The sequence below is a fragment of the Erpetoichthys calabaricus genome, chromosome 12 (genome assembly GCF_900747795.2).
Source record: "Erpetoichthys calabaricus chromosome 12, fErpCal1.3, whole genome shotgun sequence".
Lineage (NCBI taxonomy): Eukaryota > Metazoa > Chordata > Cladistia > Polypteriformes > Polypteridae > Erpetoichthys > Erpetoichthys calabaricus.
Window position 1 is genome coordinate 90,463,928 of NC_041405.2, and position 128,435 is coordinate 90,592,362.

Sequence of the window (128,435 nt, forward strand, 5' to 3'; positions counted from 1 at the left end):
CTTTATTTGTAATTACTGATATTTTAAGTGGCTCGTATGGTGCATACTTACATCCACTCAATATCTGCAATACAATTCTCCCAGTGAGATAGTACATGGTTAAAATATTTGCTTTGAAAAACAGATCTATTTTTTATTTCGAGTTGAGGGACTTGTTAGAAAACAAATGTCCCTCACTGAAGTTTCATCTGGGTTTAATAAATGTAGATTAGAAGATTGAAAAGTGATATTACATTTTAAAAGAATGACTACAGTTTGAGAGGTAGCATTTCTAACAATACAAAATTCTTTTTTGGTAACACTAATTCAAAAACTGTAAGTAGACAAAAATTCTTGTAACAGCAACTAAAAATAGGTTTATTTTGAAGTAAAATATCACAATTATTCTATATAAAATACCTATGAAGGGAAAAGTTGTATTTGTAAGTAATGAGCCATGCAAAAAACATCTTATGGAATTTTCTAGTCTACAGGGTTATCTTTTTAATATTATTGATACACATCAATAAGATACGGAAACGTATTAGGGTCATGGTGGGAAAAAGAAAACTATATGTCAGAATAAAGTCGACATGTTGACTTTATTCTCGACATTTCTTCTTTATTCTCGTAGTTTATTTTGTCAGTAGAATGTCATAAACAAAACTTCATCTTAAAATGAACTAGCCAACCCGCTGCATAGCATACACTGCATAATTATTTATTGATGGGTGAACACTTCCTGAAAGACACAGTTGTCCAAATGGGGTGGGTTTGAGGATCCGACTGTGAGTGAATGAAAAGATGGAACTCTGGAGAAAGCAACATACAATTGTCTGTGACTGAAAATGGGATACGCACGACCGAGCCCTCCTCCCGCGTCATGCTCATGTGCCTGCACGCAACACCTCACCAAACACCGTCTCGGTCGCTTTCGTCTCTGCTACAGTCCACATGCACCTCTGAGCCACATTGACTTTTCATTGTTCTTTTCGGTTCCGGACGCTTTTAGCGTATCCCATGGTCTCTGTCTTGCGTGCCATGGTCGGCTGCTTAGTGAATTATATAGGGAAATCCGGGGAATAAGGACAGTTTGTGAGGTAGTAGCTGTGATAGTTTTACACTCCAGTACATTGCGGTGAATGCTGGTAACAGTCAGGTGGGCGGGCAGGTGGGCAAGCCAACAAAAACACTATGCTCTTAGTATGGTATGAATCAGGTTTTTGTAGACAAAGGTTTTCCCTGTTCCTGCAGGACCATCTAAGAAGAAGCATGTTTGTCGTGGATTGGAATCGCTGTATGCAGCGTGTAAAACAGTTTGCGAGGGTGGACGCGGTCATGCGTATCCCATGACGCGGGAGGAGGGTTAGAGTTGGCGGGCGGGGCTCTGTCTTGCGTGCATGCGTATCCCATGGTCGGGTGACTTGGTGGATTATATATAGAAAAGCAGCCGGAACTGAAAAGAACAATGAAAAGTCAACGTGGCTCAGAGGTGCATGTGGACTGTAGCAGAGACGAAAGCGACTGAGGCGGTGTTTGGTGAGGTGTTGCATGCCTCGAGAGTGAGGGTGGACTCGGGAGGATGGTTAGAGTTGGTGGGCGGGGCTCTGTCGTGTGTATCCCATGGTCTCTGTCTTGCATGCTATGGTCCGCTGCTTAGTGAATTGTTGGTGGGCGGGGCTCTGTCTTGCGTCCATCTTGCATGCCATGGTGAATGTCATAAACGAAACTTCATCTTTAAATGAATATTAATTTACTAGATTTTCTGAAACCCCGTCATAAGTTAATGTAGCACATTAAATGCTTTGTGGTAAGTGTTCCCGACCCAGTTGTTAATCGCTACATGCTTCTTAAACTGACTTCTTCTTGTACAGAGGAGGCACCGGCAGCAATCGCTGCACAGAATACATTCACTTCATGATATTCCTGCTCTCTGAACATTTAGAGTGCTAAGATAAATACTTGATATCATTTTCATGATGAAATGCATTAAATCAGGTATTAAATATGCACGGTGGTGTGGGGGTAGAGCTGCTCCCTCGCAGTAAGAGGTCCCAAGGTGTACGTTCAGCATAGAGAACCTTATGGCAGATGTGACGAAGCTACAAAAAACTGGATGTCTGAATGGGTATTGCACAGGTTTAACCTAAATGTTGTGTAAATGTTAGGTTCGTGATCTGATACAGAATTCACTGCATGTACTTCTGAGCGGGCTTTCTTTATTGCATGTGTGCTGTCTCTATCTGACGTACAAAAACCCCAATTCCTATCCTTCCTTTTTATTAATATTATTTTACCACGCTTATTTTAACTTCACCTGTTTGTTGTCTGGTACAAATCTTGTAATCAATATTTAACTCACTTCCTATTGTCCAAAGGACTTGAAATTTTACACACTCGCTTCCGATGACAGTTTCACCAACTGATCAATTAATTAATCCATGTTAATTAAGAAATTTAATTTTCATATGAAGAATAGTTCAAGATTTCACCAATAGATGGCGCTAGTAACGGATAGAAATATTAAAGGAAGTGTTAAAATATTGATTACAAAATTATACTAAAACAAACCCAAGACTAAAAAGTTGAAAATAATATATACTTTTTAAAAAACACGCTTATATTAAGTTAAAAAGTGTACTAAAAAGTAAAAAATAAGTCTCTCATACTGTTACATCACTGGTAAAATAGAAGCGTGGGCGCTTTTCGTCAATGAACGTTCAAAAAACACTTAACCAATCACCATACGATAAACGTCTTTGTGAAATTATAAACGTAGACCACGGAGAGTTCAGAACTTTAACAAAATCTTCGTTATACATGTTTAATTATTCCATCCATTCAGTGTTGCGCCCATCCCAGCGAGCATCGTGTGCGAGGCACATCGCAGGGTGAACACTAGCAACACATACACTAGCAGGGTCAATAGCGCATAACAAAACCCCACATCCTACATGACTTTGAAAGGAAACTGAAGCACACCGAGTAAACCCACCAGAAAAACCTGCAAATTCAAGGCAGGGAACACCCGGGACCCCCTTGTTGCAAGGCAGCAGTGCAACCTCCGCACCACCGTGCCTCCACGTTTTTAATACCTGCTTTAATGCATTTCATCATGAAAATTATATCAAGTATTTATCTTAGAATTCTAAATGTTCAGGGAGCAGGAATAGCATGAAATTAATATATTCTGTGTGGTGATCGCTACGGCGCCTCCTCAGTACAAGAGGAAGTCAGTTTAAGAAGCACGTACCGATTAATATGGCTCGGGGAACACTTAACACAAGGCATTTAATGTGCTACATTAACTTGTGACTGGGTTTGAGAAAATCTAGTAAATTAAATATTAATTTTAAGATGACGTTTAGTTTGCGATGTTCTACTTTAATGACAAACTACAAGAATAAAGTCAACATGTCGACTTTATTCTCGACAGTTTTTTTTTTCTTCACTGTATCCATATTTTTTTTTCTTCACCGAGGACTTAATAAGCTTCTGTATTAAAGCACAAAGCCCAGCGGAAGCGCCACTGGGGTTAGACTTTCTCACGATTATTTCATGGACATTTACAGAGGTGCAGCACCGGGTCAAGCCAAGCAAGGAAGTACTGGATTTGCAGAACAGGGTGGGAAGCGCAGTTAAGTTAACAAGCCAGATAAAGGCCACGTTACATGCGATCCACAGCGCGTCTTTGAGAGAGCGTGTCCACAACAAATTAAAGAAAAAAGAATCTGTTTCTGGCCAACAGAGCGCCGAAGGATTGAACTGAAAAGGAGCTAGTTATGACATCTGAGGTGCGGCCGACACGCTGAAACGCGAAAGACTGAAACGATTAACGTAAGTAAACGCCTTCGTAAAGGTTATGCACTTTCTATGCAGTAAACATAAATATCATTTCAGTTATGAAGTTAAAAGCCTGTCCCAAAGTGAGAAGAGACACTACAAACAAATAACAAAACAGTCGTGCATTGATTGGATGCTAATGTATCCTAGTTTGCATAGGCAGACAAAGAGTGTTAAGATGGACTCGTGGATAAATGCAAATGACTATTTAATTTTGTTGCATTTTAGATTAAATTAAAGTAAGTTTACTTGTGAGAATATTTTATGCTACCGCATATTACATGTATATGTAATGACTTGGACAATTAAAATCTGGCAGATACAAAAAGAACTCGCACACCATCAGTATAAAGCGAGGCATTTGTAGGTACTTTAAATATTTTGTTAATGGAAACAATATTCGTTTATTAAGTAGGATAAGGTGACTTTTTTTTTCTATCGCTGCTTTGTAGCTCAGATTATTTTTTTTCTTTTTCTCGTTCACATGCGGGGGTGTTGCATCTTTTGAATACACGGACCGAGCTTACCTTGCGTTGCTTTCTGCCAGTTTACTAAAGTGTTTCCTTACTTCTCCTTACTTTATCATTTTTTCATTATCCATTCTGTTTTGTTTTTTTTTCTTATAGAACAGTGCTTACAGCTGTTCACTGAAACGACTGAAACCGAGTCTTCATCCCTCACCCCCTCGAATTGGGACTTCAGTGTTTTAGGAACCTCTCCTTGTATGTATGAATATTTCAGGGAAAATGTAAATAAATGCATAAGCAAGTACACAAATAATAAAAGTAATGATATATGTGACAATAAATCAAGAGAAGAGCATTAGATCTGAACGTAATAAATACATGTGCTACAGAATATGTTTGTTGTTTTGTTTATTTTTTAATTCACTTATTTCACTTTGTCTGTAATATTCCTCCTAAGGCTGCCAGAAAAATAGGGCTTGAATTTAAAGTTGTCACTTTCACTCTTCCATGTCCCTGAGTCTGCATGGGCCCGTAGGTTACATGCAGGGCCGGATTTTCCTATAGGCTAACTAGGCTTCAGCCTAGGGCCTCAAGATCAAGAGGGGCCTACATTCAAATTGTTAGCAAAATTTTATTATCTCTCATGTAATTTACAAACTTAAAAATGGAAGGTGAAAGGGCCTCATAAGTGGAATAGCCTAGGGCCTCTTTTCATATAAATCCGGCCCTGGTTACATGAGTGCAAGCAAATCAGCTGTGCGTGAGTTTCAACGCATGCATGAATGGTCCTGCGATGAAGTGGTCCCTTGTCCTATACTGCTTCCTCCCTTGCACACAGTGCTGACTGGATGTGCTCCCCATTACCACCCGACTCCAAATTTGAATTTGAGAATGTTGTGTGGCTTTGAGAGTTCTATGTTGCAATACTCTTGAAAGCCATTCACTTGAGACACCCTCGTTTACAAGGATCTGGCCGCTCAATGCGCGACCGTCTCAGAAAAGTTGCCAACGTTTATAAACTCAGCGTCTGGATGTCTGCAAGCGTCCTCCAAATCATATAGAATTAATGACTTATTCTTTACTAATAATATCTACCTGTCTTTGATTAAATCATGCACGCTCCCTAATTTCCTTTTTGTTGTGTATCTTCTCTCTGGACTACTGAGAGCACAGACAGCTCCTGCTACAAGCCTCTCTCCTGGCTGCATATTAGAAAAGTCACATCAACAGGAACAGTCATGTGTCGCCTGCATTTTCCTGAAACAATGGAGTTTTGGAATCGGGTGCTCTTTGTTGGGGGAAAGATGTTGCTGTTCATGATGGCATCTGCACTTTATCGTGTAGCATGTACTCTATCACCAGGACAAGCCAGTTGATCGCAAGAAGGGATGTTGTGTAGTGTGAGCCTGACATAATGGTGCTCTGTAATATAAAGCAGGGATCAAAGGAGTGAATTCTGAAGTGTTCACAAAAACCTTTCTTTTTCTCCTCCTCCATTTCTAAGTAAGTCATATTGAAGGAGATTTAACCAGTTCAGACTTTCCCAATTAGCCGTGTCCAGAGTGTGTCAGAATAGCCACTGGAGCATGAAAGGAGATTTTGAGAGATGTTTATGCATCATTTTACTGGACAATGATGTGGGATTTAAACCAGGACCTCTCGGAGAGACACTCCTTAAAGTATCGATGTGTCAACTAATTGCTGATCATTAAGGGAACGGAGCTTGGTGAACCAGCATAAACCTTCCATGGTCTCATAAAAGACAACTTCGTGACAAGGAAGGTGATGATCCATACTAGTTTGAAGTGAGCTCTATGTACGGTACGACCTCTGTCTCCAGTTAAACGGTTTCCATTTCCCGGCCCGTCAAGGATTAAGTTACTTTCATGGAGAAGTAAACTTCTGTGAGACTTTGTCTAGGTCTGCTTAAGGACTGAGTTGGCCAGACACTGCCCCCTTAACTATAGACGATTGTGACAAATAGGTTAAAGGGGACGTTGACCCCTTTAGAATTTGGAAATTCTGCAGGTCAAAGCTACCTATATACGAAACTCTCAACCCATGTACAGGAAGAGGGCAGGAACATAAAAGTGTCCAGAAGAGCTTGCTCCTTTCACACTGCACAAACACACTAGAGGGCGAATGTCGTGTTCACATCTGCTGAATTAAACCTGACTGCAGGGAAATTTCTCCACAGTTCTTAAAAAAAAACACTCCAGTGAACTGAGGGTGAAAATGCTTTTCAACTGTCCTTACTGCGTTCCTCAAGCCAACGTCCCCATACCGCTTTTCTGTCGTAGGCTTCATTGATATAAAAAAATATCTTGTCATGGACGGCCACTGCGCAAGCTCCTTTGGGTAGTGAGGCCCCCCGAGCATCCCACTCATAGGGCACTGTGACGTACTACGGCAAAACCAGTCTGATTTGACTTAATGGTGTCGAGTTGCCGGACATAGAGGTGGGCCCGTGAGTGTGCGGGACACGATGGAGAGGGAGAACTGAACTGGAACTGGAATGTATGCAGTTCCCACAAACGGGGAAGAAGAGGAATGGCTACAAGAAAGGAATGAACGTGAGATGTCTGAACTGCACAAACAGAGGAGCAGTTCATTGAACTTTGGGGCTGACAAGAGCTTGGCTGAGACTGTGGCTGAACTCGGCATGTCCGGTAAGTGACATTTAGTGTCCAGGCTAACTGTTGAAGTTGTCTCTGATCGTCTGTAAAAAATGAGACAAAATTGTGATACTTTTGTGGCCTAATTAGGAGACTTGGATTTGTAATAAAAAATGCTTTATGTGTGGGAATCATGCCATCAGTCACTCCTGGCGATTCCTAATCGTATAGTTCAACGCTGTCAAAGGGTGCAAGATTCAATAGTTGCCAGCATTAAATATGGCAGGCCCTCTAACTCTAATTCATTTCAGCTCAAGTAGGGTGACACCAACTTTACTAGGCTGAAAGGAGTGTGGACCGCAGGATTTAGCCCTCCTATTTATGGGCCATGAATTGACTTAGTGGTTGTTTCATCTCTCCCATGTACAGACGTTTTCACTCCTCACTGCATTACACTGCATTGGCAGTATTGTTGCTCTGAAGTAATTGATCACCATGGATTTAAATGGGGACCCCTGAGCGATCCGTGTGTGTGACTGGGTCTGCAGTCGGGACACATACAGTCCCCCTTTCATCTGCATCATTTATCGAACCATCTAGTTCTGCATTTGAAATCTTTGTTCTACTATCAGGTCCAGCTAAACTACCCTCTTTAAATTTAGCCTCAGGCAAACCCGCAAACGTTTGTCAAAAATAATTGAAACAGGCTCCGCCAATTGATGGGACGTTGACAGACTGCTTCATTGTAGCAAACTAAAAATGGAGCAGTGGTAGGAGCACATAATCTAGATCCACCAAGCTGGTCTGATGCTATTTTTGGCACCAAGCTAACTTTTTTTCCAGCTGGCCATTCCTTCCGAACCCAAATTTCTTTCTCTACAAATATCATGAAAATGATATCAAGTATTTATCTTAGCATTCTAAATGTTCAGAGAGCAGGAATATCATGAAGTGAGTGTATTCTGTGCGGCAATCGCTGCCGGCGCTTCCTCAGTGCGAGAGGAAGTCAGTTTAAGAAGCGCGTAGCGATTAACAACTGGGCCAGGGAACACTTAACACAAAGCATTTAATGTGCTACATTAACTTATGACAGGGTTTGAGAAAATCTAGTAAACAATCATTTTAAGATGAAGTTTAGTTTACGACATTCTACTGACAAAAACTACAAGAATTAAGTGGAAATTTCGACTTTAATCTCAACATAAACGACGAGATTAAAGTGGAAATGTCGAGAATAAAGTCAACATGTCGACTTTATTCTCAACATAGTTTTTTTCTTCACCGTGGCCCTAATATACTTCTGTAATAAGAAGACCCTTATTTAATGAGCGAGAAAAGAACCAAGCGATTGTAGCTGTGATTTAGAAGATCTATTCAGTTTTAACACCACAACACTCCGCTGAAATGTTTAATCAATTTGTGCATAGTTTGTATCGTCCTAAATAATAGCGTTTTCTCTTGTACTAACTTCCCAAGCTTCCGCAGAAACACCAGTTTTAACGTACGGTTACAATATTATGCATTGGAATATCCAACGCCTTGAATGCAATGGTTTGTTTTGTTTTTAGTCGCTTTCTCTCTCTGTCGGTTTAGGCATCGCAGATTTGGATCATATTCGTATTCGAGCAGAGATTTCACGAAGCTTTTGGTTCGGTCATGCGCATTCAGTAAAAGAGCCAATTGAAGACAAGCTATGAAAAGGGCGGGCCCAAGCACGTGTTAACCTTCCATAGACTGTTTGGCGCCATCTTGTGTTCGCCTACTGCCGGTAATGTGGAGAATCCTTGCTGGTACTTCTTTCGGCTGCTTCCGTCAGGGGTTGCCACAGTGGGTCATCTTTATTGTGTATTTGTATGTTCAGTAACAAGTTAAATTTATATTGATGTTCATTGACATTCCTGTTGTTGGTAATTTCCTGTAGAATGTTAGTGGGTGGGATTTTAGAAGGAAAAAGGAAGTTCTTAAAAAAAAGGTTTTTGTTTACTTTTTTACGGAGAGAACCTAATGAGAAACTGACACGATTTTACAGTTTTTAAAAACTGTATTTAAGAATCATATCAATGTCTGTGTGTCATAATCCGATATTATAATCTTCTTCTATATCTTTCTGTGCTCTGCATCTTGCTCTGTTACATCCATCACCTACATGTCCTCTCCTCCACATCCATAAACCTTCGCTTAGGCCTTCCTCTTTTCCTCTTCCCTGGCAGCTCTATCCTTAGCATCCTTCTCCCAATATACCCAGCATCTCTCCTCTGCACATGTCCAAACCAACACAATCTCGCCTCTCTGACTTTGTCTCCCAACCGTCCAACTTGAGCTGACCCTCTAATGTCCTCATTTCTAATCCTGTCCATCCTCGTCACACCCAATGCAAATAAAAGCAGAATTTATCCTGCAGTATTTCACAACACTCTAAGTTGTTTTCTTTTCAGCTGCAAAATGATTGATTTATATCTCTTTAAAAAATTAGTGCAAGGCAGCAAGAGGGACTGTGGTGTGGCTACGATGTTGCACTAGACAGATACTAGGAAAGAGGAAAATGTGTTTTCTAATGGTTACATTACATTACATTACAGAGAGGGCACCACTTATGTAACGGCCGACCCCTTACCCAGACCAGCCACTACACTACCGAGACGTATTCCTTGGATCACCTGAGGCTTCTTGCTCTAATAACAAGCCATACTCCTTACAAGTTGTCTTACTTTTCCCGACACGATGAAATAACCAGATAACAGTAACAGATATACAGTATAACATCAAACACGGATATATTGTAAATGGAAAAGAAACAAATATTCAATAATATATATATATATATGTGTGTGCACAAAATACCACTATCCCAAATGACACCAGTGACTAATTATTTTATAAGACACGACTATACAAATATTTACAAAGAACCCGCCCTTACAACTAAACAATTAATAGAAACACGTAACACAAATACAAACACCGATTAGTTAAACACAACAATTGAAATGTGGTGAAAAATTAGTCCAAAATAAAGTCCGGCGGTATTGATACTGGCTGTAGTGTTATTGTGCTCCTTTCCGAAAACAAAACAAAGTGGTATGAATCCGAACCCCGGGGTTTCTTGGCTCTGGCTGTCGTGATGTTGAAAAAGCAAGCAGTGGAATGATGCAATAAACGGCAGTGATGAGTTTGTAAATGATCGGGTAAATTGTCGTCTTTTTTTCTCTCTCTCTCTCTTCTCACCTTTGCTCCTCTTTTTTAAATACAGAATGTCCGGATTGTATCTGGTGAGTTTAACAGGTGATTTCCGTCTCGGGGCTGCGGTCTCTCTCCATCATCCTTCCCCTCTTCGCTTACAGGGACAACATTTACTGACGCACATATAACGGACCAGACAGTAAACAGGACGATGAAACGAAACGCATTCAGCACAAATATTGAACATACTATTATTATGTAGCCCCGCTACATTGTCATTGTTTTATTCAGGGTACTTGCCTGTCAGTGAGTTTGTCCCATTTTTGCCCATCATAAGAACCCTACATTTGTCAAGAGTTCTGGCCTGAAAAACAAGGGCAACATAGGAAAATTAGCTCATATCAACTCTCTTATTGTATATAATGTAAAATACCAGATTATGTATCTCAGAGTAGCTTGTGGTATTGGAATTTACATAAATTTGCTCTATTGTGACCCTCAACCCCTTCTTGGACCTCTGAGGTCCTGTAGCCTTGAGCATACTAATTCAAAAAAATATTTGCATAACCCGTTGTACCTGGTTGTTTACACCCCAAGTGCAAAATCGAAAGATATTACAGCACCACTGCAAATCCACACCATTAAATTGCCACCACCAACATGTATTGTTTACACCTATTAGGAGATCATCAGAAATCTGTTTTCAGACATGGCTTTTTTTCCGTTTCCAGTATGTAGTGTTTGTGTTCCTTCACCAACTGTAATGATGCCTTCTTGCTTTTCAATGGTGGAAGCAAAATTCTTTCAGGACATAGGCTTCCATACCCCATATACTGTATATTGTAAATAAAAAGTATGTGCCAACCTCACATTTAATACCAAGCAAGCAAAAACAACTCTCACTCCACACATAGAGACACCAGATGCAACATAACTGTGGCCTCAAATCAGCATACTTTATAGCACTTTTTACAAAATGCCACAGGGTAGACAGTCAGGTTTTACCAAGTCTCAAGTATGTGTTGGCAGGATTGGCAAAAACCCACAACCCCTCTAGTATTTCTGTAGTGATACATACAGTGCATCCGGAAAGTATTCACAGCGCATCACTTTTTTCCACATTTTGTTTATGTTACAGCCTTATTCCAAAATGGATTAAATTCATTTTTTTCCTCAAAATTCTACACACAACACCCCATAATGACAACGTGAAAAAAGTTTACTTGAGATTTTTGCAAATTTATTAAAAATAAAAAAAAATTGAGAAAGCACATGTGCATAAGTATTCACAGCCTTTGCCATGAAGCTCGAAATTGAGCTCAGGCGCATCCTGTTTCCCCTGATCATCCTTGAGATGTTTCTGCAGCTTAATTGGAGTCCACCTGTGGTAAATTCAGTTGGTTGGACATGATTTGGAAAGGCACACACCTGTCTATATAAGGTCCCACAGTTGACAGTTCATGTCAGAGCACAAACCAAGCATGAAGTCAAAGGAATTGTCTGTAGACCTCCGAGACAGGATTGTCTCGAGGCACAAATCTGGGGGAAGGTTACAGAAACATTTCTGCTGCTTTGAATGTCCCAATGAGCACAGTGGCCTCCATCATCCGTAAGTGGAAGAAGTTCGAAACCACCAGGACTCTTCCTAGAGCTGGCCGGGCATCTAAACTGAGCGATCAGGGGAGAAGGCCCTTAGTCAGGGAGGTGACCAAGAACCCGATGGTCACTCTGTCAGAGCTCCAGAGGTCCTCTGTGGGAGAGAGGAGAACCTTGCAGAAGGACAACCATCTCTGCAGCAGGCCTGTATGGTAGAGTGGCCAGACAGAAGCCACTCCTTAGTAAAAGGCACATGGCAGAACACCTGGAGTTTGCCAAAAGGCACCTGAAGGACTCTCAGACCATGAGAAAGAAAATTCTCTGGTCTGATGAGACAACGATTGAACTCTTTGGTGTGAATGCCAGGCGTCACATTTGGAGGAAATGCTGTGGGGATGTTTTTCAGAGGCAGGAACTGGGAGACTAGTCAGGATAAAGGGAAAGATGACTGCAGCAATGTACAGAGACATCCTGGATGAAAACCTGCTCCAGAGCGCTCTTGACCTCAGACTGGGACAACGGTTCATCTTTCAGCAGGACAACAACCCTAAGCACACAGCCAAGATATCAAAGGAGTGGCTTCAGGACAACTCTGTGAATGTCCTTGAGTGGCCCAGCCAGAGCCCAGACTTGAATTCGATTGAACATCTCTGGAGAGATCTTAAAGTGGCTGTGCACCGACGCTTCCCATCCAACCTGATGGAGCTTGAGAGGTGCTGTAAAGAGGAATGGGCGAAACTGGCCAAGGATAGGTGTGCCAAGCTTGTGGCATCATATTCAAAAAGACTTGAGGCTGTAATTGCTGCCAAAGGTGCATCGACAAAGTATTGAGCAAAGGCTGTGAATACTTATGTACATGTGATTTCTCAGTTTTTTTATTTTTAATAAATTTGCAAAAACCTCAAACTTTTTTCACGTTGTCATTATGGGGTGTTGTGTGTAGAATTTTGAGGAAAAAAATGAATTTAATCCATTTTGGAATAAGGCTGTAACATAACAAAATGTGGAAAAAGTGATGCGCTGTGAATACTTTCTGGATGCACTGTACTTGGTCTGTTATTTCACTACCAATACAGAATTCACACTTCTCTTCCTAAATCTGCAATTCACCTATTAAATGTTATCTTTGTTCTAGAATCCTGGCATAGACTATCCTAAGGAGATCCTTCAGTAATTGGAACACAAGCCAAATGTGTTCTGAGATTCAAGTAAGGAAAACAGTATAGGTATAATCACTAATGGCTCTGGAGTGTGGTGACATGTTGCATGTTCTTTAGCAGATGCAAGTAAAATTTCATTGTATTTTTTAAATGTGACAATAATCTCATAGGTCAGGTCAGGTCACGTTGGGGAGCATACACTGGTTAAGCGTGCTGCTGCACCCACCACATGACAAAACAGTTCGGAATCCTGGTTGGCAGACATGCGGTCCAGTCCCACCCTCTATCTGCTGCAGCCAGGTGTTATGTGGGTGTCAGAAATGAGGATCCTGTGAGCCAGATTACCCTCGGGGAATTGTGCCACATGGCGTAGTGCTGTAACTGACACTCCCTCATAATGCAGATAATGTGGCTCATTCAGGAACTGCTCATTCGACACAAAGTCAAACCAGTGGTACCCAAGGATTCTCTGAAGAAACACTGTACCAAAGGAGTCCAGTCTTCGTCTCAGGTCACTGGATAGCATCCATGTCTCGCAACCATAAAGCAATACAGGAAGCACCAGGACTCTAAAGACTTTGACCTTCGTCCTTTTGCAGAGTGCCCACACCCCTTTCCAGTGACCTCATGACTCCCCACGCTCTTCCAATCTGTCTACTGACTTCATAGGAAGAGTCACCAGAGACATGAATGTCACTGCCGAGGTAAGTAAACCTCTCGACAAGGTTGACACTCTCTCTGCAGACAGACACACTGCTGATGGCTCTGCCTAAGTGGTCATTAAAGGCCTTGATGTTGGTTTTTATCCAGGACACTCGCAAGCCAGGACACTCAGACTCCTCACTCAGTCTCATGAGAACCCCACTCAGTGAATCTTTCTTTGCCAACAGACGCCCCACAGCCGCCAGACCCCACGACCTTCTACAACACCCAGTCCATGCAAGCATTGAACAGAGTAGGAGCAAGAACACACCCCTGGCGAACCCCAGAATCAACTGGGAAAAATGCAGAGGTCCTGCCTCCACTCTGCACAGCACTCACAGTACCAGTGTACAGGCCGGCCATGATATCCAGCAACCTTGAGGGGATCCCGTGAAGTCTCAGGATGTCCCACAGGGCAGCTCGATCAACTGAGTCGACCCTATATAAACTATAGACCTTTTATATACACACTCAGTCAAAAGTTGTAGAACACCTCAGTTTTTCTAGTTTTTCTTCATATTTAATCAGTTGAAATGCAGTGAGCGACATAAAATGATGAAAAGGTAAGCAGTAAACCGCCAGAGGTTTAAATTTAAAGTTTACATTAGCAAAAATGGAAAAAAAGCAGATTTCAGAATATTACAAATGGGCCTTCTTTGGGGAACAACTTCTGCAGAAATTAAACCTTTCAAGTTGAAGCAAGCAATTTGTACAGGTGTCCCAGCTTCTGTCGATTACTTAAAAACCATCCGTCTGTCTTTGTGATAAGTGGTTTGTGGCGTTGTGCAATTTTTACATAATTGTGCCAGTCAGGCATGATAAAAGGAGCCCGCACAGGACAAGAAAACGAGGAAAAATAAAACAAAACAGGAAAGAACAGAGAAGAGAAAAAGAAAAGAGAGACAGAAGTTAAAAGATGGTGAGAAGGGTTAGGGTTAACAATTAATAATACTCCCGGAGGACTCCTCTGCAACGTTGGGGAGTGGCAGCAGGAGTCAGAGGGAGTTTTGCTCATAAGTGCCTTGTGGGACATCATGGGATTGATGGCAGGGACATGGGCCAAGAAGAAGGGATGTCTGCACCTGCTGGAGGATGTCTCCTCAGGCTGTGAGATCCAAAGATGCTAAGCCAGGGAGACATTGGATTTCAGAGGGATGCCTCAGGGCTTGTGAGTTTTAAAGTACGGTTTCTTGCTGGATTTTAGCCTCATTTTAAAGGAATATTTATTTATTGAACTTGATTTTTAACTTTCACATTCACTTTGGCTTTTATGGATTATTTATTTATTTATGGGATAATTTGAATCAAGCACTACTCTGTGCACTTTTTTTGATGGTTTAAATAAAAGCACTTCAATAACACTTTTGCACCTACCTCTTTGCTGCATGTGTGCATCCTCATTTGCACAGCTCATTTCAGTCTGTGACTATCAATGGTCACAGGTTCAGGAGGCTCCCGAATGCAACTTGGGAGTATGGCGCCGAACCGAATCATCACAAAGCATAGTTGGAACAGACTCTGTTACCACATCCTCTGAAGTACTAAATGGACAATATTCAAGTGTAGAATGTTGTAAATACTGCAGTGGGTTGGCACCCTGCCCGGGATTAGTTCCTGCCTTGTGCCCTGTGTTGGCTGGGATTGGCTCCAGCAGACCCCCGTGACCCTGTGTTCGGATTCAGCAGGTTGGAAAATGGATGGATGTTGTAAATACCAGTGAAAATGGTAAGACAACGTCAATTAACAAATGAAATGAGACAGAGCATTTTAAGAAGTTGTGAGAGATGGCCGGCAGCTTATCCCGGCCAACACATCCAGGCCGGTAGATGGAGTCCTCCCTGCAACATGGAGGTGCCCCGGATGCCCGCAGGGCATCATGAAAAATGGAGTTTGGTTTCACAGCCCTGCTGGATACCGTGGGTGCCGCCAAGGGACGCTGCAGGGAGACACAAACTTTTGTTTCTATTATAGCCCGGAAGTACTCCCAAGTCACAGGGACGGAAGAACAGAAGTACTTCCGGGCTGAAGAAAAATAAAGAGTTTTCATCCGACCCAGAAGTGCTATGGAATCACATGGACAGAAGCACTTCTGGGTGGAGGACTATTTAAAGGACTATGGGAAACCCAGCAAGCTGAGGAAGTAGGGAGGAAGTGTGACGGAGCTGCTGGGTGGAGAGAAGGATTTATTGTGAATATTGTATTGATTATTGTGGAGGTGCTTGGTGCACATTACTGAAGAAATTAAAATTATTTCTGGTACTTTTACCTGGTGTCTGGACGTGTTGTCTGTGGGGTTTGAGAAGCGACAGCGCCCTCTAGTGTCACAAGTGTAGGGCTTTCATTCAGAGAAATGGCAAAAAACAAATCCAAGTGTCACTATGTATGTACAGTGTCCTACACAACCCAAAGGCAATTGGAAACTAGAACAAACTCTGATAGGAAGAGATCTGGCAGACCCGAAGTCACAATCCAATCAGAATACAGAGGTCACCAGCTTGTGTGATAGGCGCCTCACAGCCCAACAGCTTCAAGTACAGTTTAACAGTGGTCAAAAAAGCAAGTCTCAATTTCTACTGTGGAGACTTTGTGTTGCAGGTTTGACAGGGTGAGTGGCAGTAAGGAAGCCATTCATTAAAGGACAAAATAGGGCCTTGAAATACTGGCTGTAAACTACTGTAGACTACAGGAAAGTCTTATGGACCAATGAATCCAAATTCATGTATGTCACCGAGTTGGTTAAAGAATGATTCCTCAGTGTGTGACACCAGTGTGTGTCAAATATGGAAGAGGGAGTGTCTGGGGTTCTTTTGCTGGAGGCACAGTTGGTGACTTGCACAGAGTGACTGGCATTCTGAATCAAAAAGGTTACCAAAGTTTGTCTATCAGAAAAATGTGGCTACTTTGAATCAAAAATCTAAATAAAATTGACTTATTTTTTATTTGTTCTGTGCCTTGATTTCATGAAACATTAAGACAATCAACTGTGTGCATTTCCATCAAAACTGAAGTGTGTGAAAACTTGACTGGTATTGTATATACTGTATACACTAAGTTTTCCATTGCGTACAAGATTAGTATATTAAGATATGAGTTACATGCAAAATAAATGGGAATGGTTGGCTTCATGAAAGGCAACCGCCTGTAAAATTCATGCTGAAACCTATTCTGTATTGTATTAAGTCTAGCAAAAAAATAGCAACTCTTATAAAAATGGGAATGTGAGCTATGGAGGAAAAATAAGATGCAAAATTAAGTGAGCTAATATGTTTCTTTCGTCCCCTTTTCTGTATCTGGCTGTTACAGACGATTAAAACATATCCACTAAGATTTAAGGAGCTCAGAAACCTAGCTGTCATAATCAAAAGCAAAACTGAACAGTACCGTAGCTACCAATGGAGGAGGTTTTCATTTAAATACCTAACAAAAGTAACAAAACTGCAGGAGATATATTTTCTCCTTTAAGAAGTTAGACATTGAGATTAAAAGTGACATCATCTCTGAAAGTAAACTTTAATGAGCCCAACTAAAGCTAATTATTGACAGCCTTATTTTTTTCCAGATTGTTTGTTTACAATTAAAAACATTGAAGTTGCTGGTGTGCTGTGTACGGATTGAACTAGCCAGCCAGCAATTCCACTAGAGATTCTTCACAAACTCTGGAGAGCAAAATAACAGCCCATAGATAGTACAGTACAATGCCTTTAGCCCACCTTTTCAGTTTATTGGTCTATTCAAAGATGGAAATTTGCTCTCCTAGATATGGTTAAATCATTAAAAACCCTTAAAGACATCAATGTTATCCATTGAATTGATTATCTATGTGGGTTATGAGACTGATTTATCTTCCCTGTGCCTGGGTTAGTGTCTGGCTAGTGCTGATCCAGAATTAAATTACGTACACATGATAACAGGATGGTACAATGGTTAGTGCTGTGGTCTCACAGATCAAAGAGACAACTAAGTTTGAATCCCTTCCAGGTCACTGTCCGCTTGAGCATTTTTCCCCCTCACACATCTCCAGATACAGTACTATAAACTGGCACCCTGTTAAGAGGTTGATCCTTCCATCACAAAAGATGCTACAAAGGCAGACTGGCAATCCATAACCCCCTAAATTTTATGCAGCTTCAGTAAATGGACGAACAAATGAAAATGCAATCATGAGCAGAACATCTGAATTGTAGTTACCTGGCTTTTTGTTAGTTGGTATAACATTAGGAAATATGAACCATATTTTACTGACACATCAGTCTGATCAAGAAACAATTATTTGTTTTATAAAGCTAATTAGTGCATGTCTAAATGAGATTTTAATTTCATCTAAGTATTAAGACTTTCTACTTTCCAAGGCTTATTTTAAAGATATTTAATTTTGATTTTGCAATGGTTCTTAACTTATTAAACACTTGTGCACAATCAGCAGTGGTGAAGACAAATTGGGTCTAGGAAAGGCGAGAGAGTATTACTACACAAATACATTGCCATCCCGGTGTAATAAATTACTTTATAACATGTAAATGACATTCTAGAGTTTATAGTTTCTTTGCTCTTGATAGTGTAACTCCATTTTCAGCATTTGTTTTTTTTTAACTTTGCTATATCAATTCCAAACATGTGGAGGCCACAGGCTATTCTGGCAGCAGTTGTGACAAGCTAGGATGGGTCCATCGCAGCAAACATGCTTGGCACACTCACTTGAGTAGGGTCAATGTAGATTTCCACAACCTGCCTTAAGCCCTGGAAAGCTGTGCAATCAATGTATGCATATTATTAAATGTATTTAAATAAAAATAAGCACATATGCTGTACAAATGCTTAAGGATGAATATTAAATAATTAAAAAGGTGTAGGTCATTGAAAAAATTTACACACAGGCTTCTTGTCTGTACTCATGGAATTCTGCTAGTAATAGAAATTCTACATGCAGTACTCTTAAAGCAATTGCATTACATGTGATGAACACTACACAACAAGAAAGAAAAACAAGATTAAATTTCAAAGTTTTATTTAGGATGTACAAGTATGGCATCAAGTCACAGTGAAATGTTTAACAATAAAGGAGATTTAAATTTCATACATAGCATCACAAATTAAGTACATAACACTAAGGAGATTATGGAAGAAAATTATTTGTCATGGAGAACAGCAATTAGGATGGTGATGTTATTAATTTTTAATTCATATTTTCAACTTAGTTGTTACTGCACAAAATCTGTTTGGTCTAGTATTGTAAACTATCAATCATTTTGGGTGCATTTTGCTTAACTTCCTTGTATGTTCATATAAAATGAGTTGGCAAGTTAGTTCTTTTTTTACATTTGAGGAGAAGACTGAACACTTTGACACTGATATAATTACACACAAATCATTTTTTTGCTTTACCTGTAACATTGTATTAAAAGAAAAAAAGGCAAATAAGTGCTGGTTTGTTTCTGTTTAAAAAAAAAAATCAAGCAGTATAAATGTTAAAACAAAAACAGAACAAAAGAAAAAAAACAGAAACCTTAATTTAAAATAACGTTAGACAGCATACAGTGAAAAACGTGCAAAGTCAATACAGAATATTCTGGACAGAATATGCCAAATGCATAAAGTATTAGGGGAGTGATATGTGACCTACATGGTATTTGAAACCTTATGTCTAATAAAATTTTATTTTTTTCTGTCACCTTTTGAAATATTTTTGGAATGAAATACATGCAGTTTCACAAAATAAATTAGGCATTAGCTTTTCAAAGTCAAGTGGATCTCTGGAATGTCCACATAGTGTTTACAAAAGCAACTATTACAAATTAGAAGAAAAACAACATATTTGTTAATGAGTCCTGCTGAATATGAAATACCCCGTCCTGCATTTCAGTTTATGTATTTGCTCTTTTAATCCTTGAGTTTTTGTAAGACTACACAATATTCTAAATCTCCAGATTACATTAGTTCTATTGGATGACCTATATTTCATTCTTTTCTCATACAGGTTCTTAAAGACTTTTTTGACCTAAAAAGAGGAAAAAAAAAAATTAGACCCAGGATGGTAGATCTTTTAAAGCCCTGAGGAATAGTTGCAAAGCTGAATTTTTTTGAATAATTGATGAAACACCTTGTAAGTCACATATAAAGATTCAGGGAGCACACAGAAATAAACAGTTTAAATCAAATTCTCTCTCTGTGAATAAGGATGAGAGGCTTGAAGAAGCTGAAATCTTCTCTTCAGGTAGTTGGCAAAGAGATTAAAAGAAGCTAGTGAGAAGGATGAAAAAGAAAGAAAAAGAAACAAAGGGAATATTAACAAGAAGGGATAAGAAATAGTTAAAGAGATATCTGTCTGCCACGCCTGAAAGTCGTTCCACATGTTTAAATAAAACTAAGTATCAAATTTAATGTATTTTAAAAAGATCAAGCCTTTTTAAATAAATAAGTCAAACTGCAAAGTTGAACAGTCTTAAATAATAAAACTCCGGTCCAGCCAAATGAGTTGAGTCAGCCTTAAAATTCAAGTCTTTTAGATTAGGTATAAAAAATTACTAAACACCAGCAACTCAACAATATATCAAAATACGAGAGTATGTTTAGAAGTCATCACTGAATTAAATAAAATAATGCAATAAATCTGCATGCATTACTTAAAGAGCTCTGATCTGATCTTCTCCTAGAAGAAACAAATTAAAGGAATTTTGTTGTGAACGCAGACATTTTTAATTTTCAATATTTATTTACCATTATAATCCTTTAATTCACATAAGGTCTTTTCACACTTGAAAAATATACTAAAGATTTGTCACTTGTTTAATGTACTTTATTATGCAATGTGGTATCTTAATATCAAGTGTAATACTTTAAACTTAGCATTTTAGTATTTAAAAAATAGCACTAAACAGGTTGACACGGAGAAGGAACACCAATAGACTGATCATTGTATGATTGATTTCATAGCAAACAGTTTATAATTTTTCAAGAAAAAAAAATACATGGTCTTACAGGTTTTTGGACATTTTGCCTAGTCATCTGACTGAGAGGAAATATATAGCATTATTATTATTATTATTATTATTATTTTTAAACAGTCATTATTTCTGTCCAGCCGAACTCAATTAAAATGACTCTCGAGAAGCAAAGCCTATTAGAAAAATTCATAGTTGTCTGTCAAAAACGTGCTTAAATTCATCATTATATATTTAGAGGGGGGCCAGAGTTACAATTATTTGACTCTGCTTGTTATCAGAACTTCCATTTATTCATTTACTGATAATTAGTAACACATTTACATTGGCATCCGATTATTCCTCTATCAAAACACATGCAACCAAAAAAGTTTTCACAGGCAAGTTATTAAAATGTTGAAAAAAGAGAAAAAAAAACCAACTTAAGACTCTAGATTATTGCACTACCAAAAAACAACAATCAAAATAAAGCCTGGTGCTAACATGCTGATGCAATTCTTTAATTTGGCAAAGCCATGCTTCAGTTTTCAGACATTAGTAGAAAACTCTGTTAGTATGACTACTATGTATTTATTAAAATAGCTTAGCGTTCATGTTTAGGGGATCTTGAATTACCAGACCAATAAAAGAATCCAGCTACTAGATGCCAGACATAGCCCCCTGAACAGTTTAAGTTTAAAATGAACACCTGGTCCCTTTAGTAATGTTGCTGTGGAGCTTTTATTCCGTGCAGAGCCAAGGATTACTGTAAAAGGAAAATGAATAAATAAAAAAAAAAAAAAAATGAGCAAACTGTCCAAATGCTATCAAATCAATGAATTCATTGTTAGGCCACTAACATAACTTATATGTGAAAAGATCCAAACCATCACATTTAATTATTAGCTTCAATTGTCATTACTTCAAAATTTTCTTTGATAATCTAACCAATTAACTTTTTCTTATATATGCATGATAAAGACTTGGCAGTATCATGAACTTTATTAATTTTACTGGTGAAATTTTCATCCGAAATATTTATTACACTTGTGGCATTGAAAGCTCAAAGATATTTGTTTACATCAAAGTCAACAATTACAAATGAAAAAAAAAAAACAAAAAACAAAAAAAATCGAAAATGACATTACACCATATCATATAACACAAAGCGACACACCGAGCTCAGTAGCAGATTTAAAAGACAATGTTAAATACACATTATACAACCACTATAAAACTTGGATAAAATCTATATTTTCAGTTTTTTAAGTTGCTTCTGTCCTCAAAGAATGGTAAAAAGGTTTTACCCTACTTGAGTACTAAGAGTAAGAACCATATATGCAGAAATAAAAAGAAAAATTAATGGTTATTAGATACATACTGTATAAAGATCTTTATTTTTCCTGTTTTTATAATTAAATACTTATGACTACATTGTACGCAAAATGACAAAAGTTGACTGCTTACCAAGATTGTAGCATTTCCCTGTATTGTCCTCATGAAAAAATCATTTACGATATTTTTTTGGAAAAATTGCACTTATAAGAAACAGATACAAACATTTTGTACAATCTGGTACAATAACTATGCAAGTTCACTTCCCAGGTCCTCCCTGCGTGGACTCTGCATGTTTTCCCCGTGTCTGCGTGGGTTTCCTCCAGGTGCTCCGGTTTCCTCCCACAGTCCAAAGACATGCAGGTTAGGGGTACTGGCGATCCTAAATTGTCCCTAGTGTGTGTGGGTGTGTGTGTCTGTGCCCTGCATTGGGCTGGCGCCCTGCCTGGGGTTTGTTCCTGCCTTGCGCCCTGTGTTGGCTGGGATTGGCTCCAGCAGACACCTGTGACCCTGTGTTAAGATATACTGTAGCGGGTTGGATAATGGATGGATGGATGGATAATGGGGGTAAAAAAAAGAACATTCTGGTTAAGGAGGAAATTCTAACTTTGAGGTGTTCCAAAACAACCTCATTTTCATCCCATTCTGAACACTATAGTATTTTATACCCCATTTACAGCTGCACTAGGGTCCCAATCTGGGTGGTTCATCATATGGTGGGTACGGAAACGTGCTGTATCAGCGCATGCTCCCAACCACTCTCTCTCTCATCTTACCTGTACTATTCCAAAGAAGTTAATCCATTAGCAATTTTTACATTTATCTGTGGGGCAGATTTATAATAAAATAGACCTTATTCTTAATTTAAAATAAATGATGAGATGGGTAGTTGAGAATATCTTGACCCTTTTCAAATTCAAGTCTTATATAGTATATAAAGTGTTTAATAGTCATTAGAGGGAAATCAATTTTCAAAGTTAAACTTCCTTGGGTAAACATCCAAAGGAATTACTTTCGTTTGAGTAATTTCAGTGTAGGCCAGCATTTCACAACTGGGTCATGACCCACTTTTTAGTCATGGGTTGCCATCATTGGTTTGCAATGGATACGGTGGGTTGCAATTTGTGCTGCGTGAAATGTTTCCCTGATTCTAAGTGAGCTTGTTTCATAAAGGTAGACTGGACCCCCCCCCCCCCCCCCCCCCCCCCATCACACTTGTTTAAGCAAGGGGGCAGTTTGGAATTACTGCTAGTGGGATGTCAATGAATTTAAAAAGGTTGAGTAACACATTGAAGGTATCACATCTGCTAATATTTGAGGTTAAGGTTAAGGTATTAACAGTAGAGGCAGTGGAGAATGCAGTTAGCAAAATGCAAACTTTACATGGTAATTGGGGGGTTTGGGCCGTGTGTGTATAGGAAGCCCAAAAAGAAAAAGGAAAAGCTTTTAAATATAGAGTTCAATAAATCACCTAAAAATTACAAGACACAAATTGGCAGATTGATTACCATAAAAAATGTTACCCTATATTATCCACTATTTTGGTAAGTCTAGACCAAAGAAACTTAAAAGAAGAAATTCAATTGGGCAAAATAACTGGAATGATACAATTACAAAACAAGGGGTAACACTGTGATAGGGCACAGTCTTTCACATTATGAAAGTTTTGGAATTTGTTTTTGTCAATTTGATATTTGTTCTTACAATGTTCCTGTAACCAAGTAAGACCCTGAAATATGTGGCTTTGGTCAAAAGGTACTTGGAAAACTGTTCATAATTTTAGGGACAAAACCTCTTCAACATACACCAAATACAACAAAAATATAATTCTATTACCATCCATCTCTGTTTTGCCATAATAGCAACATACATGCATTAAAAACTGTTAAAATATTTTCAGTTTTTAAAAAGGAACAGTCACTAGTGTTTAAGTCATTCCAAAATAGTCTAAGGCAACAAGTACTGCAATTTCCCAATAACTACAATGTATGAGGCTTTAATTAAAAGAAGACAATATAACACTATTTTTGTTCCTCTTCATTTAGGATATGAAATAAGCAGCATTTAAAATACTTATACTCTTCAAAAGATTAAAATGTATAATTCTTGCCATCTTATTGGCAAGAAAATGTATCAATCTGTTGGACTTCCATGTTTATTTGAAAAGCATTACTTGCAGCTCATTGACAGAAGAAAACTAAATACAAAAAAATATTCAGCCATTAAGATCAAATTACTATCAGTCCTCATCTTATAAAACATGCTTTAAATATATAAATAATGGAAAATATGTGCAGAACAACTTTTGAAACTTACTTTGATTTATTATGAATGTAACATTATGGTTGTTTAAATGTACATTAACAATTAAATAAAAAGAATTTTTAATCTTTCTTATATAATTTTTAAAAATGTGATAACTGGCTCTTTTTTTAGACACCACTATTTTTTTTTTTTTTTAAACAAGTTTCTTTTCTCTTTATAGACAATTTGTAAGAGAAGGCGGCTATTAGAGTGCACAGAATTTCAAACACAAGAACTCTGAAAAACATGGTAAGATTGGATATTCATTCTTTTATTTCCTGAGTGAAGAGAAATACTATTTGGTGAACACTGACTTACACATTTAAATAAAAATAAAAATGTTTTAAAAATGAGATTAATTAAATTGTATAAAAACAATGTTAAAATTACATAGTGGAATGCTGTTTACATTCACATGTACAGTGGAAGCAGCAATCCAATTAAATAAGCAGTTCAGTTCAGGTTTAGATATTTTTAACTACAAGCAGGACACTTGAATTAGCAATAGATAATGCATTTCAAATGCATACATGCAAAGTTATGCTCAAACATTCAGCCCAATAATTGCTTATGCATGCCTATGGAATTAATGTTCATAAAATGATGAATTACATCAAGTAATTAAAATATTGTTGGAAAGTTTTATGCAATGCAACACATACTGTAACAGTATCAAAAGATATAAAAAATAACTTACAAGTAAACAGTTAAATTTACTAATATTACTTATTGGATACATTTAACCTGCTCATTTAAATAAAATTTCTACTCCACTTATTGTGAGCACAAAAATAAATATCCAACAGATATGATTACATAAATGTTCTATAATAGGCAATTAAATTCTGAAAAGAAAAAAAAAGCTGTGCAGGTTAAGGTGGCGTGTGTTTATTTAACACAGCATACATAATTAATCATGCAATTAAAAGGTATATGTTTAAAAGCAAAATAAAAATTAAATTGCAGTAGAACCATTAATCCCATTTTGCCTCAAAGCTGCTCATTTCCTCCATTAAGCACAGCCAGCCTTTAATGTATGGGAAATGGAAAGGTAACACACATCACAACTGGGAACAAATGAGGTGAAAATTCATTCATGACTTGCTGGGGAATGCACTTGCTACAGGAACCCTGAACTGGAATGAAAGAGAAGTAGGATTAATACATTCTATAGTTACAAGAATTTAAAATTCCTTGTAATTGTTCATTTGTTATATTTGCTTGATTCAATAACCATCTGATCACTTAAAAAGTGTGCGCACACACACACATACACAAACATCAAAACCTTTTCTCCCCATCTAGCTGACTGCCCAACTATCACGGGCATGAGGGGAGGGTCATACAACTAATTATAACTTTACCAGTCATAGGTAATAACTTGAATACAATATCTAATAGTACCATATGTCAAGGGCAGTGACAAACAGACATACAGTTCTGCGGAGAGGCTGTAAGTTTGTGAGGCATAAATAGCTTAAAAGTCTAAACTCTTCCTCCTAAAGTAATAATTATGATTTAACTTAACTGAATTCAGTTCAATTGAATTCAGCACTCTGCACTCAGTAAAGAGTACTGTAAATAGTTTAAACTAATTACATAATGAGCACACTTAAAGTAACAATAAAATTTAAAATCCGGTGGTGTTCTTGCCTTATGCTTGACGCTGATTGGGATCGCCTGTAACTTCCCCGTGACGCTACTTTGGATTAAGTGAGTTTGGAATGTGGATTTTACTTTGTCTTTGCTAGATACAGCTGAAGGCAACATTTTACTTTTTATGTTCTGAAACCATGCATCATGTGGCAAAAGTACCACACTGATTCACTGATCCAGTTTCTTCCATTTACCTTATACACAGTTGTTCACAAGTTACAAGAATATGTAAGTAATAAAGTAATTAATTATTCTAAACTTTATTCCACATTTGCTTTCAAATCAATTTTATGTTCACTATTCACTTTAAGTTAATAAGATGACTGTAAACTGGTCTGGATTAAGAGATACTTTTCAGCAGCTTACTGTGTATAAAATAATAGAGAAATGGTTGCTGTGCCAATTACATTTTTAATGTATTGCCATAATTTCAAAAATGGCCTGGTAAAGGATTCAGACTGACAAGTTTGTTTTGGTTCAGGAGAAAAACAATATAATTAATGGAAGTCAACCATTTTAATCCTAAAATAACAAACAGGAACTAAAATGTGAGAAATATTTCTTACGCTCTAAACAAAGGCAGCTCTTGATAGAAGATGGTATGTGCCAGTGTACTGCTGGCTAAAATTTAAATTATGTCAATGAACAAAAAGGGAATGTCACAATAGCATACTGTGAAATCTAGGAAAGTGGGTGGGGAAGCATACTGTCGGGCTTCAAATATACTGTGTGCCTGGCACAGCAAATGTCTCATCACATGCCAAAACAAAAGTAAACAACACAACTCTATGTCTGAAAATTTTTGTTTTATAAACAGTTACATCTAGTAATTTTCAACCATATTGACTAAAACAGACCAAAAAATTGTTTTATTCAGTATCTGTTCTAAAGAATGAATAATATACACAAAGTTCCAAGGACTGATGACTGATGCCGGAGTATAAAATTGACTTATAAATAACAAACATTACCTGCCAGAGTTATTTAACCGAAGTGGCAGGAATGTGCAAAAGTTTCCTAGAAGGCAGATTATCAGAACATAGATGCAAGGAAGCGGACAATATAGTAATCCTGGCTAGGAATATTTGAGCTTTTCAGGTTGGTATTCAATGTCTTTGTACTGTGACCCTGTACTGTTTTTTATGCTCAAAAAATGTGTTTTCACTCAACAGGGACGCTGCTGAAGAAAGAGCTGAAGACCCTCAGAGACCTGTGTTGGGATTCTTATGACAGTATACCTAAACCTTGATGTAATTAAGAACAGTAAGTATAAAATCTCAGATACAAAATGCCGTTGCCATGGGTTGTACTTACTTTTTTAGATGACTGAATGTGTCTAGTAGTTCTTGCTTTAAGTGACCAGTAATGTTTCCTTAATGGTAATAACTGATGGCACCTTTCCTGACCCGTGACATATACAGGTTTTTAAGAGAGCCAATTTTTCACGCCTACACTCTTTTCTGCTGTCTGAATGACATTCTGCAGTTTATGGTTTGAGTGAGCAGATGCATTGCCATACCAGACTTGTTCAGGAGAAACTTAGGATGTTTTCAGTAAAAGCCTTGTTAAACTGTACAAGCACTGATTGAGACAAGGTAAACTTTTTAAGATGACAGAGAAATAATATATGCTGCTGAACTCTTTTGAAAACAGAAGTTAGTCTGAAATGGGATGAAAACCTAACTGATAGTGGTACAAGGAAATCCAAATGATTCTACCCTACTAACAGCTACAGTTGTGCTTGAAAGTTTGTGAACCCTTTAGAATTTTCTATATTTCTACATAAATATGACCTAAAACATCATCAGATTTTCACTCAAGTCCTAAAAGTAGATAAAGAGAAACCAGTTAAACAAATGAGACAAAAATATTATACCTGGTCATTTATTTATTGAGGAAAATGATAGAATATTACATATTTGTGAGTGGCAAAAGTATATGAACCTCTAGGATTAGCAGTCAGTTTGAAGGTGAAATTAGAGTCAGGTGTTTTCAATCAATGGGATGACAATTAGGTGTGAGTGGGCACCCTGTGTTATTTAAAGAACAGGGATCTATCAAAGTCTGCTCTTCACAACACATGTTTGTGGAAGTGTATCATGGCACAAACAAAGGAGATTTCTGAGGACCTCAGAAAAAAAGCTGTTGATGCTCATCAGGCTGGAAAAGGCTACAAAACCATCTCTAAAGAGTTTGGACTCCACCAATCCACAGTCAGACAGATTGTGTACAAATGGAGGAAATTCAAGACCATTGGTACCCTCCTTAGGAGTGGTCGACCAACAAAGATCACTCCAAGAGCAAGGCGTGTAATAGTCGGCGAGGTCACAAAGGACCCCTGGGTAACTTCTAAGCAACTGAAGGCCTCTCTCACATTGGCTAATGTTCATGTTCAGTGTTCTCCTGATGGTGGACTCATGAACAACAATGGTGTGCATGGCAGGGTTGCAAGGAGAAAGCCACTGCTCTCCAAAAAAAATATTGCTGCTCGTCTGCAGTTTGCTAAAGATCACGTGGACAAAACAGAAGGCTATTGGAAGAATGTTTTGTGGACGGATGAGACCAAAATAGAACTTTTGGTTTAAATGAAAAGCGTTATGTTTGGAGAAAGAAAAACACTGCATTCCAGCATAAGAACCTTATCCCATCAGTGAAACATGGTGGTGGTAGTATCATGGTTTGGGCCTGTTTTGCTGCATCTGGGCCAGGATGGCTTGCCTTCATTGATGGAACAATGAATTCTGAATTAAATCAGAGAATTCTAAAGGAAAATGTCAGGACATGTGTCCATGAACTGAATCTCAAGAGAAGGTGGGTCATGCAGCAAGACAAACGACCCTTAGCACACAAGTCGTTCTACCAAAGATTGGTTAAAGAAGAATAAAGTTAATGTTTTGGAATGGCCAAGTCAAAGTCCTGACCTTAATCCAATAGAAATATTGTGGAAGGGCCTGAAGCGAGCAGTTAATGTGAGTAAACCCACCAACATCCCAGAGTTGAAGCTGTTCTGTACGGAGGAATGGGCTAAAATTCCTCCAAGACGGTGTGCAGGACTGATCAACAGTTACCGGAAACGTTTAGTTGCAGTTATTGCAAAGGGGGGGGGGGGGGGGGGGATGGGGGTTGGCGGGTCACACCAGGTACTGAAAGCAAAGGTTCACATACTTTTGCCACTCACAAATATGTAATATTCGATCATTTTCCTTAATAAATAAATGACCAAGTATAATATTTTTGTCTCATTTGTTTAACTGGTTTCTCTTTATCTACTTTTAGGACTTGAGTGAAAATCTGATGATGTTTTAGGTCATACTGTATTTATGCAGTAATATAGAAAATTCTAAAGGGTTCACAAACTTTCAAGCACAACTGTATACCATTCAAAATCAAGGAAGTAGGAGGCAATGAGTGTCTCATAAAATACACAACCATTTCCACTGTTTCTGAGTATTCAAATAGAGACTGTTGAGGGTGCACTAACTGGCTATCCAGTTCATCCTCCTTCTACATGGCATCTCATTTGTAATTATGTCAATCATATCATCAGCAGGAGGTTATCGGTGACAAAACTTGAGATTCTGAAGAATCAGACTTTATGTCTTCACTACTACAAAAATCAGCACCACTGGCTTGTAATTTTTCAGAAAAGAAATATTTTATTTCTTGGGAACAGAGATAATTGTGGATTCTATGAATTAGGCAGTGAGTCTGCAAAGATTGAGTAAAATTTTCTATAAATGCAGGTGATAAATGATTGGCACTGTGTCTTAGTGTGTACGGAGAAATGTCTAGAGTAGGAGCTTTATGACATTTCTGCTCAGAAATGTGGAGTGAGAAAGACGAGTTGGGCCGTAACAGAGACAAGTGAGATGTTTATTGTCCTGACTTATGGAGAAGTGCTTCTCAAACCTGCAACAGAAACTGTATGGCTGACCAGGTAGATAGGAATTAGTCTGTGTCACAGGGACTTCCATTTGACAGACGAGCATGACTTTCTACCAGGATCACAAATGACCTAGGAGGTTAACTACGAAAACAACCAATATGACATGGCTGGGGGGTCCTGAGAGTGTAGATAGAGATTACAAAATAATAATAATAATAAGAGAGGACAAAAACAAAGAAGAGGACCTCAAGGGCCAACACACTTCACTGGAATGGCTACATATAAATTGGAGGCTTCCTGTGAGAATGGTAGTCTGTGAAGCATTTCACACGGTAGTAAACAACTGGGAGACCGATGCTTCCACAAATCTTTGGTTGCCCAAGTGTATGCCTGTTAGTCTTCTATTAAAATACATACACTAAGTACTTTTTCTCAAAAGGCTTAATTAGTTTTAATGGTTGTTCACTCAAGCAAAGTGGTAACACTAAAGCAGTAATCCTTTAATCTCATTTTGTGTAATTCTGAAAATATAACAGAAGGTCGATAAAAAATTGTGTGTGTCATATTTAGGATACAGACATATGAAAAATTTTGGGAACCCCCTCTTAATTCTTTGGATTTTTGTTTATCATTGGCTAAGCTTTCAAAGTAGCAACTTCCTTTCAATATATGACATGCCTTATGGAAACAGTAGTATTTCAGCAGTGACATTAAGTTTATTGGATTAACAGAAAATATGCATCATAACAAAATTAGACAGGTGCATAAATTTGGGCACCCCAACAGAGATATTAAATCAATACTTAGTTGAGCCTACTTCTGCAAATATAACAGCCTCTAGATGCCTCTATAGCCTTTGATGAGTGTCTGGATTCTGGATGGAGGTATTTTTGACCACTCTTCCATACAAAATCTCTCCAGTTCAGTTAAATTGAATGGCTGCCAAGTATGGACAGCCTGCTTCAAATCATCCCATAGATTTTCGATGATATTCAAGTCAGGGGACTGTGATGGCCATTCCAGAACATTGTACTTCTCTCTCTGCAAGAATGCCTTTGTAGATTTCGAACTATGTTTTGGGTCATTGTCTTGTTGGAATATCCAACCCTTGCGTAACTTCAACTTTGTGACTGATGCTTGAACATTACCCTGAAGAATTCGTTGATATTGGGTTGAATTCATTTGACTCTTGACTTTAACAAGGGCCCCAGTCCCTGAACTAGCCACACAGCCAACAGCATGATGGAACATCCACCAAATTTGACAGTAGGTAGCAGGTATTTTTCTTGGAATGCAATGTTGTTCTTCCGCCATGCAAAGTGCTTTTTATTATGACCAAATAACTCAATTTTTGTCTCATTAGTCCAAAGTACTTTGTTCCAAAATGAATCTGGTTTGTCTAAATAAGCATGTGCATACAACAAGTGACTGTTTGTGGCGTGAGTGCAGAAAGGGCTTCTTTCTCATCACCCTGCCATACAGATGTTCTTTGTGCAAATTACGCTGAATTGTAAAACAATGTACAGATACACCATCTGCAGCAAGATGTTTTTGCAGGTCTTTGGAGGTGATCTGTGGGTTGTCTGTAACCATTCTCACAATCCTGCGCATATGCCGCTCCTATATTTTTCTTGGCCTGCCAGACCTGGGTTTAACAGCAACTGTGCCTGTGGCCTTCCATTTCCTGATTACATTCCTTACAGTTGAAACTGACAGTTTAAACCTCTGAGATAACTTTTTGTAGCCTTCCCCTAAACCATGATACTGAACAATCTTTGTTTTCAGATCTTTTGAGAGTTGCTTTGAGGATCCCATGCTGTCACTGTTCAGAGGAGAGTCAAAGGGAAGCACACCTTGCAATTGACCACCTGAAATACCTTTTCTCATGATTGGGCACACCTGACTATGAAGTTCAAGGCTTAACGAGCTAATCCAACCAATTTGGTGTTGCAAGTAATCAGTATTGAGCAGTTAACATGCATTCAATTCAGCAAAATTACAAGGGTACCGAAATTTTTGCACAGCCAGTTTTTCACATTTGATTTAATTTCATACAACTAAATACTGCTTCACTAAAAATCATTGTTGGGAAAACACCCCAGTACTCAGATGTTCCTAGGAAATGAAAGACATAACACTGTTATCTTTTTTGTTGAAAGTAGAGTAAATTATTATGCAGGCTGAGAGGGGTTCCTAAACTTTTTCATATGATGGTATATAGTGCATGTTGACATTCACTCTTACTATCAAGATTAATTTGCGACCTGTAGCTTGCTAAAGAAGGACTATTGATGCACACTGCCTATCTCCAAGTTTCCAAAGAAAATGATATATACAAGCAAAAAAGCTTGTGCTCAAATATAGTCAGTCAGTTTAAGGATAAGCCTAACTATTAGTGATGATACAGTTAATGGCTAAACACGACATATTATGATATTCTGTTCCATCTCCAATCTCTGCCATTTAGTTAAGTTTTTAGAAAATAAATCAACATACAAATTAGGGCTTCAGTGTGTGTTCTTTTTATAGTAGCTCAAGTGCAGACTCTCTACTTAACCCCACCGCATTATGCTTTCTAACATGTGAATACTCTCAATATTGTTATTCTTCATTTAGCAAGCACTATAATCAAACTAAACTGCAAAAATAATCTGATATGGAGGAAGTATTGAGGTAAAATCCAATAGTTTTTTTTTTTTTTTTTTTAATTTATTTTTTTACAATGGTACAATACATTCCTAGTGTTAAAAGCCCGGTTATGGTTAGTAAAAGGGCCTTACCAGGACAATGGATGGCATGCACCATGCAGCAAACAGGACGATTAACTGCAAAACATTATACATGCAACAAACTGATGACAGAGAAATAAGTAACATCTAATTACTTAACACTCACTTTAACATAAAATGAATGAAAGGTTAGTGATGTTTTAAAAAGAAAAAAGGTATAATGTCCTATGAATGACTATGCAACTATTTTATTTATTTCGCCGAATTAGAACATAAAAGGGACAGCAACAAACAATTATATTTGCGCAAATGTTTATACTTAATTGTTTTAGTCAAGTTCTGCTATATGTAGTTCTTGTTCAAGACAAAATAAAAATCTATCTCCACAATTCTCAGTGGTACAGAGGATGTGTAGTATAAGGTGGCCAGTAATGAAAAATCCAGGAGGCACTTAAAAATATATTTCAAAATTTAAAGTTTTTTCCCACCCAAGCCCATGAAAATAGAATCAGCCAATTCAACCATAGTCAAATAACATACATTGCATGTAAACTTCTCTTCAGTAACCTTAAAAAGTAGGGTGCATCAAATGGCTCCAAGAACAATTATTTAAATAGGCAATTAAATATTTAAAATTTAAAACAACCCACTGAATAGTTTCTTGTATTATTTACTCAATCTTCCAAAGGAATGTTTTAAATTTTATGATACTCCTGCATCTAAACTATTTAAAATTACACCTTTTTGCAAATTGGAATGTTAAGCCATGTAGTTATTGTTTTAGCTACATGCAATGACTTATCTTCTGTAAGAGATTTCTCAGTTTTTTTTTCATTAGCAGTTCTATCACTAGAACTATTCTAAATTCATTATATACAAAGTACAGACCTCAGCTTATGAGCAGTTTCAGTGAAATAACGTAAAGAATATAAATACAGATCTGCTTATCTTTCCTATTCATTCAAATTGCGCACTGCCTTACTGCCTACTCTTTAAATTCTCTTACCTTATTTTCTGGAAAATATGTAAAACAACATACTGTATTTTAGTTGTACAATAAAGTACAATATTAAGAACTTTTAAAACAAACTATAGAACTATCCTGAAAACACCGAAAGCAAGACTTTTAATCAAAAGTAATTTAAGTAAATTTTAAAGTAGTAATTAAAATGTTGCAATTTCATTTTAATGCAATATTCAAGGTCTTATCTTAAACCTCAGTAATTAGAGGCAAATACATTGTAAAGATTTCAAGTGGAAATAAGAATCTAACAAGTATTGCAGCACAAATCATCTTTAGCGGCTGATCTAAGAATTGTGTATAGTAACTGTGGAAAAATGAAATACTTACTTTTTCCTTTCTTTTTCCCTCTTCAGGGTCTGAGAGCCACCTGCTTGTTGGGCTTGAGACTGAAGAAGCTCTGCTGCTGTCTTTCTCTGTTTAAAGCTATTTACTTCATCGTCAAGCACCTTCTTTTTATCTTCCAGTTTCTTCTTCTCTTCCTGATGTAATTTCTTTAACCGGTCAAACTTTTCATGTAACTAAAATTCATAAAAATGCTAATGCTTTATTGGAACTCTTGTTCAGTTACTTTTAATTAAGACATGTCAATTCTCAATAACATACAAAATAAAAAACAACTCATGAAGTGAACAAAGGCACAAGGTTTAGTTGATTATATGGTGTAGCCTAATCCAATTGAATAGGGAACTGGGAAATTTAACAGGAAAGAATTTATTGCTGGTGCTGAATGACACATTTATACTGTAAACTGTAAAACTGTAAAATCCAGCATGTTTGTGTAAGGTGTATTCACCAGTTTGATATAGCAGTAACAATACTAAAACAAAAACCATAATCTCTCTGCCCATCGTGAATGAGTATTGCCTAATAAAGGCTTCCACAACAATGTATATTTGCTTCTTTATTAACATGGAAAATCAATGCTACACATTTGATTTGAAATACCGTGAGCATTGCTACAATTCTGTCCTAATTCAATATTTGCAAAAATTACATTTCTAATCTTTTTTTTTTTTTTTTTTAAACAGTAAAACAAGGCTACAAAAATAATTCTGAGCCTGGTTTTAATAGGACATGTCTGAATGTCACAAAACAATGCTTCCCATCGAGTATCTTGTGAATGCCAAAGGATGCCTTCTGAGTGCACTGCAGAAAAAAAATATTAAACTGAATCATAGAGTATGGTGAATTTACTAGACCTGTACACAATGAAAAAAGTTTGACATTTAGTTATAGAACTTGTATAATCTATATTTCAGGTGACAGTATATCATTTAAAATGTATGAACTTTTTAAAATAACTTAATGTTGCAAATATATTGTCAAGCAATTAGTTTGTTTATGCCTACACATTACATTGATGCCATGAACCATAAAGAAGATGAAAGCAGTTCCTGGAATTTGGATGAACTTTATATTTACCTCCTGCCGAATGTCTACCAAGTGCAGTTTGAAAAAATATGGAAAATGTTGCCTACCTCTTTCTCTGCTTCCTTTAGCTCAGCTTCCTTTTCTTTTACTCGCTGAACAAACATCTGCCGCATCTCCTCCTCTTTTTTCTGCAATTCTCCCATAAACTCATTTCGTTTGGCTTCATAAGTTTCCTGCAGGCTTCAGAGACAAGAACATTTTAATAAACTATGTAAAGAAGGAAATCCAAATAAAACCATCTGAAAACTACTGTATATAAATAACTTTAAATACTCGTGAAATAAGCTATACTAACATTAGTAGTGGAAACCAGTTAAGTTACATATTTCTTGTAATGGATTCTTTGAGTTCCACTTTTTGACTGTAGAATATCAAAGAGTCAGCAACCTCCTTAGGAAAAATCTGATCATGGTTATAGTGTTTTGATTAGGATCCATTTACTATACATTCGAAATAAATCTCTCACTTTCGATCTCTGGCAGTCTCAACAAGTGTGTAGGCAAGACATCGTATACACAGCCAACTTTTGAGTCAGTGCTCCACCGAGTACCCACGTGGGTACTTGTCTTGTGTGCGGCTACTCTGTTCAAGTTTCATAGCACTTCTCAACGATTTCTTTGCAATAAACAAAAAAATGCAAGAAATGGCGTCAGTTTATGTGGAAAGAAATTAACAATCCTGGAAAAAGACAATTTCAGAATGAAGAAAAATGACGTTGCGAAAGCCTTCAATGCTGTCAACAATTTTAAGGATCATGAAAGTAAACAGAAGACAAAGTTAAAGATCAGACATTTGGACCTGAACGTTTAAAAGAAAAAAATAAAAAGTGTTTGTATTTCTATTTAAAAAAAATAAGTTACATTTAACCTCTCATTTTCAAATTAAATAATTTTTGCAGTTTAAGAAGCGCTTTTTTTTTTTTTTTAATACAGGTATTGTCAAGCTTGAGTCACAGAGTTGGATGCACGACGGACAGAAAGGTGAGTCCAGGGGCCTCATGTATAAACAGTGCATACTCACAAAAATGTTGCGTAAGCCTGTTTCCACGCTCAAATCGCAATGTATAAAACCTAAACTTGCCGTAAAGCCACGCATTTTCACGGTAGCTCAAACCCTGACGTACGCAAGTTCTCTGCTCGGTTTTATAAATTGGCGGCACCCAGAGTCAAAGCAGTGCTACTGTTCCAGTGTGGTTTCCCTTTCTTTTTCAGATCTACATCCTTGACGCGGCTTTATAAAATACACTGAAATTAACTGCATATTATTTATTAGTTTAAAGCATCTGATTGTAATTAACCTGTAACAATATAACGGTCCATGGAATGGCCAAACCATTCCAAATACCATAGCTGCTTTAGCGTTGTTACTCTCACTGCAACACTCGGAGCAGCTAACCGGAAAGAGAATTATTGGTATACAGAATCAAGCACACGCTGCCTCAGCCATTCGCTATTTGAACTGCTCTCATCCAAGAAATGCTTCACAGCCTTTCCTGTACAGACCTCGCGGTTCAGAAACAGTTTCATCCCAAGAACTATAAACGCACTCAATCAATCCATCAAGTGCTCCTTATAGAACTGTTTGTACATACAAGTACAATTACCTCACTGTAAACTTGCAATGCAGTTATAATATTGCACAACCTGCACCACTTTATAAAGTGTGTATTTACATATGATGATGATATCATTTTTTATAAGATTAAATGCAGCAAAATATGTTTATTACATTATACAGATAAAATGTCCCCTCCTTTAACCGCCACCTTTGCGTGTCCCAATGATCCTAGGAGCTCTGTTGTCCGGGGCTTTATGCCCCTGGTAGGGCCACCCAAGGCAAACTGGTCCTAGATGAGGAATGAGACAAAGAGCGGTTAAACAAACCTTATATGATGAATGAAAACTTTGGACGGCGTTTTCCCTTGCCCGGACATGGGTCACCGGGGCCCCGCTCTGGAGCCAGGCCTGGTGGTGGGGCTCGATGGCGAGCGCCTGGTGGCCAGGCCTGCACCCATGGGGCTCGGCCAGGCACAGCCCAAAGAGGCAACGTGGGTCCCCCTTCCCATGGGCTCACCACCTATGGGAGGGGCCAAGGAGGTCTGGTGCAGTGTGAGTTGGGTGGTGGCTGAAGGCAGGGACCTTGGCGGTCCGATCCTCGGCTACAGAAGCTGGCTCTTGGGACGTGGAATGTCACCTCTCTGAAGGGGAAGGAGCCTGAACTAGTGTGCGAGGTTGAGAGTTTCCGGCTAGATATAGTCAGACTCACCTCAACGCACAGCTTGGACTCTGGAACCAATCTCCTTGAGAAGGATGGACTCACTACCAATCTGGAGTTGCCCCCGGTGAGAGGCGCCGAGCGGGTGTGGGTATACTTACTGCCCCCCGACTTGGAGCGTGTTCATTGGGGTTTACCCCGGTGGACGAGAGGGTAGCCTCCCTCCGCCTTCGGGTGGGGGGACCGGGCCTTACTGTTTGTGCGTATGCACCGAACAGCAGTTTGGAGTACCCACCCTTTTTGGAGTCCCTGGAGGGGGTGCTACAGGGCATACCTTCTGGGGACTCCCTCGTTCTGCTGGGAGACTTCAATGCTCACGTGGGCAATGACAGTGAGACCTGGAAGGGCGTGATTGGGAGGAATGGCCCCCCTGATCTGAACCCGAGCGGTGTTTTGTTATTGGACTTCTGTGCTCGTCACGGATTGTCCATAACGGACACCATGTTCAAGCATAGGGGTGTTCATATGTGCACTTGGCACCAGGACACCCTAGGCCTCAGTTCAATGATCGACTTTGTTGTCGTGTCGTCGGACTTGCAGCCACATGTCTTGGACACTCGGGTGAAGAGAGGGGCGGAGCTGTCAACTGATCACCACCTGGTGGAGAGTTGGCTTCGATGGTTGGGGAGGATGCCGGTCAGGCCTGGTAGGCCCAAACGTGCTGTGAGGGTCTGCTGGGAACGTCTGGCAGAGCCCCACTTTGAATATGCAAATCAATATAAATAGCCCTTAAGCTCAGCCTTCTGTGAAAAGACAATGGCAAAAGCACGAGGGAAAATAGAAGAATTTCAGCGAATACCAAGTGGAGGCAAGGAAAAACTTACAATTTGTTGGTTTAAGCATTTATATAATCAACAAAAGGAAGTTGATCGAGTGACATAGAGTGTCGGAGAAACTCGAAAGTTCAAGTTCACAAAGTCGCACAGTTCCCGAAATAAAAAAGAAGCGGTCAGATATCAAAGTCTCAGTGAAAAGGCGAGTCGTAATGCTGAAACTGGTTTCAGGTGATATTTAAAACAGAATATGAAAGCAGTAAAATTCGAAAGTATTGTAGCGTCCCAGGGCGGCACGGTGGCGCAGTGGGTAGCGCTGCTGCCTCGCAGTTGAGAGATCTGGGGACCCGGGTTCACTTCCCGGGTCCTCCCTGCGTGGAGTTTGCATGTTCTCCCCGTGTCTGCGTGGGTTTCCTCCGGGCGCTCCGGTTTCCTCCCACAGTCCAAAGACATGCAGGTTAGGTGGATTGGCGATTCTAAATTGGCCCTAGTGTGTGCTTGGTGTGTGGGTGTGTTTGTGTGTGTCCTGCGGTGGGTTGGCACCCTGCCCGGGTTTGGTTCCCTGCCTTGTGCCCTGTGTTGGCTGGGATTGGCTCCAGCAGACCCCCGTGACCCTGTGTTCGGATTCAGCGGGTTGGAAAATGGATGGATGGATGTAGCGTCCCACCCAGGTTGAGGGCTTTTTGGTTTTAAGTGACTGTTTGGTCAGATTGAGGGAAGGCGGAGTACAGCACGGAGGACTGATAGCGGGGTATTGATTTCATGCGGTAATGGGGGGGGAGGGGGGGGCGTTGGAGAGGGTGCTAGAAAGTTGTGTTTGGGGTTAGGAAGTCAGCGATTGTTCAGGTAAAACTTTTGTGACACTTTGTCATGTCAGTCACTACAGTATCAAAGAAAAGATAGAAACGATTGCATTACCGCAAACAAAAGGTGATTAATCATCAGAACCAGGTGTAATTGAAAAAATACCAGGCCAAATTGAGGTCTGAAAAAAAGAGTAGACATCAAAGTCTTTTTGCATTCGCATCATTCAATGGACAAAACGTGGATTTACACAATAATGGACCATATGCTATGAGAATCTGTGGTCCCACAACAGTTAAAGGAACGACAAGTTAAATTTCAAAGAGTACACAATTCGGTCGGGTGTATATTGATAATCTCGGAGAAGCGATGCAAATTTTAACAGGCAAAAAGAAAGGTGATGTATATATTCCGCGAGTAACATTACACACCAAAGGAGATCGTAATATGCCATTCGTAGTAAAATGTTTACAGTTTACCATGAGAATAGCTTTTGCTATGACAATCAATAAATTACATGGACAAACAGAAAAACTCGGATTATTTATTACAGAAACAGAAACAATACTCACTCACGGGCAGTTATACGTTGCATTGTCACAATGTGTCTCCAAAAAATATTGTTTTTAATGAAGCTTTAAAGTAAAAGTGAAAATAATGAAATTGAAACAATTCCAACACACAAATCATGTGCTCTCAGCGCATAGAAAGCGTATAAGGACAATACGGAGAATACAGACCCAAAGGCATTGGAGAGAAAAAAAGGCAGATAAGAGATTATGAAAGCAATGGAATTCGAAAGGCTCAAATGAACGATGGCGCGATACACATGCAGACAAAGGTACACAATATGAAAGCAGTAAAATTCGAAAGTATTGTAGCGTCCCACCCAGGTTGGGGGCTTTTTGGTTTTAAGTGCATCCACTATTAATGAACATTCATTAGGATTAATGAATATCATTTGCTGTCATTGTCATTCACTTAACTTCCCTGAAGAAACAACTGGCAATACAACTAATGAGTTTACACGTTGTTGTCAAAGGGGTCAGGTTAGACTGCCTCCTTTACATGAATATCCTGAATATCTACGGATGTTTCTAACTAACAATGTACCCGAAACTAAAAACATTATGGACTGCATTAGATCCTACAATAGTTGCTTTTGCATCTACGGGGGTAAATATCAGGCCACCAACTGGCAATGGCCCATACTGCTTTCGCGTATGTGGACAAATATTACATCGGACATGGAACAGTGCACCCTGAGCCAAATCACGAACGCAAATATGCACAGATCTACGTGTTAGATCCAGATGATGCACTCTATCAACGATTTTACTACAAATGTTGTGTATAAAGAAGTATTCCAATAGATCCTTCTAATGTGCCATGCTATGGGTTCTTTACTTCCTTTGTTCGTCATCTACACCTTTACAATTCGATATATCTCATACATTCATCAATGTATTTCGGGTTACCCAACCCCGGGGGTAGGCGAGCGAAGCAAGCAGGGGGCGGAGCCCCCTTGTGCTAATCTAAAAGCATATCTTCCAGTAAGCCCAGACTGACTTCTGGGTCAGCCTTCTTCAATTTTTTTTTCCAAGTTTGCTGGCCCATCTCCTGTAGTAATGTTATGCCCGAGGAAACTGCCTCATAGAAGACTTGCAGCAAGAGACTAATAAAACATCTAACAAAAGCCAGCATAATCAAAATGATACAAGTCTCCTTAAAAATAGAGGTGACACTATTTTTGGTGCCACAGTGTTGGCAATCTCCTCCAATCTGTTGTCCAGATGCACTCCAAATATTTGTAAGGTCTTATTACCTTTGTAAATGTTCCACCAATAGTGAAGGTACATAGACAGCTCTCTTATCATTCTCTTTATCTCTTGTTGAGTTTATCTTGCAAATGTGGAGGTGCAGCTGGTTCAGTCTAAACCACTCAACAAAGCCTGCCAGTACAGACAAGTACTCATCTTTCTACCTTCCAGTTCTACTATTGCTCTAACAAAGAATTTATATTGATGATAGAAAATAGTGTAGTACCCAACATCATGTGTACAGTATGAAAAGGAAAGGAGCCGACATTGTCCATCAGGCCACATATAACCAAGTTTGACACACAGTCCTGCAACTATACAAAATGTACCAGCCAGTCAGATAGTCCATAATTCAGATATCATGGATGTAGCAGTAACCAGACTGCAGGTTCTCTCATAACGACAGAAGACATGATCTTCACACCACTGCCTACAGTGTCCAAGCACATGAAAGTTTTGTTCAACAAGTAGACAGCAGTGTCTTAAAGTATCTATCTATCTATCTATTTTACTCCACTGTAGGTAAACTGAAGGGGTTCAGTGCAAAGGAATAACAGGAAAATTATGCCAGATCAGACTGGCAAAACTCATTCAATTCCATACAGCCATCCATTTTCTGTATCCCTTTATTTAATCCACCTCTAAATCAGATAGGCTGGAGTCTGTTGTAGCAGCACTGAGGTGTGCATAGCAGGAAAACTTTGGACAGGATGCTAGGGTATTACTAAGATAACATCACAAATAAAGTAGCTGGTCAAACTAAACTGAGGTATTCTCAATACATGATTACATGCTACTAATTTTCCCCTTTAAGAAGACAAACTTAAAGCTAACTGAGGAATCCTTGAAGCACAAATGCTAAATTACCAAGCAACATATATATAACAAGCCATCATACTCAATTACAACCAGTTTGAACATTCTAGTCAAAAACTGTAAAATAAGATGAACAAAAATACTCATCTGGTATGACATTTTTGAATATTAAAGCATTTATGCCAAAGCTCTTTTTGATACCTGAAAGGTTTACTGTCAGGGTCTGTATCCTTGAATCCCATCTCTTCAAGTTTGCACCGTCGGTATAGTTCATAATGGCGAGTATGCGTCTGCTCCCGTAGATCCTCCATATTTACACGAATCAACATCTCTCTCAGTTTCACAAAGTCACAATGACTCTCATTTTCCACTTTAAAAACACAAAATTTCAAATGTGTTAAATTAATGAAGATTTCTATAACTATGTAATGTCCAGTTTTGCAACATAATATAAACAATCCATTTTGCACATTCACAAGTGAGGAACAATATGAGTTTTATGTTAATTCTAAGGTAGAGAATGGCAAATAAAACATGAATGGCAAGCAAAAAAAACAAAAGCATTGTTAAGCAAATATAATACATCTAATAAAGCCCCCAAATTTGTTTCCCTCTTGTATTATTTTTATCTTTGAGACAAAGATCGAATTAAGAAACAACTATAATTAAGTTGTCAGAACTTTTTAAATGATCTTCTCTATTGATAATCCATCCATCCATTATCCAACCCGCTATATCTTAACTACAGGGTCACGGTGGTCTGTTGGAGCCAATCCCAGCCAACACAGGGCGTTAGGCAGGAAACAAACCCTGGGCAGGGCGCCAGCCCACGCAGGGCATGCGCAAACACACACACACACACACACACACACACACACACACTAGGACCAATTTAGAATCGCCAATCCACCTAACCTGCATGTCTTTGGACTGTGGGAGGAAACCGGAGCACCCGGAGGAAACCCACGCAGACACGGGGAGAACATGCAAACTCCACGCAGGGAGGACCCGGGAAGCAAACCCGGGTCTCCTAACTGCGAGGCAGCAGTGCAACGCCACCATGCCTCTATTGATAATGCTTATACCAAAAGAGAAAGTTATTAGCTTGAATGGGTAGCTACTGATTATATGAAGTTAAACAACCAGGGCTAATGCGGTGTAATTACAATTAAAAGTTACTTGCTCGATTACTTGAGAATAAAGAGGTAACCTGGAGATGGGTTAGAGATTGCGAGAAATGGATTAGAAGAATACTCTATAATAGAACATAATTAATGAAAGGAAAAAAAAAAAAAACAGAAAACACAGTGACCCTCACCAGGACAAGCAGTATCAGATGATAAGGTGATGAGATGAGAAATAAAATGCATTAACAATGTAAATCTATGCATTCTGAGCACGACATGCATTATGAAACCATGTAAAACAGAAACACTTATTAAACAGTCACCCTTAAATTCTAATGCTAAAAGTTTTTCATGGTTGGTTTTTTTGGTATTTGTTAGATTTTTAACACAGTAATCCAAAATTATTACTGTTGACCGACAACTTTATGTTCTGCCGCTTTATTCTATTAAAAGGACTCAGAACCACAGGATGGCTTGTTACATGTGCTGTTTACTTCCTCCATCTATATCCCACAATATACAGTACATACCATCCCTTACATTTAAAGTAACAGATGCCTCTAGCTATTTCCATATTCATAGTCTTTGACTAGCAGCCTTAGCTCTGTCAGGAAATGTTCAAACAATTCAACCAGCTGCCTGCACCTTTTCATTAAATTATCAGAGTGAATATCACATTTGCTTTTGTCATTACATTAGCCTCAAAACGGTCATAAAAATATGTAATTTCTTACTGTCGTCTGTTGTATATGTCCTATCCTTTGTCATCAATCCACAGCAGAACATTTTTCCTTTTCCCCTTTCTCTTGAAGTGGGCCCATGAACATTAGCTGTATGTGTTGTTTGAACTTTTTCCATGAGTCTGCCAAATTGACCGAATCCCAGGAACTCCAGCGACATCTATAACTGTTTAACTATTTCGTTTTTTACTCTGGCACCAGTATTGTATGTTCTGCTTTTTTTATTCTATTAAGAGGACTCAGAACCACAGGATGGTTTGTTACATGTGTGCTGTTTCCTTCCTTCATCTATATACCATAATATACATCCATCCATTATCCAACCCTTATCATCCCATAATATGCAGTTAATCAGCCTTAAAGTAATAGATGTCTCTGTAGATGCTACAAGTTATTTATTAGATTAGTTGACAAATTGAAAAAATAACTGGTAAACTAATCATTAAAAAAACAGTTGTTAGGTGCAGCCCTAATTTTTATCAGTGTATGTTCAATTCAAGTAAATGTGTTTTTATACAGAACATTCCCCATTGCTGAGTTCAAAACACTGTACAAAAAGATAAATAAAAATGGGTACATGCAATTTGCATATTGTATCTTTCAATTTTATAGGTATATATCAAAAATATTTTACAGTAATGAATCTAAAATTCAAAAAAGTAAGCAAAGCACAATAAGGTAGCAATGTTAATCAGAATAAATGGTGAAGATGAAACAAATATGCAGTTGAGAGACTGAAGTACTCAAACAACTACAAATAACATGACTGAAAGTACAAAGTACAGTACAACGTGTTACCAGAATTTAACTGATCATTTCACATAGGCATTAAAAGCCTAAAGCCATAAACAATTTTCCATGAATCACCAGTCGCTGGTTCAACACTAGATCCAAATACTAAAAATAATATGATAAATAAAAATGCCTAAAATGACTTAGCTTTAATAATGTTATTTATGGAAATGTACGAGAACTGGAAAGAAAAAAAAAAACTCACCTTGCACTGTTCCCCAGGGGTACTGACGAGCTTTCATCATCTTATTTCCAATTTTTACCTCCTCTGTGCTGCCAATGACAGCAAAGGGTAAATGAGCCTGCACAAAAAAAAGCACCTGTTTTAAATATCACCTGAAACCAGTTTCAGCATTAAACACATATGGAATTTACCCACTACTGTCCCAGATTTACAGTGGTTAAAACTATAATAGGGTGACACCAAATCACACCTCTGTGCATTCATCCACCACTGCACATTCACATATTTTTAATGAAAACAAAAATTCCCAAATAGCCCCCAAACTGTACCATACTTAATGAGGCACCTACTCAAATGTTCCCCGCTGTCCTTTCCTGAATTTGCAAAGGTGAAGCCCATTGACATTGATGGGAACCTGGTAGTATCCAAAAGATACTCAAATGGAAATGGGCTTGTTTTTTTTTTTTTTTTTAATTCATGAACAAAATTTCATTTGGGCTTGTCATTGACATTCACTTTAATTCTTACAAGGAAAACACAATGTTTTTCACAAGGCTGAGCAAGCAAACTCTAGGAAAAGAACAATCATTGTATCAAAAAAACAAAAATTCAAGCCCTTTAGTTTGAAAGAAAAAATACAGGAAATTATGTCTCCAATTGCCATATTTTTGTATTATAAATTATTTTCAGAGAAATATACACACTCTAGGAATTCAATTTGATATCTGATATTTCAAAATCTTACGCAAGTAGACAATACACTTTTAAATAAAAATAAAAACTTACATTCATTGTTGAATTGATCTCCGCTACCGTCTCATCATCAGTGGGAAACTGGTAGATTTGGACGCCATTGCTGACAAGTTCACTAGTGATTTTGATCTTGAATTTTGTAAGCTCACTCTTTGAAATTGCATCTGACTTTGCAATGATAGGTATTATATTAACCTTTAATTAAAACAATAATAATAATTTATTTAATGGCGATGTTTTACACCACCTTCCCTGTGACCCTTAATACTAAACTGGACAAAGCATGCATTAAAATGATAACAGATTAATTATTTTTACCAATTTGCTTAAAGGAATAGAACCTCCAAAATGTACCCATTCATCCATTCACTATCTGAACTCACTTATTACAGTATAACATCAAACCTGGAGTGATACTGTCATTTACAAAATGGTACAGTAAAAGCAGTGTTGTGTTGTAACAAAGTAGAAATACTTAACTGCACTTGAGTATATTTTGAGAATATTTCTGCTTTACTTGAATATACATTTTCTGTCTAAATTTACTTCATTATATATTCAAATGCAACTGGATATTTTTACCTGGATACATTTTGCTAGACACATTTGGTACTGTAATATTAAGCCAGAAAACTACAAGGGCTACACAAATATGTACCAATTATGTGTTCTCATGATTTTTTTTTTTTTTTTTTGCAGAAGATTACAAAAATTACTTTTATGTTCACTTTTGAGTATTACCATAATGCAATATTTACAGGCATACCTTGCTATCAAGTTTCTTCATAGTGACCAGATCAAGAGACTTCAAGGAATGGCCAGTGGGAGCAATGAAATACAAGCAAGTATGAATGCGTGTGTCATGGTAATTGTGCAGTGTACGTTTAATCTTCAGTTCTTCTTGAAGGTAGGCTTCAAATTGTGCATCGATGAACTCCACAATAGGCTTATAGCTGGGCAATAAAAAGCAATGCAAAACTAGTTAAATCCGCACTAAAACAAGGTGATACTGCTATATATGAGCTGGGCAATAAAAAGCAATGCAACAAACTAGTTAAATCCGCACAAAAACAAGATAATATGAAAAATCAACTGCACTGAGCCAGTGAAAAAGTTACATTTTGTTAACAGCAATAATGGAGTTCAAATGCAAAAAAAAATGTCTGAAGATCTTCAAGGCCAATCATCAACCACTCATATTTACAGATTAATAAACAGGCAAGTAAATGACACTTTAATTGTAGCAAGTTTCACAAATTTAAATAAAGAATGGTAGCTAAACATATTATAACATTAAAGTGTTATATTATTAAAATAATATACAGTACTCCATTCAATTCTGGTTTCTGGCCACCTAGCAAAAAAGTTAAAAAAAATATTCTGTAGATCTTTTTATCAACATCTGTTCAGCTTGCTTTCTGAATTTTTTCTAATTAACATGCTATTATTAAAGATGAGTAGACATGTTTACAGACGGACAATCTTGCTAGATAAACAGGTGCCTAAAAGAATATTAATATTTTACAACAATAACTGCAAGCTTACCTCCTGCTCACTTTGGTGAATAAACTAATGCACAAATAAGCATACACGCACCTGTACAGTAACCAAATGTGAACTCTGATTCTATCAGCTGAGACAACACCTTTCCTTAAAAACGAGAGGCATGTAATGCTCCAATTTTTGGAGCAAAAAAAAAAAAAAAAAAAAACCTACATATGCAAGTCTCTGGGGAATGAAAGAATCCTCTTCTGACCCAGGGTCCTTTTCAAGTTCTCTTGTGGTTTAAATGCTTTTTTTCCCCCTGTTTGGAAGCTACTCTCTTTAGACCTCTTGGGGCTAGACTCTCTGAAATCCCTTTGAGAACTCAACCAAGATCCACTCATCCAAGTTTAAGCTATGTGCCACTAATTAAACCCATTAGAAAAGAAATTTTGCGTCAAAAACGGAATTTCAGTGTACAAGTATTTAACCTGAAAGAATCACATGGTTTTGTATGAAACAGCAGAGGACAGTATCAAAGAGTTTAACACTTAAAGGAAGCAGATGAAAACAACGCCACAGTATGCACAGAGAAGAACACATGGCAAAGAAAATGAGTACACTCCACCTAAACCCCAAGGCGCAGCACTGGACATCTTAAAAGCATGATGCCATTATTATTTATTGATGGTCACGTTTATCCAAGGCGAATTACAACATTTCAGAGATATGTTTTGTCAAGTTTTTTTTTCGTTGATATATCGAGGGGAACCTGTAGCATACCAGTAAAATAAATTATCATCTATGGCCCCAGTTTACATTACTGTGGAGGAGTGTAGTGCAGTTAACAAAAGTGACATGCTAAACATTTTCCACTCATCTGTAGACAGAAGGAGCCCACTAAAATTGATGTAGATGCGTAAAAAGATATACAGTGGAACCTCGGGTCACGAACGTCTTGGACCACGTACAAATCGGGTTACGACCAAAAAGTCCACCAAACTTTTACATCTGTTCACGACCACACATTCGGGTGACGAACAAGCCAGTTTCCCTTCCAGTTCGTACATGCCGATGATTTCCGCACATGTTCAGTCTCTCCCTGTGCAGCGAGCAAGAGAGTGTGAAAGCGAGCGAGAGAGAGAGAGCACGAGCGAGAGAGAGAAAACGAGAGAGCCCAAGCAGAAGAAGTAAGTAAACATTAGTTTACTATTACACTGTGGATTCTATGGTATAATTAACTATTTTTGTGCTTAAAAATCTTTAAAAAAATATATATTTACATACAGCTTGTACGGTCCGGAACGGATTAATTGTATTTACATACAATCCTATGGAGGAAATTACTTCGGGTCACGACCAAATCGGGTTGCAACCAGAGTTTTGGAACGAACTACGGTCGTGACCCGACGTTCCACTGTACACTATACCTTTCAAAACATTGTTTTCAATAAAAAAAGTACACAACATAGGTAGCCTGCTCTATGCCATTCCCTAGCATCCTTTTCCCCTGTTTCATGCATATCAGACAAAGTACACACACATTCCTGTGTTAGAAGATAGTCTGTTGCATCAGTCTGCTTTGCATAAGCAATTATATTTCTATAATCCTTGAGTATATCAATAAATTGTACCATTCTGTTTCTTATAAAGAATTGAGGTTCATCTACCTAAATTAAAGTTTAACAACCAGGAACCTGAATCTACAATGAAAGGCAAGATAAATAAAGAGCTAGTCCTACCAAAATTAAAAATGAAATTATTGGCACTAACAACACCGAAAATTAAGTACTTAAACACCTATCAATGCATTCCTCTTTAACCATAGTAATTAAAATAGCAAAGGAACAAAACATTGCAGTACATCTACCAATAACAGAGAGAGAGAGAGAGAGAGAGACTCTCACAATGGTTGATGTGAGAAAAGATTATCTCTTTAAGAAGTAATTTTAGATAAACATTTGCAGGTGTGCTAAATCTGGCAGAATATATATGAGTAAATATTGTACTAAGCTACAAGATGCCAAAATAGATGACATCTCCAAAAGGTAGTCATTTTGATGCCATCATTTTTTTTTTTAATGAAAGGATTAAAGTACCAAGAATTGTTTATGAAAGTGAAATTATAATCTAAAAAGTGTGCTATGCCTTTTAACTATATAGTATTCATGCTAAACCCATGTGCACAAAATTTCAAAATGCATAACTGCTAGGGCATTAATCTGCCATTTGGTGCACGGATGGCACAAAAAAAAAAAAAAAACATAACTTTTTGAATTTCAGATACTGGATTGTGGACCTGAAAGGGGCACATAATAGTTTACAGCATTGTTATTTGCTCCATGTACATAATACAGTGAAATTCTTACTTGTATGTACAACTCAACTAGCAACACATTGCCACTCTTCAGCACCATGATTAGCAAGTAGAACTACCATACTTTCAAACACCTCTCTTCTTCAGGGGAAAAATCTTAGAACCTAGTTATTATTAATAAATACAAAACTGAATGTATCTACAGACCTATATGTATCTAGGTCTAGGAATAAAATTTTACTGCAATGTAATGTCAATTATTATTCATTAACTTTAAAAGGTAATTAACTCCTTTATTTACAGAGAGTCTACATATGAAATTGCTTTACTATTTGCTTTAAATTAGTCTATTAGTATCTAATGGAAATAAAGGTGAAAGATCCAATACTGTCCTAGTTATCATTAATACACGTATAATACATACATTTCGTAAACGGGTGAGCATCAAACAGACAGTAATGCTTTGTTTTTAGATATTTCTATCTGCTTATCTGCCTGTTTATTAACAAGATGAAAAAGCAGATCAGTTCTGAGAGGGAATGGTAAGTGTGTGGGACAAGAATGTCTCTCTACAGGTTGATGCTTTGGATTACCAGGAAAAATTAACATAAAGTCTCAGTAAGAAAAGAAGAACATTATTAAAAAGCCCCCATTGTAGACATTATTTTGAGCATATTAGTTTGTATCAGAAATACCTGCAATTTGTGGATTACTTAAAAAGACTGAAAGAAAATTCCCAAATTCCAATTGGTTTCTAAATGATACCAACATCTTTTCTGCAAAACAGATATAAAAGTGGTGTACCATCAGACACAGTATCAAAGTTTTCAAACTTTAAATACTTCAAATGGAAGAAACATAAATGACATATTAATATCAGTTGTTAAGCAGGCAACTACTGGTAAAGTTTTGTTTTTATCTATAAATCATTTGACTACCTTTCTTCCTTGTTAATTTGGTCACCAAAGCCTACAGTGTTCACTACTGTAAGCTTTAAGCGCACACTGCTCTCCTGTAGCTCGTAGCTGTTGGATTTCAATTGTACTCCTGGCTGGCTATGCGAGTTTGGCTCCCCTTCAAATTTGGTGTTAAATAATGTATCCATAAGGGTGGACTTTCCCAGTCCAGTTTCACCTAATTGAGAAAAAGGGGAAAAAAAAACAGAAAAAGGTTTAATAATTTGTTTAATATAATTGAACTACAAATTGCCATAATAAATATATCATAGTGTAAATGATGTGATCATAATGGTTAATTATTAAGTAAAAGCTAAATACTCAAGGCCAAATCAAGTATACGACAAACACTAATGAACATGAAGGCTCACTTTTGAAATATTAGGACATCGTAAACCAATACAGGGAAAAATGTTGAGAGAAAGTTGGTAACTTCACCGTATCCAAAGTCTGGGATTGAAAAAATAAGCAACCTTTTATTTTAAACAGTTTTTTTTTTTTATTATTTTTATCTACAAACAGCTGAAGTGCAAGTAAGTTAAAGGATATGTTTGGGGTTTTCTATGGAAGAGTTATTTCTTCACAATAATGGTAGTTATTTGCCACATGAAATTGTGTTCTAAAGTGTGTGGTCTAAATTAAAAAAAATAAATTGGCCTGCTCTTATGTTTTATAATACAGTACCTGGATACTGGCCTCCCATTATAAAGAAAACCCTTGAAATGTACTTAATACATACATTTTCTAGCCAAAATGTTATCAAGTACTAATCCTCATCTATAGATTACACACACACACTGCAAAATGGTGTATCCACGCTGTTTTAAGAACGTAAAAAAGCAAAACACAAACCACTGTTGTAAGGTTCAGCCATTTTAAAAAGAGACCAGCTATGCACTTCACTTTGACCAACTACCTCGTTCATCTTCATCCATGGCATTCTTTCAGCTCAGAAAGTCATCCCGAAGAGCTCTTATTGACAACATTGAACATTGATGCCCAAACATGAATTGCTGTCTTAGTTCAATTTTTATTTATTCACCCATCTTTCAAACTCACTTATCTAGAGCAGGGTCACAGGACACCTGGACCCTTTCTCAGCAAGCATTAGCCACAAGTAGGGACAATCCCTGGACAAGGCGCCAGTCCATTGCAGGGTGAACAAACAAACACCCACATACACACTCCACTTTAGCAAAGATCCTCCTAACCTGCATGTGTTTGGACTGTGGGAGGAAACCTGAGCATTCAGGCAGAAATTGCAAAAACACATGTGAGCCACAGTCTCCTTTACTGCGTATCACTGTACCACCTTTCTGCACAATATTATTATTAGTATTAGTGTTTGCTGTCTTAAGTATCTTCCATCCATTAATCTATTCATATATTTATCTCAACTATAGGCACAACCATAATAATCCATCCATAATCCTAACCTGCTTATATAGTCATATGAAAAAGTTTGGGAACCCCTCTTAATTCTTTGGATTTTTGTTTATCATTGGCTGAGCTTTCAAAGTAGCAACTTCCTTTTAATATATGACATGCCTTATGGAAGCAGTAGTATTTCATCAGTGACATTAAGTTTATTGGATTAACAGAAAATATGCAATATGCATCATAACAAAATTAGACCGGTGAATAAATTTGGGCACCCCAACAGAGACATTACATCAATACTTAGTTGAGCCTATTTTTGCAAATATAACAGCCTCTAGACGCCTCCTATAGCCTTTGATGAGTGTCTGGATTCTGGATGGAGATATTTTTGATCATTCTTCCATACAAAATCTCTCCAGTTCAGTTAAATTTGATGGCTGCCGAGTATGGACAGCCTGCTTCAAATCATCCAATAGATTTTGGATGATATTCAAGTCAGGGGACTGTGACGGCCATTCCAGAACATTGTACTTCTACTCCCTCTGCATGAATGCCTTTGTAGATTTCAAACTGTGTTTTGGGTCATTGTCTTGTTGGAATGTCCAACCCCTGCATAACTTCAACTTTGTGACTGATGCTTGAACATTATCCTGAAGAATTTGTTGATACTGGGTTGAATTCATCTGACCCTCGACTTTAACAAGAGCCCCAGTCCCTGAACTAGCCACACAGCATAATGGAACCTCCACCAAATTTGACAGTAGGTGGCAGGTGTTTTTCTTGGAATGTGGTGTTCTTTCGCCGCCATGCAAATTGCTTTTTGTTATGACCAAATAAGTCAATTTTTGTCTCATCAGTCCAAAGCACTTTGTTCCAAAATGAATCTGGCTTGTATAAATGAGTATTTGCATACAACAAGTATGCATACAACTCTGTTTGTGGTGTGAGTGCAGAAAGGGCTTCTTTCTCCTCACCCTGCCATACAGATGTTCTTTGTGCAAATTGTGCTGAATTGTAGAACAATGTACAGATACACCATCTGCAGCAAGATGTTCTTACAGGTCTTTGGAGGTGATCTGTGGGTTGTCTGTAACCATTCTCAAAATCCTGCGCATATAGTGCATCCGGGAAGTATTCACAGCGCATCACTTTTTCCACATTTTGTTATGTTACAGCCTTATTCCAAAATGGATTAAATTCATTTTTTTCCCCTCAGAATTCTACACACAACACCCCATAATGACAACGTGAAAAAAGTTTACTTGAGGTTTTTGCAAATTTATTAAAAATAAAAAAAACTGAGAAATCACATGTACATAAGTATTCACAGCCTTTGCTCAATGCTTTGTCGATGCACCTTTGGCAGCAATTACAACCTCAAGTCTTTTTGAATATGATGCCACAAGCTTGGCACACCGATCCTTGGCCAGTTTCACCCATTCCTCTTTGCAGCACCTCTCAAGCTCCATCAGGTTGGATGGGAAGCGTTGGTGCACAGCCATTTTAAGATCTCTCCAGAGATGTTCAATCGGATTCAAGTCTGGGCTCTGGCTGGGCCACTCAAGGACATTCACAGAGTTGTCCTGAAGCCACTCCTTTGATATCTTGGCTGTGTGTTTAGGGTCGTTTTCCTGCTGAAAGATGAACCGTCGCCACAGTCTGAGGTCAAGAGCGCTCTGGACCAGGTTTTCATCCAGTATGTCTCTGTACATTGCTGCAGTCATCTTTCCCTTTATCTTGACTAGTCTCCCAGTTCCTGCCGCTGAAAAACATCCCCACAGCATGATGCTGCTACCACAATGCTTCACTGTAGGGATGGTATTGGCCTGGTGATGAGCGGTGCCTGGTTTCCTCCAAACGTGACACATGGCATTCACACCAAAGAGTTCAATCTTTGTCTCATCTGACCAGAGAATTTTCTTTCTCATGGTCTGAAAGTCCTTCAGGTGCCTTTTGGCAAACTCCAGGCGGGCTGCCATATGCCTTTTACTAAGGAGTAGCTTCCGTCTGGCCACTCTACCATACAGGGCTGATTGGTGGATTGCTGCAGAGATGGTTGTCCTTCTGGAAGGTTCTCCTATCTCCACAGAGGACCTCTGGAGTTCTGACAGAGTGACCATTGGGTTCTTGGTCACCTCCCCGACTAAGGCCCTTCTCCCCCGATCACTCAGTTTAGATGGCCGGCCAGCTCTAGGAAGAGTCCTGGTGGTTTCGAACTTCTTCCACTTACGGATGATGTAGGCCACTGTGCTCATTGGGACCTTCAAAGCAGCAGAAATTTTTCTGCAACCTTCCCCAGATATGTGCCTCGAGACAATCCTGTCTCGGAGGTCTACAGACAATTCCTTTGACTTCATGCCTGGTTTGTGCTCTGACATGAACTGTCAACTGTATGACCTTATATAGACAGGTGTGTGCCTTTCCAAATCATGTCCATTCAACTGAATTTACCACAGGTGGACTCTAATTAAGCTGCAGAAACATCTCAAGGATGATCAGGGGAAACAGGATGCACCTGAGCTCAATTTTGAGCTTCATGGCAAATGCTTTGAATACTTACGTACAAGAGCTTTCTCAATTTTTTTATTTTTAATAAATTTGCAAAAATCTCAAGTAAACTTTTCACGTTGTCATTATGGGGTGTTGTGTGTAGAATTCTGAGGGAAAAAATGAATTTAATCCATTTTGGAATAAGGCTGTAACATAAAATGTGGAAAAAATGAAGCACTGTGAAAACTTTCCGGATGCAATATATGCCGCTCCTGTATTTTTCTTGGCCTGCCAGACCTGAGTTTAACAGCAACTGTGCCTGTGGCCTTCCATTTACTGATTACATTCCTTACAGTTGAAACTGACAGTTTAAACCTCTGAGACAGCTTTTTGTAGCCTTCCCCTAAACCATGACACTGAACAATCTTTGTTTTCAGATCTTGAGAGTTGCTTTTAGGATCCCTTGCTGTCACTCTTCAGAGGTGAGTCAAAGGGAAGCACAGCTTGCAATTGACCACCTTAAATACCCTTTCTCATGATTGGACACACCTGTCTATGAAGTTCAAGGCTTAATGAACTAATCCAACTAATTTGGTGTTGCAAGTAATCAGTATTGAGCAGTGTGGAACATGACCCAGACACAGACAGGCAGACACGTCTGAATCACCCCACACATGTTTATTAAAGTGCTCCATTATTTACAAAAGTGCCACAGGCCACAAAAGTCCCCAAAGTCCTGGCCAACACACACAATGCCTTCTCTTCAGGCCGCCTCCTTGCCTCCTCCAGAGACCTCGTCCTTCTTCCACCCGACTCTAGTCCCACGTATGAAGGGAGGCGGCCCCTTTTATATGCACCTGGATGTGCTCCAGGTGCTTCCCGGCAATCTTCCACTGGCACTCCCTAGTGTGGCGGAAGTTGCTGGCTGCGTACCCGGAAGCACTCCAGGTGTCCCTGCTTCTCTTCCCCCCAGCACTTCCGGGTGTGGCAGAAGTGCTGAGGTCCAGGGCTCCCAAGGCATCGGGGCGCCCCCTGGCGTTGACCACGGGCCCCTACAGAGTTGAGCTTCAAAGCTCTGCACCCGTGGTCCCCATAGCAACCAGGGTGGTCGCCCCCACGTGGTCTGAGGCGGACGGAAGCCCTCTTCCGGTCTACCGGGGCGTCCCGGCCGGGTCGCCCCCCAGCCACCTGTAACAGCAGTTACATGCATTCAAATCAGCAAATTTACATGGGTACCCAGATTTTTGCACAGCCAGTTTTTCACATTTGATTTAATTTCATACAACTAAATACTGCTTCACTAAAAATCATTGTTGGGAAAACACCCCAGTACTCTGATGTTCCTAGGAAATGAAAGACATTCCACTGTTATCTTTTTTGTTGAAAATAGAGTCTATTATGCAGGCTGAGAGGGGTTTCCAAACTTTTTCATATGACACTGTACATGGCAGGGCAATAGGACAGGTGGAGCCTATCCCAGCAATCACAGTTTTTGTGTTCAGAGTTTACACATAACAGAGCAAAAAACATTGTATTAAATATTAAAAGTGCTATTAGAAATGTAATTGAACACCACCAACTATAGTTAATACAGTTAGGTCCATACATATTTGGACAGAGACAACTTTTTTCTAATTTTGGTTCTGTACATTACCACAATGAATTTTAAATGAAACAACTCAGATGCAGTTGAAGTGCAGACTTTCAGCTTTAATTCAGTGGGGTGAACAAAACGACTGCATAAAAATGTGAGGCAACTAAAGCATATATTTTTTTTTTTTTTTTTTTAACACAATCCCTTCATTTCAAGGGCTCAAAAGTAATTGGACAAATTAAATAACTGGAAATAAAATGTTCATTTCTAATACTTGGTTGAAAACCCTTTGCTGGCAATGACAGCCTGAAGTCTTGAACTCATGGACATCACCAGATGCTGGGTTTCCTCCTTTTTAATGCTCTGCCAGGCCTTTACTGCAGCGGCTTTCAGTTGCTGCTTGTTTGTGGGCCTTTCTGTCTGAAGTTTAGTCTTCAACAAGTGAAGTGCATGCTCAATTAGGTTAAGACCAGGTGACTGACTTGGCCATTCAAGAATTTTCCACTTCTTTGCTTTAACAAACTCCTGGGTTGCTTTGGCTGTATGTTTTGGGTCATTGTCCATCTGTATCATGAAACGCCGCCCAATCAATTTGACTGCATTTAGCTGGATTTGAGCAGGCAGTATGTCTCTGAACACCTCAGAATTCATTCAGTTGCTTCTGTCCTGTGTCACATCATCAATAAACACTAGTGTCCCAGTGCCACTGGCAGCCATGCACGCCCAAGCCATCAAACTGCCACCACCGTGTTTTACAGATGATGTTGTATGCTTTGGATAATGAGCTGTTCCACACCTTCTCCATACTTTTTTCTTGCCATCATTCTCATAGAGGTTGATCTTGGTTTCATCTGTCCAAAGAATGTTTTTCCAGAACTGTGCTGGCTTTTTTAGAAGTTCTTTAGCAAAGTCCAATCTAGCCTTTCTATTCTTGAGGCTTATGAGTGGCTTGCACCTTGCAGTGCACCCTCAGTATTTACTTTCATGCAGTCTTCTCTTTATGGTAGACTTGGATATCGATACACCTACCCCCTGGAGAGTGTTGTTCACTTGGTTGGCTGTTGTGAAGGGGTTTCTCTTCACCATGGAAATGATTCTGTGATCATCCACCACTGTTGTCTTCTGTGGACATCCAGGTCTTTTTGCGTTGCTGAATTCACCAGTGCTTGCTTTCTTTCTCAGGATGTACCAAACTGTAGATTTTGCCACTCGTAATATTGTAGCAATTTCTCGGATGGGTTTTTTCTGTTTTCGCAGCTTAAGGATGGCTTCTTTCACCTGCATGGAGAGCTCCTTTGATCGCATGTTGTCTGTTCTTCCACATGCAAGCACCACACCTCAAATCAACTCCAGGCCTTTTATCTGCTTAATTGATAATGACATAACGATGGACTTGCCCACACCTGCTCATGAAATAGCCTTTGAGTCAATTGTACAATTACTTTTGAGCCCCTGAAATGAAGGGATTGTGTTCAAAAAATGCTTTAGTTGCTTCACATTTTTATGCTATCGTTTTGTTCACCCCACTGAATTAAAGCTAAAAGTCTGCACTTCAACTGCATCTGAGTTGTTTCATTTAAAATTCATTGTGGTAATGTACAGAACCAAAATTAGAAAAAAGTTGTCCCTGTCCAAATATGTATGGACCTAACTGTAGATACTGTAGTTTTGCATTAATAAATGTGGTCTGATTCCAGGTTAATTGCATATTGAAATCAACACAAGAATTGGAGAAAATCCCCTGCTAGTATTGCAGTGAATTAATATTACCATCTTAGGCATAGCCCAGCAAGATCTTGCAGAATGTTACCCTATCTTTTAGTTTATTTATAGCCAGAAAACAACTGTGTAGAGTAAACTAGCTCATTTGATTCATTGCCCAGTGGATGCAGAGAGAAGCTCTCCTGTGAGTAAACAGACTAGGAAAGGGCATTGTTTAACAACAATATTAAAATAACAAGAAACAAAACTGAGGCTATTCTGTTCCTAAGCGGAAATTCATTATTCGTTCATGTTTATTTTTCCCCCACCCATTTGTAGCTATTATGATCATTTTAATTTTCTGTGGCAATTATCAAATGCACACAATGAAAGTTATTGACCTTTTAGTTGTCTTACCACCTAGGCTATAATATAAACATTAATAAACGAATAAATCCTCAACATTCCTGTTAAGGAATGAAGTGTAATAATACGAATTAAATGAGGCTTACATTTTCAGTTTTCATTTACATTATCAACAAGTTTACCACTAAAACTCATTGTCCATGTTGTGTTTCCTTGTTTAATAAAAAATAGATGCACACCTCTTATGATCAATTTTCATTAATAAAATCAAAAGAAAATCAATATTCCAGAACACAATGAGTACTAAATAAGTGAAATAAATCAAAATGGTGCCCCTCTCCCATCCCTTGACCATGTCACATGTCCTGTGCCATTACATCAACATTTGTAGCAGAGCCAACCAACCACACCAAACAAGGCAGCGATTGCATCAAAAGTTTGCATTCATAAAAGATTAAGTTTTCAAACAGAAGAATCCCAGGTCATGAATGTAATCACTGGATGCTTCATTGATTCATGATGCAGACCGCTCCAAAAGAGTCAAATTACAAAAGGTAAACACCCAGTCCTACAGTGTAATCAGGCCTGGAGTCTTCCATCTAGAAGCAAGGAGAAGTTTAGCAGTTATGGGGCATAAAAGTAAGAATTTACACAGAGAAGGGGATACACCTGAAAGGTCTAAGAGTATAACAACATGTGGTAAGGGGGAAAATAGGAACAAAGCAATTAGGAGATTAGAAATCAGCAACAGGAGGGCGAAAACAGTACATATTCATAAATGTCCCTGGGACCTTATGCGGGCAGAAGTGACAGAGGGGATCTGGGCTGAAGGCCTATTAAATTTAAACTAAGTAAATTGAATGTTGGGGTTTCCGAATGAAAATGTGATATTTTTTGAAAAGGATATTCCACCAAAGAGGAAAGGATAATATGTGATCAGGAGATCACTGAGACAGTTTATAGAAAGCCAAATCACTGAAGATTTTCCTTAACAGGAACCTGAACTCTCAGTTGATGGGGGCAGGCACACACTGACAGGTGTACAGTTTGTGCTGATAGCATCACATGTCACACAGTCCGGTTTTTCTTGTCTTGTAACTACATAGCAGCTGTCAACAAAAATGGTGGTGCTCATGAGAAAACAATACAGTGTTCATGGGGAATGCAAGTAATTTTCATCATCATTAAACACTTTTAAACAAGAAAAATAAAAAAGGAAAAAAAAAGACAAAACCAATGGATTTTTTTGTCTTCAAAACCCTGGAAATTTTGTTTATAAAAATTTAAAAGACCTAGAAACCACCAGAAAAAAACTGAAGTCACCAGGCCAATCATGACAAATTAAGAGTATATGGTTTTTGACCCCTCAGAAAAAGCAGGTAATAAACAAAGACCATGCATTTCTCCTGAACAGAAATTCATGTGGGCACAACAAAGTGGAAATGCGTCATCTTCTCTAACACCTGCTTTTTCCACCCAATCTGATATTTTACCACTTTCATCTCCCACAGAGTTGTTCACTTCTTCCTTTCCAATATACAGTACATATAGCCTGTTCTTTCCTTTTCATTTCTTATCCTGATACAGACTACACAGTCAAAACTGCGTTTCTAACCAGAGTGGAATTAACTTATTTTTCTTTTCCAGATGCATGCTGATATAGCCATTAACAAACTAATTTGTCCCTGCATTGGCAATTAGAAACATTTTAAAAATATATACTTCCATTTTGAAATATTTTTGACTGTGAGCCTAAAACAAATCTGATTTTAAAAAGAGAAATTAAACATTCAAACAATTATTTTGCCACTGGGTGATTTCTAAGGTATAGTATATTAACGGATACCTTCCCAAGTTTAAAGAATATATGCTGCTTCTCTAGAAAATGAAAATTAGGTCATGTTAGCCAGAAATTCATAGGGAAACCTATTCACCTGTTCACCTGGAAACACAGACTATCAGCAAAAACAGTCTATCAAACTAAAGATTTACCAGAAAAGTGAATAAAAGGATTTCAGAGAAACTGAATTACTTGTTAGCATCATACTCTGGAATTAAATATCTTGTATATATTAAAGCATTAGGGTGACATGGTGGCTCCATGGTAGTGCTGCTGTCTACAACAAGGAGGCCGAGTGGTCCAGTTTCCATTTCCACATTCCAAAGTCATGCAGGTGAGGTGGATGTACAAAGCTAAATTGGCCTCAATGTACGTGTGTGTCTGTGTGTTTACCCGGTGATGGACTAGCGCCCGGTCCAAAAGTTGCTCCTGCCTTGCACCCTGTCCATGCTGGGATTGGCTCCAACTTCGCTATGACCCTGTTCAGGAAGAAGGGGCTTTAGAACATGGAGCAATGGATATTAAAGCATGGAAGTAAAAAAGTGTTGAGAGCATTTTCATTACTGTTACTATTGCACACACGGTCTAGCAGTAAAACAGCATAAACTCAAGAAATGCTGATAATTTAAAGCAAAAGAACAATTAGCAATAAAACAAAACACAGAATGGATGATTCGTCAACCCGTTTCAAAAACAATGAAAAGTTGTTTAGAACAACATTCTTTATTTAAAGAAACTGATTGTTTTGCTAAACATTTTCCAGTAATCAACTCAATCATCTCTTTTGAAGAAAATGGAAATATACAGTACAACCTGGAAATCTCTTTTTAACTGCATGGTATTAAAAAGGCAAACTCTGAGACACTGAGAATAATTCTTGCAGAATGGGAAGGATGAAAAACAATAGAAAAAGGTTTAGAATTATAAACATATATTTACATTTATCTAGCTGCCTATATGGATACAAATTTTGTGTAGTGGGCAAGGTACCTCAAAAGTAGAATTTTATTTCTGATGAAGGCACATGAAAGCACTGTTTTTTTTCCTTTGTTACTGTTGGTGTTCTTCATTTGTATAGTAAACACTGCACAGAAGTGTGAGATGAATCTGACTTTTTGAGCCGCTGTCAATCTTTTTTAATGTCAAGTGTATCATAAATGTTAAGAGGTGTTCTTCCATATTGGACAAAGGCAATTACAATGAAAGTGCAATGCTAAATAAAAAATGTTTCAGCTAAAACAATCTATAGAATGAATCTGGAATGTAACTTTGATCTTAGTTGAGTGAAATTACACAGAAAGTAGGTCTTTATGGGTTTTAATTACTTTAAGCATTCTTTAAACATCAAGTATGGAAAAAGTGATTGGGTCATGTATGCACTCGGAGTGCATGAATATGCAAAAAAAACAATTAGGACCCAGAGCCCAATTACATGGGTGAGGTAATCCACATTTCCAATTTTTTTGTTGTGTAATCCGTATCACGTCAAACGCTCTCAGTTAAGAACAAGGTTCCAGGCCCAGTGTTTTGTGTAACAGACATGGCTCTTGCTTTTGGTTTGATGCTGAGTGGAGGTCAACGATCATGTTGTTTTTTGTGATATAACGGTATGTACTTGTTATTGGTCCAATTGGTTTGTGGTACAATGTGCTTCACTGTCAGCAAATATCAGCAATGTTATTTTCCTGTCAGCCATGGTGCGTGGCCGACACTTCCCATGAGAAAGACCTGAAGCCCAATTTCATGGCCAAGATAGCCTGCATAACCAATTCATGGGTCGTGTAAAGTTCTTGATTAAAACACAGGTAATGGTCTAGTGGTTTGTGAGTATTTGCTTAACAGACAGACATCCTTTAGTATTTTAAATATATACGGTGCCCTCCATAATGATTGGGACAAAGATACATTTTTTCCTTGATTCACCCCTCCTGCTCCACAGTTTAAAATTACAAATCAAACAATTCTGGGTGATTAAAGTGCACATTGCAGACTTTCACTTAAGGGGATTTGCATACATCTTAGTCACACTACATATAAATAACTCTTTCTACATGTTCCCCGCATTTCAGGGTACCATAATGTTTGGGACAATTGGCATCACAGGTGTTTGTGATAACTCAAGTGTGTTTCATTGCTTCATTATTGCAGGCACAAGATACCCATGCTTGCTTCTTACCTTTGGTGTCTGTAGTTGCTATTGTTCAACACAAGGACAAGAGCTTTGCCAATGAAAGTCAAAGCAGCCATTATGAGGCGTAAAAACGAGCATAAAGCCATTGGAGAGAGATCGTTAAAAGTTTAGGATTACCTAAATCAACTGCCTGGAATATCACCAAGAAGAAAGAACACACTGTTAAGCTCAGTAATCGCAAAGCGACTGGCAGGCAAAGAAAGACCTCCACTGCTGATGACAGAAGGATCCTCAATATGGTAAAGAAAAAGACCCAAACACCTGTCTGACAGATCAGAAAAAGTCTTCAGGAGGCAGATGTCTATGTATCAGAGACAACCATCCACAGAAGACTTCATGAACAGAAACACAGAGGTCACACTGCAAGATACAAACCTCTAGTCAGCCACCAAAACAGGATGGCCAGATTACAGTTTGCAAAATAGCACTTAAAAGAGCCTGGAAAAAGAACTTGTGGACAGATGAGTCAAAGATGAACCTGTATCAGTGATGGCAAGAGCAAAATGTGAAAACGAAAACTAACTGCCCAAGATCCAAAGCATAGCAAATCATCTGTTAAACATGGTGGTGGTGTTATGACTTGGGCATATATGGCTGCCAAATGTACTGGCACATTTCTTTTCATTGATGTAACTGCTGACGGCAGATGCACAATGAATTCTGAGGTGTACAGAAACATCTCCTCAAGTTTCATTAAATGCCTCCAAACTCACTGGATGGCGCTTTATCCTACAACTAGATAATGATTCCAAACATACTAATAAGGAAACACATGAGTTTTTCAAAGCTAAAAACACAAATTCTTGAATGGTCAAATCAGTCACCCGATTTAAATACACTTGAGAATGACTTCTAATAGCTGAAGAGAAAACGTAAGGGGACAAGAAACAAGTAGGAGCTGAGAATGGCTGCATTAGAGGCTTGGCAGAGCATCACCACAGAAGATCCTCAGTGCTTCGTGATGTCTATGAATCATAGACTTCAAGCAATCATTGCATGCAAAGGATATGCAACAAAGTACTAAATATGACTGTTTTAATATACCTGCCACAGCTGTGTTCCAAACATAATGGTGCTCTGAAATGAGGAGGATCATGTAGAAAATGTGTTGAAAGTTCAACATGCTGTGACCGAAATGTATGCAAATACCCTTAAAGGAAAGCCTGTCTTGGTCCCAAACATTATGGAGGGCACGGTACATGGAATTCCAACAGTTGACCAAATCAAGATTTTCCCTCCCTTGTTATGCTTTTGTCTATTATTTATATAAACTAAATGTAATTTTATTAAAAAAAAAAGTCTTAATAGAACTTTTTGAAACCTGCTAGAAGAAATTGTAAAATTGACAATTTCAGGTATATTTTGTTGATTATCAGAGTAAAGCATTTTTTCCCATAGAAAGAATAATTAGAAATTTTATTAAATCACTTTAGCTCCTATTGCTAAGGAAAATGAATTCTGTAACTTGCAGGGTTACAGTAATAAACATTTTCTTGAAAATACAGCACAGCAATAAAAAAGTAATATTTGAAATAATGTGTTAAACAATTTTTGCAGCACAGAAAAAGTAATCAAATAAAGGGGAATAAGGAAAAAAATAGTTCAATAAAACATAAGACAAAAAAATTGATTTTTATTCCATAGAAAGACATTTATCCATCTCTTTAAAAACATGTACTGAAAATGTAAAAAAAATTCAATAATTGACTTACCCACACACAAGATGTTGAAGCAGAACCCATGGCTTACAGATTTGTTGACCAGCTGGTCTGGCATACTGTCAAACCCCACATGACCCGACAATGGAAGGCTTCTAACCCCTTCTCCCTAAAATATCATAAATAGCAAATAATGGGAAATTTTAATAAGTAGATGTGCTTTCACCATAATAGTTTGTAGTTGGAGAGGGACATGCAAACTACACTTATGTGATCCAATCAGACAGATTATGGCATTCAACAACTGTAACTGGTAAGGAATTCCATTCTACTCAGCAAAAATAGCTGAATACCTGAATAATTATGAAGTAAACAAAATAAGTTTATTGAGGTTAATTATAGTGGCTGTAAGAATGCAATTACCTGAATTTAGACAACCCGCCCCTCAAACTCCTCTTTTTCTTTTTTTGTTTTGAGAAGATCTCACTAAGAAGTCATTAACACTAATTTATCATAATTTTTCATCTTGTTTTGCTAAATGTTTTTCTGAAACTTTGACCAATTTTTTTCAGACAGCATTTCTGTTTCACAAATTACTTTCTTGAACTGTCCAGGAGTGAGGCTCCAGATAAGCCCACTGAGCCACCACGCCAAAAAGCAAGTAATTTTTCATTTTTACAATGAGGTGATCCAGTTGGATTTTATTGTTTTATGACCCACCACCAGTTTACAATGTTCATGCACCGTTATTAATATTCAATATAACTTTGATACTCATATTCAACTTGTGGTACACCAAGATAAATCGAAGCTCAATCAGTGAATATTTTAACAAGAAACACCAAATTCAAAAGGAAAGCTCCAATGCTTTTCGCTTTTCCCCTCCCAAGTACAAGAAGCTGCGTAACAAGACTCGTCACCACCACTTATTGAAATATCTCAGACCAAATCCTCAAAATGTCTGGTTAAAATGAATTTCCTCTGCCAATGGATTTGTCTCTGGTAGATAAGCATCCATATCACATTTGATATTCCCAATTTAAGAATACAGTGGAACCTCGGGTCACGAACGTCTCTGAACACATACAAATCGGGTTACGACTAAAAAGTTCGCCAAACTTTTGCATCTGTTCACGACCACACATTCGGGTGACGAATAAGCCAGTTTCACTTCCAGTTCGTGCACGCCGATGATTTCTGCACGTGTTCAGTCTCTCCCTGTGCATTCGCTGTGAACTCTTTATGCTCTATTTCGTTTCCCTTCCGGTTCGTACACGCCGGTGATTTACGCACGTGTTCAATCTCTCCCTGTACAGTACATTGTTCTCGGTCAGACGTGCATCGCACAGAGGGACTTTGTGGTATAGTGGGTCCATAGCTCATGTCAAGAGGCCAGTTTTAAATAAATAATCGCTGCACTTGCAGCTTAGCGAGGTGCTGTGGTAGTTGAGTGGCTGAAGCAGTTCCAGGGGAATTCGTGGTGTGGGCATTTCTCACCTAAGTGCACAGGTGGGAAACCGTCCACATCCGTAATTGGTCCTGGGGCTGCTGGTTGCTACAGCTGCCACGTCCTCTTCATAAATAGAAGCGCGAGGCAGCTAAAGGGAGGGAAAAGAAAAGAAAGACGGAGGTTGCGGAGTGAGGAAGTAAGCAGGAAGCAGTGTGGAAAGAACCGGTGTGAGCGTGCGCGTGCTTAGGCAGGCAGCTGGACAGTGAGCCCAAGCAGGGGTGTTTGGTCAACACTCGGTGGGACAGAAGGAAGCAGTCGCTCCAGCTGAGCGATCAAGGAGCTGGAGTGACCAGAAGAAGGATGGCTGGCCGCATAAAGCCGAGAAGGCAGCGGGAGTCATGAGGCTTGGGCGGTGAATTCCCTGATGTGGGAAGCCAAGTCTCGGTCTGGAGAGTGTGTGACCAAAGCCAGGGATCGGGAGGCGTCCAGAACAGAATGAATGACAGCTGTGGGTAGAGTGGCTACCCTGTTACGAAGCCTGGATAAGGAGAAGCAGGGGGGTCACCAGTTAAAGAATGCACCGGGCTTGTTTTTAAAGAGACTGCTTCCAGCATTGTTTTAACCTCGTTGTATTTAATGAAGACTTTTTTCTATTGGATTTTAACCTCCACTTCACTTTTGTTTTTATGGGATTATTTACTGAAGGATTCTGAAAGCACTGCACTTTTATTTAATTTGGACTTTGTTTTTGATTGCTGTTTTGTTGATTTTCATAAAAGCACTTGGCACTTTTTGCACCATCCCCTTGCTCAATTGTAGTGCCTCTCTGTCGTGCTCATCGGTAACATTACCGACGATGACGGGTTTAAGGGTGCCCGGAAGCGAGATGGGAGCACGCGGCAAACCCGCATTGTCACATACTTTACCTCAAAACTGCAATCTCCTCTCCACCCAGTTCCTCCTCACTTCCTTCATGCCAGAACTCGACTCATGCAAGGTTAGTTTTCTTGGTTGTTTATGGTTAGTTTTTGTATAAATTAAGGATTTTTTGAAGTTTCATTTTTTTCCCTGTGCTTAAAACTCATTAAAAAAAAGTGTTTACAGCGAGCGATTCGTAAGGCTGTAGCGTGAACTCTTGCAATGTTAGTTTTCTCTGTTCAAGGTTTTTTCAGTGTTATTCAATGTTTTTACATTTAGTTTACTATTACACTGTGCATTCTATGGCATAATTAACTATTTTTGTGCTTAAAAATCTTTAAAAAAAAATATATATATATTTACATACAGTTCATACGGTCCGGAACGGATTAATTGTATTTACATACAATCCTATGGGGGGAAATTACTTCAGGTCACAACCAAATCAGGTTGCGACCAGAGTTTTAGAACGAATTATGGTCGTGAGCCGAGGTTCCACTGCATATTATATATATATATATATATATATATATTTATTGTGATGGACGGTCGGCGTTTCAGTCTGGCCGAGATGTCCCTGAACAGAAAAAAAGAAAGAAGAGCGGGCTTTTCAGGGCACTGCATCCCCTGGGACGCTAGGTGGCAGCTCCCCTGGACGGAAATGGTTCCCCGGATTCCCTCAGGGCATCATGGGACATGGAGTCCGTATCCTCAGCCCTGTTGGGTGCCGTGGGTGCCACCAGGGGGAGCTCACAAGGAACCTGGGGACTCCTATTGTTGTTATGACCCGGAAGTACTTCGGAGGCACGAGGACAGGAGCCCGCAGTACTTCCGGGCTACTTGAAGGATGATGTGGTGTTTGACCTGGAGAAGGAATACTTCTGGGTCATGGACTATTTAAAGGACTGGTCAAAACCAGCAAAGGGAGCCGGAGTTGCGAGGGTGGGTGACTGAGCTGCTGGGAGTGGAGGATTGACTTATTGTATTATTATTGGTGAATTGTGGAGTGTGCGGTGCTTTGTGCACTTTATTGAAGAATATTAAAGAAATTATTCTTGGTGCTTTTAAACGTGTGTCCTGGACGTCTGTCTGGTGGGTTTAGCGGGGCAACAGCGCCTCAAGCGTCCACAATATATATATATATATATATATATAAATATATAAATAAAAAATATATAATTATATATATATTGTGGCACCCGGACGGTGCTCATGCACAAAATCGAGCCCGGTGTATTCTTTAACTGTCTTGTGGCGCTGTAGTAGTGCTGCTGCTTTGCAGTAAGAAGACTGTGGAAGATTGTGGTTTCGCTTCCCAGTTCCTCCCTGTGTGGATAGCGCTTTGAATACTGAGAACACCGCTATATCAATGTAACGAAGTATTAACAGGAAATTGTCTTCGTGTAATAGTAAAAAGCAAATTAACCGCGACAAACAAACTGTTTTACACGCTGCATACCAACCCGCGCCGTAGTATACGCCGCGTAATCACACCACTTTTTAAATGTTTTTTAAGCAGAGGGAAAAAAATGAACATTTGCAAAATCCGTAACACTGCTTTCAGTAAGTACAATGCACACGCGTTTAATTTGTCAGCCGTCTTTTCTGGTTTGGGCTGCTTTTGCAGTGTTACCGCTTGTGCATATTAAATCTTGAAATCCTTCGAGTAACTAATTAACTAACTAACACCAACCCACCCACACACACAGCTTGTGTGAAACAAATGCGGCCGTACTTTCATAATTTTGTTGCAGCCTATAGTGGAGTCAGGCACAGAGAAGGTCAGCTGCTGAGAGAGCATCTTGACTGTTGCAGGGCCTGCATCGGTGAAGCAGGTGAGACGTTAATGAAACAGAGGCACAGGGCGTATTGGTTTTTAAAGACTGCTTCCTTCTTTGTGTTTCAACCTCAGTTTTAAAGGATTGTTTTAAGGATCCCATGGGATACCCCTCGCAAACTGTTTTAGACACTGCATTCAGCAATTCACATCCGCGACAAACATGCCTCATCTTACATGGTCCTGCTGCGTCCACCCTCGTTCTCAAAGCATACACACCACCTGGTCATGTGCCCGCTCGCAAGAGCAACTCAAGGAGACCCGCCCACCAACTCTAAGACCATGGCGTGTAAAACAGTTTGCGATGGTGGTGCGTGCGTCATAACCGAAAAGAATAATGAAAAGTCAACGTGGCTCAGAGGTGCATGTGGACTCCTAGCACAGACGAAAGCGACTTACGGGGTGGTCGGTGAGTTGTTGTGTCCGGGCACATGAGCAGGCAGTGGGAATGTCTACAGAGCGAGGGTGGACGCGGGCCGGGGAATAAGGAGTGTTGGTGGGCGGGGAAACGTTTTCCGTGTTCCTGCAGGACCATCTAAGAAGACGCATGTTTGTCGCGGATGCGAATTGCTGTATGTAGCGTGTAAAACAGTTTGCAATGTTGCACGATGTCGTGCGTCGTAACCGAAAAGTCAACGTGGCTCAGAGCTGCATGTGGACTGTAGCACAGACAAACAGAAATGATGGCGTGTTTTCCAAGGCGTCGCGTCCAAGTTGGTGGGCGTGGCTCTGCGAGTTTTCGTCGTATCCAATGGTCTTAGAGTTGGTGGGCGTGGCTCCTTCCTGCGTGCGGGCGTGGCTCCTTCCTGCGTGCTTTCATGGGTGTCTTGCCCGCTCTGGCGGTGGCTTACAGAATTTATATAATTATATATATATATATATATATATATAGATATATAGATAGATATCAGATCACCAAAATCTTAACTGACATCTTTTTAATTAAATCTTAAATTTTTTTTATATATTTTTTTTTCTTTTAGAAAGCAGTGGAGTTTGCAAAACCTTCTCTTCAATTGGAAGAGCAGTCACTGTGCATCTCCTCAGTATCTTAACTCCTGCTGCTGCTGCTAGGTACACCTGAAGACTGAACAAAAAAAAACAAAAAAAAAACAAACATGAACTTTGTCTAATTTCACTCAAACAGGGAATTTTGCAAGGTGTTGGGGAAGACTAAAAATTGCTTAAGTTTATTTTTCTAGCTGATTCTGGCTGTGTAATGGTATGGCAAGAATATACACCCTTGTGTAATATGAGCTCTATATAGGCGCTTGACCCGGCACAGAAGGACACAGAGGCACATATAAAATCAATGGACTTTTTATTATTTTCTTCTCCCGTGGGCGCACGTCTTCACAGGTAATACACAGTCCCACAAAACACAACAACAACAGCACTCTTTCTCCTCTCCCACCACTCCTCCACAAGCTTAGTCCTCCTTCCTCCCGACTCTGGCTCTCTTCAGTGGTGGTGGCTGGCCTTTTTTATACCCCACCCGGAAGCATTCCGGGTGCTTGATCACCTGGACCTAATTGCATTTCCGGGTGGGGCTGAGGAATTGACCAGCCAGGCTGCAAAGTCCATGCAGCCCCCCCTGGTGGCCACCCGAGCCCCCAACCAGGCTGTGGAGGACTCCATGTCCCATGGAGCCATGCGCCAGGTTGGGGAATCATCGTCCGCCAGTGAGGCTGCCACCAAGCGTCCCGGGGGAGGTATTGAGCTGCCCATGGTGGCTCCCCCGGAACAGATGCAGCAGGGGCGTCCCTGCCAGGCATGGGACCCGGCTGTCCTTCACACTTGCTAAATCTTACTCAGGATGACAGGGGAAGTCGGAATCTACCCTGGCAACACCAGGCAAAACCAAGATGGAGTATCAATGTTATCACACTTTATTTTTTATTTTAGGATTTTACACATCTCAAAAATTAACAATTGAATGTAATATTGTATTAAAATAATCAGTGAAATGTTTAAAATTATTACATTAGTGGTATTATAAAAAAAGAAGATCTTAGTGGCTGGCAGAAAATATACAAAGTTAACAAAATGACTGAAAGCTTTCATTTTTGCATGTGAAGCAAAAGCAGCTTAGTACTACAGTTACACCCAAAGTTTCAACAATCAATAAAATGACGACTGTCGGAGATTTGATAGTGTCAGTGCAGCTGTATATATCCAGTAGAGGGAAGAGAGCCATTCCATCGTTTTAAGAGCAGCTTGTCATAGTTAACCAACAGCTGCAGCATTTATATGCGTCTTCAGGCAAGAGCACACAAACCATCAGTTGTTAAGACTTTGCTGGAGCAATGTTCACCTCCCATAGGGGACATTAATTAAGTGGGAGTTGTACTGAAGCGCCATATACAAGTGTAAAAGGTTAACAACAACATATACATATACATATATATATATATATATATATATATATATATATATATATATATATATATATGCATGCATATATATATATAATATATATATATATGTATATGTTGTTGTTAACCTCTCTGCTGTAAGCACTTTTTTTTTTTTTTTTTAATGAATTTTAAGCACAGGGGAAAAAAAACATTTGAACAAATCCGAACTTTATTAAACACCAACCATAAACCACCAAGAAAGTAACACTGCAGTAGTTCACGCTAAAAGCCTTACGACCTGATCGCTGTGTAAACTTTTTTTTAAATGAGTTTTAAGCACAGGGAAAAAATGAACATTTGAAAAATCCGTAATTTAATAAACAACCAAGAAAAGTAACATTGCAACAATTCACGCTATGAACCGAAACATGAACATTTGAAAAATCCGTAATACAAAAACTAACCATAAACCACCAAGAAAACTCACCTTGCATGAGTCGAGTTCTGGCATGAAGGAAGTGAGGAGGAACTGAGTGGAGAGGAGGTTACAGTTTTGAGGGAGAGTCCAGCTCCGCAATGGAGGGATGTTCTCCTTCAGGTGTTTTCTCTGATTTCTTGGGTTTCTGGTGTTTTTAGCTGTTTAGCTGGTGGATCAGACTTCACGAAATAGCGGTCTAATGTGATTTGCCTTTTCCTACGCATTAAAATTTTTTGGAAATGCGAGACGACATTGTCGTTCATCATGTTTATCACTCTGTTCGTAACCGCTTTGTCAGGGTGGTTCTTTTCGAGAAAATCCTGGCACTCATTCCATTTTTCCATGATCGCATCACTTTTTATAACCGCCCTTTCCTCTTCTTCCCCGGAGGGCTGCTCCTCGGTGAGCAACCTAAGCTGCTCCTGCTGGAGTTCAGCGAGTTCCTCCGTCGTCAGCTCCTCCTTGTGATCCAGGACCAGCTCCTCGATGTCCTCATTGTTCACTTCAAGACCCATGCTCTTGCCCATGGACACAATCTCATCCACAACAGGAGGCTCAAAGCTTTCTAAAACCTGTTCAGGAACGCATTCAGGCCAAAGTTTCTTCCAGGCCGAGATCAAGGTCCGGTGTGTGACATCTTTCCAGGTTTTATCACTGAGGCCGATGCAATGAACGATATTAAAATGGTTCTTCCAGAACTCTTTCGGGGTCAAAGACGTCTCCTCGGTCACATTGAAACACCTAGCGAATAGTCCTTTGGTGTACAGCTTCTTAAAATTTGAAATAACCTGCTGGTCCATGGGCTGCAGAAGAGTCATGTTGGGGGGGAGGAACACGACCTTAATAAAGTCATACTCCTCAACCATATCGTCAACCAAATTTGGAGGGTGTGCCGGTGCATTGTCCATCAGAATTTTTTGGAAATGCGAGACGACATTGTCGTTCATCATGTTTATCACTCTGTTCGTAACCGCTTTGTCAGGGTGGTTCTTTTCGAAAAAATCCTGGCACTCGTTCCATTTTTCCATGATCGCGAAGGCATTTTTTAGGCAGGTTATTCTCTTCGAGATATTGCTTCACGGCGGGAGCAAAAGCCTCGTGCAGCCATTCCAAAAACAAGGTCCTTGTGACCCAACCCTTCATGTTTCCTTCTACATCACGGGTAGTCTGGCTTTGTTTACATTGTGCTGCTTGAAAGCACGAGGGTTCTCAAATTGGTAAACGAGTAGCAGCTTGATTTTTACGTCACCACTAGCGTTAGCACACAGCAAAATAGTTAACCTGTCCTTCACTGGTTTATGGCCGGGCATAGCCTTCTCTTCCTGGGTAATGTAGGTCCTCTTCGGCATCCTCTTCCAGAACAATCCGGTCTCGTCGCAGTTGAAGACTTGTTACGGGATGTAGCCTTAGTCCTCCACTAATTTTGTGAAATTTTTCACGAATTCTTTTGCAGCTTCAGCGTCAAAACTAGCAGCCTCTCCATGCCTTACCACACTATGAATGCCACTTCTCTTGCAAAACATTTCAAACCATCTTCTACTGGCTTTAAATTCCTCACTTTTGCCACTCGTAGAAGTATAGTTTTGCAGCAAATCGCCATGAATCATTCTGGGTTTCTCGCATAACATCGCCTCGCTTACACGGTCCCCTGCAAGTTGCTTCTCGTTCAGCCACACTAGCAACAGTTTTTCCACCTCTTCCAGCACTTGAGGCCGCTGCCTGGTTAACACTGCAACTCTTTTTGCAACATCAGCTGCTTTAATAGACTCTTTCTGCTTTAGAATAGTCGAAATCGTAGATTATGACTTCTTGTACTCGCCGGCAAGATCAGTAACACAAATGCCACGCTCATACTTTTCAATAATTTCTTTCTTTACTTCGATTTCAATTTTCTTCAAAACTTTCTTCTCACCACACTTCACTAGCTTAGAAGCCATGGTTGACTGCAAAAGCACACGAAATACTGTAGAGCACAAAGAGTTCACAGGTAAAGCACGCACATCTGACTGAGAACAATGAACAGGGATAGGCTGAATACGTGCTTAAATACAGTAACCTGCGCGTACAAACTGGAAGGGAAATGAAATAGAGCACAAAGAGTTCACAGGTAAAGCACGCACGTCTGACCGAGAACAATGCAACACGTGCAGAAATCATCGGCGCACACAAACCGAAAGAGAAACTGGCTTGTTCATGTACAGAGTGTGTGGTCGTGAACAGATACAAAAGTTTGGCGAACTTTTTGGTTGTAATCTGATTTGTACGTGTACAGAAGACGTTCGTGAACCGAGGTTCCACTGTATTGCAATACTGAAGTGTATCGATATTTTTTTACACCCCTACAATTAGGGAATTGATAAGATTTTCACGATTCCGATTCCATTTTCGATTCTGTTTAACAATTCGATTCTTTATCGATTCTCCTATCGATTCTTATTTTTAAAAAAGGAGAACACACAGGTCGATTAACTTAGAACTTTGTTTTATATCTTATCTTTGAACAAGATAGAAATTTAGGAGTAGCATGACCTTACAAACCCAACAGTGAGATCTTAAGAGATCCACAGCCTACGGCTCCTCGATGGGGTGCCACGGGGTCCCCAGAAAAAAATGTGTAAATGTAAAATAATAATAAAATAAATATTCTTCTGTAGCAATAACAAAGTATAACATAAATTATTCTGTGGCAATTACACAAGAATGTCCAGTAACATTTACACTCTCCTTTTTAAAAGTATATATGAGCTGAGCACTCAAAAATAAAACTACATCAGCCAGCAACAAATACAATCAACTCAAGTCCAATGGAACTGTGCACAGTGCAATTCTGCAACCATCAACTATTTTGACAGCTACATCCATGTTGGCCGCATTATCAACAGTGGCTGCCACAACCTTGTCTTTGATACCATACTCCTCCAAGATCTCATCAGTCTCCTCTGCTACAGCTGTCCCTGTCTGTGCCTGGTACACTGGTTTGGTTCTGAGGACTTTTTCTTGAGCCTGGCCATTCCTGACATAATGCAGCGTTACTGTGAGGTAATGATCTTGACTAAAACTTGCCCATCCATCTGCAGTTACGGCTGCCTTCAACACGTTTCAGCTCAGAAATAGAAACGGATGAAACATCTGGTAAGAGGAGAACACGCAAATTTGACATTCCCTGACTTAGCCTACAATTTAACACATTCACTTACCGAAAATCGGGGGCATCTACTGTGGCAAATGGGTGCAAGCCTTTTACCACAAACTTAGTCACTGCTCGGTGACATTCGTCTATCCTGGCCTGTGTCATTTTACTTTTCCCCGCCTCTGTGAAAGGAGAAGCTACCGGTAGATTGCAGCGAGAACTGCCAGCATCTGAGACAGCCAGACTCTGTCTGTCTCTCTCGTCATGGTCATCTAAATGCAATGCACAGTAATAGCAGGTTTTGCAATAAGGCAAATCGCGCTAACATAATATGCAATGTTAGTTGATTAGTTCCCTGCCGTATTAACTGGAGAGGACCTGCAAACGTTACCGCTGCTGCTGGGTTGAGATTCACTAGTCCAGAGTGGATCAAAAACACAACATTCATTTAAGGTTATCGCGTGTTGTGTGCAAATGCTTTTGCATATTCGTAGTGTTTCCTCCCTTTGATGAAATATCTACTTTGCAAGTATTGCAAGTTGCCCTGTTGTCATCCTTTCTCGTAAAGTATAACCAAACTTTTGAGCATTTGTGCCGCTTAGGCGCCATGTTTCCTGCTGGGTAAATGACGCTACGCAACGCGGTGACGTCATTCGAGGCGACTGGAATCGATAGGGGAATCGTTTGCAAAAATGGCAAACAATTCCAAGGAATTGAAACAGTGGGAACCGGTTCTCAACAAGAACCGGTTTTCAATTCCCATCCCTACCTACAATATATGTTCTGATATTACATGTTTGGCATCTTACAATCTGTTCAAACTCTTCTTTGTAGGTCTATATCAGTCTTTCTCAAAGTGGGCGATAACGCCCCCTTGTGGGCGCTGGAGGCCTACAGGGGGGTGTTAAAGGGCCCAGAGAAAATTGGGGGGTGTTGAAGCGGTTTAGGGGGGCGATGGCTGATTTGTGTTTTTTTTTCTAATTTTTTAAAATTTAAACTAAAATCAAAACCTACCTACTATACTACATCGATTATTTCGTTCTTATTCCTGTCCTGTTTGATTGTATAAATATAAATAATTTATCATGGCTTTCGTAAGTACCCCATGAGCAGTCAAGTTTTAACAAGTTTTTATTAAACGCGGCCAGATCATCGATACTTGTTCTAACTGGTTCCGGTCATTTTTATCGAAAATAAAAAATATAGAAAATAAAAAATATCGAATTAAAAAATGTCGAAATTTTCGTATAAATAAAAAATTAATCTTAGCCCTAGCCTTAACCCCGTAAACCAATTTTTTATTTATACTAAAATTTCGACATTTTTTAATTCGATATTTTTTATTTTCTATATTTTTTATTTTCAATAAAAATGACGGTTACTGTTCTAACTTGCTCAGTACGAATTCCGTCGAATGAGGTAAATGAGTTTGTGCATGTTTGTCTTATTCCTGTCGGTGCGTGCTGTATTTTAATCCTATATGAGAGCGCGTAATACTTCTTTTATTTTCATTAGCGTTTTCGCGCGCAATCGTTAGAAAGTTTTTTAAGCTTGATACTTTACTCATGTATTTGTAAAGACAAAAACATGTCGGAAGCAAAAAAGGAGAGACGGCAATACAGTGTGGAATATATTAAATACGGATTTGTTGAAAATCCCACAAATCCATCTTCACCTATGTGCCTTCTTTGTCAAAAAACATTTTCGAATGAAGCGATGAAGCCTTCTAGGCTACAAGATCATTTGAATAAAATGCATCCAGATAAGAAAGAAAAAAATGTGGCCTATTTTCAAGACCTAGAAAAGAAGTACATAGCTCAGCCAACTGTATCAAAACTTTTTTCAGCGGCTTCTAAGCAAGACTTCGAGCCTCATACAATATCTCTTTGTTAATTGCTCAAACAGGCAAACCACACACTATTGGAGAAGAGTTAATTTTACCGGCAATAAAAGTAGTAATAACTACTGTGCTCCAAAAACCAGCAGCAGATATTATTTGAAAAATTCCTTTGAGCAATAGTTCTGTGCAAAGACGAATTGATGAAATGGCTGAAAATACTGAAGACTCATTGTGCAATCATCTGAAGACTAGTCAATTCTCAATTCAGTTGGATGAGTCCACTTTACCAACTAATGAAGCACTATTGTTGTCATACGTGAGGTTTATTAAAGATGAGAAAATATGTCAAGAACTATTATTTGCTAGAAATTTAGAGACAGATACAACCGGAGAAACCATATTTAATACACTGGAAAAGTTTTGTGATGAGAAAGAAATTCCCTTGAAGAATATTATATCAGCTGCTACAAATGGAGCCCCGGCTATGACAGGGCGTCACAAAGGCTTCATAGTGTACTTAAAAAATAAAATTCCAGATGTGCTCGCTGTTCATTGCGTCATTCATCGACAGCATTTGGTTGCGAGAAATTTGAGTGAACGGCTGTTTCAATCACTGCAACATGTCATCAAAGCGGTCAATAAAATCCGAAAGAGCTCTTTAAATGACAGATTATTTAATCAGCTTTGTGTTGTTAATGATGAAGATTTCAACCAATTGCTGTTTTACACAGAAGTGCGTTGGCTATCAAGAGGTACTTGTCTGACTCGATTTTATAATCTGTTTGACTCTGTGATAAGAGTTTTTGGAAAACAAAGACACAGAATTGCGCAACAACCTCATCACATCAAAGAATGATATTGTGTACTTGACAGACCTGTATAAATTGTTTAATGATATCAATCTCCAACTTCAAGGTGACGACTTGAACTTGATTAAAACAAAAAATATCGTTGCTGCTTTCGTAGCCAAACTGCTCTTACACAAGAAAAACATCGGCAGGCGTGAGTTTCACAATTTCCCTAATTTATCAGCAGTACCCTTCATCAACGACGACTTGCTTGTTTACTGCCAACATTTGGAGAACCTCCACAGTGATTTCAAAGAACGGTTCCAGGACATTTTAAAATTGGAAATACCGGACTGGGTGTTGGATCCTTTTTCAAATGTCAACACAGCAGGATCATCCCAGCTTGAGGAAGAACTTATAGAACTGACAACGAACGGGGAAATATAAATCAAATTCAAAAATGGCTACCAAGAATTTTGGCTACAAAAGCCAGTCCCACAATTGTAACCTGGATTGTGGTCGATTGTTCAACGATTTTTGGTAGCATTCCCATCGTCATATTTGTGTGAATGTGGATTTAGTGCTGTGGCAACGCTGCTAACTAAAAAGAGGAATCGTTTGCATGTTACCGAACGCGGTGACTTACGGCTGTTTTTGAGTAAATTCGAACCTGATATTAACAAACTTGTTAAAAATCATCAGATTCATCCTTCACATTAGATAAGTTTTAAAATTTTAATTGAAATGTTTGTTTTAATTTGAATAAAAGTCTTTTTTAAATATTATAAAGTTGCGTTTTTATTGCTCCCGTTAGTTAGAAAGTCTCATTTAAAATGTAAGTTTGAACTCAGAAACAGGATAAGACACATATGGCACGCTATAATTAAAGTAGTGATTGTGTTTGTGATTTTTAAGATGTGGTAAAGTTAAAAATTTTGGGGGGCGCTAGAAAATAATTGATTCTCAAAGTGGGCGGTAGACAAAATAAGTTTGAGAACCTCTGGTCTATATGAACCTGCTACTAACAATTACAGTTAAGTAAGCAGGAATCTAGTGGTTCAGCACATACCAAGAATATGGTACCACGGTATAAGATATTTTAAATCCAAGACAGAATTGTCAATTAAATATGTGCATGATAATCATGTCTCTATCACACTTAAGGATATATTAAAGTACTATTGCACAGATGGCAAATAAAGAGTTTCCCTGCCGGAAATATTAATCCTCCTAATAAACTGGCAATTTGTAGATAAAAATGACACCTTAATTTCCAAGTTGTGACATAATGTTGATCCCTAATCTCAGTAAACCAATATATTAACAAAAAAAAAAAAAATCTGGTGAGCAAGAAATGGTGTTTTACTGGTCAAACTGTATTTCGAGCAGCACGAAATGTGTTTAGTTTGCTTTTTTATATATATATATATATAAATAAATTTTGCAACAAAATCAGAAGCAACCACCCATAAATCTGAACAGAAATTCATGTGAATCGTGTGTGTGTGTGTGTGGACTGGTGTCACATGTGGAAACTCCAAAAACTCTCCCAGCAATTAAATGCTTTAACCTACAAAGTATTCAAGATATGGAATCTTGGCATTACCTTTACAGGTTTCTATATTGGTAGTTTACACCATTTGACTACTTAACGCATCAAATTTAATCGTGAGTTAGTTTTTTTTTTTTTCTTTTCAGTACACAGGAGAGACGTGTGTATACAATGATGCAGGTTAATTATAAACGCAACTTCTTTTACTCTAGGCTTCACATCAACGGATTTTCATGTACTGATGGATCAGGAATTGTTTCCAATGACTATTTTTGTCAGGCAGTTTAAATAAAAAAAATAGCCTGCTCTAAACCTGTTGAATGTCTTAGAATATGCTTATACATATTTAGAATCAAAATCATAATACAGTGGAACCTCGGTTCACGAACGTCTCCGTACATGTACAAATCGGTTTACGACCAAAAAGTTCGCCAAAGTTTTGCCATGGTTCACGACCACACACTCGGTATACGAACAAGCCAGTTTCCCTTTCGGTTTGTACATGTTCAGTCTCTCCCTGTGCATTTCCTGTGCAGCGAGAAAGAGACAGAGAGCGCAAACACACAGGCAGCGCAAGAGAGAGAGAGAGAGAGAGACACGGACACACACAGGCAGCGCGAGAGAGAGACAGATGCACACACATGAGAGACGCGCACACACACACACAGGCAGTGCGAGAGAGACAGCTGGATGCATAAGGTAGGAAGGCAGTTAAAGAATGCACAGGTCTTGATTTTGTTTTCACTTCTGTTTACAGCGATCGTTTCATAGCGTGCATTGTTGCAATGTTACTTTTCTTGGTGGTTTATTAAATTACGGATTTTTTCAAATGTTCATTTTTTCCCTGTGCTTAAAACTCATTAAAAAAAAAAAAAAAAAAGAGTTTTTAGCCAGCAGTTGGTAGCGCTATAGCGCAAACTATTGCAGTGTTAGTTTTCTCTGTTGTTCAAGGTTTTCTCAGTGTTATTCAATGTTTTTACATTTAGTTTACTATTACGCTGTGTATTCTATGGTTTAATTAACTATATTTATGCTTAAAAACTAAAAAAAATATATATATATTTACATACAGTTCGTATGGTCTGGAACGGATTAATTGTATTTACATACAATCCTATGGGGGAAATTGCTTCGGTTCACGACCAAATCGGTTTACAACCAGAGTTTTGGAACGAATTATGGTCATGAACAGAGGTTCCACTGTACTAGTAATTTCAACATATTTTGTAACTGACCAAAAACACTTTCTTGAATAAAACAGAAAAGCAATCAGTGTTCATTGGAATATTTGCTGCTACCAGTTGCTCAGTAATGGGTAACTTTTATGGTGAGCAACGCAACACTAACAAGTGATGCAAACATTTCTGCATTCAGGCTATTATCAGTCACAGGTTAATTTGTTCTGTATTCTTGTTATTCATTTTAATGAAATCCCATAAACATGCAGTTTTAACACTATTTGTTTTGCTGAAAGACTAAATATGCAGGGTATAATTATGTGTGGGATATACTTGGGAAAATATGGTAAGTACGGTACTGTGCAAAGGTTTTAGGCAGGTGTGAAAAAATGCTGTAAACAAAGAATGCTTTCAGAAATATAAATAATGATTGTTTATTGTTATCAATTTACAAAATGAAAAGTGAGCGTACAAAAGAAAAATCTAAATCAAATCAATATTTGGTGTTACTACCTTTTGCCTTCAAACCAGCATCAATTCTTATAGGTACACTTGCACAAAGTCAGGGATTTTGTCGAATTATAGTCAGGTATATGATCAACCAATTATACCAAACAGGTGCTAATGATCATCAATGTCACATGTAGGTTGAAACACAGTCATTAACTGAAACAGAAACAGCTGTGTAGGAGGCTTAAAACTGGGTGAGGAACAGCCAAACTCTGCTACCAAGGTGAGGTTGTGGAAGACAGGTTCATGCCATGGCAAGATTGAGCACAGCAACAAGACAAGGTAGTTATACTGCATCAGCAAGGTCTCTCCCAGACAAAGATTTCAAAGCAGACTCGGGTTTCAAGATGTGCTGTACAAGCTCTTTTGAAGAAGCACAAAGAAACGGGCAACGTTGAGGATCGCAGACACAGTGGTCGGCCAAGGAAACTTAGTGCAGCAGATGAAAGACACATCAAGCTTATTACTCTTCAAAATCGGAAGATGTCCAATAGTGCAATCAGCTCAGAACTGGCAGAAACCAGTGGGACCCAGGTACACCCATCTGCTGTCCGGATAAGTCTGGCTAAAAGTGGTCTTCATGGAACAGTTGCAGCCAAAAAGCCATACTGTACCTCCGACGTGGAAACAAGGCCAAGCGACTCGAGTATGCACGAAAACATAGGAACTGGGGTGCAGAAAAATGGCAGCAGGTGCTCTGGACTGAGGAGTCAAAATTTGAAATATTTGGCTGTAGCAGAAGGCAGTTTGTTCATTGAAGGGCTGGAGAGCAGTACAATAATGAGTGTCTGCAGACAAGAGTGAAGCATTGTGGAGGTTCCTTGAACGTTTGGGGCTGCATTTCTGCAAATGGAGTTGGAGATTTGGTCAGGATTAATGGTGTTCTCAATGCTGACAAATACAGGCAGATACTTATCCATCAGGCAATACCATCAGGGAGGCATATGATTGGCCCCAAATTTATTCTGCAGCAGGACAACGACCCCAAACATACAGCCAAAGTCATTAAGAACTATCTTCAGCGTAAAGAAGAACAAGAAGTCCTGGAAGTGATGGTATGGCCCCCACAGAGCCCTGATCTCAACATCATCGAGTGTGTCTGGGATTACATGAAGAGACAGAAGGATGTGAGGAAGCCTACATCCACAGAAGATCTGTGGTTAGTTCTCCAAGATGTTTGGAACAACCTACCAGCCGAGTTCCTTCAAAAACTGTGTGCAAGTGTACCTAGAAGAATTGATGCTGTTTTGAAGGCAAAGGGTGGTCACACCAAATATTGATTTAATTTAGATTTCTCTTTTGTTCATTCACTGCATTTTGTTGATTGATGAAAATAAATGATTAACACTTCCATTTTTGAAAGCATTCTTTGTTTATAGCATTTTTTCACACCTGCCTAAAACTTTTGCACAGTACTATATATCGGGTTGTTTTGCCAGTTAAGTTTGCAAGTCCTTTGTTGGACCACAGTACATAAGCAACAGTTGAAGTTTGACATTTGCTTATAAAAACAAACTGAAACACATAAAAAGATTTAGAAAGTATACAAAATAATTCACAGCTTACACTTCTGTCATGTACTACCAGAACAAAACACATTGTGAACTTAGTGGGAAGGAGGAAGCTAACAACCAATTCCACTCTTTATAGCACTTTGAGGTTTAAAATAGCTAGCTTAAGTACAGAACAATCCACTAAATTTTTACTTGAAACTATCAGATCCAAATAGCCAGCACCACTGACAAATGATCTCCTTTATTTTTACTGCCACTACGAGATTTATAACAGCAAGAACATCTTCCAACAAAATTAAATAAAACTGCACATTGTAGTGTGTGTAGATATACTGAAAATTTCTATCTAATATTTTCTGTGGGCCCAGACAAACATTCACACAACATTACGTTAAATAAGTTTTGTTTTAGTGAAATGCAAATTTCAGTATAAAAAACATTTTTTGGGCCAAAAATTGTCACCAAAGATAATAATGCGATGCAAAAAAATACTTAATTCTACATCTACACTTTCCACGCCAAGTTTCTGGTCTTGGGCAGTCTCGTGGAGAGTGTAGGCATGACATCCTACAGGTATAGCCGAATGTGTCCTTCGCATCCGCGTGGGTAGTTGTGTAGTGTGTGGATACTGTAATTTGAGTTTCATAGCAGTTGTCAAAGTTTTTTTTTTTTTTTTGAGATGAACAAAACAAAAAAGTTTATGCTGAAAGAAACATTAATCTTGGAAAAAGTTGATTCCAGAATGAAGAAAAATGACATGATGAAAGCATTCAGAATCATCCCTTCAATGCTGTCAACAATTCAATAATACCTGTATTTCTATTTCTAAAAAGTTACATCTGATGTCTTGTTTTCATTCTGTTGTCATGCCTGTATTTCTGTTAAACAAAGCTACATCTAATGCCACATTTTCATTCTGTATTTTCATACCTGTATTTCTATTATAAAAAAAAAGTTAATTCTAACGTCTCATTTTCAATCTGTGTTCATATCTGTATTTCTATTAAAAAAAAAAGTTACATCTAACATCTTGTTTCCATTCTGTATTTTCATACCTGTATTTCTTTAAATTAAATAAATAAATAAATAAATAAATAAATAAAAAGTTGCATCTAAAGTCTCATTTTCAAATAAAATATTTTTTGCTGTTTAAGAAGTGCCATTTCTTTATACAGGTATTGTCCAGCTTGGATCACAGACTTGCACAAGAGACAGGAAGGTGGACCCAGATTTCCAAGGAAAATACAGGTATTTTATTACTGCATTTAGAAGGCAGGTACAGCCTCAAGACTTCACTTAAAATAGGAGCTGTTAGGATCCACTGCACAGGCGATCACCCTGCTTTAGCTCCCATCTTCAGATTAGAAGAACACCAGCTGTGGCAGATACAGTTCGGAGAAGAGATACCAGAGTAGATCAAAACCTGATGTTAAATGTTGTGACAAGCACGTTATGCAGCAAGCCTGATCCTGCAGAGGACAGCAAATCACTTTACCTTTGATTTATGGTTTACTGTTACTAGACACACCAGAACCGCTATGGAGCTGTGTGACGGTGCCGGTCAGTTCCATGCTCCCACTCCTATTTCTGTGAGCCTCTTGAACCCGACACAATCAATAACGTAACGGGATGAGCTTGGCAGATGAAGACAAAACACACATAAAGCAAGGGAATGGTGTAGAGTGCTCAATGCCTTTATTAAAATAAATCAAAACAAAATAAGTGTCCAAAAAGTGCAGTGCTTCCAAACAAAACAGTTCACTAAATAAACAATCCAATAAAACAGTGGAAATCCATGAGATAAATAAAACTTAAAAAGAAGACTAAAATCAATGCCATAGCCAGTGGGGTCACTGTTGCTTCCTGACTTGGACAAGCCCAAAACAACTACCTTTTCGTCACCCATAACTTTCTCAGCTGGCGGAGATACTAGCAGCAGGCAGACCGCTTGGGGTTGGTTGTCCTCCTGTCTTCCTTTACACTCTTTCAGTCGTACCCCGGATCCCAGAGGTGGAGAGGACGGCATCTTGATCGCACCCACTCTTCAAGCAACAGTCTATGGGCACAATCCATCCCTAGACCACCAAACCTTTGCTCCTACATGGGGCAAATGATCATGCTGTCTTTCCCCACACTGGCTGGCTGGCTCAACCTGCCTCTCCACCTGCTGCTGTTCTCATGGCTCTTCTCTACATTCTCTCTCTTTTCTGTTCTCCCTCTTGCACTCGCACTTCCCTTTTTAAAACGGGGACATGGCACAGCTGTGGCAATCAGCAGTCGCGCACAAGAACCACTCTCACCCCGTTACCACACCTCCACCTGAAGACACGAGTCTGGCGATTATTTAACTCTTTTAGGGCGGATGTCGACTTTTGTCGACAGGAGGGGTTGAGGGCGCATGTCGACAAAAGTCGACATCCAGGGATAGAGGGCGACAATCAGCTGTTAATGGCGACAAAACACACTGTCGCGTCACAGGCATTCCCTCTGTGCTTGGAGGAATGCTAGACTTGTTGACTCAGCAAATGATCTTAAGTGTGCGTGAGTTGCGAAATGTAAACAAACACTAACAAAGACAAGATGGCATCAACATCTCACGAGGGAGCGAAGCGAGTCGAGAAAAGAAAATACTCGGCAGAAGACATTTTGCGCATAATCGCGGAGCCCGACTCTGATTTCTCAGAGTCGGATTTCATAGACAGCGATCAAGAGATTGAGGAAGAGATTGAGGAGCCGGCATCAGCCGATCGGAGACCAGCCGATGCCGCCCCAGCTGCTCAGCTGGCAGCTGAGCGCATTCGCGCTGCCAGTACACCTACGGCAAGGTTCGCATGGGAGGAATACCCAGAAATTGATCCATGGGAGCCGATTTGGCTAACTGACTTCACAAGAAGGCACGGCTTGCTGCTGGACACAACGGATTACAAGCCGCTGGACTATTTCAAACTGTTTTTTCCTGAGGCAGTTTTTCAGCTGATATCTGAAGAGACAAACAGGTATGCTGAACAATTTTTTGAATCGCGGGATGCGCTCGCTCCGCGGTCTCGTTTTTCAAAGTGGAAACCCACAACAAAAGACGAGGTGAAGGGCTTTGTGGCATTGCAGATTGAGATGGGACTGGACTGGCGATATAATTTCAGGGAGCATTGGTCCAAACGTGCTTTGTCACCGGGTGGCTTTGGACAGGTTATGCCGCGTGATCGGTACGTGCTGCTGCAAAGCTTCATTCACTTTTGTGATAACAAGGAGCAAATTCCAAGGGGTGAGCCAGGCTATAATCCGATGTACAAAGTTCAGCCCCTGCTTGACATTGTGGAGCCTACATATAAACAATTTTATCAGCCTGGCCGTGATTTGTCTGTGGATGAATCCATGATAAAATATAAGGGACGGCTTTTTTTCAGACAATATATGCCAGACAAGCCCACCAAGTATGGCATAAAGGACTTTGTACTGGCAGAAGCAAACACTGGCTTCTGCCTGAAAGTAATTACCTACACAGGAAAACATTCATTTCAGAGAGAGAACTGTCCTTTGACAACTCAGGTTGTGCTGGAGCTGCTTCAGGGGTATGAACATTTGGGACATGTTGTTTACATGGACAATTTCTATACATCTCCAGAGTTGTTCATGGAGCTACAGAGCAGGGGAATAGGAGCTTGTGGCACAGTCAGGGTGAATAGGAGACACATGCCTTTACAGCTGAAGCCAGACAGGCTGAAGTTGAAAAGAGGGGACAATCCTGTTTTCATGCGGGCGGATAACTTGGTGGCATTGGCATGGCATGATGTGAAACGGGTCACTTGCCTTAGTACAGTTCACACTAACAATTTATGTGAAAAACAAATTCGTTCAAAGGGAAACCCAGCAGGTAGGAAGCTGGACAAGCCTGTTGCGCTTGAAGAGTACAATTGTAAAATGGCTGGAGTAGATCGACTGGATCAGATGCTGGGCACATATGCTTACGGCCATAAGTCCACCAAGTGGTACCACACTGTGTACCATCACCTGCGTGAGATTGCACTCACAAACGGATTTCTATTATTCAAGCAGGCAAACAGTGACAGCACTATGACTGCGGCAGATTTCCGCAAGAAGGTGGTTGACAGCTTGCTGGAAGAATATGTCGGAGTGCCTTTTGCAAAGCGAGGAAGGCCAGCACAAAGAGCAGTGCCAGACAGGCTGACTGAGCGCCACTTTCCTGCCACATATGAGGATAAAAAGTATAAGCCTGACTGTGTTGTGTGCAGCAATAGACAACTCAAAAAGAGGCACCAGTGCAACACATGTTGTAAGCAGTGCAACGTGGCAATGCATGCAATTGGCTGCTTTGAGCGATACCATACTTTGCAGGACTTTGCCTTGTAGCATGTACAGTATGTGCAATAATAATATGTTACATTATATAGTATGCAGGCTCATACAGATTGCAAAACAGTTCTATTTGTCAAAAATAAATATTTTTTGTTGATTTGATTTGTTAAACAATTGTTTTGTGTTCTTTTTTTAAAAAAGTTATTTTCTGGAAAAATATTCAGCCCTGGGAGAAAAGAAAAAAAAAAAAATAATTAGCCCTAAAAGAGTTAAGAGACACCTATCAGCCATGGAGCTTTAAGATCCATGTACAGTGGAACCTCGGTTCACGAACGTCTCAGAACACGTACAAATCGGTTTACGACCAAAAAGTTTGCCAAACTTTTGCATCTGTTCACGACCACATACTTGGTATATGAACAAGCCAGTTTCCCTTTCGGTTTGTGCGCTGATGATTTCCGCACGTGTTCAGTCTCTCCCTGTGCATTCCCTGTGCAGTGAGCGAGAGAGACAACACGCGAGAGACATACAGACACACACGCGCACTAGACAGACACACACACACACACATGCGTGTGCTTGAGAGAGAGAGAGAGAGAGAGAGAGAGAGAGAGAGAGAGAGCACGCGCGAGCGAGAGAGGGGGCTAGCCACATAAGGACTTGTTTTCAAAGAGCCAGATTCCAGCATTGTTTTAACCTCGAATTTAAAGAAGACTTTTTTCTATTAAATTACGGACTTTTCAAATGTTCATTTTTTTTCCCTGTGCTTAAAACTCATTAAAAAAAAAAAAAAAAAAAAAAAAAAAAAGTGTCTTTAGCGAGCTGTTCGTAGCGCTATAGAGCGAACTCTTGCAGTGTTAGTTTTCTCTGTTGTTCAAGGTTTTCTCAGTGTTATTCAATGTTTTTACATTTAGTTTACTATTACGCTGTACATTCTATGGTGTAATTAACTATATTTGTGCTTAAAAATCTTTAAAAAAAAATATATTTACTTACAGTTCGTACAGTCTGGAACAGATTAATTGTATTTACATACAATCCTATGGGGGGAAATTACTTTGGTTCACGACCAAATCGGGTTACGACCTGAGTTTTGGAACGAATTATGGTCGTGAACCGAGGTTCCACTGTATTGGTTGGCAAAAAATGAGTTGCCACATACAACGTTGTTTGAAATGCTGTTGGAACACTGTAAAGAAATGGGTTGTTCCTTTTTACAACATCTCAATGTTGGTAAAAATGCATATTACACCTCTGAAAGAATAATGCAAGAGCTGCTGGATGTCTTAGCATCAGAAATAAAATCTAACATACTGAAAAATATACTTTATAATAATTTTTTCAGTATTCTGTGTGATGAAACCACAGACATCTTAGTGGTAAAACAATTATTTACATTAAATGTTTGCCAGGTAACTAAAGATGTCAGAATTACCCTAAGTTCTTGTCAATAAGCCGCGGCTTATCTAAGGAAAAAAGTTGTGAAAATGAAAAAATAGAATATCGGCTTATACATAAGTCCGGCTTATACATCCATCGCGGGGGTTGCGTTCCAGAACCACCCGCGAAATAAGAATATCCGCGAAGTAGAAACCATATGTTTATATGGTTATTTTTATATTGTCATGCTTGGGTCACAGATTTGCGCAGAAACACAGGAGGTTGTAGAGAGACAGGAACGTTATTCAAACACTGCAAACAAACATTTGTCTCTTTTTCAAAAGTTTAAACTGTGCTCCATGACAAGACAGAGATGACAGTTCCGTCTCACAATTAAAAGAATGCAAACATATCTTCCTCTTCAAAGCAGTGAAGCAAACAAATCAATATGTCTGTTTGGCTTTTAAGTATGCGAAGCACCGCGGCACAAAGCTGTTGAAGGCGGCAGCTCACACCCCCTCCGTCAGGAGCAGACAAAGAGAGGGAGAGGGAGAGTTTGTTTTTCAGTCAAAAATCAATACGTGCCCTTCGAGCTTTTAAGTATGCGAAGCACTGTGCAGCATGTCTTTTCAGGAATCAGCTTTACAAAAGATAGCAACGTGAAGATAATCTTTCAGCATTTTTAGACGAGCGTCCGTATCGTCTAGGTGTGCAAACAGCCCCCCTGCTCAATCCCCATACGTCAGGATCACAGATAGTCAGCGCAAGAGAGAGAGAACAGTAAGCCGGGTAGCTTCTCAGCCATCTGCCAAAAGCGTCCCTTGTATGAAATCAACTGGGCAAACCAACTGAGGAAGCATGTACCAGAAATTAAAAGACCCATTGTCCGCAGAAATCCGCGATATATATTTAAATATGCTTACATATAAAATCACAATTTAAATGACCGCTACGCGCTCGTGTTGACTCGGCGACGCCCAGAGCAGAAAGAACGCGCTCCGGCCGCTCCAACCGCGCCATGCGGGGAGTGAGAGAGACGGCAATATCTCACACTCTCTCCCCCTTAAAGAAATTAAATGGGCGCGAGTGCAATACCTCACACTCTCTCCCCCCTTAAAGAAATTAAATGGGCGCGAGTGAGACCACTGACCTCCCTCCCTTCTATTAGTTATAGGTTATAGTACGTTCGGCTTATCCATGAGTCCGGCTTATCTATGATACGATTTTATTTTAAAAATTCGTATGATTTTTGGTCTCCGGCTAATACATGAGTCCGGCTTATAGACAAGAACTTAGGGTAGTTTTGTATCAACCTGCAATATGATTGATGGCTCGATGATTGAGAGACTATAACCAACACACATAGTGAGACTATGGACACTCTAGGCTTGAAAACAGCTAATCTTGTTGGACTAGGGTCAGATGGAGCGGCTGTTATGATTGGGAAACGGAAAGGTGTGGCAAAACTGCTTAAAGATAAAACATCTGGACTCTTTGTCAACTGCCACTGTGTAAACCACTGATTGGCCCTTGCAAGTGCCCAAGCAGCAGCTGCTGTACCTTACTTAACAAAACTGAACAACATCTTAAGGCCGCTGTTCTATTTCTTCTAAAATTCTTCAGTTAGGATGGCTGGTTTAACAGAAATTCAAAATATTCTGAACATTCCCCAGATTAAGCTGAAAATGGCCAGTGACACTAGATGGCTGTCTCATGACTTTGCAGTTCAGTCACTACAACAGTGTATGCAGTGTCATAGCTGCGCTGGAAAGAGAGGCCACTAAACGAAGATGACATCACAGCTGAAGGATTAAGCAGATGTATTAAAATGTACAATTTTGTTTCCTCTCTGATGATGCTTTCAGACGTACTACCTTTGTTGTCCAACTTATCTAAAGCTTGGCAAGGGCAAGATGTCAATCTTACCGAAATTGAGCCAATTTTGCTCGCCACAAAATTGTCCATCATGGAGTTGAAAGACACTCCTGTGAGATATTTTCAAAGCCTTCATCGTTGTCTGGCAGAAGAATGGTCAGATCTCCACATTGTTTATACACAGAGTGATGTAATGTCATTCAAAACTGCAATATATGATAAACTAGGGGGCTTCGCTCGCCAACCCCCGTTTTTGTTTTTCCAGATACACACGTTTAAGAGTTTTGTTTCTTTGAATTGTTGCTATTTCATTAGTTTCACTTTTATTTCTGAACCTCTGTAAAAACAATATTTGGAATCTTTCGAGTCCCAATGTGCTGAATCTATTAAATGAGGTCCGTGAGATGTGTTTAATGACTTTGTACCAATCATTCAGGATAGGTTTCTCTGTTTAGAATTTCAGCACAGACAAAACAATCCACATCATCAGCAGTTAATAATGTTTTTTGCAAAGTAACCAATAAATGCATGTGAGGTAAACTCAGTTTTTGATATTCTCTTGACTTAAACTTCAAAGCCTTACAATATTTACATACTTCTAACATATCACCTGTGTCCATATATTCGATCTCTTCTCGACATTTCATTATTTCTCCGAGTAATAATTTCTCTTTCTTTGCGCTAATGCAATGTTTACTTTCTTTGTTTTGACACTGTCATTGTTTTCTGCTTTCATATTCGGTATCTTGCTCTGCATGTGTTTCGTGCCTACGTTTTTTTTGAAGCTTTTGAATTCCAGTTTTCATTATCTCTAACCTGCTCTCCATGTGTTTGGCCCCCTTTTTTAACCTCTGTATGACATTTTACTTTGTTTTCTACTCAGTCGTTTATTTCTGACCTCGCTTTATCCTGCTTTTGTTTCAATGACACCTGGTCCGTGGTGATTATATTTTCCCTTTTTCGAGTAATAATTTCCATTTGTTTGCGATCTTGTGATCTTTACTGTACTGTCAATAATGCATCACTGTAATGTGATTCACCTATGCTGTATAGATTGGACGTGTGAGGATGACGTACGTTTAATACGGAGCGTTTGCCCATGTCACTCTGAGGCCCCCCACTGTTAATACGGAGCTCCTTCCGTACTATTATGCGGTGCATTGTGGACCACTGCGGACTCCGTTGTGTTTCCTGTTTCACTTTGTATCTCGGTTAGTCGAGCTCTTTCTTTTTGGAGCCGTGCCTGCCTGGTTTGCGGCATTTCAGACGCGCATTGTAGGTGCCTGCGTTCATTAATTATATCCAGGCGGGCTCGTTTTTGTATCTTGGTCACTCGAGCTCTTTTGTTTTGAACCCGTGCCTGCTTTGCCGCCGCAGTTTGAGACGCGTGTTGTAGGCGTCTACGTTCATTATATCTGTCCATGCGGGCTCGTTGTTGTAGCTGTGTTAGTTGTTGAGCTGTTTGGTTTTGGAGCCGAGACAGTTTTGCTTCCGCGGTTTCAGACGCGTGTCCATACTATCTCGGGTTTGATGTGTGAACTTTTGTGGACTCCGTAGTGTGTCCCGTTTTACTCTAGGGCGGGGCGTTGACTCCTCTTGTTTTACTATGTCTCCTGCGTCCATGGGCATGTACCTGCTTCCATATTACTTCTCTCCTGTTTCACTCTGGGGCGGGAGGCTTTGTGTGGTGCCTGCGTGTCATGCGTAGTCTCTCCCGTTTCACTCTGGGGCAGGGGGGCTTTGTGTGGCGCCTGCGCACTATGTCTCCTGCGTCCATGGGCATGTACTGTACCTGCTTCCATATCCGGTTTACCATTCTCGGTTAGTAATATGGATACCTAGAGACAGTTGTCAAGCACCTAGATGCAAGATTCCCTGACATGCCAATTATTTCCAGCTTTTCAAAAGTTTTCAATGCAGAAACTCATGATTCAAGCGAGTCTGCTGAAATTCTTTTCGTACATTACTCCAAAAATGGTAGCCCTCCAATTTTAAAATATGAAAGTAACAGGCAAGAATGGACAGTTGTGTCAAAAATAATCAGAAGTCAATCATACAAAGACTTCAGTCCAATACAGATTTTACTAAAAATGGCAACGACATCAGAGCTCAAAGAGTCGTTTCCAAATTTAGCCAGACTAGCTCATATTGGGGTAGTGATCTCAGTGAGCACAGCTGAATGTGAAAGGGGGTTTTCTGCCCTTAAAAGGATCAAGACATGTTTGAGAAATCGTATGAATCAAAGCACGCTAAATAATCTCATGCTGATCTCCTTGGAGGGCCCAGATCCTGGGGACTTTGATTATGGGAAAGCTGCAGACAACTGGGCCTCTAGGAAGAAAAGCAGAATAAGTAACTGAAGACACCTTCTGCATATGCAAGTTGGCTTTGAAGAATATTTTAAAATTTTTCTTCATTAGGTTTCCCATACTTTTTTTCATCGTTTTCACTTTTCTTCCCGACAGCAACAATACTTGTTATGACATAAACCAAGAGGCACAATTGTTATTTAAAATTTTTATTAGGGGTGTAGGATCCTGAATTGGATACTTCTTAAATTTAATAAAAATATTCTGGCACAAGTGTCAAACCTTAAAAAAGGAAGTCATATTGAGCATTGGAAAATTAATAATAATTAATAAAAATAGTGCACATTTCATTTTCCCCACCACCAAATTTCCCCGCCTTGCCCCACTCGGCTACTTTTCATGCCACCCGGCTGGAAAAAATTTCTGGGGAGAACACTGCTACTTATAGAAAGTTTTCGAAAGCAGACAGTTTCATGTCACAAGTCAAGCTAGAAGTGTGCGATATAAAAGAGTCCAAGAACACAGGTCTCACTGTTGAAAAATGAGAAGACCTCTGTGATAATCTAATGAGCCCTTTAGTTCATATTAATGAACTAGCTTTGCTGTATCATTTATATCTGAGAGTAAAAATAGCATGTGTTTCCTAATATGTGATTTGTTGCACACATGGAGTAATTTGTTTGTCCACTAAAAATGGATCCAATGTCAGGTAATTCTTTCTCACCTGCAGCTTCTATGGCATGTGTCTCAGTTTCATAGGTGAAGTGGACCAATGATTATCCAGCTGTGTGGGCCTAATGAACAGAACTATGTTTATTTTTCATAAAAGGTCACAAACTTTAGTAAGATTAAATCTTTTGTATACAGTTGTTTTAGTCTTCTTTGCCACTTCTGCCATCATAGCTAAATGCTCATAAGGGTGTACTAAATAAACCCACTGCAAGGAGAGTCACATTTTATGCATAGACTAGCTGTGTTACCCAGCTTCACCCAGGAAACTTTGCAAGACAATAGACCTCAGCTATAGTGCAGCTGGTGAACTGGGTGTATCCAAAGTACCATGTAATGAAGCACTTTTCTATATAGAATACTAGAGGGCTCCGCCCCCTGCTCGCTTCGCTCGCCAACCCCTGGTGTTGGGAAATTACAAAGAGCGTGATGTATGAATGAGATATAGCATAGTGTGAAGGTGTAGATGACGCAGATAGGAAGCAAACAATAAAGTGTTTGGCACAGTGTAAAGGTTTATTGGAAAATTTCTTTGTAAACAACATTAGTAGTAAAGATGGTGTCTTGTCCTTGAATGAGTTTTCCTTGGCATGGAGCATTTATGACCTTAACTTTAACGTCAGATGAACGTCGAAGTTGTGAGAAGGCCACATAAAGTTGTCCATGGACAAAAACGGGCTCAGATAGGTAGATGCCAACCTTGTGCATGGTTTGTCCTTGTGATTTGTTGATGGTCATGGCAAAGGCAGGTTTAATGGGGAATTGTTTCCGTTTAAGTGTAAAAGGTAATTCCAGGTCAGAACTTGTAAGGTCAATTCTAGGAATTAGAACAGTATTGTTAGCATGTGATCCTGTAAGAACTGTTGCTTGAATAACATTGTGTGTTATGGTGTAGACGACTAAACGTGTACCATTGCATAAACCCTGTTTAGTGTTAAGGTTTCTTAATAGCATGAGTATTGTTCCGTTTTTAAGGCTAAGACTGTGTTGTGGTAATCCGGCTGGGTTAATAGTGTTCAAATATGCTAAGGGGAAATTAAGATGGTCATTGTCGTCATCAGAGTCAACTTTGTCAGAGCTTAGAAAGAGGTGTGACTCTCCAGGAAGTAATGAAATGACCTGGTTATTAATGTGATCAACAGTAATATTTTTTGGACATAATATACTTCGTTGTGTTAAAAGGGGCATTTGGTCTAATGAGACCGCTGTTCCAAATATCTCCGTAAGTAAGTCATCGCAGATGAAGGGTTGAGGAATTGTAATAATATCTGGGTGAAGTCCATCTGTATTGGTGAGTGTTCAATGTTCTAGTTGTAATAACCAATTGTTATATTCGGGATCTGGAAATCGCATGTTTTGTACCAAGTGTATCTTTAGAAAGCAATGCCAATTGTTCGCGTAACATTTTTTGTTCCGCGGTTTTAGAAGCGCGCCGAGGTGAAGTTTTTTTTTTGATGCGGGTTCGTGTCTGTGGTCCCGTTACTCGAGCCGTCTAGTTTTGTATCCGTGATCGTGAATTGATGACTTGTTTGATCTTTATCGTTAGGAATATGGATAAGTAATAAGTAGGATCGAACTCACTGTTAATATGCGGACTGTTCGTTTCTTCGTATTATCACCAATCAGGTCTCGCGCCTGTATATGTATTGTAGTTCGGTCTCTTATTGTTTATGTATGACGTCGTCGCGTATTTTAAGGTGGACTGAATAATAGCTGAGCGCATGGCATGTGGAGCAATAGGTAAGCACTGTCTAAAATCTACTCCTAATAAAAGTACCTTTCCTCCAAAGGGAATATTATTATTCATCAACGCAATGCCAATTGTCCGCGTATTTTAAGGTGGACTGAACAATAGCTGAGCGCATTGTAAGTGGAGTAATAGTTAAGCACTGTCTAAAATCTCCTCCTAATAAAAGTACCTTTCCCGCAAAGGGAATATTATTATTCATCAACGTTTGTAGAAGTTTATCAATGGTGTTGAGTAAGTGACTGGATGCCATTGTACATTCATCTATAATTGTGTGGCAAGACGGATGTCACGTGCATTGTTACTGTGCATTGTCATAGTGGATACCGATGTTTCTGTGATTGGGACCAGTATTTGGAATAAGGAGTGACATGTGTTTTTGGAGCTGAGACATTTTTTCTTCCGCGGTTTCAGAAGCGCTCTGTAGGTGCCGACATGATTTGTGCATATTTGTGTTCTTGATTTGTTTCAGGGTGCACTGTTCCAATGCAATGTAATATTTGTCCACATACGCGAAAGCAGTATGGGTCATTGCCTTTTGGTGACCTGATATTTACTCCGGTAGATGCAAAATCAAATGAACTATTGTAGGATGTAATGCAGTTCATAAAGTTTTTACTTTCAGGTACTTCGTTAGTTAGAAGCTTCTGTAGATATGCAGGATATGAATGTAAAGGAGGCAGTGTAATTTGACTTTTTTGACAACAACGTGTAAATTCATTACTTGTATTGCCATTTGTTTCTTCAGGGAAGTTAAGTGAATGACAATGATTGCAAATGACATTCATTAATCCCAATGAATTTTCATGAAAAGTGGACTTATTATTGAACGCGTTGTCAGCTAACTGGCGCAATCGTTAGTGTGGTTGTGGGTCTGAATCGTCCTTTTTGTGTACGTTTCGCGTGCTATGTCCGTAGTCTGTCCCGTTTCGTGTCCAATGGGCTTTGTGTGGCGCTCGCGGCTTGTTTTTTTTTTGTGTGCTGGGGGCTTGTTGCCTGAGTTTTTATTGCTGTTAGTGGAGGGGGTGTTTGTGTGTCGTGGGGCTGAATCGTCCTTTTTGTGTGCGAACCGTTTCGTGTGCTACAGTATGTGTGCCTGCGTGTGACTCCTTTGTTTTTGGTGTTCTAGGGGCACGTGGCCTCATTTCTTATTTCAGTTACTGGAGGGGGGCTTTGGGTGTCGTGGGTCTCAATCCTCTTCTTTGTGTGTGTCCCGTTTCGTGTGCAATGGCTTCGTGCGTTTACGTTGCATTCCATCCGGCCGGTTTCCGTTGCTTGGGGGGGTTTGTGGGGCGCCTGCGCAGTACGTCTTTTGTGGCCACGGCCCATGGCCGGATGTCCCTGCGTCCATCCGGTTTAGCATTCTCAGTTAGTAATATGGATTTGTAGTTTTTTTGTGGTGTAGTGATTAAGGTTTTGGGCCTTGGTTTTCAAACCCTAAGGTTGCCGGTTCAAATCTTGCTACTGACACTGTGACTATGACCAAGCCTACATCTTTGCCTACAGTCTGAGGCACGCCAGGTGGTTGACAGAATGGAAGATAGCCCAGATGTGTGCTGGTATGCATCTAAGAGTGCCATAGTCAAAAGAAAAACACAGTGCTTGCAAACCATTCAGCTTTGCATTTTCCTTTAGCTTCTACAGACTTTCTCAACATGATCACATCTCTTTTTTCCCATCCAGGACACCACCCCGTCTTTAGTAATCCGTCCATGCTATTGGTTAATGGTGCTATTTGCGTAGCTCAGAACTGCTTCTCTTCCATCCTTCATTTGCATAAAGCATGCTCTCAACATAGCACAGAGCATAATAAATTCTGTATAATAGTAATAAATACTGAGAATTTAAAAAATAAACAAATAACAGATTCAGCCAATTTTCTTTATTATAGAATGTCACTGATATTCTATAACATCTGTTAAGGCATTTTTTGGGGGGTTTTGGGGGTTACCCCTAAATATAGATATACTGATCTTGTCGCCAGATGACATCAATTTACATGACTAAACAAAATCGCTAGGCATGTCCAATTTAGTGACTGCATGCTGACTTTCCAGCAAAGTCCTGTTGGTCCCTTTTTCTGCCTATATTTCCTAAGCCATGGTGCATTCCTGCCCATGTGAGATTATTCCTTATGCTTAAGATATATCTGACTTAGTGGTCTGGCAGCTATCCTCTCTCTCTCTCTCTCTCCAGACATTAGCAAATAGTGTTGATGTTCACTTGATATTTTGTTTTGCTCTCTTTTTTTTTTTTTTTTTTAACATGGTTGATTTTCATGTGTGTGTATCTTGTCATCTCTGCCATTCCGCGAACTGGGGCTATTCAGTTAATCTGTGGTGGCACAATAACTATGATAAGTGTGTTTTTTTGATAAAGGTAAATGATGAATCCAATACCCAAGATTTTAGGTTGTTGAGGTGTATGGGTTATGTATTCAAGATACTGATATTGACTAAGTATTGTGATTTCTTTTTTTTTTTTTTTATTCATTTTTGGCTGTTCTAATTTAGTCGCATTAGCGGTACATGGAACAGAGGTAGGGATATTCTTTATAGTGTTTGATTATAGTATTACTATAGTATTTTCCCCTCCTCGAACCGCCACCTTATCGTGGTGGAGGGGTTTGCGTGTCCCAATGATCCTAGGAGCTCTGTTGTCTGGGGCTTTATGCCCCTGGTGGGGCCACCCAAGGCAAACTGGTCCTAGGTAAGGGATGAGACAAAGAGCGGTTCTACAAAACCTCCTATGAAGAATAAAAAATTTGGATGGCGTTTCCCCTCACCCGGACGTGGGTCACTGGGGCCCCCCCTCTGGAGCCAATCCTGGAGGTGGGGCTTGATGGCAAGCGCCTAGTAGCCGGGCCTGCACCCATAGGGCTTGGCCGGGCACAGCCCGAAGAGGCAACATGGATCCTCCTTCCCATGGGCTAACCACCTATGGGAGGGGCCAAGGAGGTCGGGTGCAGTGTGAGTTGGGTGGTGGCCGAAGGCAGGGACCTTGGCTGTCCGATCCTCGGCTACAGAAGCTAGCTCTCGGGACGTGGAATGTCACCTCTCTGACGAGAGGAGTCTGATGAGGTGGCTTGGGCATCTGATCAGGATGCCTCCTGGATGCCTCCCTGGTGAAGTGTTCTGGGAACGTCTAACCGGGAGGTGGCCCCAGGGAAGACCCAGGACACGCTGGTGAGACTGTGTCTCCTGGCTGGCCTGAGAAAACCTCGGGATTCCCCTGGAAGAGCTAGAAGAAATGGCCGATCTCGGATAAGCGGATGAGGATGGATGGATGGATATTAAACATTTATTAATGACATTCATATGTATTTCTGGTTGTATTGTGCTATCAGCCCTTCTGATCAAGAGCAAAACTATTATATAAGAGTGATACTTGTAGTTGGGGCCCTCAATGGTCAGTGAAATAAGCTACAGCTTTATTTCTGGTTACTAAAAGTACGTAGTATGTTTGTACATAAATGTCAATTCTAGTCCTTCTAAAGTATGTTCTTGTATTTAATCTTCACTTGCTTCCAAACATACTTTACTGTACTCATGTTGCTACTAAACACAAATTATCAACTAGGCTTTAAGTATGACATTCACAAACTTTTTAATAATTTGAATAATGCTGCTAAAATGTAAACTATGTAGTGCATGCACTGTGTACTTATGAATTTAAACTATATGTTGCTAAGACTAGCTGTCTCACTTCCCTTCTAGTTCAGCTGCTCGGAAAACTGACATTCTCTGTTATAAAGTCTGTTTTACATCAATTAAAAATCCAAACAGGATGGTTAGTAACTCATGTTCTTTACTTTTCCAAGCTACTATATCTCATAATTCACTATTCAACTCATCAGCTTCATGTTTAAAGCAACAGGTACTATTAGGGTACTGTTTCATGCGCACCTAATCTGGGATTTCCTAAGGGAGTTAAGAGACATACTTTACATTAGTAGAACCAACTGAGCTTCGAATGTAAGACTTGGCTAATTCATGCAAGACCTATTCAGAGAAGACTTAAATTTCATAAGTGTCATACAACGAATAAATATCAGGTCACCATCAGGGGTCAAACTAAGGAAGTATCAGCAAAAAAAAAAAAAAAAAAAAAAAAGATATGGATTCTTTATTAAAATATCACTTAGGACCAGAAAGCAAACAATAAAAAAGGTAAACAGTAATGCAAAAAATGACACTCTTGAGATCTACAGGCCTCTTTAACCACCTCTAGAGCACTGTGGCACAGATCAACATAAAGAACAACCCTGAAAAGAAATACCATCTTCAGAAATCTCACCAGGAAGTAGCCTCTTATGTAAATGAAAGAACAAAGCTTCCTGTCTAAAGTTTGTCAGAAACCACCTACAGAAGTCTGAAGAATTCTGGAACCCTGTTTTCTGGACAGAGGAGTCCAAAATTGAACTAGTTAACAGCAAGAGGGCACATGTTCTGCAAAGAGTGGACACAGCTTTCCACCAACCAAACCTTTCACTACAGTCAAGCATTCTAGAAGGAGTGTCCTTGTATGGATTTTGTTGTTGTTTTTTTTTTTTTTAATCTGGTTTTAGGCAACTTGAAATTATTAAGTGAATCATAAATTCCGAGTGTTATCAAGGAGTTCTTGAAAAGAATGTCAGGCTATCAAAATGAAAACTCAAGATAAGCACAAAGTGGATATTTGAACAAGACAACAATCCTAAATACTCAAGCAAATCCACAAAAAAATGGTCTGAATACTATCAAAGTGCAACAGTGTACGCAAGACATCTTTCAAAACTCACAGAGCTGGAAGAGGAGTTTTGTGAAGAGGAGTGGGAGGAGAGAAAAAAAAAAAGTCATCAGAGACTGCTTTGTAGTTATAGGCAGTGACCATGTGAAGTTACTGCATTAATAAAGTATCTATTCTAATCTAAAGTACTGTAGATTAAAGTTCATTTACTTTTGTACACAGAAATATTTGGTAATGTTATATTTCAGTCTTTTAACCTGGGGGCTCGACATTCCTTTATATGTGTTGTCTTTATTTTGGATAGTCATTCAACATATTAGGACTTCAGGTTCATATAATATTTTGAATAACGACCATCCTGAACATTTCACAGACCTTCAGACTTTACTGTATGCCCATTACTTCAAATAATTGCAATTAATTTTAAAAGACGATTTTGGAAAACTTTTTGATGCTGTATACTCTGCAACCTCAGGGAGGAGGTAGGCTTAAAATTCCGGGATAAAACTAGTGCGGAAATCAGAATATACTGTAGCTGTTAGCTGCAGACCTTGGGAATTTAATGGAGTGTACTTTTAGGAAGAACTACTTGGACTTATACTGTTGGAAGGACATGGTACAGGTGAGGTGATTTTTCAACAAACACAAACTTGATCTGCAAAAGGATAATCTCTTGGTTAACGATGGTGCTCAAGCTATATTCACCACAGCACAACGGCTGGTAGTATGGCTATTCCTCATATACAGTTTTTACTTTTGTCACTCATCTGTCTGTGCTAAGTCCAATGGTGAGCTGAATTATGCCATGGACACTGTTTTGAGTATTTAACTTCCATTTGCTCAACTTCTAGACTGCAGCTTCACCTCTTTCTCTAGCCACTTGCTGACATATCAGCAGAACAGACTGACCAACTTATACATAATGATGTCAAATGGATCAGCAAAGGTCCCGAATCAATTCTGTGAATTTCACAAGGAAATTAAAATCTTTCTTGTGCAAGTGTAAACACAAACAGATACCACAACTCTTAGAGCATATGCAAGATTAACATTTTTGGCAGTTGTCTGCGTTTTGTGAGAACATTTTTGAAAACTAAGTCACTGAATCTAAAATTACAAGGAGAGAAGAAATCTGTTGGCAACATAGTAGAGTTTGTACATTCAAGACAAAGCTAAGAGATTTTCACACGTGATGTAGTGGCATTGAAGTTACAGCATTTCCCACCGCTCCAAATATTCTTGATCAACACGAGGACACATTCCACCCATTTGGACTGACTTTCTTAAAAAACTGACTGAACTTTGTAGAGATCAAGGTTTCTGTATTCTTATTTAGAGGGTGCTGTTTGCCTGTGATCCTTCTCTATCAATCCTGAGTCATGGGTTCTGTGCCAAAGCCAAGGAAGAACTGCAATGTATTGGAGAGATATCTTTACAAACTTTATTAGTTCATGTGTAGTCATTATTTGCATTGAAGCGGCACTTGCAGTCTGAGGGTAATGGTGGTCTTTCGGACTGCTCAGGTTAGTCACTATCATTATCCAACTCTGAGAAAACCGACCTTGCTAGATTTGGCAATGTTCAGAACCACTTCAACATGTAAGTCAAGCTTTTCTCATATGAATGTCAATAAAACGAGCACATGTAATTCCATGACTAATGCCAAGCTATGCCAGTGTCTTAGGATTTGCCCTCACTTCATATGAGGCAAACTATATTGAGATTGTAAAAGCATGACAATGCAATTTCTCTCCTGGATTTAATTAAGAACAGGATTGCTGCAGCAGATGTTTAACAGATCTTAAAATGTGCTAAATGTATACCTGGATAAATTTCCAGTAGTGAATAAGTGATTTACATTTGTATATAAAATGCTGCAAGAAAGAAGACGATATGTTTGTATTAATGCTCATTGTTACACTTTTTGGGTTTTATTTAGATTTTTGGTGTATGCTTCTAATTAATTTTATTATTCCAAGTTGTTCTGCTGGATAGCATGCATATTAATGAAGGACGCCATATCCTGTTATGTACAGACTTCCTTGATGAGTCTTATATTTTGTTCTCTGTAACAAATATGTGAATATGAACTTGTTTTAACAGTACAATATTTTTTTAAAACAGACAGGTTTATTAATAATAATAGCTTATTGTACCAGTTGAACACTAAAATTTGGACCTAGTTATACTATACTATTATACTATAACACAGAACTGCTAGCAGCACTAGCATCTTACCAATAGAGTTAAGGCCTAGTCCCCACAATCTATTTTGAATTTAGCTCTCTTGTTCATAAAGTTAAACAGGCCTGCTCTTTCAGCACAGCATATTCAGTTGAGAGCTCTACTTTGCCTTTGCATTATTGCCTTTTCAGTAGCTGTATCTTCTCTGCATCTGTTGTGGCACTTGGACTGCCTTAGAGCAGATGTGTCATCATAAATGACAGACCTACTTTTACTGAATTTTAATTCAAATGAAATGTATATTGATAGCCTGCAGAGCCATTCATAATCAGAGCATAGCTGATCTAAGACAGCAACAATCTGGTTATATAAAAAAAACTGCATAAATTGCTTTATATACTCAGTGCTTGCTTTTTTTCGTGCACCTGTTCATTAGTGCATATATCCTACTTCTCCCAACCATCATAAGGGTGCAATTGCAAGTCAAAATTATAGACCATGCAGACACGGTTAAGAGGCTTACTTGTTGATCATGTAAACATCACCATGAGCAAAACTGATTACCTAAGTAACTTTGACCATATTATGATTGTTGGTTCCAGATATGGTGGGGTTTTCTAATTTGACGTAGCTCTGCAATGGACTGTCAATCCTGTCCAAACCTGTTCCAGTTCTTCTACCCAGCATTGCTGGGATAGACTCCAGCTTCCCTAAACTATCTTAAGCAGGATTAAGATGGTCTTATTTTGCATAAAATTACCTTTTTGAAATTGTGATGGGTGTGTTGAATTGTTACAGTTGACAATGATACAGTATGATGGCAAATTAACAGTGTATTGTAAGTTACCACAATGTATTCTTCATTAATGTCCCTTCACATTTTACCTAAAACAGTGATGTTAATGGATTAAGGATTCTTGAGATTCAAGTTCATGTTTTAAATGTATCGTGGCATGTACTGAGTAGAGTGCAATTCTTACATGCGTATTCCAGGAATGTTAGGTAAATAAGGTCTTTAGAATGTTCCTTAGATATTTAGAATTGTGACCAAGTGAAGCAGGTGCCCAATGAAATCGTTCACGATTAGGATCCTGACTCACATAGATTTTGAAAAATCTGAGTTGAGGAAAAAAAAAAAATATACCATGTACAATTCTCAGTTGGACAGGGCCATGTTTTACACAGACTTAAGAGGCTATTTTATCAGCAGCTGACTTGCGTTCATACCCAAAAATCTCAGAAAAAAGGTCTTATTTCCAGAATGGCCTCCATTATCTAATAATTGCACAATAGTATAGCCTGAAGACACTACCTTTATCATGGCTTCTATTGTCACCCCAATTTATTAAGCCCAATACCAAGAATGCTCAATATATTAAGACAGACATTTTATTATCCCCAATGGAAACTGCAGGGTTACAGCAGCAGACCAAAAAGGCACAAACAAAAATGATCATAATAATCAAGTATAACAAGGTACAAAGAAACACAATTAAGAATACAGTAGAACCTCGGTTCACGAACGTCTAAGAACATGTACAAATCGGTTTACGACCAAAAAGTTCAAACTTTTGCATCTGTTCACGACCACACACTCGGTATACAAACAAGCCAGTTTCCCTTTCGGTTTGTGCGCGCCGATGATTTTGCACGTGTTCAGTCTCTCCCTGTGCAGCGAGCGAGCGAGAGACACACACGCGAGAGAGAGACAGACAGACACACATACACGCGCAAGAGAGACACACACACACACACATGCGTGCATGAGAGAGAGAGAGAGCGAGCAAGCGAGAGAGAGGGGGCTGGTCGCATAAGGGCTTGTTTTTAAAGAGACAGATTCCAGCATTGTTTTAACCTCATTGTATTTAATGAAGACTTTTTTCTATTGGATTTTAACCTCCACTTCACAACTGTTTACAGCGATCGGTTCGTAGCGTGCACTGTTGCAATGTTACTTTTCTTGGTGGTTTATTAAATTACGGATTTTTGAAATGTTCATTTTTTTTTTCCCTGTGCTTAAAATGCATTAAAAAAAGTGTTTTTAGTGAGCAGTTCATTGCGCTATAGCGCGAACTCTTACAGTGTTAGTTTTCTCTGTTGTTCAAGGTTTTTTCAGTGTTATTCAATGTTTTTACATTTAGTTTACTATTACGCTGTACATTCTATGGTGTAATTAAATATATTTGTGCTTAAAAATCTTTAAAAAAAATATATTTACATTCAGTTCGTACGGTTTGGAACGGATTAATTGTATTTACATACAATCCTATGGAGGAAATTACTTTGACTCATGACCAAATCAGGTTACGACCAGAGTTTTGGAACGAATTATGGTCGTGAACCGAGGTTCTACTGTACTCATCAATTACAATTAAACAGTGAGGGATGTCAGTCATTGACAGAGTATGCAATATTGCTCATAGTATCACTATTAAAATATCTGCTATACTAGATCAGTACCACTCAGCACAAGGCCATGGGATAACATATTATAGAGCCTGATGGCTTAGGGTTGAAATGACTTCACATAGCACTCCTTGCAGCAAAGCAATTGTCTCAGTTTATTACTGGAGGTGCTCCTTTGCTTAGCCAAGACCTCATACAAGGGGTGAGATTCATTGCCCAGGATAGTAAACAGCTTCCCGAGTGACCTCATTTCTACCACTTTGTACAGCAAATCCAGCCTGACTCCCAAGATTGTACCAGACTTGTTAGTCTGTAGGCATCACATGCACTACTGATATTTTATCAGTACAATACTGCATTGAAGACTGCACTGGCCACTACAGACTAGTAGATTACCAGTTAAGAGTGGCCTGCATACACTAAACAACCTTATCATCCTCCTCAGGAAACAGAGGCAACTCTGACCCTTCTTGCATGCATCCTCTGTGTTGGCACTCCACTCAAGCATGTTGCACAGATGCCCTCGCTATCTTCACGTCAGATACACCATTCTTAAGCTGCTTAAACTGTGTCTACCAGTTAGGTAGTCTATTATCTGGGACAGCATGCTCAGTCTACATTGACCAGGGTTTCTCAGCCAGCAGTTTAGATTGAATGGTGCTGAATGCACTATTGATGTCAAAAACCAAAATCTGGATCCTGCTGCCCTGTTTCTCCAGATGGAAATAGGCTATATTCTGCAGAATATATATAGTCCTAGGGAAACTGCAGAGGATCAGTGCTGTTCTGACCAGGGACTTCAAGTGAGCCAATACTAGCCCCTCAAAGGTCTTCATAATGTGTGAAGCCAAAGCCACCAGCCAGTAATCATATAAAACTTTACTATCTTGGGGACTAGAATGAGTATGTTGGGGGTAATCAAAATTTTATGGTTCTCTTCTAAGTGAGTAATTGACAGTAACAACTTGTGCATATAGTATGTCCTACACTGGTACCATATTCTAAGCTACTTATAAATTTAACAGAAATAAAAATTAGTACAGTATAATTACAGTATAGGGTTCTCAACTCTTAAGTGTAGGTGTGCTTACTAAAAAGAAACAAAAAGGAAAAAGGTCTGTGCAAGTTGTGCAGGGAGCTCCATTGCATATGAATGTGACAGACAGTAAATGCACAAAATTGAGTAAATATGAAAACGAGATAGCAAAGGCCAAGTGCATGTGAGATGTTTTACTAAGGAAGTGACAAACACTTAAGTTGAGAAAAAGGATGGGTATGAAACAAACTAGTGATTGAAGAGATGCAATCCAAAGCTGTTTGGGGCATTGAAAGAAATAAAATAATTGGGTGAAGTGGTGAGGTATGCTATGAAGAAAATTCATCCATCCATTTTCTAACTCATTAATACAGTTAAGGGATGAAAAAAGCAAGGACGTCATGCATCATAGTTTTGCCCGAATCAAGCAGGCAGATATTCATTAAATAATCTAGCATGTTTTAAGAAAAATATTAAAATATTCCATACAAGAAATAAAGCTCACTGCACAGCTTAAATGTATACACACAGTACTATAAAAATCCTTAACCGAAAATCTGCCGTTCTGAAATTTGGACGTTCTCCCCATGTTTCAGGTTTTTTTTTTCCCCACTATCTCTCTTCCTTTACTTCTTGTTGGGTTGTTTCCACTCCACGTCAAAATATGCGTCTTATTTTAATTGAGCCCATGTGAGAGTGGCCAGCGGTCTGGCCAGTATTTGTTACTGCCTTACGAAGAGATTGGACCCAGTTTCTAGTCATCTTAAATCGAATGCGGGTTTGTGAATTTTACGTTACAGGTTAACTGGCTCTAAAACTTTCAAATTCACCTTTACCTGCTGTCAATTGTAAAGATTCACTCAACTAATAGAGAAATAACGGTTTACTGAACAAATTAAGTACTGCGACAGAACTGTGCCTGTGGATAGATTCAATGACACGAGAGAAAGGTGGCAACATGCTGATACTTACAAAAACCATACTATGTCTAATTCGGATTTTTAAAATAATAAAGAAAAAGTACGTCTCCGAGAACAGGAAACACAAAAAGGCGCATCCCCGCTCTTCACAGTACGTCGCTTGCGTACATGGAGTACCGTAATGAGATGCACTTGTCGTATACGACCGGTTCATTCTGAATTTAGGCAACGCCCATCGTGAAACTAACGGCGTGACAGGAGCAGAAAACAATGAATGCACACACATAGCGGAACTGGACGTAAACCGAAAGAACTTGGCACCTTGGCAAACGGCAGCAATGAAGCAAAAAATAAAGCGTCCGCGAATCTCGTGCGCCGGACATCAACCAACACACGCGCGCCTATTCATAACTAAAAACAGATAATATGCATATAAAATACATGCGCTTACAAAAAAGAATGGACCATTATTTTAATTGCATTATGAGACAACTTCCTTCTCTGTTTTAATTTAAATTTCAATTCAATTTATAAGACAACGATAAAGAAAATTCTCTCTCCAAAACTGGGGCCACTTTTTACTTACTAAAGCTTATATGAAACATTCTTCCTTAATATGACACACATAACATGTGAGTCGTATTCAGCATTATTCATTATACAAAAGAAGAAAAAGAAGATTAAAAGAAAACCCACCGCTTGTCGAGCTATTTCTGTTGCCGCCATGGTAAGTCCGTACGCCGCCGAGAGCCTTAAACAGGAAACGGCTAGGCACACAGAGCGGAGGAAATCGGCCCCATCGGGAGAACGTACCAAGCGTATTCGTCATGAGGGGGAAGATTCAACGTACGTTTGTCTTCACAGTATCTCATATGTAAGTTAGATGCCTCCCCTTAAGTACAAGTTAAAAAAATTACATTTCTTGTACGTATATTTTCATGTGAGCAAATAACCGGCTGAAACTTTCACTAAAAACTTACGTTTCTATGGCGATTGTCCCCCGTTTTCATGTGGTTCACTTCCCTCGGCTGAGCAAAGAGGCAAAAACCATACAGTACATCTATATGATGCCGAAGATCTGTGCCTTCTAGTGGTATTGAGGATTAATTCATGTACTAATTTAAGTGACGCTGTGTACGACTTACATAACAACTCGAGACGAAGTTCAGCATTACGAGGTTGGCATGTTAAATCCATTGGCTCCTACCACTGCTTAGTAGTCTTTCGAGTTACTTGGAACTTGCACAAAAAAATAGCATTTTGTGTAGAGCGTATTGCTGGAGCCAGTAGTAAAACAACCCCATTGAAAAGAAACCATGTTAAGCCTTTTTATGTTTTCCATGAAAATTATTTTTTAGTACTGTGAGTAGCTGTTCAAAAGCATATCACGGACAAACGCAAGAACATTGTTTAGGGTGCTATGCAATGCATACAACGTATTTATTTATTGAGGCATTGTAAAGGGCTACATTTCCCCCTTGGTACAAATAAAGTTTTGGTTAATATCTTCGAGTCCTGCTCAGCTAGATTATTCAGAGTTAAACAATTTTGTCAAGTCTTAAAAATGAACATCTTTCTAAAGACAAAGTTATGTTTGTAATACCTACTGTATTACAAATTCTAAACATTAACTGTACATTGCTTAATAAATTATGGTTTTTGAAGCTTCATGCATCTTTTCAAAGTTAAATACTGTTTATGATATTCTAGTTAGATTCTCTGTAGAATTACTGTAGCTTTTTTGACTGAAAATGTAAACTGTATGCCCCATTATACTAAATAGTGACATTTTTTTGAAGTCCCAATCCTTGGGTGGCACAGAGACAATGTGTTTATTTGTGCGTGTGTGTGTTTTTTTCTGTAACCTCACAGCTACATAATTCATGACTCAAATTCCAGCCCAGGCACCCCAGTTTTATCCATTATTGAGCTAGCATAATAACCCAGCCACAGGGGATGCACAGATCAGTGTGTTTCTTCGTGCCGGTCCCAAGCCCGGACAGATGGGGAGGGTTACGTCAGGAAGGGCATCCGGTGTAAAATTTTGCCAAATCAATATGCAGACAACAATACAAATTTCCATACCAGATCGGTCAAGCCCCGGGTTAACAACAACCACCACCAGTACTGTTAACCAACAGGGTGCTGGCGGAAATTGGGCTACTGTTGACCAAAGAAGAAGAAGGAGAAGAAGAGGGGGGAGACATGTCCGGAGGCAGGAGGAGAGGAGGAAAGTAAAGAGAGTGGAACTGATGGTAGGAACTTTGAATGTTGGCAGTGTGACTGGTAAGGGGAGAGAGTTAACAGATATGATGGAGAGAAGGAAGGTTGATATATTGTGCGTGCAAGAGACTAAATGGAAGTGGAGTAAGGCCAGGTGGATTGGAGGTGGATTCAAATTGTTCTATCATGGTTTGGATGGGAGGAGAAATGGGGTAGGAGTTATTCTGAAGGAACAGTATGTCAAGAGTGTTTTAGAGGTGAAAAGAATGTTTGGCAGAGTAATGATTATGAAGCTGGAAATTGGAGGTGTGATGATGAATGTTGTTAGTGCGTATGCACCGCAAGTTGGGTGTGCAATGGGTGAGAACGAAGATTTTTGGAGTGAGTTTGATGAAGTGATGAACAGTGTACCCAAGGGACAAAAAGTGGTGATTGGAGTGGATTTCAATGGGCATGTTGGTGAAGGGAACAGTGGAGATGAGGAGGTGATGGGTAGGTATGGTGTCAAGGACAGGAATGAAGAAGGTCAGAGGGTAGTGGATTTTGCCAAAAGGATGGACTTGGCTGTGGTGAATACGTATTTTAAGAAAAGGAAGGAACATAGGGTTATGTACAAGAGTGGAGGAAGATGCACGCAGGTGGATTACATCCTACGCAGAAGAGCTGATCTGAAGGAGATTGAAGACTGCAAAGTGGTGGCTGGGGAAAGTGTAGTTAAGCAGCATAGGATGGTGGTCTGTAGGATGACGTTGGAGATCAAGAAGAGGAAGAGAGTGAGGGCAGAGCCAAGGATCAAATGGTGGAAGTTGAAAAAGGAAGACTGCAAGGTTGAGTTTAGGGAGGAGCTGAGACAGGCACTGGGTGGCAGTGAACAGTTACCAGACAGCTGGGAAACTACAGCAGATGTAGTAAGGGTGACAGCAAGAAGGGTGCTTGGCGTGACATCTGGAAAGAGGAAGGAGGAAAAGGAAACCTGGTGGTGGAATGAGGAAATACAGGAGAGTATATAGAGGAAGGGGATGGCAAAGAAGAAGTGGGATAGTCAGAGAGATGCAGAAAGTAGACAAGAGTACAAGGAGATAAGGTGCAAGGTGAAGAGAGAGGTGGCGAAGGCTAAAGAAAAGGCGTATGATGAGTTGTATGAGAGGTTGGACACTAAGGAGGGAGGAAAGGACCTGTACCGATTGGCTAGACAGAGGGATCGAGCTGGGAAAGATGTGCAGCAGGTTAGGGTGATAAAGGATAAAGATGGAAACATACCCACAAGCAAGGAGAGTGTGTTGAGCAGATGGAAAGAGTACTTTGAGAGGCTGGTGAATGAAGAGAATGAGCGAGTGAAGAGGTTGGATGATGTGAAGATAGTGAATCAGGAAGTGCAATGGATTAGCAAGGAGGAAGTAAGGACAGCTATGAAGAGGATGAAAAATGGAAAGGCTGTTGGTCCAGATGACATACCTTTGGAAGCATGGAGGTGTTTAGGAGAGATGGCAGTGGAGTTTTTAACCAGATTGTTTAATGGAATCTTGGAAAGTGAGAGGATGCCTGAGGAGTGGAGAAGAAGTGTACTGGTGCCGATATTTAAGAATAAGGGAGATGTGCAGGACTGCAGTAACTACAGGGGGATAAAATTGATGAGCCACAGCATGAAGTTATGGGGAAGAATAGTGGAAGCTAGGTTAAGAAGTGAGGTGATGATTAGTGAGCAGCAGTATGGTTTCATGCCAAGAAAGAGCACCACAGATGCAATGTTTGCTCTGAGGGTGTTGATGGAGAAGTTTAGAGAAGGCCAGAAAGAGTTGCATTGTGTCTTTGTGGACCTGGAGAAAGCATATGACAGGGTGCCTCGAGAGGAGCTGTGGTATTGTATGAGAAGTCAGGAGTGGCAGAGAAGTACGTAAGAGTTGTACAGGATATGTACGAGAGAAGTGTGACAGTGGTGAGGTCTGTGGTAGGAGTGACGAATGCATCCAAGTTGGAGGTGGGATTACATCAGGGATCGTCTCTGAGCCCTTTCTTATTTGCAATGGTGATGGACAGGTTGACAGACGAGATTAGACAGGAGTCCCTGTGGACTATGGTGTTTGCTGATGACATTGTGATCTGTAGCGATAGTAGGGAGCAGGTTGAGGAGACCCTGGAGAGGTGGAGATATACTCTAGAGAGGAGAGGAATGAAGGTCAGTAGGAATAAGACAGAATACATGTGTATAAATGAAAGGGAGGTCAGTGGAATGGTGAGGATGCAGGGAGTAGAGCTGGCGAAGGTGGATGAGTTTAAATACTTGGGATCAATAGTACAAAGTAATGTGTATTGTGGAAGAGAGGTGAAAACGAGAGTGCAGGCAGGGTGGAATGGGTGGAGAAGAGTGTCAGGAGTAATTTGTGACAGACGGGTATCAGCAAGAGTGAAAGGGAAGGTCTACAGGATGGTAGTGAGACCAGCTATGTTATATGGGTTGGAGACAGTGGCACTGACCAGAAAGCAGGAGACAGAACTGGAGGTAGCAGAGTTAAAGATGCTAAGATTTGCATTGGGTGTGACGAGGATGGATAGGATTAGAAATGAGTACATTAGAGGGTCAGCTCAAGTTGGATGGTTGGGAGACAAAGTCAGAGAGGCGAGATTGCGTTGGTTTGGACATGTGCAGAAGAGAGATGCTGGGTATATTGGGAGAAGGATGCTAAGGATAGAGCTGCCAGGGAAGAGGAAAAGAGGAAGGCCTAAGCGAAAGTTTATGGATGTGGTGAGAGAGGACATGCAGGTGATGGATGTAACAGAGCAAGATGCAGAGGACAGAAAGATATGGAAGAAGATGATCCGCTGTGGAAACCCCTAACGGGAGCAGCCGAAAGAAGAAGAAGATTGAGCCAGCATAATCCAGTCCAGTATTGTAAGGATCAATAGACACACTGATACATACGCCCTCACTCACAACCAGGTGTGTTTAAAATGAGTAGTCAACTAACATACACATCTTTAGGGTGTGAGAATAAAACCAAAGAACCTGCAGATATTGTACACTGACACAAGGAAAACATGCACATTTCCCATAGAAACTGATAGGTTCTGAATTTGAACCCAGCATTTAGCAGTTGAAGGTCAACAGTGCTAACCAGTGCTCTAAATTATTTCCCCAAAAAGTTAACCAAGAGGCTGTTGGACTGTCAGTGCTCTTTATGTCTTTGTGAGTAGCTAGTAAAGAATATTTGAAAATAATCAAAATTTGTGACCATCCGGATAGAATATAACAACAGGCTCTTAGCTAAAGAAAGTTCATTTGTATAATTTTTTCTTTGAGCAAAATAAACCCAGAAGGGAGGCTTGTTCATATAAACCTCCCACCTTTTTTAAATATTACTGCTCTCTTATTTATTTAAGAAAATGTTAAAGATGAACTAAATAATTTTTTTGTCTTGTATACATTTTCACATGTGACAATGCCATTGTAGTGTCTTTCCACAATTGGAAAAGAAAATATAAATTACAAGAGAGGAACAGTGAATTTTTTAACTGTGATTTGAATGTTGCATAGAATATGGTAGAAATAAAGCACCTCAAAGTAGGGGCCACAAATGTGAGTACTCATTTACCACAAGCAGTAGAACTGTGGGATTAGGGGACTGCTATTAAAAGAACCCAGGTGTCCTACAGGTTAATACTAGTTGACTATAAAATTATGTATTGTGTGTACCCATTTTCATCTTTCTAAGGTAGTAGGAAAGCTATGAAATATTATACTAATAGAATATGAATCTGTAATCAGCCAGAATCTCAGGAATGAGAATTATATGGAGGTGAAAAGTGAGGGATAAAGTGCTTGATTCATTGGACTCTACCACATTTGTTTAAAAGGGTCTTTCATCCATTCATTTTCCATTACAATGTCTTGGGGGGCTACAGTCTGTCTCAGAAGCATTGAATGAGCAAACCAGTCCTGAACAGGTCTTCGGTCCTTTGCAGGGGACTCCAACCCTTGCTAGACCAGTTTATTGTAACCAGTTAACCTAAGCTGCATCTGTTTGGAAAGAAGGAGGACAACAGAGTAACCAAACTATATAGATTTGGGGAGAGCATGCAAGCTCTGGATAGCCAAAGTTATAGTGCCCTTACAGTATTAATAAGAAGTTAAATTATTGGTGTATCCATTTTGAGGCATATGAGATTAAGCAAAAATTGTCCAGAACATGATTATTACATTTTTAACACAGTAGGTTTACAGGAATCACAAAGCCAACATCATTCCCTGCTTTTTTGCACAGTTTCTAGGTTAGTGTTCACATACCTTTAACAAAATTGCAATGTCAGAAACTTTGTAGTTAGTGTTTACTCCAACTCAAGGAAGGCTAACAAAATGAAAGCCTACTAAGCAGCTTTGAGGAATTCAAAATTTTGAAGCAGTAGCATCAAGGAAGCACTCTGTATATGAGACTTCTAAAACCATTACAGATACAACATTCCTAGCTTGTGGGAAGCAGTGCATAATTGTGGGCTAGTATGCAGTTTATGAATACCTGAATAAATGTTTTTTGCCATCATACTTACCCTTAGCAAGTTTACATTGTTGCTCTTTTAAAGATACATTCTACAACAGAAATATAGTAAGAACAAGACACAAGATATCTGTTGATAACACTGGGCTGTAGGATGCATTATATGCACAGCTCTGGTGCCGCTGAAGCTTCAACAGGAAATACAATTACCTTTTATCTCCCAGATGACATTTACAAGTGCATGTGATCTATAATGTGATGGAAAAATGAAGTGCAAACCAGCCTTGATCAAAATATTACTGTACCAAATAAATGATCTGAAAAAAGGCAGTAGTATTATGAGAGAAGTGTAAATATTTCTGGAAAACACATACAGGAACACACAGTTTTTCAGAAATAAAGAAAGCTCTGTGTTATAACTGCTGGCACAAGCTATGCCATGAAATAAAACAGACCATGGAATTGCTGGTTTAAGGTATTTTTTAATAAGCATTACTGTAGTAAGTAACCTCTAAAATGTCAGTATGGATGAGACAGAATAATGAGGTTTATACATACAAAACATTCCCCCAGCAAATAAAGAAAGCCATGTTTTCTATACAGTTCAGTCCAGAGCACAGACTGTTTTAATGTTATTTTTATTTCTTCTGTGACATACACACACATACACAGACAGATGAAAGAAGTAAAGGATTTGCAAAGTCACACAACACAGAAAATACAATAAAAATGAATATAAAGGCTTGCTTGAATGAAGCATTGCCCAGTCATCTGCTTGACCACTAAACCATTAAGTACCTCTTCACTCCCTGCCCCTTACCACTGGTCACTATATGCATCAATTATCAGGCTGCTTAAACAATTAGCATGTCTCTGACCAACAAGTACATTAAATGACATTGCCTTATCTTTATGGAAGGACACTCTCCTGGCCATCATATACCTTTAAGTACAACTTTAGATAATGTTGAATTGTCAACCCTCTGGGATTTCAAAGCTTCAGCCTACAACAAAAGGCTCAGGAAGAGTTGTATGATGCTGAAAGATGTATGACCCCCATTAACAGGTGCTTCTCTCTGATATTAACCATACTTCATGTGTTTTATTCATGTTTACCCTACTATTTCTTGGATTTGGTGTATTTTAAACAGCATTAAAAGAAAGAATGCTCTTTCTGCCATTTAAATGACCAGTGCTTTTTCAAAGGCCAATTTGGTATAATTTTTATTCTAAATTCAGTGAAAATCAGAGTACTTAGTGAACGTCCATATGACCACTTGCACAACATGCAGACTTGCATCTACTTACTTGAATTGTTCTATATACAAATAAGATTAATTAAACTAACATTAAAATGCTATTCATTTTGTAGTTGCGATTTTGGATGGGTTCAGAAGACAATAAAACCACTGTAATCACTGAAGGAGATGATATAATATTAATCAAGGAGTCCTGCTGCAGCTCTCTAGTGCAGCTTTTTATGAATGAATAAATCAGAATTTCACTATCTTCTGCACCCATCCTTTCTTTCTAGGGAAACAGATAATAATAATAATTAATTACTTTTATATAGTGTATTTCTTGCTACACACAGCACTTTACATAAACAGAGGAAAGCCACTTCAACCACCACCAATGTGTAGCACCCACCCGGATGATGCGACAGCATCTATTACTGTGCCAGTACACTCAGCACTCATTAGCTATTAGGTGGTGAACGACTGTGAGAGAGATAGTTAGCCAGTTACAGACAGGGGATGATTAGGAGGCCAGAGTGGTTAAGGTCGTGATGGGCAATTTAGCCAGGCTATCAGGATAACCCTACTCCTTTCAAAAGATGCCCAAGGATCTTTAATGACCACAAGAGGGTCAGGACCTCAGTTTTACGTCTCATCCAAGGGATGCCGCCATTTTTACAGCACAGGGTTACCCGTCACTGCACTGGTGCATTCTGATCCACACACAGGCCACAGGGTAAGTGCACCATGGTGGCCTCGTAAATAGCTCTTCAAGCAGCAAACCTAGATTTTTCCTAGATGGTCTCCCATCCAAGTACTAGCCAACCCAGAACATGCATAGCTTCAGGTGGATGACCCGTTCTGAAGTGCAGGTGGTAGAGCTGCTGATAATAATAAAGATAATACCAAAAGGCATTCTGAAGGCTCTCTCATATCTCATCATTTGTAGAAAATTCCCACAAGAAAGACAAAAAAGGTAGTTTAGAAATACATAATCTGTTCATCCATGGAGTTCCTAAACCTCCTTAATCCAATTCTTGTCACAGAGAGCAAACCTCATGTGTAGTGCCGGTGCTAGGTTATTTTGCACCCTAGACCAAGCTTATTAGTGAGTCAACCAACTGTTCGGTAGCTAACCCATGCGGAAGGGATTTTTTCCCCCCCTTATGACCTGTGCCCTAGGCAAATGCCTAATTCACCTTAATGGTGGCGTCAGCCCTGTTCTTGTGGAAGCATTGAGTGCAAGGCAAGATGCAGTTGCGTATTCTCATTCTCTTACACTGGGAGAATTCTGTGTTGCCAATCAACCAAACATGCAAATCTTTAGGATTTGAAAGGAAAAGCAGAGTGTTCAAAAAGGAAAAAAAAACATAAATATGGACATGTGCAAACTCCACACAGTTTCCTAGAACTGTTTGGCAGCACAAATAATCACTGTGTATCTGTGCCGCCTAAATAAGTAATGTGAGGTTTACCCTCCTCAGCTTAAAACATACGATGGGTTCTTTGTCTAGTCTAGCTGCAGAGAGTACATCAAATCAAAACCTGAAAGTTTCTGGCTTACCAGAACAGAGTGGAATTTTCTACAAAGCACCTAAACAATCTTAGCAATGAAATTATCCATTTATGAGTACATTCATATTTTGGTTGCTCCTCTTAGAGCACAGATGGGCAAATTCATTTGTACAGGGCCCTGTAATGGTCCAGGTTGACTCCATGCTCCCTGGTGCTTCCAGGAGCCTCTTAAATCCGTAACTGTTGATAGTCATGAATCGAGATGAGCCAGGAAAATAAGGACACACACATATAGAAAGCGGTTGGTGCAAAAGTGTCAAGTGCTTTATTTAAATTCCCGACCAAAACAAAAGTGTAATAGTATAGTGCAAAGTCTTCCTTAAATAAATAATTCATCCAATAAAAAAGTGATGTTCCTAAATTAAAACTAAATAAATTAAGAATAAAACCAGAATAAAATGGTTTCTTAATGTTCTTCTTCTGTTCCCATATGAGTACAGCGCAACTCCCTCTCTGTCTCCCTGGCTCATCCATAGTTCGTTCAGCCAGACTGGAGACTCCAGTCCTATTCACCGATCCCCATCTTGGCTGCCTTCTTCAGCATCTGCCAAACCACTCAGGGTTGGTTGTCTTCCCATTTTCCTTCTTGCTCCCCTGGTGTACCTTGGATCCCTGAGGAGGACTCCACCACCATCGCACCTGCTCCTCTGAAACTTCAGCAGGAACGATCTGCCCCAGAGCACCAATCCTTCGCTTCTCTGCAGGGCTAACAATCGCTCTGTCTCTTGCTTGCCTGCTGGCTGGCATGTTCTGATTCAGAACCCAATTCTACTCTCAAGATCTATTTCCTTCTCTGTTGGCTTTTCTCCGTTCTTCCCCCCTCTCTGTCGTACAGGCTCCTTTTATCCTGCCTCGCTGGATATAGGTGTCAGGCACCTGACCAATCTGCTGACACTTGCATGTGAATGAGGGATCAGCCAAGCACCCCAACAACCCCAGAGCGAGCACTGGCATGTGCAAACCCACACCTGATTGAATCCTGCATGCTCTAGGATTCGATTATTTATTTAAAACTGCACTTCGCCATGGACCTCTTATGATAAGTCCCAGGAGCTGTTCGTTTTCTGATAACTAACATCCATCCATCCATTATCCAACCCACTATATCCTAACTACAGGACCACTGGGGTCTGCTGGAGCCAATCCCAGCTAACATCTACCACAATATTGCTTATCTGTTGAAGCTTTTTATTGTACCTGGTAGAATGAATTGTTTTTCCAGAATATTAGCCCAAATGTGTGTTCTTTTTGAGATCTCTAGACAGTATTTACTTTACTCAGTTTAATCCAAATTACTAATTTACTAATCATCATGTCATTTGTTATGAGTCATATGACAACAGGACATGTTCCTTTAGTCACTTGCATGTTCAACTGAGGGTTTCACAAAAAAACATTACAATAGCCCTTTAAGAAAGGAATCAACTACAAATTTGTGGGCTAATGATTGCTTGTTTAGTGAAGATTTTCTTTTCATTTATTTTAGAGGAAGGATTTTTGTGTTTGGTCACCTTGCACAAGGAAACATTGTGAACAATGTCAAAAAACAATTCTGATGAGGGAGGTGGCAGTTTAACTTAGTTTTTGAATAGAGGTGGTTCACTCATTTACTAACCTATTTAAGTTTTTCCTGATTTACATGACTTGTTTACTAGGGGTGTATAATCTGCAAATTAGACATACCTTTGTTTTGTATATTGATTGTTGTATCAACTTATAATAAAGCCTTTTTTCATATATATATATATATATATATATATATATATATATATATATATATATATATATATATATATATACTAGCTGTCCCCCATGACTCCGCCCATGTAGCAGTGAAACAGAACAACCTTTAAAAATCAATAAAAAAAAGTAATAATTTGTATTGAGAACAATTTATATTGATAGCTTTCGTATCCAAGGGCTTCTTGATATACAATATTTTTAGTTTTGCTATCAGGAGAGAGAATGTAACTGTGATCTCTTTGCCAAAAATGTTAAAAGTTGGCAAGGTATCTCTGGCCAAACAGAAAGTAGGTACGCTCCAACATCAAATGTTGCCACTGTATCTGATCGTGTTCAGCTCTGATGGGAGAGTGTCCCCCTCGTGGGGAGAAGAGCACATGGCTGTGATATCCCTGCCAATGAGCAGCTACCCTCTAAAACACACGTAGCTGTTATCTCTCTCTCAAAAATGTCAAATGTTACTCTTTAACAATCTCTAAATGAGAATGTCTGCTGAACAAATAGGTATCACTAGCTAAGCGGTGGCAAGGTACGTTCCAACACATGGCAAGAGGTAGAGCGACTTGATTGGAGGCTGGTGTGTGAGTGAGCATGGCCCTGCCCCGCTCCCTACTCCTGAGGTTCTGCCTCCCCCTCCCCTCGGCTAGCAGCCTGTCTCTCGGATTCGTGCGAATAAATCAGTGCCACAACCGAACTACGATAGTTAGAGCAATGAAAGAAGTTGCAAAATCAACTTAGATGTTCAAGAAAATTATAGAAACAAACCCGATCTAAATCCGTTAAGTAGTTCTCTCGTGAAAAGCGGACAGACAGACAGACAGGCATTGGATTTTATATATAGATATATACAGTATAATTATAAATTATTTGATTTAATGGCATTCCTAATATATGGAAGTATTTATTTTCTCTTCTCTTTGTATGCCTTTACATACAACGGGAAAAGATATTCTGTGGCCCAGGCCCATACAGCTCAGTCCTGCACCTCCTCCTCAGTCAAACCTTTTTCCTTCGACTATTCTTTATCCATCCACCTCCAGTTTGGCCTCTGTCATTTTCTCTTCCCCTGTACTTCCATTCCTATCACTTTTTGCAGATATATTAATTTTCTGTCCTCATCACATGTCCATACCACTTCAACCTACTTTCCTGTTCCACTTTTGTTGTATGTCTGATTGTCTCATTTCTTATTCTGTTGTTTTTTGTAACTCCACACATGCATCTCAACATTCTCATTTCTGTCACATCCAACTTCTTCTGCGTCCCCTTTACTGCTCGTGTCTCAGCTCCATACATTATTGCTGGTCTTACCACTATCTTAAAATCCTCATCTTTAACCTTCGCCTTATTTCTTCGATTACGCAATATTCCTCACATCTTCTTCCAATTGTTCCATCCACATTGCATTCTATGGGTTATCTCTGCATCTAATTTTCCATCTCAGGCTACCAGTACTGTAGTCCTAGATATTAAAATGTATCCACTCTCTTCCATAGCTCTTCCTGCAGGCTAACGTCTGAATCTTGATCGTTATCACACCTCATATATTCTGCCGTCTTCCTATTTATCTTCAATCCTCATCTTTCAATGCCCTTCTTTTTTCTTCCATTTTCCTCCTCACTTCCTGTTTTCTGGTCCTACACAACATAGTGTCATCAGCAAAAAGCCTGCACCAGGGGATTGGTCTTTTATCCTATGACTCAACACACCCATAACCAGATCAAAGAGGTAAGGACTTAAGCAAGATCCCTGGTGCAGACCTACTCTAACTGGGCTCTTGTCTGTTACCCCCACCCTGCTTTTAACCCAAGTCCTCTCTCCCTCATAAATATCCTGGACAGTCCTCACATACTTCTTTGGTACTCCTTTTTCTCTCATGCATCTCCAGACCTCTTGACATGGCACTCTATAATAAGCCTTCTCCAAAACAATGAACACCATATGCAAACCTTCCTGTTTTTCTCGGTGCTTCCCTATGAGCTTTCTCAATGCAAAGGCTGCATTAGTTGTTCCTCTGTCTGGCATAAAACCAAACTGCTCCTCCCCTATGATGGTCTCTTCCCTAAAGGTTCTTTCTATAACCCTTTCCCAAATTTCCATTGTGTGTGACATCAGCTTTATCCCCCTATAGTTTCCACAATCTTGAATATGGCCCTTCTCCTTATAAATGGGTACAATCACAGTGTTCTTCCAATTCTCTGGTATTCTCTCCTGTTCATAAATCTTCTGCATTATATCACAACACACCTACTCCCTGTTCTCTGAAACTCTTGCACACTTCTGCTGGTATTTCATCCAGTATTGTTGCCTTTCCATTTTTCATTCTTTTCAGTGCCTCCTTTACTACCTCCCTTATTCTTGGTACTAGCCCTTCATTTGGGACTTCATCCCCAAATATTATCCTTGGATTTTCTTCATTCAACAGCTTTTCAAAGTATCTCTTCCATCTATTCTTGATCCTATCATGCTCAATCAGGACCACACCTTCCTCATCTTTTATATGTTTTATCCTACTAAAATCCTTCCCTGCCTTGTTCCTAGTCTTTGTTATTCTAAATACTATTCTCTCTCCCTCTTTTGTCTCTAATTGTTCATGCACCTTCTCTAAAGCTTGGACTTTGGCTCTTGTTACTGCCCTCTTTGCCTCCTTCTATCCTACTTATACATTTCTCTATTTTCCTCTCTCCCAGATTGGAACCATGTCTACTTTGCCTCATTCTTAGCCTTTTCACATCCTGCACCTATGTTTCACCACCATGCCTCTTTGTCCCCAGATGGGCTCCTTCCTGTCGTCCTACCCAACACCTCTTCACCTACTCTTAATACAACTTTGCTGTTCTGCTCTCTCCATTCCTTCACACTCTCAGAAGACTGCACGTCATTTTAAACTTTCTCCCTAAACCTGTTGTTAAGCCTTTTTAATCTCCACCACTTTATCCTTGATGCTGCTTGCTCTGGTTTTATTCTCCAGCTGATTCTGATCTTCCAGTCCATCATCACCACTTCATGCTACATATCATACTTTCTCCATTTATGAACTTACAATTCTTTATTTCTTTCAAATGAGATTGTTTACACATTAGAAAGACTATTTGGCTTTCCCTTCCTCCACTACTGTAAGTCTCAAGCTGATTTACTTTCTTTTCAAAATATGTGTCAACTATTACCAAATCAGATGCCATGGCAAAATCTACTATCTTCTCTTTTTCCCCATTTCTCTCCCTTGCTCCCCAACTGTCATGTACCTTCTCTATCAATTCTCTTCTCTTTCCAATATGCTCATTTAGATCACCACCGAATATTGCCTTTGCTCCCTCTTGTACCACCCTAAGCTGTTTCACCCAGAAAATGCCTTTCTTCTCTTCCTCACAGCCCACTTAAGGAGCATATGCACAAATTTCATTAAGTATTGTCTCACCAAGCCCCAGCTTGACACTAATCACCCTATCACTCCTCCTGTTCACAATGACAAGACTATCTTTTAGTTCTTTGGATGCTACTATACAGTACCTACACCATTTCTCCCTTTCTCATTTGCTCCACTGTACAACAACTGAAAGCCTCCCCCAATTCTCTTACCTTATTTCCCTTCCATCTACGGTAGTTTCCTGCACACACAACACTCCCACTTTCATCTTTTCCATCAAGTCTGACAACTCTCTTCCTTTCTCAGTCATTGTCCCAACATTCAGTGTCCCCACTTTTACCTTTAACTTACCCTTTTCTTTCTCCTCCCCATCTTCTTCTTCTTCTGCTTTTTCTGGATTAACTTCTTAGCTGGGCTTGCCCTTGTCCTGGTAGCCGTCGCTAACTTCACAAAGGGGTCAGATGCCCTAGCATTTTTCAAAGCTGATTGGATTGATTCAGTCATTAAAATTTTGACTTAAGTTTTACATCCAGATGTCTTTCCTGACACTAACTCAATCTATTATACTGGCTTGGGACTGGCACCAGGTTGGGCTGCTTTTCCCCTCTGAATGCTAGATTAAAGATGCTATATAAATACTGTGTATTACTATTATTATTATTACTTATAATCCTGATTGTCAAGTTTAATTAAACCAGCCATAATAAGTGTTACCACCAGATGGCAGCATCAGCTGAAGTTTTTCATGGTGATCTCACTATGAATCAACAAGGCTGATTTCAGACAAAGGAATAGAACCAAAGAGGGAGTGAGAAAAGGAGAAGCAGCATGAGCTAAGAAGAGGGAATAAGGAGGGTGCTGGGCCAAGCTACTTTATATGGGTAGCCAGCCCTGGGACCTTAAGTATACATAGTAAACAGTAGAGCGCTAGTGTGTTATTTAGTGCAAATTCCTTTTTTCAGCAGCTTACAATGCTGTTTTTTTTTATTTATTTTACATGGTTACCTTCCTTTTTTGAAGGTGATAAATATTGAGTGTTAGATATTACCCATATCTGGAACCATTTCCTTGTGGTTGTCTGAACTGAAACATGAAGAAAAAAAGAAACAGGAACAAAAACGTTTCAAAAAGGAAATGATTAAAAAAGTCCAAGTACCAAAGTCCTGTACAAGTACTCAGGAGCTGCTAGTAACTAAATAATTTATCTAAATATTTAACTTAATTAGGTAAGAAGGAGTAGAACATAAAAAGAACCTATGTGTAAAGCACAATAACACGTTATGGGCTATATACTATATATGAGTGCCAGTCTATCTTTCACTGGTTATTTGTCACCCAAGCACAGAATCACAAGAAGATCCTGACTGCATAGCTTCTTCATCATCTACAGTACAGTATATCACATTCATTTGGATTCTGTGGCAGTCCAACCACAAAGAGCATGTCTGAAGACAGCAGGCCATCTTACCTAACATAGGGATGCTACTGTGCACCCTGCTCCAAGGCATTGTTGAAATAGTAGGGTCATTTTATCATACGTTTATTCATTTTTCAACTCACTTATCTAATTCAGGATCACAGTGCTGGAGCTAATTCCATCATCACTGAGAAAAAGGTGTGAACAAACTGAGGCCATTATTTACCACCCACCACACTCATGCACCTCTAAGTAGGATCACATTTGTTCATAAACAAATTCTTAATCAGTGCTATGTGGCTGTTCTTGTCTGAGAAACATGTTGAATATAAAAACTTTGCATTGCCTTCATAATTTGTAAAGCTTATAAGAGCTCTACGCTTTCTTAACCATGAAGAGTTGGCTCCTTTAGCCCGACCACACAGCCGATACCCTGCAGACCCTACATAAGTGTAATGGCTCATCTCTGGAATTTTCCTGGTGTGGTTATGTCTTTCTTGGTAAATGAAGACTAAACTACAAAATTTATAAGTGACCTTATAGATGCAACATGTACAAGAAGACAATGTGGTCTACAAACTGCTGTGGTTAGTGCTTCTAGGACCAGAGTTCAATTCTCATTCAATTCAAAGAATATGTGGACTTTGCACATTCAACCCATGTGCCAGTGTGTTTTCTGCAGTCACTACAGTTGTCATGTTCAATCCATGTTAGGTGAATTGGAAACTCCAGGGGCCTCATGCATAAATGGTGTGTATGCACAAAAATGTTGCATCACCCATTACCACGCTCACTTCGTGATGTATAAAAACTAAACTTGGCATAAAGCCATGAACATTTTCACAGCAGCCTCACACCATGTGTATGTGCATTTCTTCTTGGTTTTGCAAACGGGGGATACCCAGTGTCAAAGCAGTGCTACTGTTTCTGTATGGTGTCCCTTTCTTTTCTAGATTTGCATCAATAATGCGGGATTTATCAAATACATCAAACTTAATTGTACATCATTTACAAATTAAATTCAATTGATAGTAATCATTCTATAACAATATAATAGTGCATGGAATGGCCAAAGTATTGCAACTACCATAGCTGCTGTAGCGTTGTAAGAAGACATCGTAAATGGAATAATTAGAAGAGAATGCGTAATTATAGATTATGATGACAGGCTTCTAAGTTGATTTCGATTTCCAAGAGCTATCTTCTTGGAGCTGTGTGCTCAACTGGTGCTGGCTTTACAAAGGCAAACTTTGAGGAATTGTGCTCTGCCTGCTCCTTTGCAAGTTCTGTCCACTTTCGGGTTTTTGACCACAGGTGCTTTTCAATGTGAACTTGCTGACCTAGCGGGTATTTCACAAACATCACTGAGTCACATCATGCCGGCTGTATAGGATAGTATTATCCAGATACAGATATCCTTACACATCAAAGCACAGTTCGCAGCAACGTTCAGTTTTCCAAATGTAATCAAAGCAGTCAACTGCACGCATATTGCTATTGCCATGGCGCTGGACAAGTTACATCAGCCAGGGATGAGTCTGCAAAAGAGTGAACTGGCATTACATCATCTATAGTAGGTGAGCCTATAAAAATGGCAACTTCACTCAGTCACAGGTGCTTTTTCCAGCAAGTGTGGCAAAAGGCAAGCAGTCCTTTTAAGGATAGTGACTCACCTCAAAAAGCCATGTAAATAACAGAGAATCTATCTGTCGCTGGTGCCAATGCTACATTATAAAGGCGCCTTCAGAGAATTAATTTGCATATGTAAATAGAAAGTATTTCCACTCTATTAATGTGCTGCTCTACAGTCCACAGCCACTGTGTCGCATTTTGTGCAAGCATGTAGCATGCTGCATAATGTGGCACACAATCGTGGCTCGCCCATATCTGTAGAGATGCGGTATGATGAACCTGACCCACCAAATGATCAACCAAATCAGACAGCATTAAAACTTTGCTTGAATGTAACTACCAGAGTGTAAAAACAGGTAATCAGATGCAGCATTTTTTTTAAAATTTTCATTTAATTTGTGGTCAATATCACATATCATATTCCTTATATTCCTTAGTTCATTGGCCACATCTTTTTTCAGCATCCATTATTGTATTTTGTGACTCCAGAACAACGTCTATCAACACACAGCCAGATGGTTGCCCAGCAGTTTCCAAGGAAGAGGTGTGTGTGCAGCCAGGGCCTGAAGATGTGCTGGGCACAGCAGCACCATCACCACCTGGAGCTGCATCCTCGGCACGGGGGTCAGCTTGTGTAATGTCTGAAACAGAATAAACAGATGGTTGGCTGTGACTTGCCTTTTCACATCAACTTTGATGTCTGACCACTTTTTTATTTCGGGCACTGTGCGACTTTCTGAACTTGAACTTTCAAGTGTCTCTGCCACACTGTATCACTCCATAAATTTCTTTTTGTTACTTATACCACTGCTTAAACCAACAAATAGTACTGTTTCCTTGCCTTCACTTCATATTTGCCCAAATTCTTCTTTTTTCCATGTGCTTTTGCCATTGTCTTTTAACAAAACACTGAACAAAAGAGGCTATTTATATTGATTTGCATATTCAAATGTTAAATTCTGGGAGGAGTCAAGGTGGGGCTGTAGGTGTGTGCATGTGCGTTAAATTTCAAATTCATTGGAATTTATAAAGGGGGAGTGTGTGGAACTTGGCATACACACAGTTTTATGCAGCTGGATTTTCTTCTGTGTACAGACATTTCCAATTTTGTCCACAGGCCAAGTTTTAGTGTGAATTCTACTTACAGCCTTATACATAAGGGCCCAGGTCTGGTGGAGTGAATGTACCCATCGACTGACTGATACCCCATTGTGAGCTGACTCCTGCCTTGTGTTCAGTACTGACAAGATGGTCTTCCAGACACTGAGCTCCTGAAATGGACTAAGACGTTTCAAAAAATGCATGCATGGATAAAGAAGGATGAATGGATGGACTGTTTGGGCTTGTGAAAATGGATTGTAAAAATCCTAAGCCATTTCATATTGTATACCTTCTAGATTTGATCCAGCCATTTTGGTAATGTATGTCATATTTTTTCATCCTATACTTGTGTGGGCCTCATGCATAAACAGTGCGTACGCACAGAAATGTTGCATAAGAACGTTTCCATGTTCAAATTGCGATGTATAAAACCTAAACTTGGCGTAAGGCCACGCACATTTCCATGGTAGCTCATACCCCATCGTACACAAGTTCTCTGCTTGGTTTTGCAGACTGGCGGCACCCAGCATCAAAGCAGTGCTACTGTTCCTGTGTGGTTTCACTTTCTTTATTAGATCCACATCCCTGACGCGGCTTTATAAATACACTGAAATTAACTGCATATTGTTTATTAGTTTAATGCATCTGATTGTAATTAACCTATAACAATATAATGGTCCACAGAATGGTCAAACTATTCTAAATACCATAACTGCTTTAGCGTTGTTACTCTCACTGCACCTTCTTCTTCTTCTGTCAGCTGCTCCCGTTAGGGGTTGCCACAGCGGATCATCTTTTTCCATATTACTCTCACTGCACCACTCGGAGTATTTATATCACTGTATCTGAGTGTGAATCACAGATTTACAACGATTGGAAAGAGAATTATCGGTATACAGCATCAAGCACTCGCTGCCTCAGCCATTCGCTATTTGAACTGCTCTCATCCAACCAACGCTTCAGAGCCTTTCCTGTTCGGACCTCGCAGTTCACAAAAGTTTCATCTCAAGAAACTATACACGCACTCAATCAGTCCATCAAGTGCTCCTTGTAGAACTGTTTGTACTTACAAGTTACCGTGAGGTAATTGTACTTATGATACAGTTATAATATTGCACAATCTGAGCCACTTTATAAAGCGCGTATTTACATATGATGACAATATCATTTTTAAGATGAAATGTAGCAAAATATGTTTATTATATTATACAGATAAAACTTTAACTTTAACTACACGGTGCCGCAGCACTAGCGAGCTTGAGCTTCGTTCACGGTTTGTTCCTGCCTCACACTGTATTCATGCTGTGGCTGGCATGACACTGGAATGATAGATGGATAGAATAATTAAACATTACGAAGATATTTTCATGTTCCTTAAAAGTTTTGAAGAATTGGCGTTCTAAGCTTACAGATGGCTTAACGTCTATTGATTGTGTGGTGATATCATTTTTAAGATGAAATGCAGCAAAATATTTTGCTTATAGTATACAGATAAAACTTTAACTTCATTTAAATAATCAGTATTGTTAATAATTAAACATGTGAGGACACGGTGCAGCAGCGCCAGCTAGTTCACGGATAGCTCCTGCCTTGCACTGTATTATTGCTGGTGCTGACGCGACACTGGAAGGATAGACGGATAGAATAATTAAACATGTACTACGAAGATATTTCAATGTTTCTTAGAAGTTTTGAAGAATCTGCGTTCTGAGCTTACAGATGGCTTAACGTCTATTGCAGAGCTGATTGTGTGGCGATTGGGTATTTGGAGAAAGAAAAGTAAGGACAGGAATTGGGGGTTAGTATGTTTGAAAAAGACAGTACTTCTGTAATAAAGCATTTCATTGAACGTCGCGCATGGCGCAGCAAGCATCTTGCGTAAGACGTGAACAATCACTGCGCCACCGTGTTCCCATGTTAAATAACATGCTTTAACTCATATCATCATGAAAATGATATCACGTATACTTCTCAGTATTTTAATTATTCAGAGAGCTGTAATAATATGAATGTAATGGATTCTGTGTCCTGTCGGAGGAAGAGCACGTAGTGATTCAGGCACATAGAGCACATATAAGATCAAATACACAACAAAGCATTTAACGTGCTACTTTAGTTATGATGGGATTTGAGAAACTAGTAAATTAAACGATTTTAAGATGAAGTTTATGATGTTCTACTGTTCTACGTGATTAAAGTGGAAATTTCGAGATTAAAGTTGACATTTCGTGCTTTTTTCACTGTGTGCCTTTTTTTTTCACTGTACCCTAATAAGCTTTCATATGACACTCAGACGTTGGGCTACGAATCGCCTTTTCATGCCGACTTTGATATGTGACAACTTTTTTATTTCGGGCACTGTGCGACTTTGTGAACTTGAGCTTTCAAGTTTCTTCGACACACTATGACACTCGATCAACTTCCTTTTGTTGCTTATATAACTGTTTAAACCAACAAATAGTACGTTTTTCTTTGCCTCCATTTGGTATTCGCTGAAATTCTTCTATTTTTCCTCGTACTTTTGCCTTTGCCTTTTCACAGAACGCTGAGCTTAAGGGCTATTTATATTGATTTGCATATTCAAAGAGGGGTAATTCTGGGAGGAGTTGGGGCGGGACAGCAGGCGAGTGCACGTCATGTAATAGTGCGAATTCTACGCACGGCGTTATGCATGAGGCCCCTGGTGGTTCAGTGTGTGGTGGGTGCTGCAACGCATTAATACATGTTATACTTGAAACTTTTATTTTTATTAAATGTTATCTTGTCGTCGAGAGCTTAGAGGGCACAGCAAAAAATATAACTCCTTAAATGAAATGCACTCTGCAACATAAGCTTTGTGGTAGAAATCAAACATATTAATTAAAGAAAGAAACTCATCCTCTACTAGGACCAGTCTGATAAAACTTCTTTGAGTCAGTAATCAGGCAGGAGAAAAGCTTGTCCATAGCGTCTTTAATTATCTCCTCAGTAAATAATTAACAGGGAGCATCCTTCATAGCACTCTGTTGCAGAATGATCAAAAAACAAAGGGTAGAAATCCATTTTGTAAACAACTGAATTTACATACAGTGTCAATCAATGCATTCTTTTTACTCTGATTGGTTCATTGGTTTACACATCAGATAACTCAGAAAATAAGTCTATTTTTATTATACTCTTGTTCTTATATCTTTAGGTTTAGCCATTATCCTTGTAGAGAAAAGCCAAGCAAAATGACACCTTTTATTGGCTAACTAGAAAGATTACCTTGAAATTTCTGTGTATGTGACATCTGTCCAATCTTTTTGTTTACAGGACATCTGTTGATCTCCGAGTACATTTTGTATATGACATCAACCTTTCTCTTGTACATACTTATCTTTTGGGTACTTAACCATTTCAGTAGTCCTTCTTCATGAAATTTCTTAAAGCAAATGCTTATATATTTCAATGTGCACTGTAAGCCAAAATACTTAACTATTTTTACCTGTAAAGTATTCTCTCACAGCTTCCCAATTGTAAATTTTGTTCAGGTCTGTCTGTGTTGTGGAGTCTTTGTGACCTACTGTAATTTAGCACCCTTGTTTGTTACTGATTTATTTTGCTGTAGTTTTCTCCACATCTCTTTCAGGGAAATTTCCTAAGTTTGAGATAAAAATTAAAAGGATTAAAACTGTGTACATATTTACACATTGCTTTAAGTGAAATGAAAGGGAAAGAGTGTTGTCCTCTTGCCTCCTTGGTATATTTAAAGAATAGATCAGTTGTCTAGTAGCCTGTAATAAGTTAATACACATTCAGCATGCACAGCATCCAGCAACACAAGATTTCACCAACAATACTAAAATAATACTTTTTTAACATATTTTTTGATTTATAAACTGGTGATTTTATGTATTCATACACTTTTGGCTAATATGTGCAACAATTATTACAAAAAAATAATTTTGAAAAATTAACAGTAATTTGGAAATGTATAGTGATCTGTCTTTTACAATTGTCAATAACAATACAATGCAAGAGAATTTCCAAACAATCAGAAGGTTCTACCAAGGCTTGTATTTTAATTTAATAAAGTAAAATAAAATATGCATATTACACATATATAAAGTCAAAAAAAACTTTTTTACACCTCCACAACTTATGCTTTCTGGCTTTTTTTTTAAATATCTGCAAGAAGAGCCTGCAAATTATCATCAAGTTGAACTTGGACAACTGCGGAGTATTCAGTCTATTTCCACAAATGCCATGAGACAAATAAAATCCACCATTTTTTTAGGCCACTGAACACTTTTGACTTTGCTGTGAATGTCAGTTTAGTTTGTCCTTTGATGTTGATGCACAGGTGATGCCTTAGACCCGAGGTTCCTGATTTAAAGCTCTTGTATTCTAAAGTTTTGACCACATATTGCAGTAAGCAACCAACAGCTGGTTTCATTTCTCATTGCTGACAATACACAATAACTGCCATTTTTAATTTTATTTTGCTTACAGTGTTGTGAAATTTGCCTTAGCCATGTCAGCCAGCGTGCTGTTTTCACCCTCATTTACGTTTTAGCACACAAATGCCTAAAACAGCAAATACTATGTAAGCTTTTTAAAGGCTCAGATTATTTTAATATTTCTTCTTATTTTATATATGTAGTGTTAATATTATATCCCACCCTCTAAACAGCTAAGTTGAATCCCACAGAACTACTGTGAAAATTCAAGTCTCTAGACCTCTAGTCTATGAATATGATCTTAAGATTCATGATCCACCAAATTATTGCTACCAAGGAGTTTAAAATATTAAATAATTTTCAATGTTGTGCTGTTGCCTAACTCTGGTAGAAGCTCTTTTGCTTTTCTCCACTCACCTACATTATATATACTATATATAAAACAGGAATAAAAATATACTAATGATAAAATATGGACAGGGGGATGTATGTTATCCATACACAGACTCTGTCATGTCAAAGCAAAGACCAAATGTTTAATATCTTCCAAAATTATATACTGTATAAATAAAAGACAGAACATGACTGATTCAGAACTATAAACTCTTCTATGACATTCCTGAATAGGCGTTGGTATAACCATTTGCCTTTTTATGCCATATAATAAGTAAGATAAAGTCCAATTGCGTACAAATAAGGTGGTCAACATACTGTATGTTACGACTAGTCCTGTGAGCCTATAATGGGTTAACCAGACATCCTCTCATCTTACTGTCATGTAATGCACTAAACATAAACTGTTACTGAATTTGTGCCAGGAGAGGCATCTCTATAAAATTAATTATGTTCAGTCATGTCAAAATCGTCTCCAGAATGTCCAGAAATGACCAAATAAATCATATTCATGTGCAACTGAACTTTTGAACCCATCATCTTGCTAAATGACAGAGCTAATATGCAAGTCATGTAATTTAGAAATTGACATTTAATTCAACAGTGTTTTTGGAGCCGTCTTCACATTCTAGAAATAATCATTTCTATGTTTAACAAATTGGCATAGTGATGTTAGGTGTAATATTTCTAGGTCTTGGGAAAGAGACAACATTCTGTTTATCATGGCACCAGACAAAGGCAATATAGATATTACTGGAAGGACATGCAAGTAC

General features: G+C 39.2%; 1 protein-coding gene across 4 annotated transcripts; it reads right to left on the minus strand.

Moving 5' to 3' along the window:
• Positions 1–18,530: 18,530 nt before the first annotated feature.
• septin6 (septin 6) lies at positions 18,531–104,875 on the minus strand. 4 transcript variants are annotated; one of them, XM_028815857.2, is made up of 11 exons: positions 104,759–104,875; positions 62,937–63,051; positions 49,645–49,840; positions 45,674–45,860; positions 44,941–45,102; positions 44,176–44,272; positions 41,513–41,681; positions 34,872–35,004; positions 33,721–33,911; positions 32,421–32,465; positions 24,349–25,234 (listed from the first exon to the last, which is right to left on the minus strand). In XM_028815857.2, the coding sequence occupies exons 1-10, from the start codon at positions 104,786–104,788 to the stop codon at positions 32,462–32,464; spliced, it is 1,284 nt and encodes a 427-aa protein (XP_028671690.1). In that variant the 5' UTR covers positions 104,789–104,875; the 3' UTR covers positions 24,349–25,234; positions 32,421–32,461. The 4 variants fall into 4 exon arrangements, with proteins under 4 accessions (XP_028671689.1, XP_028671687.1, XP_028671690.1 ...); XM_028815856.2 differs by lacking the exons at positions 24,349–25,234; positions 32,421–32,465 and adding an exon at positions 18,531–19,779; XM_028815854.2 differs by lacking the exons at positions 24,349–25,234; positions 32,421–32,465 and adding an exon at positions 20,936–21,225.
• Between the last annotated feature and the right edge of the window lie 23,560 nt (positions 104,876–128,435).

Bases quoted from the DNA above. Each gene is read 5' to 3' on its own strand.
- septin6 (XM_028815854.2), bottom strand. From the start codon at position 104,788: ATGGCGGCAACAGAAATAGCTCGACAAGCG. The intron at 44,273-44,940 runs GTAAGTTTTTAT...TTTTTTGTGCAG, and splicing joins AGATCAATTCAACAATGAAT to GCTCATTTACCCTTTGCTGT. The intron at 41,682-44,175 runs GTGAGTTTTTTT...GTGTTTTTAAAG, and splicing joins CCCCTGGGGAACAGTGCAAG to TGGAAAATGAGAGTCATTGT.